The following is a 144,179-nucleotide window of genomic DNA, read 5'->3' on the forward strand; positions in this document are numbered from 1 at the left end:
GGCAGAGAAATGGGTGACCACCAGAAAGGGCAGGCAGTCAGTGCAGGAATCCCCTGTGGTTGTCCCCCTCTCGAACAGATATACCCCTTTGGATACTGTCGGGGGGGATAGCCTATCAGGGGAAAACAGCAGCAGCCAGAGCAGTGGCACCACGGCTGGCTCTGATGTTCAGAAGGGAGGGTCAAAGCGCAGAAGAGTAATAGTAATAGGGGACTCTATAGTCAGGGGCACAGATAGGCGCTTCTGTGGACGTGAAAGAGACTCCAGGATGGTATGTTGCCTCCCTGGTGCCAGGGTCCAGGATGTCTCCGAACGGGTAGAGGGAATCCTGAAGGGGGAGGGCAAACAGGCAGAGGTCGTTGTACATATTGGTACTAACGACATAGGCAGGAAGGGGCATGAGGTCCTGCAGCAGGAGTTCAGGGAGCTAGGCAGAAAGTTAAAAGACAGGACCTAGAGGGTTGTAATCTCGGGATTACTCCCTGTGCCACGTGCCAGTGAGGCTAGAAATAGGAAGATAGAGCAGACAAACACGTGGCTAAACAGCTGGTGTAGGAGGGAGGGTTTCTGTTATCTGGACCACTGGGAGCTCTTCCGGGGCAGGTGTGACCTGTAGAAGATGGACGGGTTGCATCTAAACCGGAGAGGCATAAATATCCTGGCCGCGAGGTTTGCTAGTGTCACACGGGAGGGTTTAAACTAGTATGGCAGGGGGGTGGGCACGGGAGCAATAGGTCAGAAGGTGAGAGCATTGAGGGAGAACTAGAGAATAGGGACAGTGTGGCTCTGAGGCAGAGCAGACGGGGAGAAGTTGCTGAACACAGCGGGTCTGGTGGCCTGAAGTGCATATGTTTTAATGCAAGGAGCATTACGGGTAAGGCAGATGAACTTAGAGCTTGGATTAGTACTTGGAACTATGATGTTGTTGCCATTACAGAGACCTGGTTGAGGGAAGGGCAGGATTGGCAGCTAAACGTTCCAGGATTTAGATGTTTCAGGCGGGATAGAGGGGGATGTAAAAGGGGAGGCGGAGTTGCGCTACTTGTTCGGGAGAGTATCACAGCTATACAGCGAGAGGACACCTCAGAGGGCAGTGAGGCTATATGGGTAGAGATCAGGAATAAGAAGGGTGCAGTCACAATGTTGGGGGTATACTACAGGCCTCCCAACAGCCAGCGGGAGATAGAGGAGCAGATAGGTAGACAGATTTTGGAAAAGAGTAAAAACAACAGGGTTGTGGTGATGGGAGACTTCAACTTCCCCAATATTGACTGGGACTCACTTAGTGCCAGGGGCTTAGACGGGGCAGAGTTTGTAAGGAGCATCCAGGAGGGCTTCTTAAAACAATATGTAAACAGTCCAACTAGGGAAGGGGCGGTACTGGACCTGGTATTGGGGAATGAGCCCGGCCAGGTGGTAGATGTTTCAGTAGGGGAGCATTTCGGTAACAGTGACCACAATTCAGTAAGTTTTAAAGTACTGGTGGACAAGGATAAGAGTGGTCCGAGGATGAATGTGCTAAATTGGGGGAAGGCTAATTATAACAATATTAGGCGGGAACTGAAGAACATAGATTGGGGGCGGATGTTTGAGGGCAAATCAACATCTGACATGTGGGAGGCTTTCAAGTGTCAGTTGAAAGGAATACAGGACAGGCATGTTCCTGTGAGGAAGAAAGATAAATACGGCAATTTTCGGGAACCTTGGATGACGAGTGATATTGTAGGCCTCGTCAAAAAGAAAAAGGAGGCATTTGTCAGGGCTAAAAGGCTGGGAACAGACGAAGCCTGTGTGGCATATAAGGAAAGTAGGAAGGAACTTAAGCAAGGAGTCAGGAGGGCTAGAAGGGGTCATGAAAAGTCATTGGCAAATAGGGTTAAGGAAAATCCCAAGGCTTTTTACACGTACATAAAAAGCAAGAGGGTAGCCAGGGAAAGGGTTGGCCCACTGAAGGATAGGCAAGGGAATCTATGTGTGGAGCCAGAGGAAAGGGTGAGGTATTAAATGAATACTTTGCATCAGTATTCACCAAAGAAGGAATTGGTGGATGTTGAGTCTGGAGAAAGGTGAGTAGATAGCCTGGGTCACATTGTGATCCAAAAAGACGAGGTGTTGGGTGTCTTAAAAAATATTAAGGTAGATAAGTCCCCAGGGCCGGATGGGATATACCCCAGAATACTGAAGGAGGCTGGAGAGGAAATTGCTGAGGCCTTGACAGAAATCTTTGGATCCTCGCTGTCTTCAGGGGATGTCCCGGAGGACTGGAGAATAGCCAATGTTGTTCCTCTGTTTAAGAAGGGTGGCAGGGATAATCCCGGGAACTACAGGCCGGTGAGCCTTACTTCAGTCGTAGGGAAATTACTGGAGAGAATTCTTCGAGACAGGATCTACTCCCATTTGGAAGCAAATGGACGTATTAGTGAGAGGCAGCACGGTTTTGTGAAGGGGAGGTCGTGTCTCACTAACTTGATAGAGTTTTTCGAGGAGGTCACTAAGATGATTGATGCAGGTAGGGCAGTAGATGTTGTCTATATGGACTTCAGTAAGGCCTTTGACAAGGTCCCTCATGGTAGACTAGTACAAAAGGTGAAGTCACACGGGATCAGGGGTGAACTGGCAAGGTGGATACAGAACTGGCTAGGCCATAGAAGGCAGAGGGTAGCAATGGAGGGATGCTTTTCTAATTGGAGGGCTGTGACCAGTGGTGTTCCACAGGGATCAGTGCTGGGACCTTTGCTCTTTGTAGTATATATAAATGATTTGGAGGAAAATGTAACTGGTCTGATTAGTAAGTTTGCAGACGACGCAAAGGTTGGTGGAATTGCGGATAGCGATGAGGACTGTCTGAGGATACAGCAGGATTTAGATTGTCTGGAGACTTGGGCGGAGAGATGGCAGATGGAGTTTAACCTGGACAAATGTGAGGTAATGCATTTTGGAAGGGCTAATGCAGGTAGGGAATATACAGTGAATGGTAGAACCCTCAAGAGTATTGAAAGTCAAAGAGATCTAGGAGTACAGGTCCACAGATCACTGAAAGGGGCTACACAGGTGGAGAAGGTAGTCAAGAAGGCATACGGCATGCTTGCCTTCATTGGCCGGGGCATTGAGTATAAGAATTGGCAAGTCATGTTGCAGCTGTATAGAACCTTAGTTAGGCCACACTTGGAGTATAGTGTTCAATTCTGGTCGCCACACTACCAGAAGGATGTGGAGGCTTTAGAGAGGGTGCAGAAGAGATTTACCAGAATGTTGCCTGGTATGGAGGGCATAAGCTATGAGGAGCGATTGAATAAACTCGGTTTGTTCTCACTGGAACGAAGGAGGTTGAGGGGCGACCTGATAGAGGTATACAAAATTATGAGGGGCATAGACAGAGTGGATAGTCAGAGGCTTTTCCCCAGGGTAGAGGGGTCAATTACTAGGGGGCATAGGTTTAAGGTGAGAGGGGCAAAGTTTAGAGTAGATGTACGAGGCAAGTTTTTTACGCAGAGGGTAGTGGGTGCCTGGAACTCACTACCGGAGGAGGTAGTGGAAGCAGGGACGATGGGGACATTTAAGGGGCATCTTGACAAATATATGAATAGGATGGGAATAGAAGGATACGGACCCAGGAAGTGTAGAAGATTGTAGTTTAGTCGGGCAGTATGGTCGGCACGGGCTTGGAGGGCCGAAGGGCCTGTTCCTGTGCTGTACATTTCTTTGTTCTTTGAAGGGATTCAGACATGGGAGTTCTGGGAAAGATAAGCAAGGATTTGGGAGGTGACAACATGTTCAAAGAGTTTGGAGAGGAGAGGGAGGTTGAAGATGGGGCAGTAATTTGTAAGGATGGCAGGATCAAGGGTTTGTTTTATTGAGGGGGTGATGATGGCAGATTTGAAGGACAGAGGGACAGTACCTGAAGAGAGAGAAATGTTGACAACATCCATGGACACAGGGTAGTTAGCTGATCAGTGGCTCAGTGGGAATAGGGTCGATGGAGCAGGGGCTGGGTCTCATGGACAAGATGAGCTCTGAGAGGGCATGCGGGGAGCTGGGAGAGAAACTAGAGAAAGATGTGGGTTCAGGGCTTGGGAAAGGATGACATTTAGAGACAATTTGGTCCGTGGGCTCGTGGAAGGGAGGGAAGCAGCAGAGGCCGCTGATCGGATTTACTCAATCTCAGTCACAAAGAAGCTCCACAAGCTCCTCACACTTCTTATCATAGAATTTACAGTGCAGGAGGCCATTCGGCCCATCGAGTCTGCACCGGCTCTTGGAAAGAGCACCCTACCCAAGGTCAACACCTTCACCATATCCCCATAACCCAGTAACCCCACCCAACACTAAGGGCAATTTTGGACACTAAGGGCAATTTAGCATGGCCAATCCACCTAACCTGCACATCTTTGGACTGTGGGAGGAAACCGGAGCACCCGGAGGAAACCCACGCACACATGGGGAGGATGTGCAGACTCCGCACAGACAGTGACCCAAGCCGGAATCGAACCTGGGACCCTGGAGCTGTGAAGCAATTGTGCTATCCACAATGCGACCGTGCTGCCTTCTTGTTGGAGGTGAGTATGGAAGAGACAGGGGAGAGCGAGAGTACTTCAAAAGGAACTAACTTGTGTCAGAGATATTAAAAAGTTTCAGCACACTGCGTATTTAACACAAGTTTAATTTATTTGACTGTTACACAGAATATTAGCCCCTGTAAATGGGCTGGAGTTTGTTATCAGCAGAAAGAGACCCAAATGAACACGGTTCAGCCCTGATTGTGAGGAACAGCAAAATCCAATCACTATGGTTACTTGTGGCCTCGTTGGTGTCTCAGCAGGTGGTATGAAGTGGTGAATCCCTTCCCACACTTGGAGCAGGTGAATGGTCTCTCCCCAGTGTGAACTCGCTGGTGCCTCTGCAGGGTGGATAGCTGAGTGAATCCCTTCCCACACCAGGAACAGGCGAATGGCCTCTCCCCAGTGTGAATTCGCTGATGTACAGTGAGGTTAGCTGATCGACGGAACCCAGTCCTGCAGCGAGAGCACCTGAAGGGTCTCTCGTCAGTGTGAACACGTTGATGGCTCATCAGTTCCCCAGAGCTTTTATAGCCTTTCCCGCAGTCTGGACATTGAAACGGCCTCTCCCCAGTGTGAACTCGCTGGTGACGCAAGAGGTGGGTTGAAATAGTAAATCCCTTCCCACATTCTGAGCAGGTAAATGGCCTCTCCCCAGTGTGAATTCGCTGGTGCTTCTGCAGAGTGGATGAATCACTGAATCCCTTCCCACAGTCTGAGCAGGTGAACGGTCTCTCCCCAGTGTGAACTCGCTGGTGCTGCTGCAGGGCGGATAGCTGAGTGAATCCCTTCCCACACCAGGAACAGGCGAATGGCCTCTCCCCGGTGTGAATTCGCTGATGTACAGTGAGGTTAGATGATCGACTGAACCCAGTCCCGCAGCGAGAGCACCTGAAGGGTCTCTCGTCAGTGTGAACACGTTGATGGCTTATCAGTTCCCCAGAGCTTTTATAGCCTTTCCCGCAGTCTGGACATTGAAACGGCCTCTGCCCAGTGTGAACTCGCTGGTGACACAAGAGGTGGGTTGAAATAGTAAATCCCTTCCCACATTCTGAGCAGGTAAATGGCCTCTCCCCAGTGTGAATTCGCTGGTGCTTCTGCAGAGTGGATGAATCACTGAATCCCTTCCCACATTCTGAGCAGGTGAATGGCCTCATCCCCGTGTGAACTCGCTGGTGTCTCAGCAGGTTGGCTGAAATAGTAAATGCCACCCCACATTCTGAGCAGGTGAATGGTCTCTCCCCAGTGTGAACTCGCTGGTGTGTGGACAGATTAGATGACTCAGTGAATCCCTTCCCACACTTGGAGCAGGTGAATGGTCTCTCCCCAGTGTGACTGCGTCGATGAGTTTCCAGATTGGATGGGTAAGTGAATCCTTTCCCACAGTCCCCACATTTCCACGGTTTCTCCACAGAGTGACTGCATTTGTGGCTTGTGAGGCCTGATGATTGACTGAAACCTCGTCCACACACACAACACGTGTACGGTTTCTCCCCGCTGTGAACGATGCTTTTTCCTTCCATGTTCAAAGTACGATGATATTCAGGATATGATAAATTGAGGACTCTGTCAGATCCTGACGTGATGCTTGGTTTGAGTATCCGGACTTTGAAGCCTCCTCTTCGAACACCCTGTGAAACTGATTTAAAACAGAAAATAGAGAGTGAGAGAAAACACCAAAAACACAAAGGCAGGTTGTGAAATTGAGCTGAATGAATCTGGTAATTTGTGGGGCCGGCAGTAGGATAATGTGACCATGAAAACTGCTGGATTGTCATAAAAATCCAACTGACCTCTTTGGGAGGAAAGAGGAAGCGGTGAAGAGGGATTTTGTATATCTCCAAGACATATTTAGAGAGTAGTTGGTGAAGCAAATTCGATCTTGAGCTTCATAAATAGTAATATTGATAATGAAACAATGCTTCTGGTGGCACATAGAACATACAGTGCAGAAGGAGGCCATTCGGCCCATCGAGTCTGCACTGACCCACTTAAGCCCTCACCTCCACCCTCTCCCCGTAACCCAATAACCCCTCCTAACCTTATTTGGTCACTAAGGGCAATTTATCATGGTCAATCCATCTTAAAATGCTCTCTGAGATGCACTCAGTTCAAGGGCAATTAGTGATGGGCAGTGAATGCTGGCCCAGCCAGCGACACACACATCCCGTGAATGAACAGAAAAGAAAATCTGCCATCCTTACCTGGTCTGGCCGACACAATTCCAAACCACAGCAATGTGGTTGACTCTTTAAATGCCCTCCGAGATGGCCGAGCAAGCCACTCGGTTTGAGGGAAATTAGGGATGGGCAATAAATGTTGGCCCAGCCAGTGACTCCCACAAATGAATAAAATGAAATGCTGGAGACTCCAGTCAGTCAATCCGGGAGAGTTGGCATCCGGTCCAGACTCGCAGCGCATGCGCCCTGCGGCTCCTTGTCCTCTGTAAAGATGGCGGCCGGTAACCCGGGCCTGTCACCGCTCAGCTCTCACTCTGTTTGATGCTGTTTAAGACGGGACCGTTAACATTTTCCTCGGGAGTTGAAGCCTCCACGGGGTATTTATGAAGCCTCCCGGCTCACTCCGCAGCTTCTATCGCTCCCCGGCCACCCACCGGCTCCATTCCTGAAAGTCGCTTGATTGCTTCTTCCCCGCTCCTGCACCGTCAGCAACAACCTGAACTGCGCATGCACGAGTCACAGCCCGATTGGCGCATGCTCCAGTCATAGCTGGACTCTGCGCATGTGCGAGGAGCTTCTGTAATGTGGATTGAACACATTCCCAGCTGCAATGCATGATGGGTAATAACTCCGCCATTGAAATCGACATTGCTGATAGAAATTATTCTTTGCGAACCGATTCTGATTGGTACCATTGTGCCAAGGCATCAAATGTATTAGATAAATTAATAGGGCACCTACATAGACAGGCCCTCCACCACAGGTCTGTCCTGGGTGTGATTGACAACAGACCAAACACGAACAGTGAGATGTTAACGTGTTGGAGTCTGAGCAGGTTCAGGTGAACAGTGATTTGTGTCCCCCTGGACCGAATAGTTAAACTGCCCCTCGCCAATAACAATGTGCTGACATTGGATCAAATGGTTTGGGGCTTTTAAAGTTGGAGTGTTAACAAGTGGGAAAACTGAGGAAATCCCTTTGCACATGTGAAGTGTGTGAGTGATCTCCATCTGAACTGCACATTAGATTAATTAATGACTAACTCATATTTATTCTCATCCAGTGGAAACATTTTCCACTTGTCTATCATATCAAACCTTTTCATAATCTTACAGGATCAGGTCATCCTTCATTCCCTTTTCCTGAGAAAAGGTTTACACCCTGTCCAATCCCTCTTGCCAGGTATAACCTGCCAGTTCAGGCATAATTCAAATATCTTTTCCTGCATCTTCTCCAGTCCTTCGAGATCCATTTTACAATATGGAGACTTTAACTAATCTGAGCCGCAAACTCGCCGTTGTCCCCAATGCCTGTATGTTGCAGTGTTTTAGTCATTTTACTGTTAGCTGAACGAAAGATGGGACAGAATGAGATCCAACGAGCCAGTCTGTAATACTGTAGAACATCTACAAACTTGCCTCTTCCCCGTACTGCTAAACAGTTGACTTTTTCACTCTCCTCCACAATAGTCCTCAACACCGGCGCCCTGCAAGGGTGCGTACTTAGCCCCATACTCTACTCCCTGTACACACACAACTGCGTGGCAAAACCTGGTTCCAACTCCATCTACAAGTTTGCTGACGATACGACCATAGTGGGCCGGATCTCGAATAACGATGAGTCCGAATCCAGGAGGGAGATAGAGAACCTAGTGGAGTGGTGTAGCGACAACAATCTCTCTCAATGCCAGCAAAACTAAAGAGCTGGTAATTGACTTCAGGAAGCAAAGTACTGTACACACCCCTGTCAGCATCAACGGGCTGAGGTGGAGATGGTTAGCAATTTCAAATTCCTAGGGGTGCACATCTCCAAAAATCTGTCCTGGTCCACCCACGTCAACGCTACCACCAAGAAAGCACAACAGCGCCTATACATCCTCAGGAAACTAAGGAAATTCGGCATGTCCACATTGACTCTTACCAACTTTTACAGATGCACCATAGAAAGCATCCTATCGGGCTGCATCACAGCCTGGTATGGCAACTGCTCGGCCCAGGACCGCAAGAAACTTCAGAGAGTCGTGAACACCACCCAGTCCATCATACGAACCTGCCTCCCATCCATTGACTCCATCTACACCTCCCGCTGCCTGCGGAAAGCAGGCAGTATAATCAAAGATCCCTCCCACCCGGCTTACTCACTCTTCCAACTTCTTCCATCGGGCAGGAGATACAGAAGTCTGAGAACACGCACGAACAGACTCAAAAACAGTTTCTTCTCCACTGTCACCAGACTCCTAAATGACCCTCTTATGGACTGACTTCATTAACACTACACCCTGTATGCTTCATCCGATGCCAGTGCTTATGTAGTTACATTGTATATGTTGTGCTGCGCTATTACGTATTTTCTTTTATTCCCTTTTCTTCTCATGTACTTAATGATCTGTTGAGCTGCTCGCAGAAAAATGCTTTTCACTGTACCTCGGTACATGTTACAATAAACAAATCCAATCCATTCCCGTGCCACCTCGATGCCTAGATATTAATAAGAACACAAGAACTAGGAGCAGGAGTAGGCCATCTGGCCCCTTGAGCCTGCTTCACCATTCAATGAGATCATGGCTGATCTTTTGTGGACTCAGCTCCACTTTCCGGCCCGAACACCACAACCCTTAATCCCTCTATTCTTCAAAAAACTATCTATCTTTATCTTAAAAACATTTAGTGAAGGAGCCTCTACTGCTTCACTGGGCAAGGAATTCCATAGATTCACAACCCTTTGGGTGAAGAAGTTCCTCCTAAACTCAGTCCTAAATCTACTTCCACTTATTTTGAGGCTATGCCCCCTGGTTCTGCTTTCACCCGCCAGTGGAAACAACCTGCCCGCATCTATCCTATCTAGTCCTTTCATAATTTTATATGTTTCTATAAGATCCCCCCTCATCCTTCGAAATTCCAACGAGTACAGTCCCAGTCTACTCAACCTCTCCTCGTAATCCAACCCCTTCAGCTCTGGGATTAACCTAGTGAATCTCCTCTGCACACCCTCCAGTGCCAGTACATCCTTTCTCAAGTAAGGAGACCAAAACTGAACACAATACTCCAGGTGTGGCCTCACTAACACCTTATACAATTGCAGCAAAACCTCCCTAGTCTTAAACTCCAACCCTCTAGCAATGAAGGACAAAATTCCATTTGACTTCTTAATCACCTGTTGCACCTGTAAACCAACTTGTTGCGACTCATGCACTAGCACACCCAGGTCTCTCTGCACAGCAGCATGTTTTAATATTTTATTTAAATAATAATCCCTTTTGCTGTTATTCCTACCAAAATGGATAACCTCACATTTGTCAACATTGTATTCCATCTGCCAGACCCTAGCCCATTCACTTAGCCTATCCAAATCACTCTGCAGACTTCCAGTATCCTCTGCACTTTTTGCTTCACCACTTATCTTATGTGCCGTCTGCAAACTTGGACACATTGCCCTTGGTCCCCAACTCCAAATCATCTATGTAAATTGTGAACAGTTGTGGCCCCACACTGATCCCTGAAGGACACCACTAGCTACTGATTGCCAACCAGAGAAACACCCATTAATCCCCACTCTTTATTTCTATTAATTAACCAATCCTCTATCCATGCTACTACTTTCCCCTTAATGCCATGCATCTTTATCTTATGCAGCAACCTTTTGTGTGGCACCTTGTCAAAGGCTTTCTGGAAATCCAGATATACCACATCCATTGGCTCCCCGTTATCTACCGCACTGTTAATGTCCTCAAAAAATTCCACTAAATTAGTTAGGCACGACCTGCCCTTTATGAACCCATGCTGCATCTGCCCAATGGGACAATTTCCAACCAGATGTCTTGCTATTTCTTCCTTGATGATAGATTCCAGCATCTTCCCTACTACCGAAGTTAAGCTCACTGGCCTATAATTACCCGCTTTCTGCTTACCTCTTTTTTTAAACAGTGGTGTCACGTTTGCTAATTTCCATCTGCCGGAACCACCCCAGAGTCTAGTGAATTTTGGTAAATTATCACTAGTGCATTTGCAATTTCCCAAGCCATCTATTTTAGCACTCTGGGGTGCATTCCATCAGGGCCAGGAGACTTGTCTACCTTTAGCCCCATTAGCTTTCCCATCACTACCTCCTTGGTGATAACAATCCTCTCAAGGTCCTCACCTGTCATAGCCTCATTTCCACCAGTCACTGGCATGTTATTTGTGTCTTCCACTGTGAAGACCAACCCAAAAAACCTGTTCAGTTCCTCAGCCATTTCCACATCTCCCATTATTAAATCTCCCTTCTCATCCTCTAAAGGACCAATATTTACCTTTGCCACTCTTTTTTGTTTTATATATTTGTAGAAACCTTTACTATCTGTTTTTATATTGAGCAAGTTTACTCTCATAATCCATCTTACTCTTCTTTATAGCTTTTTTTAGTAGCTTTCTGTTGCCCCCTAAAGATTTCCCAGTCCTCTAGTCTCCCACTGATCTTTGCTACTTTGTATGCTTTTTCCTTCAATTTGATACTCTCCCTTATTTCCTTAGATATCCACGGTCGATTTTCCCTCTTTCTACCGTCCTTCCTTTTTGTTGGTAAAACCTTTGCTGAGCACTGTGAAAAATAGCTTGGGAGGTTCTCCATTGTTCCTCAACTGTTTCACCATAAAGTCTTTGCTCCCAGTCAACCTTAGCTAGTTCTTCTGTCATCCCATTGTAATCTCCTTTGTTTAAGCACAAAACACTCGTGCTTGATTTTACCTTCTCACCCTCCATCTGTATTTTAAATTCCACCATATTGTGATTGCTCCTTCCGAGAGGATCCCTAACTATGAGATCATTAATCAATCCTGTCTCATTACACGGGACCAGATCTAGGACCGCTTGTTCCCTCGTAGGTTCCATTACATACTGTTCTGGGAAACTATCGCAGATACATTCTATAAACTCCCCCTCAAGGCTGCCTTGACCGACCTAGTTAAACCAATCGACATGTAGATTAAAATCCCCCATGATAACTGCTATACCATTTCTACATGCATTGGTTATTTCTTTGTTTAGTGCCTGCCCCACCATAATGTTACTATTTGGTGGCCTATAGACTACTCCTATCAGTTACTTTTTCGCCTTACTATTCCTGATTTCCACCCAAATGGATTCAACCTTATCCTCCATAGCACCTATGTCATCCTTAAATAACAGAGCTACACCACCTCCCTTACCATCCACTCTGTCTTTCCAAATAGTTTGATACCCTTGGATATTTAACTCCCAGTCGTGACCATCCTTTAACCATGTTTCATTAATGGTCACTAAATCATAGTCATTCACGATGATTTGTGCCATCAACTCATTTACCTTATTCCAAAAACTACGAGCATTCAGGTAAAGTACACTTATGTTGGCTTTTTTACCTCTGTTCTGAATCTTAACACCTCGATCAGTAATCTCTCCTCAGTTATATTTCCTCTTAACCTTTCTCCTAATTTTCCTTGTCGTTGAACCCATATCTTCATGTAACAACCTGCCGCGTCGCTTGCCATTAATGTTTTCACTTCCCGTTTTATTCCTTTTAGTATTCCTGGTCCTACTCACTGTGTTCCCCTCAGTCACTGTACCTTGTACTGTCGCACTTTTTGATTTTTGACTGTGGCTTCTCTGCCTTACACTTTCCCCCTTACTGTCCCCTTACTGCCTTTTGTTTCTGTCCCTGTTTGAAAATGAAATGAATGAAATGAAAATCGCTTATTGTCACAAGTAGGCTTCAATGAAGTTACTGTGAAAAGCCCCTAGTCACCACATTCCGGTGCCTGTTCGGGGAGGCTGTTACGGGAATTGAACAGTGCTGCTGGTCTGACTTGGTCTGCTTTCAAAGCCAGCGATTTAGCCCTGAGCTAAACAGCCCCTGCCTTTACTACCTTCCAACTTCCTGCATCGGTTCCCATTCCCGACACATTAGTTTAATCTCTCCTCAACAGCTCTGGCAACCCCCCCCCCCCCCCCAGGATATCGGTTCCAGTCCTGCCCAGGTGCAGACCATCCGGTTTGTACTGGTCCCACCTCCCCCAGAACCGGTTCCAATGCCCCAGGAATTTGAATCCCTCCCTCTTGCACCATCTCTCGAGCCACGCATTCATCCTATCTATCCTGACATTCCTACTCTGACTAGCTTGTGGCACTGGTAGCAATCCTAAGATTATTACCTTTGAGGTCCTACTTTTTAGTTTAACTCCGAACTCCCTGAATTCAGCTTGTAGGACTTTGTCCCGTTGTTTTACCTATACTGTTGGAGCCTACGTGCACCACGACAGCTGGCTGTTCACCGCCCCCCCCCCCCCCCAGAATGTCCCGCAGCCGCTCCGAGATATCCTTGACCCTTGAACCAGGGAGGCAACACACCATCCTGGAGTCTCGATTGTGTCCGCAGAACCGCCTGTCTATTCCCCTTACAATTGAGTCCCCTATCACTATAGCCCTGCCATTCTTCTTCCTGCCCAGCTGCGCAGCAGAGCCAGCCACGGTGCCATGAACCTGGCTGCTGCTGCCTTCCCCTGGTGAGTCATCTCCCTCAACAGTATCCAAAGCGGTATATCTGTTTTGCAGGGAGATGACCGCAGAGGACACCTGCACTGCCTTCCTACTCTTGCTCTGTCTTTTGGTCACCCATTTTCTATCTCTCAGTACCTTTCACCTGTGGTGTGACCAACTCGCTAAACGTGCTATCCACGACGTCCTCAGCATCGCGGATGCTCCAAAGTGAGTCCATCCGCAGCTCCAGAGCCGTCAAGCGGTCTAACAGGAGCTGCAACTGGACACACTTCTTGCACATGAAGGAGCCTGGGACAGTGGACGTGTCCCTGAGCTCCCACATAGCACACCAGGAGCATGACACGGGTCTGAGATCTCCTGCCATGTCTTCAACCTTCTGTTAACTTCAACAATTACAAATTCCAAAAAAATAAATAAATAATTAAACAACAAAGAAAAAAATATATATATATGCCAATGAAAAGAAAAAGAAAACAGAAACACTACTTACCAGCTACTTACCAGGGATGAAAAGCACCTCCTCCCCAACCAGCTTCGAATTCCCACCGAGATTCAAATTCCCAAACTCACTCTTGGTTCTGTCTCACTCTGGCTGTGCCTTCTATGGCTCACTGGGAGAACTCACTGACAGTAAGTTTACAAGTTGCTCTTTAAATTAATATTGAAAGCATCCCCTTACCATCCTGAACGACAGCTCCCCCAATCGCCTCTCCTTCCCCTTGCCTGGACTGCAAACATCTCACTTTTCCCCATATTTAGTTTATATGCCGAAAACCGGACAAATTCCCCCAGAATCCTCATAATTTCTTCCATTCCTTCTAGGGGGCCGGAACATACAGGAGCAGGTTGTCTGCGTAAAGCGAGATTCTGTGTTCCACTCCAACCCGGCCAGCCTCTGGAGGCTCTCAGCCCAATTGCCAGCGGCTCTATGGCTAACCCGAACAGCAGCGGGGAGAGGGGGCATCCCTGTCTCGTCCCCCGATGCAGCCGGAAATAGTTCGATGTTGATCTATTCATTCGTACGCTCGCAACAGGAGCCTGATACAACAGCCTGACCTGGTCAATAAAGTCCCGCCCAAATCCAAACCGCCCCAGTACCTCCCACAGATATTCCCATTCCACCCGATCAACAGCCTTCTCTGCGTCCATTGCGACCACTACCTCCACGTCCCAACTTCTGGGGGCATCATAATCACATTTCTTTTTTAAAAATAAATTTAGAGTACTCAATTCATTTTTCCCAATTAAGGGGCAATTTAGCGTGGCCAATCCACCTACCCCTCACATCTTTTGGTTGTGGGGGCGAAACCCACGCAAACACGGGCAGCATGGTAGCATTGTGGATAGCACAATTGCTTCACAGCTCCAGGGTCCCAGGTTCGATTCCGGCTTGGGTCACTGTCTGTGCGGAGTCTGCACATCCTCCCCGTGTGTGCGTGGGTTTCCTCCGGGTGCTCCAGTTTCCTCCCACAGTCCAAAGATGTGCAGGTTAGGTGGATTGGCCATGATAAGTTGCCCTTAGTGTCCAAAATTGCCCGTAGTGTTGGGTGGGATTACTGGGTTATGGGGATAGGGTGGAGATGTTGACCTTAGGTAGGGTGCTCTTTCCAAGAGCCGGTGCAGACTCGATGGGCCAAATGGCCTACTTCTGCACTGTAAATTCTATGATCTAATGTGCAAACTCCACACAGACAGTGACCCAGGGCTGGTATTCGAATCCGGGTCCTCAGTGACGTAGTTTTGTAAACTCTTTTTCCGGGACAATAGAAGATTTGTATTCGGGAAATTCAGACTAAATATTGCATTAAGATCAGACAGAAATCAGTTGATTCACCAGGATCTGAATATCATCCTTTGAATGTGGAAGGAGAAATGTTTCTCTGTTCTGAGTGAGAAAAGATTTCAAACATCAGTGTGACTGGAAAAGCACCAAGACCCACACAACACACAGCCGAGTGAGCAAGTTGAGTGAACTGACTGTGTAAACTGGGTTCGAATCCTACTACCGCAGGTGATGGAATTTAAACTCAATATAATATCTGGAATTAAAAGTCTATGAAACCAGCTGGTTCACTGATGTCCTTTAGGGAGGGAAATCTGCCGTCCTTACCCAGTCTGGCCGACATGTGACTCCAGACCCATAAGCAATGTGGTTGACTCTAACCAGCCCTCAAGGGCAATGAGGGATGGGTAATAAATGCTGGCACAGCCTGCGACGCCCACGTCCATTGAATTTAAAAAAAAATTGTTTCATTAATTATAACTCAATTAATGATCACTACTTATTTAATCATCTGGACAGACATACAGCTAATTAATACAGTAAATTTTAATGAATACATTTGGTTAATACCAGATACACTGGTAACACTGAGTAGTACTAAACTCGGTATGCTTCACCCGGTGTCTGTCTCTATGTATTTTCATTGTTTATTTATCCTATGTCCTAGATTTTTTCATGTATGGAACAATCTGTCTGGACTGCTCGCAGAACAATACTTTTCAGAATGGCATGTGGTGCAGTGGTTAGCACTGAGACGACGGCGCTGAGGACCCGTGTTGGAATCCCGTCCCTGGGTCACTGTCTCCAAACTCCATGTGGAGTTTGCACATTCTCCCCGTGTCTGCGTGAGTTTCACCCCCACAACGCAAAGTTGTGCAGGTTTAGCGGATTGGCCATGTTAAATTGCCCCATCATAATCGGGTACTCAAAATTTATATTAAAAAAAACAATACTTTTCACTGTACCTCACTGAGCCTTCTTAAAAATTATTCATTCACGGGAGGTGGGGGTCACTGGCTGGGCCAGCATTTACTGCTCATTCCAATTGCCCTTGAACTGTGTGTCTTGTGAGGCTATTCCAGAGGGCACTTACAAATCAATCACAACATTGCTGTGGATCTGGAGTCACATGTAGGCCAGGCCACATAAGGAGAGCAGATTCCCAAAGGACATGAGTGAACCAGACGGGTTTTTACAACAATCCACAATCTCATCATTAGACTTTTAATTTGAGACTTTTATTCAATGTGAATATCTGTCATGGCCAGATTTGATCCCAGATCCCCAGAGCATTAATCTGGGTCTCTGGATTACTAGCCCAATAAATAATACCATTACACCACTGCCCAGCCCACAATGTCTAGTAACTTCTCAAAATTACAAAGTAATTTATTTTTTCAAACAAATTCTGAAAGCCCTGCAGTTTCTGGAAACATTTTGATTGAAAGTGTTATTTTTTAAAATAAAGATCTAGTTTTTACAACATAATTACCTAATACACCAATTCACTAATGATAATCAATGTTCACTACAGAATAATCATTAATGTAATTATTGTTTTTTGCTCTGAAATCAATACATAGTTAATATAGAAAAGGTACAGAAGGTGAAATGGCTACAGGAGGCACATGTTCAAGGTATAAAAGGGCTTCCTTGTCCTTGTTACTAATCACAGTGAATACACTTTGAAAATAACAGTTTTAAAACTAAATGCGATTACACATGCGTACTTACAGCTTCTTACATCACAACAGTGAATATGTTTCAAAAGTACTCCACTGGCTTTCAAAGACTTCAGAAGGTCCAGTGGCAGTACAAGGTTTTATAGAAATGTACATTTGTTCTAATAGTCCGCAAACTAGGATATGCCCCTGTCTCTGGATCTCTAAAGGCTTAATTACCTGCAAATGCTCGCACCCCTGTCTCTGGAAAGACTTAATTAGTTGCAAATGCTCGCACCCCTGTCTCTGGAAAGACTTAATTAGTTGCAAATGCTCGCATTCAAAGCCTGGTCTTGGATCTTTGTCCACATATATATTTCTAGAACCTACATCTTCATTCACCTGAGGAAGGAGCAGTGCTCCGAAAGCTAGTGATTTGAAACAAACCTGTTGCACTTTAACCTGGTGTTGCAAGACTTCTATCTGCAGGATGATTCTGAAGGGTTTGCTCCAGTTCAGAGGACGGGTCCGGAGGACTGACCGAGAGCGGCTGGTCCTCCAACCAATCAGGGTGAATGGGAGGCGGAACAAAGCCGTCGCTCTCGCTCACTACGCATGCGCTCCGCCGCGTACTTCGTCCACTTGGGCCTGTCTCGGGGAGAAGCCCGAGCAGCGTTCGCCGGTTCAACTGCCGTATTCGAGCTTCGTATTCGGGGCTGAGGGCCTACACGGATTGTTTATGAAGCCTCCCGACCCCTCAACCGGCTCTATCCATCCCACATAACTCACCGAGCGGGATCTGACCAGGGAACAATTTCGACCCGACCGCCTGAATCCTGAGCTACCATCGGCACTGCGCATGCTCCAATTCACGGGGGAGGCCGGGGCTCAGCCCCGCCCCTCATTCACTCCGATTGGTTGAAGGACCAGCCGCTCCGCTCGGTTTCCCAGTTACGCCCCTCTCTTCCTATTGGACCATAGCTGCCGTCAATCATTCCCAGGGCCTGGTGAGCTGGAGCATGCGCAGTGCCGATGCTGGACTCGGCCGGGAGGTTTCACTGAAACCCGGTGAAGGCTCCAAACCCCAATAAGACGTTTCCGGGCCCGGGTTTGCATCGAGCCGGGGGACAGCTGCGGCCTGCTCCCGGTGACAGGCCTGAGTTAACGGCCGCCGGCTTTATAGAGGCTGCAAACCCGCAGGGGGCAAAACATCAGAGATAGAGTTTGTTGTGAAACCAATGGGATATTGTAAAACAGGAGGTCAGGGTTACAGTCAACAACAACAACTTCTATTTATATAACACCTTTAACATCAGAAATCATCCCAGTCAACTTCACAGGAACATTATAAAACAAAGTGAGACACCCAGACACAAAAGGAGATATCAGGACAATTGACCAAAAACGTGGACAAAGAGATGAGTTTTAAAGAGTCTGAAAGGAGGTAAGTGAGGTGGAGACGGGGAGGTTTAGGGAGGGAATTCAGTGCTTGGGGCCGAGGGAACTTAAAACCATGGCGAAGTAATTAGAATCGGGGGTGTGCAAGAGTCCAGGATCAGAGCTGTGCAGATATCTCAGGGGGTTGTGGAGATGACAGACACAGGGAGAGACGAGGCCATGGAGGGATTTGAAAACAAGGGTGAGAATTGACTGGGAGCGAATGCAAGTCTCGGAGCACAGGGATCACTGGGGAAAGGAACTTGCTGTGAATTAAGACATGGGTAGCAGACCTTTGGATGGCTTTAAGTTTACAGAGGTAGAATGTGGGAGAGCAGCCAGGTGTGTGATGAAATTGTCGAATCGGGGGGTGACGATGGTAAATTGCCTTAGTATCTAAAAAGGTTGGGGGGGGGGTGGTTACGGGTAAAGCTGGAGGTGTGGGCTTAGCTCGGGAGCTCTTTCCAAGGGCCAGTGCAGACTCGATGGGCGGAATGGCCTCCTTCTGCACTGTAAATTCTATGAGGTCAGAAGCTCATATTGGATCAAGTATGAAACCAAGTTTACAAAGAGACTGGCGAAGTCTCAGACTGTTGCCAGGGAGAGGGGTAGAGTCGGTATGTCAGGAATGGAGATTGGACTTCCGGGTGCGGCGATGACCAGCTAAGTCGCACGTTTCGGCAGCTCCCGGTGGAACGGACTTTTGGGCTCTTAATAGGAGCCCCAACGGCAATTTTAACGGCTAAAAACAGTGCGGTAAACCAGAAGGGAATCCCCCCTGGACACGGATGGAAAAAGGAGAGGAAAGTGGCCGGATTGCGGTGGATCCTCTAGAGCAGCGGCCAGGAAGGCAAGCACAAAGCAAGATGGCGTCGGAAGGTGGCAGTTTAATATGGGGCCCTGACCAACAAGAGTTCCTGCGGCGCTGCGTGGAAGAACTTAAAAAGGAGATGAAGAAGGAGCTGTTGGCCCCGATATTACAGGCGATTGAAGGGCTAAAGGAGGAGCAAAAGACCCAGGAGCAGGAGCTTCGGGTCGTGAAGGCAAAGGCTGCTGAGAATGAGGACGAAATACAGGGCCTGGTGGTGAAGACAGAGATGCACGAGGCACAACACAAAAGGTGTGTGGAAAGGCTGGAGGTGCTGGAGAATAATGCGAGGAGGAAGAATTTAAGGATTCTTGGTCTTCCCGAAGGTGCAGAAGGGGCGGACGTCGGGGCATATGTGAGCACGAGGCTTCACTCGTTAATGGGATCGGAGGCCCCGACGGGCCCGTTGGAGGTGGAGGGAGCTTATCGAGTTATGGCGCGAAGACCGAGGGCTGGAGAAATTCCTCGAGCCATAGTGGTGAGATTTCTCCGATATAAGGACAGAGAGATGGTCCTCAGATGGGCAAAGAAAACCCGGAGCAGTAGGTGGGAGAACGCGGTGATCCGCGTATATCAAGATTGGAGTGCGGAGGTGGCGGGAAGGAGGGCAAGCTTTAATCGGGCCAAGGCGGTGCTGCACAAAAGGAAGGTTAAATTTGGAATGCTGCAGCCGGCAAGACTGTGGGTCACATATCAAGGGAAACACCACTACTTTGAAACGGCAGAAGAGGCGTGGACATTTATTGTCGAGGAGAAACTGGAATAAGCGGGCTAGAAAAAGAACGTTTGGGACAAAGTGGTGGGGTGAAGGGGGGGGGGAAATGGGGGAAGAGATGATTTTCCTGTAACTTTTCTCTCTTCCCCATGTCGTGGGGGAGGGGGGGAGGGAGGATGGGGAGCTGGGGGCGTCGGCCATTGGGGGTGGGGCCAAATGGGAAGCGCGGGCTTTGTTCCCGCGCTATGGTAATCATGGCGGGAACAGGGAAGCAGGAAGGAGGGGGCCTCGCACAGTGGGGGCCGAGGTCATGGGGGGAAGCCGAGGTCGGCCAGAGTTTGCTGAATTCTGGGAGCAACATGGGGGGTGCAATTACGCTAGAAAGGGATCTAGCGGGGGGGGGTAACTGGGTTGCTGCTGCTGGGGAGAAGGGGGAGCTGGTATGGGGTGGGGTGGTCGGGGCGGGAGGGCGCCGTTGGGGGGGAGATACGGCTACGTGGGAACCGGGAGAGGAGCTGGATGGCAAAAGGAGATGGCTGGTCGGCAAGGGGTTTGGTAAAGATGTGAGAGGGCTGAACGGGCCGATTAAGAGGGCACGGGTACTCGCACACCTAAAAAAACTTAAGGCTGATGTGGTTATGCTGCAGGAGACGCATCTGAAACTGATAGACCAGGTCAGACTTCGCAAAGGATGGGTGGGGCAGGTGTTTCATTCAGGGCTAGACGCAAAAAACAGGGGGGTGGCTATATTAGTGGGGAAGCGGGTAATGTTTGAGGCAAAGACCATAGTGGCGGATAGGGTTCTGGGTGGGGGTGGCAAAGGTGCTTTCGAAGGTGGTGGGGGTCCGGGTCGAACCAAGCTGGGGGTTGGCTATATTCGGGGTTGCAGAAGAGCCGGGAGTGCAGGAGGCGCGAGAGGCTGATGTTTTGGCCTTTGCGTCCCTAGTAGCCCGGCGCAGGATAGTGTTAATGTGGAAGGAAGCCAAACCCCCGGGTGTGGAGACCTGGATAAACGACATGGCAGGGTTTATAAAGTTAGAATGGATCAAGTTCGTATTAAGGGGTTCGGCTCAAGGGTTCACCAGGCGGTGGCAACCGTTTGTCGACTACCTCACAGAAAGATAGAGGGAATGGAAAAGAAGAAGACAACGGCAGGAACCCAGGGGAGAGGGGGGGGGGGGGGGGGGGTGGGGACCGGACGGACTCTCAGGGATGTCATTGTATATGTATAGACACTTGTTATAGGTAATGTATATTGGATTGTTGGATGGTATCTTTGGAGAGTAACTATTTTTGACAAGGCAGTTGCCACTCAGTTTTGTTTTTGTTTATATATTATTTATTTATTTGTTTAAAATTGGCCACGGTTATTTATATTGCTTTGTTGTTGTTCAAAAGAAAAACTATGTACTGTTATGTTTGGCCACAAAATTTTGAATAAAATATATTTTTTAAAAAAGGAATGGAGATTGGAGCAGGGACTGAACAGTGGATTGAGTCTTCTCCATATTTGATTGAAGTTATTTAGTCAGCAGGAAGAGAACCAGAATGGACCCTGAGTCTGATATCCGGTATAACTTAGTTCGAGAGGGAGAGGAAGAACAAAGGAAACCCTGGAAGATTTGGAGAAACAACCTTTGCGATTGCTCATCAAATCTGCACACAAGTCAGTTCTGGACTCAAAGTTAACATACGTTATTCTGTCTGCTCAGTCAGGGTGATTCAGATTAATGTCTGTCACAAGTCATGGATGAAGTGACTTATAAAGCATATTCTTATCTCTAATTATATAAATTTGGTAACAGGTACAGAAATAATGATCTCATACTTTATTTGGATTTCAGTCCCAGGGAGGAGGGAGAGTGTGTGGGACGGGGATTTACAGCTTTGGGGACAGAAGAGAGAAAAATATGTTCCCCCAAAACTGGAAATAACTTCTGAATTTCTATCCTGTGCTGATAATGTGACCTTCGTCAACTCCGTTTACATGGCATTAGGAAAGCGTTTTCAGACATGAAACAGAAACCAAATATCACATTAAGATCTGACAGTGTCACTCAATTGATCAAGACCAGAATATCCTCAGACTATGAATGTGGAATCAAAATGTTTGTGGGAAAATATTTCAAACATCAGTGTGACTGGAAAAGCACCGAGACACACACACACCCTAGTGAGAGTGTTCCAGTGAACTGACTGTGGAAAGAGCTTTAACCAGTTACAGCGTGAAAAACACACCATTCACTAAGGGGAGAAACCATACACGTGTTCTGCGTGAGGACGAAGCTTCACCTGATTGTCTAAAGAGGAAACTCGCAAAGACACTGGCTCCATGAAGATACCATGGAAACCGTGGGGTATGATTTTCGCTTAGGGGTTTCCAAAATGCAAGAGGTCCCGTGTTCATATCCCGGACGAGCTCTGCAAAGCGCTTGACTGGGGAGGTGATGGTGTAGTGGTATTGTCACTGATTGAGTAATCCTGAGACCCAGCACAATTCTCTGAGCTTCATTGTGACAAAGTTTCGAGTCACTGGGAAATGCAAACCCTATTGGGGCTGGTTAGCACACTGGGCTAAATCGCTGGCTTTTAAAGCAGACCAAGGCAGGCCAGCAGCATGGTTCGATTCCCATATCAGCCTCCCCGAACAGGCGCTGAAATGTGGTGACTAGGGACTTTTCACAGTAACTTCATTGAAGCCTGCTTGTGACAATAAGCAATCTTCTTCATTGTGCTCATTTGGGATTGAGCACAGTCAGCATTGAAATGAAATGGGATAGGTTTACAGGTAGAGATTTGAGAATGATATTTTCATTATATTTGATTCCTTTTTGTTCTGTGTGTGAAACATTCTGGCGCCTTCATCCCGTTCATGTTGAAGAAAGAGGGACGCCACAGGATCTGTACCGAGCCTCGTTTTTCTCAAGTCCCCGAGTGTTTTTTCCTATTTCGTTATCATGAAGACAGATTTTTTAAAAGATGGCTCTATTAAATCTCTGCCATTTCCTCTAATTCAGTCACAGAATCGCTTGCAACTGTCTTTATGCGCATGTTTCAGATGATAATTAAAGCTGTAAACCAATTCAATTCTGTTGTGGACTGACGAACCGCTAATATGTGAACTTTGTCAAAATGCGGACATATTTGCCATCTCATTGCTTCAGGACAATTCAGCATTTCTGATGTTGCTGAATGCATTTTGAGGCCGGGGTAAAAGTAAATAGAATTGGCTGCAGCACCCGAGATCCCGATAACATCCTGCAACAAACTTAAATCATTCTAACTTGTCTCACGGTTAATGTGAAAGATTTGATAATGTTTCTGTCCGGTTTTCAATCGGCGAATGTGATGACCAGGACACCACAGAAAGAGCGGCACAAAGCCCAGTGTGCTCGGTTGCAGCTTCACAACAGTCAGCTTTCAAATCAAATGAGAGAATGTTACTTCACAACAGATTTGAAATGGAGGTGCCAATTTTATTTGATCCTTCCTTGAACAAGATGTGAACAATTCCGTTGGTCAAATCCCGTCAGTGAAAAAGAAAGGCGGTTGTCAGCAGATCCGCACAGAACCACCTTTCCTCATCTCTCTTTCTGCTTTGCCTCCACAGGAAGACCGAGAACAAGTGATTTGTAACCATCTCTGCCGTTTCCTCTGCTTCAATTACCATATTGCTGGCGTCTGTCTTTATGAGCAACATTACTGTTAGCATGAAATCAGATATTGCTGGATAGATTTAGCTGGTCTGCCAACATCTGTGGAGAGAAACAAAGTTTACCAGTACACTCATTTAAATGATCATTCACTGCAGTATAGGAGGGTAGGGTAGGAGTGGACAGATAGATGGATTATATAGTTGGAAAGTGGCACAGGAGGTGGGCAGAATAGAAGACCAGGTAGAATAGACAAGAATAGAATAGAATACCTACAATGCATAATGAGGCCATTCAGCCCATTGAGTCTGCACTGATCCTTTGAAAGAGCACCCTAACCAGGCTCCCGCCCTATCCCTGAAACCCCGTAACTAAACCTAACCTGCACATCTTTGGACACCCTGGGGCAATTTAGCATGGCCAATCCACCAACAGATATGGAATCCCCAGATGGAGGCCATTCGGCTCATCAAGGCTGCACCGATCCTCTGAAGGAGCTCCCACTCCCTACCTAGGCCCACTATCACACCCAATCCCCGTAACGCCACCTAACCTGCACACCTTTGGACACTAAGAGGCAATTTAGCACAGCCAATCCACCAAACCTGTACATCTTTAGACTGTGAGAAGAAACCGGAGAAAAACCATGCAGACACAGGGAGAATGTGCAAACTCCCAAGGCCAAATTGAACCTGGGTCCCAGGTGCTGTGAGGCAACAGTGCTAACCTCTGTGTCACCGTGCCGCATGGACAAATTTGTCATCGACATAAGACAAAGGGTCATTAAGGAATGAAGAGTATTAACGGTGGAAAAATGGTGAGACAGCCGAATATGAAATGGAAGCAACTGAACAGCGAAGGGCAGATGGGGGAGGCTGTAAAGTGTCTAAGAGGAAGAAGAGTTGCTGTTCTTCCAGTTTACATTGGGCATCACTGGAGCATTGCAGCTGGCCTCGGATGGACATGTGTGTTTATTTCAGATTTCAACAGCCGCAGTATTTTGCTCTATTAGTATTCAACATTTTTGACAGAGTTACTATGTTAATTGTCATCTGTAAACCCATTATATTAAGTTGTTGACTGAACAAACTTACTTTGTGTGCCGAGTCCAACTACAAACATCTTTTGCTGCTCTTTGTGTTCTGATTTCTGGAACCACCCAAAGGGAGGTACTAGACTTGGTATTGTGCAATGAGATTGGATTAATTAGTAACTTCATGGTGAAGGCAGCCCTAGGTGGACACGATCATACATGTTCGAATTTTACATTCAGTTTGAGGGAGAGAAGAGTGCGTCCAAGGCTCGTATTATGAACTTGGGAATTTATGAACGTGAAGGACAATTATGAGAGCATGAAATCTGAGCAAGCTGGACTGAACTGTAAGTAAAAGTACACATAAATTACAAGTACAGCCTATCACTGCTCAGAAAATATGTTTAAAACATAATCTGACCTCGAGCCACTTCATTGAAAACCTGTTGTTCTCAGAAACGCTATTTTTCATGTCATAATTGACAGATTATGAGTAAAACATCCCACTGTTTCACTGTAGGGAAAGGACACACCATTGTAGATGCCCCATAATGTTAGAGATCAGCTTGTGGAACCTGCTCATTCCATCTTATATTCAGCTAATGGGGGGAAAAACTTAAGCACTACAACTTGCAGGCGTTTGGGGACAATGGCGAGTTTGCTGCTCTAATTAGCTCAGATCTCCTTATTATAAAGTGTATTTAGAAGCACTGGAAAGGATGCAAGAAAGTTTTACTGGAGCAATTCTATACTGACAGGTTATACCCATCATGATAGATTGAGCAGGCTAGGGACGTTTCCTTTGGAAAAGTGAATGATTGAGCAATATAACCGTATAGAAGTGTTTTACAGGGTAGACAACTGGAAGATGTTGTCACTTGTATAAGGATAAAAATAAATATAACTTAGTAATGCATCTAAGGAGCAATTCTCTTTAACTAATAATAATAATAATTGCTTGTTGTCACAAGTAGGCTTCAAAGAAGTTACTGTGAAAAGCCCTGAGTCGCCACATTCCGGCGCCTGTTCGGGGAGGCCGGTACGGGAATTGAACACGCGCTGCTGGCCTCGCTCTGCATCACAAGCCAGCTGTTTAGCCCACTAGACATTAAAATAGAAAATACTAGAAATACCCAGCATATCTGGCAACATCTGGGGATTGAGAAACAGTTGACCGTTCAGATCTGTGCTGATGCAGTGTAGTTCTGATGAAAGATCTTAGACATGAAATGTAAACCATGTCACTCTCTCCACAGACACTACCAGATCTGTGAGTATTTCGATTCTGGCTTGGGTCACTGTCTGTGCGGAGTCTGCTCGTTCTCCCCGTATCTGCGTGAGTTTCCTCCGAGTGCTCCAGTTTCCTCCCACATGTCCTGAAGGACATGCTTGTTAGGTAAACTGGACATTCTAAATTCTCCCCCAGTGTTTCCAAACAGGTGCCGGAATGTGGCGACTCGGGGCTTTTCACAGTAACTTCATTGCAGTGTTAATGTAAGCCTACTTGTGACTCTAATAAAGATTATTATTAGATTATTATTTTTGTTGTTAATTCAGATTTCCATCATCTGTAGTATTTTTTGGCTTTTCTTAGACTGAACAGTGCTAAGAATGTGGAACTCATTAGTAGAAGGGTTTAAATTCACTGACTGAGCTTCAATCACAGGTGTAAAATCCCACCACAAAATTCTTTGGATTTGGATTTGTTTATTTTCACGTGTACTGAGGAACAGTGAAAAGTATTTTTCTAAGAGCAGCTCAAACCGATCATTTAGTACATTAAAGAAAAGAAAATAGAAAGAAAATACATAAAAGGGCAACACAAGGTCCACAATGTAAATACATAGACACCGGCATCGGGTGAAGCATACAGGAGTAAAGGTTAGTGTTAATGTTCGTGTTCAATTAGTTTTAAAAGATTAGTACGATTATAAGAGATGTAAAAAGGGGATCTATTTGGTAGAGCTCACAGAGAGTCGCCACGCTCCGGCGCCATCTTGGGTCCAAGGTGAATGTGCCTCCAGGCGAATGTGGAAATGAATTAACTCGGTCATCCTATTTGCTGACATAACAGCTCAGTCACACTGGAGGAATAATCATAGAATCTACAGTGCAGCAGGAGGCCATTCGAGCCTGCACCAGCCCTTGGAAAGAGCACCCCAGTTAATCCCATGCCTTCACCCTATCCCAATGACCCACCTAATCTTTTGTACACCAATATATCGCGGCCAATCCACCTAACCTGCACATCTTCGGACTGTGGGAGGAAATCCACACAGACACGGGGAGAAACTGCAATCTTCCCACAGTTATCCGAGGCCGGAATTGAACCCGGGTCTCTGGCGCTGTGAAGCAGCAGTGCTAGCCACTATGTCACCGTGCCGCCCATTTAGTATCATTCAGATACTTCATATGCACTTTGGTTGCTGTATCAATTAATTTAATAATGTGACATCTTGGCACGTGGCTCCAATTGAAATCGGATCACAAAGCAACAAATTCGATTGATCAATATTGCATTTTAATGGTGGATAAAGACCCAGCATTCTCCGCGTGGAAGACTGTGTCCTCTTCAGCCCGCAGGAGCTTCCTGCGCAGGCGCACCACCAAGCTGTAAGTGGAGAATGCGCAGTCTCTGACGAGAGCATGCGCAGTGCGGCCTCTGAATGGGGCATGCGCAGTGCGGCACGTGCCTGGACTTGGGCGGCGAGGGGAAAAATGATCCGATGAACTGAGTCACGGGGTCGCGAGGTGTGGGGGCAGAGACAGCGGAGTGGCAGGGAAGGGGGCTTTATAAACACAGCATGAATGCCTCAAACCCCGAATAAGAAGCTCCTGATCCTGTGTTTGCAAAGGACGTTGTTGGGCTGCTGTGCGCCACAGGCCCAGAATAACGGCAGCCATATTGCAGCATGGCGCATGCGCAGTGCTCCCTGGCCTGTCAGCAGGGGGAGAGAATGTTGTAACTGACAGTGATGGATTCTGGAAACTCCTTTTACAGGGGGTTAGAAGGGGAGGATTTACACACAGCAAACTCAAACCAAGACAAATTTTATGTCACCTCAATTTATATCTTAGACAAACAGTTGAAGGTCTTTGTAACTTTCTTTTTCAGGAAGTTAAAAGTGGAGCATTGATCGATGGGAAACTCAAACCAAATATCACATTGTGATCTGACAGAGTCAGCGATACATCAGAACCTGATACAGCAGCATCTGAGTGTGCAAGGTAAAATGTTTGTCTGTTCTGTCTGTGAGGGAAGATTTCAGGTCCCAGTGTGACTGGAAAAACCCCGAGATTCAGAAACCCTGGTTCGACCACACCTTGAAAACTCAACTCTGGGCAACAAACCTTGGGAGAATAGAATGGCCTCAGAGGGAGTGCAGAGCACAGATTTCCTTGAGTGATCAAAGAATCCCTACAGTGCAGGGGGGGGGCATCCAGCACCAACCCTTCAAAATGAGCACTCTACCCATTTATGCTTCCTCCATCCACCCCACCCAATACGCATAACCCAGAACTTGAACTACACATCCTTGGACATTACGAGGCAATTTAGCATAGCCAATCCACTAACCTGCACATCTTTGGACGGTGGGGAAACCGGAGCACCATGCAGACAAGGGGAGAATGTATAAACTCCAACAAAGGCTAGAATTGAACCCGGGTCCCTGATGCTGTGAGGCAGCAGTGCTAACCACTGTGCCGCTGCTGAATCCCAAAGTTAAATTATACGATGTGATTACAGAAAATAGTCATAGTCATTGTGGCACAGCGGAGGCTATTCGGCCCACTGAGTCTATGCTAGTTCGCAAGAGCAGTCCAGTCAGTCCCATTCCCCTGTTCCATCCCTCGATCCTCGCAGGTTTATTTCCATTAAATATTTATCCAATTGCCTTTTGAAAATATTCATCGTTTCCATTTCTGCCCTCCCCTGAGCCACAACTTTAGAGTCATTACCATTGACTGCAAAATCGGTCCCCTTCACATCTCCCATATCTTTTACAAAACCTGAATATGTCCCCGAGTTCTTGTGCAACCAGTGAATGGGAACAGATTTTCTTTGTCTATTTTACCTAAACCCATCAGAATCTTCTACATCTGAATTAAATCTCCTCAACCACCTCTGCCGGAACCATTCTGCAAAATCTCTTCTGCACCTTCTCAAGGACCTTCACATTCTTCCTGAAGAGTGGTGACCAAAAATGGATGCAATACTCAAATTGTGGCTATCAGAGCTTTATAAAGCAGTAAAACTTCTATTTTGTGCTCATTAACACCATTTATCAGCTCAAGAGCTAATTTAATAAAAGCAAAATACTGCGGGTTCTTGAAATCTGAGATAAAACAGAAAATTCTGGATAAACTCAGCAGATCTGGCAGCATCTGTGAAGAGAGAATCATTTTCTCCCAAATTTACACCCACCAACAATAAACAATAATCAGTAACAAATATGTCAATCCCCATATCAATAACAACAATCCCATCCTCCCACCAAACCCAAAACATTCGCCCACATGTTCACATAAACAACTGACAAAAAGGAATCAGGAATCCCCCATTCACCCCCATTATCGCCCCCCCTCCCAAACTAATGTTCGATGTTATCCAGTTCATGAAAGTGCATAATGAATAATGTCCATGAATTGTCGAACCTCTATGTCCTTCCCCTCAGTTCAAACTTAACCTTCTCAAGAGTCAAAAATTCCAACAGATCCCCCCGTCGCGCCAGGGTGGAGAGGTTGCTCTCCAACCCATCAGGTTCCGTCTTCGGGTGATCAACGAGGCGAAGGCTACAACATGTGCCTCCGCACCCGTTTCCAACCCTGGCCGGTCCAACACCCCAAATATGGTCTCCTACCCCAAATATGGCGACCTGGACCCCCCCTCCCCCCCGCAGCGTTCACACACATCTTCGACTCCTTCAAAGAATCGGCTCATCCTTGCCCTCGCGAGGTGTGCTCTGTATACCACCATACCAGCCTCCCGAACAGGCGCCGGAATGTGGCGACTAGGGGCTTTTCACAGTAACTTCATTTGAAGCCTACTTGTGACAATAAGCGATTTTCATTTCATTTTTCTTTTTTTTTCATTTTCATTTCAGCTGTATCAGCTCCAACCTTGCACACAAGGTAGAGGCATTCACTCTCCGCTGCACCTCACACCAGAACCCCTCCTCCATATCCTCTCCCAACTCTTCCTCTCATTTTCCTTTGATCCCTTCCAGTGATGCCTTCTCCTCTTCCAAAAGAGCTCCGTAGACCGCTGACACTACCCCCTTCTCCAGTCCCCCTGTCATCAGCATATCCTCCAGCAATGTGGAGGAGAATCAGAGTTAATCTTCGGATCTAAATGATCTTTCCACAGAACTGCATCTTTCTCTATCTTCTCTACCATCTTCTCTCATGCCCTCTCAGAGCTCATCTTGTCCATGAGATCCAGCTCCTGCTCCATCGAGCCTATTCCCACAAAACAGATCACCCAACTTCCCCATGTTCACTGACTTAGTTGAATCTTTTCTCTATCAGGTACTGTCCCTCCCCTTCTGCTGTCATTCGACCCTTGTCAAAAAGCAAACCCTTGACTCCACCATCCTTACAAATTACTGCCCCATCTCCAGCACCCCTCTCCTCTCCCAGCTCTACCACCACCTCTCTCCACTTCTCCACCTTTGTTAAATTCTCAGCCTGTTTGTCTGATATCCAGTGGTGGATCAGCAGACGTTTCCTCCAATTAAATATTGGGAAAATCAAATTCATTGTTTTCATTCCCGAGCTACCAGCTCCATTCCTCTCCCTAGTAACGTCTGACACTAAACCAGACCCGTTTGCACACCTCATGTTTGAATCCGAGATGCACTGCTGGCCCTTGTGTCAGTGTGTCTCAGGCTTTCTCAGTCAAAATTATTTTAAAACTTTCCCCACAGAAAGATCAATCATTCTCCTTTCATAATCAGACACATGGAATAAGTCATTCTGAAAGATCTTGTCAAGATTGTGACGTTGAATTTTCTGTCTGCAAATCCTCTCCCTCTAACTCCCAGTAAAAGGAGGTTTTCAGTGTAAATGCAGGATAGAAATTCAGAACAGACCATTCCAGTTTCTATGGTGCATTCTCCCAAATCTATGAATCTCAGTCCAACACACTCCCCTCCCCCTCTCTGCTCATTGTTCCAGATTCAGTCTCCAGTCTCCTCCTGATTCTTTTCTCCTCTCCAGATTCTCTCTCCTCCTGTCCTTAAACTGGTGACTCAGGCTGTGAATCAATCCCACTCCTTCACTCTCATTCTAACAAATAACTCACTCACTCAGTGATCAGATTAGGTCTGACTGAACGATGACACCTTATACTTACATCACGATTTTAAACATTATTAAATGTGCCAAGCAGTTTCACAGGAATATGAGGACACATTGGGTCAGATGACCAAAGTCTTGTTCAGAGAGTTTTGTTATAAGGAGAGTTTTAAAGGTGGAAAATGAAGTGGAAAAGTAGAGGTTTAGGGATGAAATTCCAGAGCTTAGAGTACAGTCAGCTGACGGCATGGCCCCCAATTGGGATGTGATTAAATTCAGGGATAAAGGACATCCAGGAATAATGCTCCATGTACTTGGGCCCCATAGCCCAGGCTCAAGGCCCATATCTGAACTTTGGGACAGAGTTTGACCATCCCTGGTCTCAGAGAAAAACAACTCCCCGATAAACATCTTGTAAGATCTTGGTTTATTTATGACATAAAAAGTTCGGACCAGTTGAGTCCTGTGTACTCGATGGGGATTGACTTTAACAGATTTAAAATCCTCTGGATCTCAGCGTCACAACAAGACTATGTTTCAATCGAGATTTAAATATATAAATATTGAAAAACTGAACAAGAATGGGGAAAGACAGCAGCTCAATCAGGACCTCGGTAGGTGAAAGTGCCTCTGCCAATGGTGGAGTGAAGCATGTCGGGGGAGCTGAAGGGGGTGAGGATTTATTTTGGATTATTTTATGGGATGTGGACGTCACTGGAAAGGTCGGGATTTGTTACCCATCCCTAATTTCCCTTCAACTGAGTGGCCTGCTCGGCACTAGAGTCAAACATATTACTGTGGGTCTGGAGTCACATGGAGGCCAGACCAGGTAAAGGCGGCAGATTTCCCTCCCTAAAGGGCATGAGTGAACCAGATGGGTTTTTCCAACAATCGATGATAGTTGTCACGGCCGCTGAGATTAACTTTAGAATTTAGGTTTTCTGCTTATTTCTAATATGATAAGGGGGCAGCACGGTAGCATTGTGGATAGCACAATTGCTTCACAGCTCCAGGGTCCCAGGTTCGATTCCCGGCTTGGGTCACTGTCTGTACGGAGTCTACACATTCTCCCCGTGTCAGCGTGGGTTTCCTCCGGGTGCTCCGGTTTCCTCCCACAGTCCAAAGATGCACAGGTTAGGTGGATTGGCCGTGATAAATTGCCCTTAGTGTCCAAAATTGCCCGTCGTGATGGGTGGGGTTACTGGGTTATGGGGATAGAGTGGAGGTGTTGAACTTGGGTAGGTTGCTCTTTCCAATAGCCGGTGCAGACCCGATGGGCCAAATGGCCTCCTTCTACACTGTAAAATCTAAGATAAAATGTCAGAAATTCATTGACTGTGAATAGAACGAGCTCTCTCTGGCTCTCAGTAACAAAGCTTCCACAGCAGCTTGCTGGGTGACACACACAGCACAGGCCTGTTCTCTCTGTTACAAACCCTGAAACCAGGGGCGAAATTCTCCGTTATCGGCGGAAAGTCCGCCGATCGGCGCAAATCCGACTTGCGTCACGTCGGAAAAATGGGTCGATAGTCTCCGGCTCGAAATGGGCTAGCAGCGACGTAACGGGATCCGCGCTTGCGCAGTGGTTCACGCCGTGCAGCGTCATACGCGCCGCACGGCGTGACGGCTCATAAGGCCGCGCTGCTCCCCCCGAGTTTCGAGTCACGCGATGTGGAGGCGCTCCTGGATGCGGTGGAGCAGAGGAGGGACGCCCTGTATCCCGGGCACGGCCGCAGAGTTGCCCCACGCCACAGCCAGCGTCTGTGGAGGGAAGTGGCAGAGGCTGTCACCGCTGTGGCCCTGACACCACGGACAGGCACCCAGTGCCACAAGAAGGTGAACGACCTCGTCAGAGCAGGCAGGGTGAGCCTCCCCATATCCCCCTCCCCCATAGCCCCCATATCCCCCCTCCCCCATATCCCCCCAACCCATATCCCCCCTCCCCCATATCCCCCCCTCCCCCATATCCCCCCCTCCCCCATATCCCCCCCTCCCCCATATCCCCCCTCCCCCATATCCCCCCTCCCCCATATCCCCCTCCCCCATATCCCCCATATCCCCCCTCCCCCATATCCCCCCTCCCCCATATCCCCCCTCCCCCATATCCCCCCTCCCCCATATCCCCCTCCCCCATTTCCCCCCCTCCCCCATATCCCCCTCCCCCATATCCCCCCTCCCCCATATCCCCCCTCCCCCATATCCCCCCTCCCCCATATCCCCCCTCCCCCATATCCCCCCTCCCCATATCCCCCCTCCCCCATATCCCCCCTCCCCCATATCCCCCCTCCCCCATATCCCCCTCCCCCATATCCCCCTCCCCCATATCCCCCCTCCCCCATATCCCCCCTCCCCATATCCCCCCTCCCCATATCCCCCCTCCCCATATTCCCCCTCCCCCATATTCCCCCTCCCCATATCCCCCCTCCCCCATATCCCCCCTCCCCCATATCCCACCTCCCCCATATCCCCCCTCCCCCATATCCCCCCTCCCCCATATCCCCCCCTCCCCCATATCCCCCCCTCCCCCATATCCCCCCCTCCCCCATATCCCCCCTCTCCCATATCCCCCCTCCCCCATATCCCCCATATCCCCAAGTGAATCCAGCCCTAACCTTAACCTCTGCAATGCACGCGCAACCGATGGCGTGCATTCATATACCTGCCTAACAGTGTTGCCTTTTACCCCTGCCACCCCCCCCCCCCCCCACAGGAGAAGCGCGCACACAACAATAGGGAGCATGTGAGGACTGGAGGAGGGCCCGCTGATGAGATGCCACTGACCGAACACCAGGAAAGGGCCCTGGAACTGGCTGGCGGACCTGAGGACCGGGAGGTTGCTGATGCAGAGGTCGGGGGCGTACTAGCAAGTGAGCCATCGACAGCCCGTCCCCATATCACCCCTCCCCTATATCCCCCTCCCCGTATCACCTGATCACTGCCTGATGTCTAACCATGCATGCTTCATTGTGTATCGCAGGACCAAACGTCCAGGCACCCATCCCCGCAGATGCAGGCCACCCTCAGGATGCCCCTCGGAGACCACGGGAGACGGAGAGACCCGCACCCTCCAGCATGCGACGCCCGCAGGATGCCCCTCGGAGGCCACGGGAGACGGAGAGACCCGCACCCTCCAGCATGCGACGCCCGCAGGATGCCCCTCGCACACCACGGGAGACGGAAAGACCTGGAGCAACAGGGAGACAACACCCCCGTCACGTGCGGGAGCGACCACCCAGCGACGAGGGGGGCAGCCACAGGCCCCCGTCACATCCGAGCCAGGACACCACTACCCAGGACACTACTGCCCGGGACACCACTGCCCGGGACACCACTGCCCGGGACACCACTACCCGGGACAGCAGTACCCGGGACAGCACTACCCAGGAAGACGAAATACCGGACAGTGACTCAGAGTGGATGGGTGGAGACGAACCCCCACCCCAAAGTGCCATGGACTCAGAGTGGGACGAAGAGCACGACACAACGCCACTGCTGTCACCAACACCCTCCACCATTGCAGAAACACTCACCACGGTTGGGCACTTTAGTGATGAGGCGTCTGGTACACTCACTGGTGCGCACAACACAGCCGTCCCGGTACAGCAGGTGGAGGTAGGAGCAGCAGAGGGGCCGGGCGGTCGGAGGGCAGCCCAGCCCAAGCGAACATCTGCCGCCCAGATGGATCCCGGGTTCCTGGAGTTACCACACCCACACATAGATCTGATGCAACCACCGACCCGGAGACGAGCGAAGAGGGTGACGGGCGGCTTGCGGCGGCTGCGGTCGCTGGTGGAGGAGTCCACCCGCGTCCAGGAGCTGGGAGTGGTGCCGGTTATGCGTGCCACCCAGGCCGATACCGCACGGGTGGCGTCCGCGGTGGAGGCAATGGGTGCGACGGTGTCAGACATGGGGAACGGTTTGCGAGGCCTGAGGCTTTCCGTGCAGGCGGCGTCTGTGGCCCAGGAAATGGCTGCCCTCTCACAGGAGGCCATGAGCCAGTGCCAGCGCCAGATGGCAGAGGCGCTCAATGCCATAGCCCAGTCTCAACAGGCCATGGCCCAGTCTCTGCAGGCCATGGCCCAGTCTCTGCAGGCCATGGCCCAGTCTCTGCAGGCCATGGCCCAGTCTCTGCAGGCCATGGCCCAGTCTCAGCAGGCCATCGCTGAGGGCATCGGCGCCAGTGGCCATGTGCGAGCCGGCGTCGCACTGTCACAGACAGGGTTTGCCAACCCCCTGGGCTCCATGGCTGCAAACCTGCAGACCCCTGTCGATACCAGCACGGGCCTCCAGGACTGGCAGCGCCAGATGTCGGGGGGGGCGTCGGATGGCCAGTCCGTTCGCATCCCCCACCCATGTAGAGGTCTGGGGGCCATCGGGCACCCCGAGGGAGGAGGAGGTGGTGTGGTCCGTCCCGGCTCCCTCTGTCGGGGAGGTCCCGGTACACCGCGACACCTCGGACTCCCCCCCCCCCCCCCTTCCGTCCCAGGTGCATCGGGTGTGCAACGGGCAAGACAGGCTGGCAGCTCGCCATCCCAGTCGCCCGGACCGCAGCCTGGCCCATCTAGGCCAGGACGCCCCAGGAAACGGCCGCCAAAGGGATCCAGTGTCAGAGGACAGGAATTACAGGAGTCCACCTCCAGTTCTGCTGTACCATCTGGGGAACCACGTAGACGTAGTCAAAGGGCCCGTAAGGCCAAACAATTAGACACTGAGTAAGTTGGCACGGTTGCAGGACACAGATGAGTTTTAGGGGCTAGGGCACGTGCATGAACTCCTTTGGTTATTAAAGTCAATGTTACACCTACAGAAGCTGCCTTTGTGCTCTGTCCAAAGTGTGCGGGGGTGTCATTTACGTTGAGCGCAAGTGTGTGTGTGAGGGGTGGTCTTACCTCAGCCCCAGGTGAGTCTGACCACTTCCCCCTGGGCCGCCATCAACATCCCCCGGGCAGAGGACGGGACCGTGCGCTGCAGTGTCACAGCCGCATGCAGGGATGGTCCGGGTGGATGGTGGTACTGTGGCCATGGGTCAGACATAGTCCAACGATGTAGAGCCAGGAGCTCACCGCAGGGCGGGTTGTCATCATCCTCCATGGCCTGCGATAGACACGCGTCCACCCGCAACTGTGTGAGCCCGGCCCGTTGTGCCGCAGGTGGATCGGCAATGGGGGGGGGGGTGGTGTGCATGTGGGTGGGGTTGGGGAGGGGGGTGAGGGTGCGGGTGGGTGGATGGGTGGGGGGTGTGGGTGGTCGGCTGTTGCCATGGTGTGCGGTCTGTGGCCATACTACCCAATTCCCACGCCCATCTAGTCAGTGAAGCGGGCGTCTATCAGTCTGTCCCGTGCCCGCTGGGCCAGCCGGTAACGGTGGACAGCCACCCGCCTGTGTCTACCCCGTCTGCCCTGACCATTACCCCCATCCCCCTCATCTGGGGAGGACTGCGCCTCTTCCTGCTGCTCCTCCACTCCGCCCTCCTCTGCCTGCGGCACATCGCCCCTCTGTTGGGCTATGTTGTGCAGGAGGCAGCACACCACAATAATGCGGCCGACCCTATCTGACCGATACTGGAGGGCGCCCCCAGAGAGGTCCAGGCACCTGAAACGCATCTTCAGCACGCCAAAGCACCTCTCTATCACTCCCCTTGTCGCTACATGGGCATCATTGTAGCGGTTTTCCGCCTCATTGCGTAGCCTCCGTATAGGCGTCATCAGCCACGATCGCAATGGGTAGCCCCTGTCGCCCAGCAACCAGCCCCTCAGCCGGGGATGGCGTCCCTCGTACATGCCGGGGATGGATGACCGCGACAACACGAATGAGTCGTGTACACTGCCTGGGTGACGGGCGCAGACGTGCAGGATCATCATGCGGTGGTCGCAGACCACCTGTACGTTCATCGAATAGGTCCCCTTCCTATTAGTGAACACGGCCCTGTTATCTGCAGGTGGCCACACGGCGACGTGCATCCCATCGATCGCGCCCTGGACCATGGGGAACCCGGCCATGGCAGAGAAGCCCACGGCCCGGGCATCTTGGCTGGCCCGGTCCACGGGGAAGCGGATGTAGCGGTGCACCATGGCATATAGGGCATCTGTCACTGCCCGGATGCACCGGTGCACCGATGTGTGCGATATGCCGGACAGGTCCCCACTCGGTGCCTGGAATGACCCCGTTGCATAAAAGTTCAGGGCCACCGTAACCTTGACGGACACGGGGAGAGGGTGTCCCCCGCCAGTGCCACGCGGTGACAGGTGTGCCAGCAGGTGGCAGATGTGTGCCACGGTTTCCCGGCTCATCCGGAGTCTCCTCCTGCATTCCCGGTCCGTGAGGTCCTGGTATGACTGCCTGGGCCGGTACACACGGGGCACCCTCGGGTGCCTCCGTTGCCGTGGGGCCGCGACGTCCTCCTCCCCCTCCTCGTCCTGTCGGTCAGGTGTCCCTCCAGCCTGGGCGGCTGCCGCCTGCCCCTCTGCAGCAGCCTGGCACGCTCCTCCTCCTCCTCCTCCTCCTCCTCCTCATCCAGGGCAACATAGACATGAGCGGCTACCGCCACGGCGGCCAACATCGCTGGATGATCTGAAAACATGACGGCCTGGTGGGGGGAGGGGAACGACGACATGTCATCATTGCCCGTATTCCCTCCTCCCCCCAGCAAGGTGGCATGGACCGCATGGGTCCAACTGTTGGAGGCTGGCACCTGGCCAGGTGGACCAACTCACTTGCCCTCCCATCCCCCTCCCCGGCACGGACCCCCCCCCCCCATCCCCCTCCCCGGCACGGACTCCCCCCCCCCCCCCCCCCAACCTCCACCCCGGCACGGACCCCCCCCCCAACCTCCACCCCGGCACGGACCCCCCCCATCCCCCACCCCAGCACGGACCCCCCCCCAACCTCCACCCCGGCACGGACCAACCCCCAACCTCCACCCCGGCACGGACCCCCCCCATCCCCCTCCCAAGCACGACCCCCCTCCCCGGCACGGACCACCCCCCCAACCTCCACCCCGGCATGGACCCCCCCATCCCCCTCCCCAGCACGGACCCCCCCCCATCCCCCTCCCCGGCACGGACCCCCCCCAACCTCCAACCCGGCACGGACCCCCCAGCCCCCTCCCCAGCACGGACCCCCCCCCATCCCCCTCCCCAGCACGGACCCCCCCCAACCTCAACTGCACGGACCCCCCCCCCTCCAACCTCCTCCCCGGCACAGACCCCACCCCATCCCCCTCCCCGGCACGGACCCCCCCCCAACCTCCACCCCGGCACGGACCCCCCCCATCCCCCTCCCCAGCACGGACCCCCCCCCTCCCCAGCACGGATCCCCCCCCCCCCCAACCTCCACCCCGGCACGGACCCCCCCATCCCCCTCCCCAGCACGGACCCCCCCCAACCTCCACCCCGGCACGGACCCCCCCCCCAACCTCCACCCCGGCACGGACTCCCCCCCCAATCTCCACCCCGGCACGGACCCCCCCCCAACCTCCACCCCAGCACGGACCCGCCCCCCCTCCAACCTCCACCCCGGCACGGACCCCCCATCCCCCTCCCCGGCACGGACCCCCTCCCGGCACTCCCCCGGAGCCCAGCCTACTCTAACCACCCCCCCCCCCCCCCCCCCCGCCGCACACACACACACACACAACCCGGCACACACCTCTCATCACGCATTCAGACTGCGGCCACGCCATCGCCTGCCCAGAGCCAACCCCCCAGGCTGTCACTCGCCTCCACGCTGGTCGGCGTGAACCTGGAGCACAGGGTCACGCCGATGAAAAGGAAGTTTAATTTACGTCGACGTGAACGGTCATCATGTCGATGGGACTTCGGCCCATCCGGAAGGGAGAATATCGGCAGGCCGAAAATCGGCTGCCGTGCGCAGACCCGTGACATTCTCCGCGGCAGCGGCTACATTAACGCCCCGCCGACTTTTCTCCCTTCGGAGACTTCGGCAACCGGCGGGGGCGGGATTCACGGCGGCCAACGGCCATTCTCCGAATGGGGGGTCGGAGATTGAAGCCCCAGATTTCTAAACTGGAGAAGGTTGGATCTGACGACCCGAATATAAACCAACTGTCTGAGTAAAGGTTAAAACGGTTCGACAGGAAAATCACTTTGGACAGGAAAGATTGTCAAAGTGATCGATGCTGGATTCAGACTAACACCAAACACTCTGACTGGATCCAGAGGAAGGAGAACACAAGAGACTCCAGCCCCGGAGATCAGCTCCATCTGTCCGAGTGTCTGACCCGGGATCAGTAAACCATTCCGAGGAGACTGTCACCTCCAGCCCCGGAGATCAGCTCCATCTGTCCGAGTGTCTGATCCGGGATCAGTAAACCATTCCGAGGAGACTGTCACCTCCAGCCCCGGAGATCAGCTCCATCTGTCCGAGTGTCTGATCTGGGATCAGTAAACCATTCCGAGGAGACTGTCACCTACAGCCCTGGAGATCAGCTCCATCTGTCCGAGTGTCTGATCCGGGACCAGTAAACCATTCCGAGGAGACTGTCACCTCCAGCCCCGGAGATCGGCTCCATCTGTCCGAGTGTCTGATCTGGGATCAGTAAACCATTCCGAGGAGACTGTCACCTCCAGCCCCGGAGATCAGCTCCATCTGTCCGAGTGTCTGATCCGGGACCAGTAAACCATTCCGAGGAGACTGTCACCTACAGCCCCAGGGATCAGCTTCCCCCGGATTCGGGACCAGTAAACCATTCCGAGGAGACTGTCACCTCCAGCCCCAGAGATCAGCTCCATCTGTCCGAGTGATTGATCCGGGATCAGTAAACCATTCCGAGGAGACTGTCACCTCCAGCCCCAGAGATCAGCTCCTTCTGTCCGAGTGATTGATCCGGGATCGGTAAACTATTCCGAAGAGACTGTCACCTCCGCCCCGGGGATCGGCTTCACCTGTCCCAGTGTCTGATCCGGGATCAGTAAACCATTCCGAGGAGACTGTCACCTCCAGCCACAGAGATCAGCTCCATCTGTCCGAGTGTCTGATCCGGGATCAGTAAACCATTCCGAGGAGACTGTCACCTCCAGCCCCAGAGATCAGCTCCTTCTGTCCGAGTGATTGATCCGGGATCGGTAAACTATTCCGAAGAGACTGTCACCTCTGCCCCGGGGATCGGCTTCACCTGTCCCAGTGTCTGATCCGGGATCAGTAAACCATTCCGAGGAGACTGTCACCTCCAGCCACAGAGATCAGCTCCATCTGTCCGAGTGTCTGATCCGGGACCAGTAAACCATTCCGAGGAGACTGTCACCTCCAGCCCCAGAGATCAGCTCCATCTGTCTGAGTGTCTGATCCGGGACCAGTAAACCATTCCGAGGAGACTGTCACCTCCAGCCCCAGAGATCAGCATCTCCCTGATCCGGGACCAGTGAGCCATTCTCACATGTTGTGGGTCACATGTATTTCCTGCCGATTTCGCTGGTGTACCAAATCTAAACTGTTGCTTTTTCATAAATTGTTTTAAAATTACCAATGACTTGGATCCCGTTTTTGGGTAAACTCTTGACTCCTGGACTAAAATCTTGCAGTTTCCAGCATTCATCACGAAATGAAAATCGCTTATTGTCACAAGTAGGGTTCAATGAAGTTACTGTGAAAAGCCCCGAGTCGCCACATTCTGGCGCCTCTTCGGGGAGGCTGGTACGGGAATTAATCTTGTTGACTCTAAACACAGTTGTAAAGGAGCCTTTTGTCTGTATCTCGGAGCTCTGAACCATGGAAGAGAGTGACTGGGGCATGTTTCTTACACACCTCAGGGTTAACCCACACATTCAGTTCTGGATCTGATTGACAGCAGCGAAAACAGCCAAATCCAATCCCTGGAGACACTCATGAAGTCGCTGGTGTTTCAGCATAAGTTGTAAGTCAGTGAATCCATTCCCGCACTCGGGGCAGGTGAACGATTTCTCTCCAGCGTGAACTCGCTGGTGTATCATCAGCTCATTGCTGCTTCGAAAGCTCTGCTCACAGTCAAAACATTTAAAAGGTTTTATATCAGAGTGAATTTGTTGGTGTTTCAGTAGGTGATAAGACTGAATGAATCCCTTCCCACACACAGAGCAGGTAAACGGTCTCTCCCCAGTGTGAATTCTCTGATGTACAGTAAGTTCAGATGATCGCCTGAAGCCAGTCCCGCAGTGAGAGCATCTGAATGGTCTCTCGTCAGTGTGAACACGTTGATGACAGGTCACTTCCCCGGACGTTTTAAAGCACTTCCCACAGTCTGGACATTTAAAAGGTCTTTTATCAGTGTGAACTCGCTGATTTTTCTGCAGGTTAGATGTAGCAGTGAATCCCTTTCCACACAAGGAGCAGATGAATGGCTTCTCCTCACTGTGAATGAGTTGGAGTCTCAACAGATTTTTTTGCGTTTAAATTTCTTCTCACAGTCAGAACATTTGAAAGGTGTCTGATCAGTGTGAACATACTGGTGTGTCAGCAGGCTGGATAACTGAGTGAATCCCTTCCCACAGGTGGAGCAGGTGAATGGCCTCTCCCCAGTGTGACTGCGTCGGTGCATTTCCAGTTCAGAAGGGTAGCTGAATCCCTTCCAACAGTCCCCACATTTCCACGGTTTCTCCATGGTGCCGGTGTCCTTGTGTCTCTCCAGGTTGAATGACAAGTTGAACTCTCGTCCACATACAGAACACATGGATGGTTTCTCCCCACTGTGAATGGTGTGATGGTTTTTCTGTCTACGTAATCGGTTAAAGCTCTTTCCAGTCAGTTCACTGGAACATTCACTGTCTGTGTGCGTCTCTGTGCTTTTCCAATCACATTGATGTTTGAAATCTTTTCCCACAAACTGAACAAACAAACATTACTCCTTCCACATTCAAAGACTGTGATATTCAGGTTCTAAAGAATTGAGTGACTCTGTCTGATCTTGATGTTTGGTTGAGTTTTCTGTGGCCAATCTTCTGCTTCTAATATCCTGTAAAAGGAGTTTACAAAAGCCATCACTGTCAGTCCAGGATAGAAATTCTGAACAGACAATTCTAGTTTCTCTGGAACATTTTTTCCTCTCTTGTTCCCCCAAAGCTGTAAATCCCCATCCCACACAGTCTCCCTCCTCCCTGGGCTGAAATCCAAACCCATCTCACCATTTCTTTCCTCCACTCCCAGTTTTGTCCCTCCCTCCCTCTCCTCTGCCTGGGTTCAGTTCTCCAGCTCCTGTCTGCAGACTGACAATAAAACCAATGGGTCTTATTGGGGCCTCCACTCACCCGCCTGAGTCCAGCTTCAACCTGCACTGCGCATGCTCTAGCTCACAATGGCTCCGGAGTGATTGACGGTGGGTCACGACCAATAAGAAGAAGGTAATCCGGGTCTGTATTTACCCTGCAACCGGCCGCCATCTTGGGAAAGGAAGTGGGGTCTTTTGTTCTTGGAACGGAGCGCTGGGGTGGCCATCTTAGTATGGGAAGAAGGAGTGCGCGGGACTTCCTCCCCTGTTACAGGCCCGGGGCAACCGGCGACCACCACCACCTAGAGAATGGAAGTCGGGTTTTTTGTTCCTGGCGTGGAGCGCTGGGACAGCCATCTTGGTTAGGGAAGATGGAGTGGGCGGGGCTTCCTCCCCGATGACAGGCCCCGGGGTAACCGCCTCCATCTTGGGAATGGAAGTCGAGTCTTTTGTTCTTGGAGCAGGGCGCTAAGGCGGCCATCTTAGTATGTGAAGAGGCAGTGAGCGAGTTTCCGCTCAGGTGACAACACCCGGCCGCCGCCGCCATCTTGTGGTGGTGATTCTTTTTCCGGGTCTTTAGTGAAGGACACTGAGCTGGAGCTGAGGTTGAAAAGTGTTCAGAGGAAGGTCTGAAATCAGATTTACAGCCAGATATCTGTAAGAACCACAAAGTTCACATTCAGTATGTTTGCCGAATGAAATCACAATGCTGCAAACACTCAGTTCTGAAGAAGAATCAGATTGCATTGGAAATATTAACTCTCTTTCTCTTCACAGAAGCTGCCAAACCTGCTGAGGATTTCCACAACTTTCTGTTTTCACTTCACATTTCCAGCTTCCGCAGAGTTTTACTCAAATTATTATGTTTTTGAAATACTGTTACATAACCAGTTAAGAGTAAAACAATTGTCACCATTTAAATGTCTAAATCAGTGATATTTATTTGTTTAACTGAGACTGGGCTGTTCAGGAGCAATGTCAGAAATCACTTCACAGAAAATATAGTGAAATCTGGAATTCTGTTCAGATTCTGTCAATAGAAACTAAAAACTGAGATTCATAGAAGTTTGTGAGACAAGAGTATTAATGGTTATAGAATCAAGGGAGATGGATTGAACAAACAGATCAGACATTTGCAAACTGGAGCTTAATGTCTGAGGTTGAACTGATTCTGGTTTTGTTTTGAAGGTGGTGTCGGTTTCCTGTCCTGTCGATTATCTCCACACCCGCTGGTAGTTTGCCGGAGGTGAGATCATAATTTTTATTTGTGTCATGAGTAGGCTTACTTTAACACTGCAGTGATTAACTATGATGTGGAGATGCCGGCGTTGGACTGGGGTGAGCACAGTACGAAGTCTTACAACACCAGGTTAAAGTCCAACAGGTTTCTTTCGATGTCACTAGCTTTCGGAGCGCTGCTCCTTCCTCAGGTGAATGAAGAGGTATGTTCCATAAACACATATATAGACAAATTCAAAGATGCCAGACAATGCTTGGAATGCGACCATTAGCAGGTGATTAAATCTTTACAGATCCAGAGATGGGGTAACCCCAGGTTAAAGAGGTGTGAATTGTATCAAGCCAGGACAGTTGGTAGGATTTTGCAGGCCAGATGGTGGGGGATGAATGTAATGCGACATGAATCCCAGGTCCCGGTTGAGTAGGAATCGAACCCAGGTCCCTGGTGCTGTGAAGCAACAGTGCTAACAACTGTGCTACTGTGACGGGGAAGAGGGTTGGTGCAGTGACACAGCCTTGTCTGATCCCAGTCTTCACTTAAATAGTGTCTCTGGTGTTTCCATTGATGAGGATCATGGCTTGTGTGTCATCATTGTGCAGGCGGAGGATGGTGGCCAAATTCTGAGGACAGCCAAATTTGAAGAACATACTGAATAAAACATCACTTTGACGGTGTAAAGTGTGTTTGTGAGGTCAGAAAACACCAAGAACTGCGATTGATGCTGTTCCTTGTATTTTGCTTGGGTTTGTCAAGTAGTGTAGATCATGTCTTTGGTGCCTCATGAAGGGAGAAAACCTAACTGTGACTCTGGAAGGAGCTCTTTGGCCACAAAGAGGGGATCATTGAGGAGGATCCTGGCAATGATCTTCTGTGTGACAGACAGCAGGGAGTCGCCTGTGCAGTTACCACAATCAGACTTGTCTCTCTTCTTGAATATAGTCACAGTGTCTTTGAGATCCCCCGGCATGCATCCATCTGCCCAGGTGAGGAATATGAGATTGTGTCGCTGTGCCAGGAGTGTAACCCCGCCATGCTTCAGAATTTCAGCAGCGATTCATTCTGCTCCAGAGGCCGTGTTGTTTTTCAGCTGTTGAATGGCTTTTTCACTCCGCTCCAGATCGGGGTACCACGTGGACTGAGCCGGACAGGATACTGAGGAATGGATTTGAGGACGTTAAAGCCAAAGACAGAGTCTCGGTCGAGGGGTTCTTCAGAATGTTCCCTCCAGTGAGCACTGACTGACTCTGTCCTTGATGAGTTCCCCTCCACATTTTGCTCTCAGTGGGAAGGGCCATGACTGCTTAGGTCATCAATTGTATTGGCAGCGCTGGTGAAACCATGCATGCCATTGCTTTCCATGAGCTCTTGGCTATCCCTCATTCTTTCTACCCTCTAAAGGCTTCAGAAACTTGGAAAACCTGGAGCAAGCACCTCAAAAGCACTGGAGCGGTACTACCAGCAGTGCCTTCACAAGATGCTCCAAATCCAGGGGCAAGGAGGGCGGTCCAACAGAGGAGAGGGAAAGAGAAAACTGGGAGTGGAGGAAAGAAAGTCGGGGGCAGAGGTGAGTGTAGTGGCCATCATTAAGGAGAAAGTGCTGGGGAAGCTGAAAGGTCTGAAGGTGGATAAAACACCCAGACCGGATGGACTACACCCCAGGGTACCGAAGGACATAACTGCGGAGGTTGTGGGGCCATTGGTGGTAATCCTTCAGGGATCACTGGAGTCAAGGGACTCCCGGGGTACAGGGAAGTGACGAATGTCACACCCCAGTTTAAGAAAGGCAAGAGGTAGCAGATGAGAAATTTTTGGCCGGTTAGTCTGACTTTGGTTGTTGATAAGATTTAGAGTCCATTGTTGAGGATGATATTCCGGAGTTCTTGGAAGTGCATGGTAAAATAGGACGGAGTCAGCACGGCTTCATCAAGGGGAGGTCATGCCTGACAAATCTGTTAGAATTCTTTGAGGAGGTAAAAAGTAAGTTAGACAATGGAGAGCCAGTGGATATGATCCATTTGGGTTTCCAGAAGGCGTTTGACAAGGTGCCGTACAACAGGCTGCAAAATAAAGATAAGAGCCCATGGTGTTAGGGGCAAGGTACTGAAATGGTTAAGAGAATTAGTTGACAGGAGAGTGGGGATAAAGGGGTCTATTTCAGGATGGCAGCCTGGTGAATATTGGTGTTCCACAGGGGTCAGTGCTGGACCACAACTATTCAATACATTAACGATCTGGAAGAAGGAACAGAGAGCACTGTTGCTAAGCTTGTAGATGATAGAAAGATGTGTAGAGGGAGAGGTAGTGTTGAGGAAGCGGAGAGGCTGCAGAAGGACTTGGACAGGTTAGGAGAGTGGGAAAACAAGTGGCAGATGTAATAGAATATGGAAAGTGTGAGGTTGTGCACTTTGGAAGGAAGAATCGAGGCAGACTATTTTCTAAATGGAGAACGACTTCTTGTTAGGTGAATTGGACATTCTGAATTCTCCCTCTGTGTACCCGAACAGGCGCCGGACTGTGGCGACGAGGAGATTTTCACAGTAACTTCACTGCAGTGTTAATGTAAGCCTACTTGTGACACTGATATAGATTATCATTATTATTATTAGCTGGAGTACTGTGTGCAGTTCTGGTCGCCACATTACAGGAAGGATGTGATTGCACTGGAGGGGGTCAAGAGGCGATTCACCAGGATGTTGCCTGGGATGGAACATTTAAGTTATGAAGCGAGGTTGGATAGGTGTGGGTTATTTTCATTGGAGCAGAGAAGACTGAGAGGCGACCTGATCGAGGTGCACAAGATTATGAGGGCCATGAACAGGGTGGGTAGGGAGCAGCTGTTCCCCTCAGTTGAAGGGTCAGTCACAAGGGGCAGGGGGTTTAGGGGGGGTTTGAGGAAAAACCTTTTCACCCAGAGGGTGGGGTCAATCTGGAATGCACTGCCTGGGAGGGTGGTAGAGGCGGGTTGCCTCACATCCTTTAAAAAGTACCTGGATGAAGACTGGCACGTCATAACATTCAAGGCTATGGATCAACTGCTGGCAAATGGGGTTAGGTAGGTCGGTCAGGTGTTTTTTGTGCGTCAGTGTTGGATTGAATTTGGATTTTGTTTATTGTCACGTGTATCGAGGTACAGTGAAAAGTATTTTTCTGCGAGCAGCTCAACAGATCATTAAATACATGAAAAGAAAAGGAAATAAATGAAAATACATAATAGGGCAACACAAGGTACACAATGTAACTACGTAAACACCGGCATCGGGTGAAGCATACAGGGGTGTCGTGTTAATCAGGTCAGTCCATAAGAGGGTCATTTAGGAGTCTGGTAACAGCGGAGAAGAAGCTGTTTTTGAGTCTGTTCATGCATGTTCTCAGACTTTTGTATCTCCTGCCCGATGGAAGAAGTTGGAAGAGTGAGTAAGCCGGGTGGGAGGGGTCTTTGATTATGCTGCCCACTTTCCCCAGGCAGCGGGAGGTGTAGATGGAGTCAATGGATGGGAGGCAGGTTTGTGTGATGGACTGGGCTGTGTTCACGACTCTCTGAAGTTTCTTACGGTCTTGGGCCGAAAAGTTGCCATACCAGGCTGTGATGCAGCCAGATGGGATGCTTTCTGTGGTGCATCTGTAAAAGTTGGTAAGAGTCAATGTGAACATGCTGAATTTCCTTAGTTTCCTGAGAAAGTATAGCCACTGTTGTGCTTTCTTGGTCGTAGAGTCGGCGTGGGTGGTCCAGGACAGATTGTTGGTGCTGTGCACACCTCGGAATTTGAAGCTGTCAACCATCTCCACCTCGACACAATTGATGCAGACAGAGATGTGTACGATACTTCGCTTCCTGAAGTCAATGACCAGCTCTTTAGTTTTGCTGACATTGAGGGAGAGATTGTTGTTGTTATGCCACTCCACTTGGTTCTCTGTGTCCTCCTGTAGATATTGAAGACGTCGAGGGATATGGGGATAGTGTGGGAAAACGGTGCTGTGGTAGATCAGCCAATGATCCCATTGAATGGTTCAACAGGCTCGATGGGCCGAATGGCCGACTGCAGCTCATATTTGTTGTGATCTCCTGGACAGGAATCTGTGAGCTTGGGTCTGTCAATAAGCCTGAATCAGCACCTTCAGAGAATAGGGAGGGTGAATGTTAGATACAGCAGAGTGAGAATGGAGGGAGTGTGTGGGATGGAGATTTACAGCTTTCGGGGAATAAGAGAGAGGAAAAAATGTGACATAGAAATTAGAATTGTGTGTTCTGAATTTCTGTCCTGTACTGACAGTGATGAATTTTGTAAATTGTTTTTACAGGATATTAGACGAGGAGGAATTACAGACAGAAATCTCAAATGTTACGTCTCGATCTGACAGTCACTCGATTCCCTTTAACCTGAATATCATCGGCCTTTGAATCTAGAAGGAGAAATGTTTGCCCGAACTGCCAGCTATAGATTTCAAATATCAGTGTGACTGGAAAAGCACCAAGATCCACACAACACACACCCGAGTGAGAGTGTTCCACTGAACTGACTGTGGAAAGAGCTTTAACCAGTTACACAGCCTGAATAAACATAACATTCACAGTGGGCAGAGACCATACCCTGTTCTGAACTGATTGTCCAACCTGGAGAGTCACGAGGAGACCCAAAACATGGAGAAACGGAGGAAATGTGGGGACTGTGAGAAGGGATTCGGAGTCCCATCGCAGCTGGAGACTCATCGACGCATTCACACTGAGGTGAGGCCGTTCACCTGCTCTCAATGTGGGAAAGGATTTGCTCAAGGATCCCAGCTGCAGTCACACCAGCGAGTTCACACTGGGGAGAGGCCATTCACCTGCTCTCAGTGTGGGAAAGGATTTGCTCAACGATTCAACCTGCAGAGACACCAGCGAGTTCACACTGGGGAGAGGCCATTCACCTGCTCTGTGTGGGAAAGGATTTGCTCAAGGATCCCATCTGTAGACACACCAGCGAGTTCACACCGGAGAGAGGCCGTTCACCTGCTCTCAGTGTGGGAAAGGATTTACTGAAGCATCTATACTACGGAAACACCAGCGAGTTCACACTGGGGCGACGTCGTTCATCTGCTCTCTTTGTGGGGAGAGATTCAGTCAGTTATCCCGCCTGCGGAAACATCAGCGAGTTCACACTGGGGAGAAGCCATTCACCTGCTCTCAGTGTGGGAAGGGATTCAGTGATTCATCCACCCTGCGGAGACATCAGCGAGTTCACACTGGGGAGAAGCCATTCACCTGCTCTCAGTGTGGGAAGGGATTCACTCAAGTAACCGGCCTGCGGAGACACCAGCGAGTTCACACTGGGGAGAGACCATTCATCTGCTCTCGGTGTGGGAAAGGATTTAGTCAAGTATCAAACCTGCGGAAACACCAGCGAGTTCGCACTGGGGAGACGCCGTCCACCTCTCAATGTGAGACGGGATTGCATGTTTCATCGCATCTGCTGTGACACCAACAATTTCACAATTGATGACAGGGGTTGGATTCTGTTGTTATTGTTTCTGCTCTGCATCCAGGACTGCATTTTGTTCATTCTGACAGGTGGTCAGTGGGGATGGTCGGAGGGTTTCTTTCTGCTGGACTGGCCGGTCTCACCACTTTGCCTCCAGTGGGCTGATGCTCTTTGAGCCTTGTTACTAATACCTGGCTTCACATTGCACAAGGATCACAGAGTGAAAGTGTGTTTGGAAGTTTGAAGATATTTAGTTCCTATTTCTGTTTGGAACCTCCCAAATCATGCCATGGTACCATGGAGATGGGCCCTGGTGGTTACCATTTTTTTGGTTTAATTTACCTGGATCATGGTGCCAAGGACCCGGGTTCGATCCTGGCTCTGGGTCACTGCCTGTTGGAGTTTGTATATTCTCCCCATGTCTGAGTGGGTCTCGCCCCCAAACTCCAGGGTAGATAAATTGGCCACGGTAAGTTGCCTCTCAATTGGAAAAAAAGAATTGGGTATTTTAAATTTAAAAAACAAAATATCCGGGTGTTACTCACTTATCTGGGTGTTACTATCCGTGTTTGAGGGGCAAATTGTCTGAGGTGGACTGGGAAACTGGTGGGAGACAGGGAACAGCTAATATTTTAGGAATTATTACATATTTACCAGGGGGTCGGTTAGCTCAGTTGGCTGGACGGCTGGTTCGTGATACGGCGTGAGGCTAACCGCGCGGTTCGACTCCCACACCGGTTGAGGTTAGCCATGAAGGCCCGGCCTTATCAACATTACCCCTCGCCTGAGGTGTGGTGACCCTCAGATTAAATCACCACCAGTCAGCTCGCTCGCTCTCTCTCTCTCTCTCTTGCTTTCTCTCTCAAAGGGGAAAGCAGCCTGTAGTCCTCTGGGTATTTTGTGACTTTTATTTCACATTTATACAACAAATATATGTTCTATTAAGGAACAAAATTCCAAAAGGAAAAGTGATACAACCGTGGCGAACAAGAAAAGTTATATGTTCCATTAGATGGAATACAATGTGGAAAAGTGTGAGGTTATGCACTTTGGAAGGAGGTACAGAGGCATAGACTATTTTCTAAATGGGGAAATGCTTAGAAAATTAGAAGCACAAGGGGACTTGGGAGTCCTTATCCACCATTCTCTTAAGGTTAACGTGCAGGTTCAGTCGGCAGTTAGGAAGGCAAATGCAATGTTAGCATTCATGTCGAGAGGGCTAGAATACAAGACCAGGGATGTACTTCTGAGGCTGTATATGGCTCTGGTCAAACCCCATTTGGAGTATTGTGAGCAGTTTTGGGCCCCGTATCTAAGGACTGCTGTCCTTGGAAAGGGTCCAGAGGAGGTTCACAAGAATAATCTCTGGAATTAAGAGCTTGTCATATGAGGAACGGTTGAGGACTCTGTGTCTGTACTCGGAGTTTAGAAGGATGAGAGGGGATCTTCTTGAAACTTATAGGATACTGCAAGGCCTGGATAGAGTGGATGTGTAGAGGATGTTTCCACTTGTAGGAAAAACTAGAGGCAGAGGACACAATCTCAGACTAAAGGGACAATCCTTTAAAACAGAGGTGAGGAGGAATTTCCTGAACCAGAGGGTGGTGAATCTGTGAAACTCTTTGCTGCAGAAGGCTGTGGAGGCCAATTAACTGAGTTTTTAAGACCGAGATAGATAGATTCTTGATTAACAAGGGGATCAGGGGTTATGGGAAAAAGGCAGGAGAATGGGGATGAGAAAAATATCAGCCATGATTGAATGGCGGAGCAGATTTGATGGGCCGAGTGGCCTAATTCTGCTCCTATGTCTTATGGGTACACCCCGGCGTCTGTTTGGGTGCACTGAGGGAGAATTCAGAATGTCCAATTCGCCTAACAGCATGTCTTTCAGGAAACCAGAGCACCCAGAGGAAACCCACGCAGACACGGGGAGAACGTGCAGACTCCACGTGTCCCAAGCCGGGAATAGAACCCGGGCCCCTGGCGCTGTGAATCAACAGTGCTAACCACTGTGCTACTTTAAATTTAAAGTGCCCAATTTTTTCCCAATTAATGGGCAATTTTGCGTGGCCAATCCACCTACCCTGCACATCTTTGGGTTGTGGAGGTGAGACCCACGCAGAGAATGTGCAAACTCCACATGGACAGTGACCCGAGACCGGGATCGAACCCGGGTCCTCGGCGACCTGAGGAAAAGTGCTAACCGCTGTGTCACCATGCCGCCCATGAGGATTCTTTTGTAGCCAGTCCGGATGAAATGATCAGTCAAACACCTCGTTACTTTAACATATGTTTTATTTCTCAGCCGGGGCTAAGACCACTGTATCTCTTGAGAGTTACAATAGCAGGCCAAAGTCAATACATCTATCAGCAGTTCTTATACGTTTTTGGTTCATCTGAGGGCAGCTCCCTCGCATTCCATTTTGCTGAAGGCAGCCCCCCTTGCCTTTCATCTGTGCTTTTAGTTTAATTATAATTATCTTCCATTAGATTGTGTTTTGTACTTAACCCTGTTGGGTTCTTTTTTCTTTCTCATTTTGTTATTGATATTTTATGAAAACCTTTAATAAAAAATTTTTTAAAAATAAAAAAATTATTATCTTCCAGCCTAGCGCAACCATTCTCAAGGCCGTTACTGCAATTTGTCTGGTACAAAAACAAGTGACCTCAGCCTGTCTTGGCATTCCTTCACACAAAGCTTTACCTAACATTTTGTTTTTCCCGTAAAGTTTGATTCTAGCGCCAGACTACGTCATTCTATAGCTTGAGCCATATTCTCATTCCCCCCCTTTTATCATTTCATGATAACTTCTAATCCATAGCCAATCGTCTCAGTCTCTCCCATTCTATCTGTACTTCTATCATTTTCTTACGTTCCTCTGCACTTTCTTTCACATCCATTAACTCTTCAAGGCGCACTTCATGTTGCTGCATTAACTGTTGAGAAATTACTGCTGCACTGACACTTTTACACAAGCATTTCATCAGGAAGCTAAGCATCATTATGACAAGTATTACAACTACCAGGATTATCAATCCATGCACTAGGTAAGACCCCCATGATCCGGCAAACAACCAATCTAACCACACATCTCTTGATATTTCATGCAGTTTCTTAACCTCTGTGCGGATATGATCCACGAGGTGGGTGTTCTCCAAACTATCGGAGATATAGGTGCAACATTCCGAACCGATCACGGGACAAGTCCCACCTTTGTTTGCAAGGAGGTAATCGAGGGCCATTCGGTTTTGTAGGGCTACGGTTCTTATTGCCACCATTTCATTATTTATCTCAGTCAATGCTTCAGTGGTGTCATTTGCTACCTCTTCCAGGATTTTTGCTATCTTCCTTATTTCCTTTATTGCAAGAGCTACCCTGACATGAGGAAGCAGGATTCCAAAGTATCATTGCGTTTTGGTTATTTCTCTCTTTTGTCGCTTCATCATTTGGTAATGGTCGCCTAAATTGGTGAGGTGGTGTAGAAAGGGGACTACATACCCCAGATAACAGGATCCCGTCCAATTCTCTGGCAGCCAGGGATATGCCTTGTGGCCACAAATAAAATACGTCCCATTGTATGAAGTGAGTTTGTCCACATCAAATCCTTGGGCCATCAGGGAGTACTTGAAGGTACCTGTCCCATTCGCGTATGGGACGTCCAGTGTACACCCATAAAACTGAGGAGACGTATATACGGGATAGACCTCGGATATGTTGGCCACCACAAATCTGCTCGCATTGACTAGCACCTACAAATATCCCTTTTACCACATTCCTTACCAAACATATTATTCCCAGTGGTCTTCCCATGTTGGTGGTATTAATGAGGGTAAGAAACGGAGGCTGGTGGGATTTGTTATAACTTGGTTGGTACCACATCTCAAAGGTGTTCATTAGATAGCCCTCCTCTTTCCAAGGTCTTGGGGATATGGGGAGAAACGATAAACTAGAAGCTGCCCCGCCGTCTGGGTGTTTTACCATAGATGCAATTCTTATAGTCCTGGGGGATTGACGAGTACCATCCTGGTAAATATACCATTCTACAGTTTCTGACAGGTTAAGGGGAACAGGTCTGAGGGGGAACCCTCCCTTAGCATAGGTCGGGATATGTGTACATACTCAGCAACCAGAAACATTCATATCCTTTGCGTACACATATGACATATACAGATACGTGTTTACCTGTAATTCCCTTTTTTCCCGCAGCCTTGCCCTCCCTTGGTCAACGCATCCCAAGGGTACAGTCTTTTTTTGTTTTTGTTTCTGCATCTATAGTCCCATTTACAGTTGACCTGATGACAGGGTAGGTTGCCCTTAGTCACTCCACTGATGAGTATGGTCCGATTGTATCGTTGTACGTAGGCTGAACATCCGTCCGCAGGGTCGCATTCCAAGGTCCTTCTCCTGGGCCTTGACTGGGACACTGTAAGGTGTCTCCTCGACAGGTGATGAGTCCGTCTTCCCTTGGGGCCACAGGTTCTTCGCTTGGCCTCTCCTCCAGTTTCCAAAAGTTACGATAATAAGGCTGTCCTTCATCCCGTGAATGATGCTGAAGTTATTACCTAGGGCTCGGAACAGAGGGTTATTCTCTATTGCATTTTCACAACCTTACAATGGTGGATGTGGATCCAGGCATTTCTGCCTTTTACTTTTACAGCAGTGGGAGTAGTGAGTAGGACCTGGTGTGGTCCTTCCCATCGGGGTTCTAATCCTTTCCGAACCCAGTTCCGGATCATAACGTACTCGCCTGGGTTAATGGTGACAGTACTGGATAAGGGGGGTATCTCCCCATGGGCTGCTCGGACCCGCGAGTGGAGGCCTTTTAAAATCTTTGTTAGAGCTATAACGTAATTGGCCATTTCCGTGGTCATGTGGTGAAAGTTGACATCTTTTGGTTTGTCCTGATCCCATGGAGTGTGAAAAGGCCTTCTGTACAATATCTCGGCAGGGCTTAATCGGGTTTTTCCTGCGGGTGTAGCGTGAATTTGAAAAAGGGCAATGGGTAATAGTTTGAGCCAGGTAGCGCCTGTCTCAGCCTGTAATTTGGCTAGTTTGGTTTTCAATGTCTGGTTGGCGCGCTCCACCATTCCTGCTGCTTGTGGCCTATATGCACAGTGCAACTGTTGTTTTATGCCCAACTGAGCACAGAATTCTTTGTTAATCTGTCCCACAAAATGAGGTCCATTATCAGAGCTTAATCGATATGGAATCCCAAATCTAGGAACAATTTCTCACATCAAAACTTTTGCTACCGTGGAAGCTTTGTTATCTACAGTGGGGTAAGCTTCTATCCATTTGCTAAATACAGCAACAATAACTAATACATGTTTATAACATTGGCATCTTTCCAACTCAATGTAATCCATCTGGAGTGTCTCAAAGGGACCTTCCGGTACCCTTTCACAGGGTATTGCTTTACCAGGATTATACTGTTGACATACTAGGCAACGACTGCTAATGTTTTGTGCTATATCTTGCAGTCGTGGATGCCACCATGTTTTAAGCAATACATCACCCGTAGCTCGCGCACCACAATGAGTTGCAAAGTGAACACATTCGGTAACCCAGGCTGCCAATGCATCGGGCATACAAGTCTGCCCTGCCGGGGTGACCCACAATTTGTTTACAGAATCATAACAACATCCCAATTCTTCCCATAGTCTTTTTACACAGCCAGGAGCGTCCTCCTGTAATTAAATGACGTCAGTGATGGTCGGCATTGGCTTTTCAGAGGGAGATTGACTATCTAGGTTTTTAGTCTGGCTCATCATTTTGGGGACCACCATGTCTTTTAAGCGAGAAGCCTCTTTGGCCTGATGGTCCGCCTGCCTATTGCCCACATCCACTAAAGTTTTTCCATTTGTATGTGCTGCACATTTTATAACCGCAATCTGTTTTGGAAGCATTAGAGATTGTAATAATTGTGTAATTAATTGTTTATGAGATATCTGAGTACCTGCTGACGTCAGAAATCCCCTGTTTTTCCATAATTGGCCAAAATCGTGTGTGACCCCAAAGGCATATCGGGAATCAGTGTAGATATTTACAATTTTATCTTTCCCTAATACACAAGCTCGAATAAGTGCAAAAAGTTCAGCCTGTTGGGCGGAAAAGGGAATTTCGAATGCTGCTGCTTCAAGCCTTTCTCCTTGTTGGTTAACAATTGCATACCCTGATAATCAATCCCCCCTTTCACCGATGGATGAACTACCATCGGTGAATAGGTTCAGATCAGCATTTGGTATTTGTGAGTCAGCTTGTTGCCGAATAAGATTCTGTATAAGTGCCTCTAGTGAATTCTACAGGGATAGTCAAGAACTGTCAACTTAAGAGAACTGTCATTATTCTGAATATTGCTTTATTAATTTTAAGAAACCAACATCTCTTGCTAGTAGTGCCTTCTTTAATAGAATTGACAAATTCATCTACAGAAAACCTATATGTTTAATAAGTTATTGTGTTTGATATTTTAAAATAAATGTTTAGAATTAGCCGGGAAATTAAAACTTCAAACAATGGAAGCTGGTTTTACAAAAGCCAAAACAACTCAGATTAAAAGGAACAGATCGTTCAAGGACACCTGATAACGGGAATTTGGCAGCAATCCAACTTTTACTCCCAGTCCATTTGAGCGACAAATATTTATTTTTTATTTTTTGGAGTTTGGAGATGCGAATGGCATCATTCCAAGCTATACGCCTCTTTTTGTCTCTGCAAGAAAATTAACCCTTTCAACAAGCTTTTGTGTATAATCCAGAAGATGTTAAAGTGCAGAATGTTGTACTTTCATTCCCAATAACTCTAAAGAAGTTAAAGATTTGGCATTACATATCCAAAAAGAAATCAAAAACTTGATCCACCCCAACTTATCTTCCAACTGTACCCCCAATTGATGAATTTGAGCTGAAATACTATTATTGAAATGTTACTGATCAATCAACTGTTTGACTGTTTTATATTGTATAATTTATTAATACTGAATCAGTAGTATCAAATGTGATTAATTTATTAATTATAATAATTATTTTGAAATGCCTGGTTGTTGGGCCCTGGGGGTTGGCAGGGTTGTATGCTATATTGGGAACTTGCCGGACGGGAAACTGACACTGCGGCTGATAATCGTCTGGGTAATCAGGGAAATCCACCTCCAGTGCCCCCTCTTTTTCCAGGACTAACTCTTGATTCATCTGTGGGAATTGATTAGCATGGGTTTTAGAACGAGTGAGAGTCGCCGGACCTCCTTGCGACGGTGGAGGTGGTGATAGTGGCGGGGGAGCGGCGGATAAAGGGCTTGAATGTACACATCTTTAATGTAATTTCTAACATGGTCACACCAGAGGAATAAAGTTTTTTTTGTCTGAAACATCATTTGTTTTAGAACAGTTTAAACTACAATCAGAACCCTGGGAATGTAAGGTGGAGGCAGTCGTAGTGGCGGTGTAATGGTCGGTCGTCCCCTATAGTGGCAATTTTCAGGGTCATCCTCATCGTCTCCCTCGGTCAAGGCAAGGCCGGCCATTTGACCGTACGGTCCTGATTTAGAAATGGGGGTTTTACAGACTTAAGTCTTTTTCTATGGTGGGCATATTCCTTTCTCAACCCCCCCCCCCCCCCCCCCCCCGCAGTCTTAACAATTCCCCCTTTTGTTAATTCAATAACCAATTTTAAAGCGTTAGCCTGCCAATTAGCCAATAAAGATGCATCTTTTAATTAATTTTTTGGCAGTACTCCCGCCATAACTCAATCAATTTCTTAGCTGTGGAGCTACGGTTATGTTGCCAAATAATCTGCTGTCCCTCTATAACCGTAGGCAAATCTTTTGATCCTCCCAGGGGCCATTTCCCCTTTCCCAAATTTTTATGCAATTCTCCCGAGAACTGCCGCAGCTGCTGAAAATGTTTCGGATACTGTTCACAAAGAGTTTGAAGCGCGCTTCCACTATCAGCTGTGCTATCTAAAGTATTACCCATTGTCTCCTATCCTCGTATGATCCTTGTGGTTTCCTATTTAATTTTGGTAGCGATCCTAAATCGCCTATTCAATCAAGAATTTAAACGGAGTTATCCTGCCCCATTGCCCAATCAAAAGTCTAAATCAAACAGTTCGAAAGTGATTTTTAGAAGGTCAAAGTCTGGAAATGAAACATGAAAAGAGAGAGAAAGAGAAGACTGATTTAAACAGACTGACAGGGAATCAAAGACAGAACTAACAGACAGACAGACTCAGGGAATTAAAGACAGAACTAACAGATTTAAGAAATTGTTTGAATGTTCCGACAGGGCACGCAATGATCAAGCCCTGTTTATTATGTTTCCTTTAGGTGTTATCCGCACCCTTAATTATATAATTTGGACAGAGTTATCCGTTCTCCGTAATATTCAATCTGATCAACCGAAGTGTCGAACAAGTCTAGACACCGGTTGATATACTTATTTATCGAAAATCACCTTTTATCGTGAAGGTATTAGGCAACCCGAAGGATCATCATCACTCATTTACCTACCCAGAGATTTAAGGAGCCCTGGTACTCCAACTCGGACTATTTAGGGGAAGGACTCTAACCCCCCAAGGTTTCCAACCCAGTTCTTTAGGAAGGATTTTAACCTCCCAGGGACTCCAACCCGGTACTTAAGGGACTTTAGGAGATCCAATCCTCCAGGGCCTCAAACCCAGTACTTTAAGAAGGTCCAACCTTCTAGGGATTCCAACCCTGGTACTTTAGGGAGGACTCTCACCTCCCAGGGACTCAAACCCAGGATTCTAGGGAGGACTTTAACCTCCCAGGGACTCCAAACCCTGGACTGTTTAGGGAGGACTCTAACCTCCCAGGGTTTCCAACCCGGTACTTTAGGAAGGTCCAACCTTTCCAGGGAACTTGATAACACCAACCCTTCTTCGTAACGGGTTCGCCGGACTGCTTTGATTTCGTCAGAGTCTCCACCGAAACCGAACAGCAGGGCGTGGCCACACTCGGGACAGCAGAGGGGGAAACCAAAGTGGTAACAAGAGTACTCACGTTTGGTGCGCAAGTCCCTCCTCAGCGTCCGAATGCGATCAGTCTGTTACGCCGTCAGGTTCCAGGAAGGCTCCTGTGAAATCCCACTTCTGACACCAGATGAGGATTCTTTTGCAGCCAGTCCGGATGAAATGATCAGTCGAACACCTCGTAACTTTAACATGTTTATTTCTCGGCCGGGGCTAAAACCAGTGTCTCGAGAGTCACAATAGCAAGCCAAAGTCAATACATCTAACAGCAGGATTTATACATTTTTGGTTCATTTCTGAGGGCAGCTCCCTCGCATTCCTATCTGTGCTCTCAGCTCAATTATAATTCAGCCCCCTCAATTATAATTATCTTTAAGCCTAGTGCACCCATTCCCAAGGCCGTTATTGCAGTTTGTCTGGTTCAAAAACAAGTGATACATTTTTGCTACCAGAAGCCTGTCTTGACATTTCTTCACACAAAGCTTTACCTAACATTTTGTTTTTCCCATAAAGTTCCAATCCATCTTGAGCCAAACTCTCATTTATCGATCATCAGCCAAACTCTCATTTATCGATCATCAGCCAAACTCTCAGCAGCAGAGGCAGTTGATCGGATTTACACAATCTCAGTCACAAAGAAGCTCCACAAGCTCCTCACACTTCTTGTTGGGAGGCGAGGATGGAAGAGACAGGGGAGAGCGAGAGTACTTCAAAAGGAACTAACTTGTGTCAGAGATATTGGAAAGTTTCAACACACTGTGTATTTAACACCAATCTAATTTATTTGACTTTTAGCTAGAATATTAGCCCCTGTAAATGGGCTGGAGTTTGTTATCAGCAGAAATGAACATAGTTCAGTCCTGAATGTGGAATTAACAACAAAATCATTCACTGTGGTTACTTGTGGCCTCGTTGATGCTGCTGCAGGTTGGATGACTGAGTGAATCCCTTCCCACACTCTGAGCAGGCGAATGGCTTCTCCCCAGTGTGAACTCGCTCGTGTCTCAGCAAGTGGGATGACCGAGTGAAAGACTTCCCACACTTGGAGCAGGTGAATGGTCTCTCCCCAGTGTGAACTTGCTGGTGTCCGGACAGAGTGGACAACTGAATGAATCCCTTCCCACACTGAGAGCAGGTGAACGGCCTCTCCCCAGTGTGAATTCGCTGGTGAATCAGCAGGTGGGATGACCGAGTGAATCCCTTCCCACACTCGGAGCAGGTGAATGGTCTCTCCCCAGTGTGAACTCGCTGGTGGCTCTGCAGGTCATATGATCGAGTGAATCTCTTCCCACACTGAGCGCAGGCAAATGGCCTCTCCCCAGTGTGAATTCGCTGGTGATTCTGCAGGTTGGATGACTGAGTGAATCCCTTCCCACACTCTGAACAGGTGAACGGTCTCTCCCCAGTGTGAACTCGCTCGTGTTTCAGCAGGTTGGATGTATCACTGAATGCCTTCCCACACTTGGAGCAGGTGAATGGTCTCTCCCCAGTGTGAACTTGCTGGTGTCCGGACAGAGTGGACAACTGAGTGAATCCCTTCCCACACTGAGAGCAGGTGAACGGCCTCTCCCCAGTGTGAACTGGCTGGTGTCTCAGCAGGTTGGATGCATCACTGAATGCCTTCCCACACATGGAGCAGGTGAACAGTCTCTGCCCAGTGTGTATTTGCTGGTGTGTGGACAGGCTGGATGACTGAGTGAATCTCTTCCCACACTTGGAGCAGGTGAATGGTCTCTCCCCAGTGTGACTGCGTCGATGAATTTCCAGCTGGGATGGGTAAGTGAATCCTTTCCCACAGTCCGCACATTTCCACGGTTTCTTCTCCGTGTGACTGCATTTGTGGCATGTGAGGCCTGATGACGTGTCCGGTTTCTCCCCACTGTGAACGATGCTTTTTCCTTCCATATTCAGGATATGATAAATTGAGGCTCTGTCAGATCCTGATGTGATGCTTGGTTTGTGTTTCCGGACGTTGAAGCCTTTCCTTCGAACACCCGGTGAAACTGATTCAAAACAGAAAATAGAGTGAGAAAGAACCCACAAAAACACAAAGGCAGGTTGTGAAATTGAGCTGAATGAATCTGGCCATTTGTGGGGCCGGCACTGGGAACAAAAGTGACTATAAACACCCAACTGGCCCCTTTGGGAGGAGAGAGAAAGAGGTGAAGAGGGATTTTGTATATCTACACGACATATTAAAGAGAATAGATGGCAAAGCAAATTCGATCTTGAGCTTCATAAACAGTAATATTGATTCCGAAACAGGGAAGCCAGGCTTCCGGTGACACAGTGATTAGCACTGCTGCCTCACAGTGCCAGGGACCCGGGTTCAATTCCGGCCTTGGCAACTGTGTGTGTGGAGCTTGCACTTTCTCCCAGTGACTGCATGGGTTTCCACCCGGTGCTCAGGTTTCCTCCCACAGTCTGAAGAAGGGCAAGTTAGGTGGATTGGCCTTGATAAATTTCCCCTTAGTGTCCAGGAATGTGCAGGTTCGGTGGGGCTATGGGGTTACAAGGTCAGGGTAGGGGTGTGGGCCTAGGCAGGGTGCCCTTTCAGAGAATCGGTGCAGACTTGATGGGCCGAATGGCCTCCTGCTCTGTGGGAATTCTATGGTTCTACTTCTATTCTCTGAATCTTTATAAAGCTCTGGTCACCACTCGTCAGGAAGAATGTGAAAATTCTTGGAGAAGGTGCAGAGGAGATTTATCAGATGGTTCCAGCAAAGGAGGTTGAGGGCGACTTGATTCAGGGACAAAACCTTAGGCCAGATTTCCATCGGGTGGGCAAAGAAACTGTTTCTATTCACTGATCGTACAAGCAGTCGGGACACAGATGTAAAGTTTTGGGTAAAACCTGGATTGAACTATATAAGATGCTGAGGGGTCTTGACAGGGTGGATGTGGTGAGAATGTTTCCTCTTGTGGGAGAATCTAGAACAGGGGGGTTACTGTTGCAAAATAAAGGGCCACCCATTTCAGATGGGGATAAGGATATTTTTTCTCTTGAGGGTTGTAGGACAGGGTGTGGCACAGTGGTTAGCATTGTTGCCTCACAGCACCAGGGACCCAGTCTATGACTCATCTTTCATTCCCTCACCTACAGTATAAATATCTCCCACTTTCTCTGTCTTTTAGCTTTGACAAAGAGTCATCTGGAATCGAAATGTGAGCTCCTTTCTCTCCCCACTGATGCTGCCAGACCTGCTGAGATTTTCCTGCATTTTCTCTTCTGGTCCCGGGTTCAATTCCGACCCTGGGTGACTGTGTGGCGTTTACACGTTCTCCCTGTATCTGTGTGGGTTTCCTCCGGGTGATCCGATTTCCTCCCACAGTTCAAAGGTCTGCAGGTTTGCTGGATTGGCCATGCTTAAATGAGTCTCCAACAATGTGCACGTTGGGTGGGATTATGAGGGTGGGGTGGGTAGCTCTTTCGGAGGGTTGATGCGGACTCGATGGGCTGAATGGGGTCAATCTGCACTGTAGAGATTCTATGACTTTGGAACACATCTTTAAAAGGCAGTGGAAGCAGTGTCCTTGGATATTTTTAAGGCAGAGCTGGATAGATTCTTGATAAGCAAGGAGGTGAAAGGTTATCGGTGTTGGCCAGAATGTGGAATTGAGGTTAAAATTAGATCTGCCAATGGGGCAGCACGGTGGCGCAGTGGTTAGCACTGCTGCCTCATGGGTCCGATCACAGCCCCGAGTCACTGTCCAGGTAGAGTTTGCACATTCTCCCCATGTCTGCGTGGGTCTCACCCTCACAACCCAAAGATGTGCCGGGTAGGTAAATTAGCCACAATAAATTGCCTTTTAATTGGGAAGAAGAAAAGAATTGGGTACTTTAAATTTAAGGGAACAATATTAGAAAATAAAAGAAATAGGTATTCAAAATTCTTTTTTTTAAATTAGATCAGCCGCAAACTTATTGAATACTGGAGCAGACCTGAGGGGACGACTCCCAGTTTGTGTAAGGAGCAGGCTCGAGGGGCCGACTCCCAGTTTGTGTGTAAGGTGCAGGCTCGAGGGGCCGGCTCCCAGTTTGTGTGTAAGGAGCAGGCTCGAGGGGCCGACTCCTAGTTTGTGTGTAAGGAGCAGGCTCGAGGGGCCGACTCCCAGTTTGTGTGTAAGGAGCAGGCTCGAGGGGCCGACTCCCAGTTTGTGTGTAAGGTGCAGGCTCGAGGGGCCGACTCCTAGTTTGTGTGTAAGGAGCAGGCTCGAGGGGCCGACTCCCAGTTTGTGTGTAAGGAGCAGGCTCGAGGGGCCGACTCCCAGTTTGTGTGTAAGGAGCAGGCTCACCAAGACAGACGGTAACATTTGAATTGATTGAAAGTTTACTGATGACCATGAAACCATTGTCGCTTGTTGGTTCACTCATGTCCTTCAGTGAAGGAAATCTCTGTCTGGCCTACATGTGACTCCAGATCCACAGTCAGCTGACTCTTAAAATGCTCTCTGCGATGCACTCAGTTCAAGGGCAATTAGTGATGCTGGCCCAGCCAGCGACACCCACATCCCGTGAATGAACAGAAAAGAAAATCTGCCATCCTTACCTGGTCTGGCCGACACGATTCCAAACCACAGCAATGTGGTTGACTCTTTAAATGCCCTCCGAGATCCAGCAGAGGGCAGTAGGATCCAGCAGAGGGTAGTAGAGCGGACCTGCTGATTGGCCGTTGCTGGGGAAATTTGCATACGTCCGTGTGCTCACCCTAACTTGGAGGCGTACATGAACAAGAGACCCTAGCTGTTCAAGTGAAGACAAGCATCCAGCAGAGGGCAGGAGAGCGGAGCTGCTGATTGGCCGTTGCAGGGGGAATTTGCATACGTCCGTGTGCTCACCCTAACTTGGAGCCGTACCTGAACAAGAGACCCGAGCTGTTCCAGTGAAGACAAGCATCCAGCAGAGGGCAGTAGAGCGGAGCTGCTGATTGGCCGTTGCTGGGGAAATTTGCATACGTCCATGTGCGCACCCTAACTTGGAGGCGTACCTGAGCAAGAGACCCTAGCTGTTCAAGTGAAGACAAGCATCCAGCAGAGGGCAGTAGAACGGAGCTGCTGATTGGCCGTTGCAGGGGGAATTTGCATATGTCCGTGTGCTCACCCTAACCTGGAGGCGTACCTGAACAAGAGAGCCTAGCTGTTCAAGTGAAGACGGGCATCCAGCAGAGGGCAGTAGAGCGGAGCTGCTGATTGGCCGTTGCAGTGGAAATTTGCATACGTCCGTGCGCTCACCCTAACTTGGAGACGTACCTGAACAAGAGACCCTAGCTGTTCAAGTGAAGACAAGCATCCAGCAGAGGATAGTAGAGCGGAGCTGCTGATTGGCCGTTGCAGGGGAGATTTGCATACGTCCGTGTGCTCACCCTAACTTGGAGGCGTACCTGAACAAGAGACCGTAGCTGTTCAAGTGAAGACAAGCATCCAGCAGAGGGCAGTACAGCGGAGCTGCTGATTGACCGTTGCAGGGGAAATTAGCATACGTCTGTGTGCTCACCCTAACTTTGAGGTGGTTTGTGGAGGAGCTCTTGTCAAGTGACACTTAAACCTGAAACATTTCTTCAGTGTTTCCCTCCCTACCCCCTCCTCTAACCAAAAAAACGAACCGCTGTAAGGATCAAGAGGAAGGCTCGAGGGCATGTAGAAGTGGAAAGTTGAACCGTGATGTCACAGCCTGCAGGTAAGGAATTGGCTGGTGACTGGTAAGTAGTTTTTATTTATTTTCCCTCATGTGTTATCGTGCGGGGCGCAGAGGTTGCTGAGTGAGTGCTTGCTGAGAAGGGGAGTGAATAACAGGTAAGCTCTTTCTTTCCTTTTTTTATCTAGAGGGATGACAGGGAAGGTAGTGCAATGTTCCTCCTGCAGAATGTTTGAGGTGAGGGACGCCGTCAGTGTCCCTGCTGACTTCATCTGTGGGAAGTGCACCCATCTCCAGCTCCTCAGAAACCACGTTAGGGAACTGGAGCTGGAGTTGGATGAACTTCGGATCATTCGGGAGGCAGAGTTGGTCAAAGATAGAAGCTTCAGGGATGTAGTTACTCCGAAGAATAAAGATAGATGGGTGACGGTGAGAGGGGCTGGGAGGAAGCAGTCAGTACAGGGATCCCCTGTGGCCCATTCCCCTTAGTAACAAGTATACCGCTTTGGATACTGTTGGGGGGGGGGGGAAACTTACCAGGGTTAAGCCATGGGGTACAGGTCTCTGGCACAGAGTCTGTCCCTGTTGCTCAGAAGGGAAGGGGGGAGAGGAGTAGAGCATTAGTCATTGGAGACTCCATAGTTAGGGGGATAGATAGGAGATTCTGTGGGAATGAGAGAGACTCACGGTTGGTGTGTTGCCTCCCAGGTGCCAGGGTGCGTGATGTCTCGGATCGTGTTTTCGGGATCCTTAAGTGGGAGGGGGAGCAGCCCCAAGTCGTGGTCCACATAGGTACCAACAACATAGGTAGTAAAAGGGATGGGGATGTAAGGCAGGAATTCAGGGAGCTAGGGTGGAAACTTAGATCTAGGACAAACAGAGTTATTATCTCTGGGTTGGTACCCGTGCCATGTGATAGCGAGACGAGGAATAGGGAGAGAGAGGAGTTGAACACGTGGCTACAGGGATGGTTCAGGAGGGAGGGTTTCAGATTTCTGGATAATTAGGGCTCATTCTGGGGTCAGTGGGACCACTACAAACGCGATGGTCTGCACCTGGACCAGAGGGGTACCAATATTCTGGGGGGGAAATTTGCTAATGCTCTTCGGGAGGGTTTAAACTAGTTCAGCAGGAGCTTGGGAACCTGAATTATAGCTCCAGTATACAGGAGGTTGAGAGTAGTGAGGTCATGAGTAGGGTTTCAAAGTTGCAGGAGTGTACCGGCAAGCAGGAAGGTGGTTTAAAGTGTGTTTTTTGTTCAAAAGTGTGTTTTTTGTTCAAAAAGGGGAGCAGAGACAACCCCGGCAACTATAGACCGGTGAGCCTCACGTCTGTAGTGGGTAAAGTCTTGGAGGGGATTATAAGAGACAAGATTTATAATCATCTAGATAGGAATAATATGATCAGGGATAGTCAGCATGGCTTTGTGAAGGGTAGGTCATGCCTCACAAACCTTATCGAGTTCTTTGAGAAGGTGACTGAACAGGTAGACGAGGGTAGAGCAGTTGATGTGGTGTATATGGATTTCAGCAAAGCGTTTGATAAGGTTCCCCACGGTAGGCTATTGCAGAAAATACGGAGGCTGGGGATTGAGGGTGATTTAGAGATGTGGATCAGAAATTGGCTAGCTGAAAGAAGACTGAGGGTGGTGGTTGATGGGAAATGTTCAGAATGGAGTTCAGTCACAAGTGGAGTACCACAAGGATCTGTTCTGGGGCCGTTGCTGTTTGTCATTTTTATCAATGACCTAGAGGAAGGCGCAGAAGGGTGGGTGAGTAAATTTGCAGACGATACTAAAGTTGGTGGTGTTGTCGATAGTGTGGAAGGATGTAGCAGGTTACAGAGGGATATAGATAAGCTGCAGAGCTGGGCTGAGAGGTGGCAAATGGAGTTTAATGTAGAGAAGTGTGAGGTGATTCACTTTGGAAGGAATAACAGGAATGCGGAATATTTGGCTCATGATAAAGTTCTTGAAAGTGTGGATGAGCAGAGGGGTCTAGGTGTCCATGTACATAGATCCCTGAAAGTTGCCACCCAGGTTGATAGGGTTGTGAAGAAGGCCTATGGAGTGTTGGCCTTTATTGGTAGAGGGATTGAGTTCCGGAGTCAGGAGGTCATGTTGCAGCTGTACAGAACTCTGGTACGGCCGCATTTGGAGTATTGCGTACAGTTCTGGTCACCGCATTATAGGAAGGACGTGGAGGCTTTGGAGCGGGTGCAGAGGAGATTTACCAGGATGTTGCCTGGTATGGAGGGAAAATCTTATGAGGAAAGGCTGATGGACTTGAGGTTGTTTTCGTTGGAGAGAAGAAGGTTAAGAGAAGACTTAATAGAGGCATACAAAATGATCAGGGGGTTGGATAGGGTGGACAGTGAGAGCCTTCTCCCGCGGATGGAAATGGCTGGCACGAGGGGACATAGCTTTAAACTGAGGGGTAATAGATATAGGACAGAGGTCAGAGGTAGGTTCTTTACGCAAATAGTGAGGCCGTGGAATGCCCTACCTGCTACAGTAGTGAACTCGCCAACATTGAGGGCATTTAAAAGTTTATTGGATAAACATATCGATGATAATGGCATAGTGTAGGTTAGATGGCTTTTGTTTCGGTGCAACATCGTGGGCTGAAGGGCCTGTACTGCGTTGTATTGTTCTATGTTCTATGTGTCTTCTTCAATGCCAGGAGCATCCGGAATAAGGTGGGTGAACTTGCGGCATGGGTTGGTACCTGGGACTTCGATGTTGTGGCCATTTCGGAGACATGGATAGAGCAGGGACAGGAATGGTTGTTGCAGGTGCCGGGATTTAGATATTTCAGTAAGCTCAGGGAAGGTGGTAAAAGAGGGCGAGGGGTGGCATTGTTAGTCAAGGACAGTATTACGGTGGCAGAAAGGACGTTTGATAAGGACTCATCTACTGAGGTAGTAGGGGCTGAGGTTAGAAACAGGAAAGGAGAGGTCACCCTGCTAGGGGTTTTCTATAGGCCCCCGAAAAGTTCCAGAGATGTAGAGGAGAGGATTGCAAAGATGATTCTGGATAGGAGCGAAAGCAACAGGGTAGTTGTTATGGGGGACTTTAACTTTCCAAATATTGACTGGAAACGCTATAGTTCGAGTAAATTAGATGGGTCCGTTTTTGTCCAATGTGTGCAGGAGGGTTTCCTGATACAGTATGTAGATAGGCCAACGAGAGGCGAGGCCATATTGGATTTGGTACTGGGTAATGAACCACGACAGGTGTTAGATTTGAAGGTAGGTGAGCACAATTCGATTACGTTTACTTTTGTGATGGAAAGGGATAGGTATATACCGCAGGGCAAGAGTTATATCTGGGGAAAGGCAATTATGATGCGATGAGGCAAGACTTAGGATACATCGGATGGAGGGAAAAACTGCAGGGGATGGGCACAATGGAAATGTGGAGCTTGTTGAAGGAACAGCTACTGCGTGTCCTTGATAAGTATGTACCAGTCAGGGAGGAAGTGGTCGAGTGAGAGAACCGTGGTTTACTAAAGCAGTCAAAACAATTGTCAAGAGGAAGAAGGAGGCTTGTGTAAAGATGAGACATGAAGGTTCAGTTAGGGCGCTCGAGAGTTACAGGTTAGCTAGGAAGGACCTAAAGAGAGAGCTAAGAAGAGCCAGGAGGGGACATGAGAAGTCTTTGGCAGGTAAGATCAAGGATAACCCTAAAGCTTTCTATAGATATGTCAGGAATAAAAGAATGACTAGGGTAAGTGTAGGGCCAGTCAAGGACAGTAGTGGGAAGTTGTGCTTGGAGTCCAAGGAGATAGGAGAGGTGCTAAATGAATATTTTTCGTCAGTATTCACACAGGAAAAAGACAATGTTGTCGAGGAGAATACTGAGATTCAGGCTACGAGACTAGAAGGGCTTGAGGTTCATAAGGAAGAGGTGTTAGCAATTCTGGAAAGTGTGAAAATAGATAAGTCACCTGGGCCGGATGGGATTTGTCCTAGAATTCTCTGGGAAGCTAGGGAGGAGATTGCTGAGCCTTTGGCCTTGATCTTTAAGTCATCTTTGTCTGCAGGAATAGTGCCAGAAGACTGGAGGATAGCAAATGTTGTCCCCTTGTTCAAGAAGGGGAGTAGAGATAACCCCGGTAACTATAGACCAGTGAGCCTTACTTCTGTTGTGGGAAAAATCTTGGAAAGGTTTCGAAGAGATAGGATGTATAATCATCTGGAAAGGAATAATTTGATTAGAGATAGTCAACATGGTTTTGTGAAGGGTAGGTCGTGCCTCACACACCTTGTAGAGTTCTTTGAGAAGGTGACCAAACAGGTGGATGAGGGTAAAGCAGTTGATGCGGTGCATATGGATTTCAGTAAAGCGTTTGATAAGGTTCCCCAAGGTAGGCTACTGCAGAAAATACGGAGGCATGGGATTCAGGGTGATTTAGCAGTTTGGATCAGAAATTGGCTAGCTGGAAGAAGACAAAGGGTGGTGGTTGATGGGAAATGTTCAGACTGGAGTCCAGTTACTAGTGGTGTACCACAAGGATCTGTTTTGGGGCCACTACTGTTTGTCATTTTTATAAATGACCTGGAGGAGGGCGTAGAAGGATGGGTGAGTAAATTTGCAGATGACACTAAAGTCGGTGGAGTTGTGGACAGTGCGGAAGGATGTTACAAGTTACAGAGGGACATAGATAAGCTGTAGCGCTGGGCTGAGAGATGGCAAATGCAGTTTAATGCAGAAAAGTGTGAGGTGATACATTTTGGAAGGAATAACAGGAAGACTGAGTACTGTGCTAATGGTAAGATTCTTGGCAGTGTGGATGAGCAGAGAGATCTCGGTGTCCATGTACATAGATCCCTGAAAGTTGCCACCCAGGTTGAGAGGGTTGTTAAGAAGGTGTACGGTGTGTTCGCTTTTATTGGTAGAGGGATTGAGTTTAGGAGCCATGAGGTCATGTTGCAGCTATACAACACTCTGGTGCGGCCGCATTTGGAGTATTGCGTGCAATTCTGGTTGCCGCATTATAGGAAGGATGTGGAAGCATTGGAAAGGGTGCAGAGGAGATTTACCAGAATGTTGCCGGTATGGAGGGAAGATCTTATGAGGAAAGGCTGAGGGACTTATGGCTGTTTTCGTTCGAGAGAAGAAGGTTGAGAGGTGAATTAATTGAGGCATACAAGATGATCAGAGGATTGGATAGGGTGGACAGTGAGAGCCTTTTTCCTCGGATGGTGATGTCTAGCACGAGGGGGCATACCTTTAAATTGAGGGGAGATAGATATAAGACAGATGTCAGAGGTAGGTTCTTTACTCAGAGAGTAGTAAGGGCGTGGAATGCCCTGCCTGCTACAGTAGTGGACTCGCCAACACTAAGGACATTCAAATGGTCATTGGATAGACATATGGACAATAAGGGAATAGTGTAGATGGGCTTTAGAGTGGTTTCACAGGTCGGCGCAACATCGAGGGCCAAAGGGCCTGTATTGCGCTGTAATGTTCTATGAGATGGCTGAGCAAGCCACTCAGTTTGAGGGAAATTAGGGATGGGCAATAAATGTTGGCCCAGCCAGTGACTCCCACAAATGATTGAAATAAAATCCTGGAGACTCCAGTCAGTCAATCCGGGAGAGTTGCCATCCGGTCCAGGCACCTTGTCCTCTGTAAAGATGGCGACCGGTAACCCGGGCCTGTCACCGCTCAGCTCTCACTCTATTCGGTGCTGTTTAAGACTGGACGGTTAACATTTTCCTCGGGAGTTGAAGCCTCCACGGGGTATTTATGAAGCCTCCCGGCTCACTCCGCAGCTTCTATTGCTCCCGGCTACAATCCTGAAAGTTGCTTGATTATTTCTTTCCCGCTCCTCGCATCGTCAGCGACAACCTGAACTGCAGATGCGCCGGGCACAGCCCGAACGGTGACAGTGCCCAGTGAGTGATTGGCGGCGGTACCGGACCAATAGGAATTGTGAGGGTTGGCCTGGCGGACCAGATGGGAGCAGCTGGTCCTCCAACCGATGGTAGTGAGTGAAGGGCGGGGCTGGACTGTGAGTGAAGCATGCGCAGTGCGGGTGATGGGCAGACGGGTCCACAATGGGTAAAGGGGGGGATGGTGGGGCGGAGGATCCGGTGGGTGGACGGAGAGGCTCCGGAAACCACGGGAATAAACTGAGCGGACCCCCCCTCCCCCCGTTTACACCGACCAGGGCCGCAGCTCCCAGATCAATGAAGAGCCGCTTTGTATCAGGTTGGTCATTGGTTCCAGAGGTTGTTCCCTGGTCTCCAGCGTCGCTTCTTTATCAGTGAATCATTGAACGGTTACAATGCAGATTGAGGCCATTCAGCCCGTCCTGTTTGTGCTGGCTCTCTTTGCCAGAGCAAATCAGCTCCTCCCACTCCCCTGTCCTTTCACCAACAAGACCAGCAGCAAATATTCCCCATCCCCAGTTACCTGTGGAGAAGATGATGTTTGACCTTCTTGACCCGCTGCAGTCTGTGTGGTGAAGGTGCTCCCACAATGCTGGAGTTACAGGTTATTCACCTTATTGGTTAGGAATCGAACAGAGTGATCAGGGATCACCCAATTAGTAGGGTCCAAACTGAAGGACCGCCCAAAAGAGCACGAAAACCCCCCAAGTATAAGAAGAGTTTGCCACATGTTCGTCCTCTCTTGGACCTGGTACCCCGGTCCGGCCATCTCCAATTGCAACAACACCAGAAGCAAGTCCAAGTTTAACGCTCGCTACCAGACGGATGAGTCCCGCTGAGCAGCAGTTACTCCTTCGGACTCGATAGATCCAGAATCGACCAGTGGCTACTGTTTCTCTGACCTAAACCGGGTGTCCGAAGTCAAGTACAGGTTGTCATAGTCGATAGGTGTAGTTAACTAGTAGTGTTTATGTTGCATGACTAATTGTGTGTAAATAAAATAGCCTTGACCTTGAACTAACTAACTGGTGTTTGGCTCTTTGGTCGATAGCCGGTTGAACCTTGTGGTGGTATCATTTGATTCCTGGCGACGCGAAGCATTAGAATATAGATAACATAGAAAGAAGGGCAAACTCACTGATTGCCATCATTGGAACTGAGCCACAGAAAGGACAGAGTAAAAGAAGAAAAGGCAACAATTTGATTGGTCGATTGGCCTCCTTCTGCACTGAAGGAATTCTATGGTTCTGAGACTCCATTTGTCAACAGAATATTCATCAATAATTTGGTTTTCTGCAATTTTGATTTGTGGGCTCAGATTGAATCAAGGCATCAGAAACAGGAACAGGAGTCGGTTATTCAGTCCATGTTCTAAACATGCAGGATATTTTGAAGCAAAGAGATTTTCTGAAGCATCAACACCAGGATGTGTAAAGAAATGGGACAGGAGCCTGGGTCTTTGCTGCATCATCAACAGATCAAGAGTCAAGGATTGCTTCCTGAGATTGGAAGGTAACTCACGGAGTTCCCACATTCCAAATCAGAGACAGGGAACGACAGGCCCCACAATCACAGGGAAGATGCTTGAGGATCCTAACAGATTCAGTTTCTGATCACTGTGGTGGAGAAGGAGCCATTAGAGATTCTCAAATGGCTTCTGAAAAACAAGGTCACGTCTTAATAATAACAATAATCTGTATTGTCACAAGTAAGCTTACATTAACACTGCAATGAAGTTACTATGAAAAGCTCCCAGTTGCCACATTCCGGCGCCTGTTCGGGTACACAGAGCGATAATTCAGAATGTCCAAATTACCCAACAGCACGTCTTTCGGGACTTGTGGGAGGAAACCAACGCAGACACGGGGAGAACGTGTAGCCTCCAATAGACAGTGACCCAAGCCAGGAATCAAACCTGGGACCCTGACCCTGGACATTGAATTCTCCCGAACAGGCGTCGGGATGTGGCGACTAGGGGCTTTCACAGTAACTTCATTGCTGTGTTAATGTAAGCCTACTTGTGACAGAGGATTATTATTATAAATAAATCAAATCAAAACTGGCTCGTTGGTCCAGGGGTAAGATTCTCGCTTCAGGGGTTGTGCTCTATGAAAATGTGAGAGGTCCCGGGTTCAAATCCCAGATGAGCCCTTTGATGTTGTTTCTTATTGGGGGCAGCACGGTAGCATAGTGGTTAGCACAATTGCTTCACAGCTCAAGGGTCCCATGTTCGATTCCCGGCTTGGGTCACTGTCTGTGCGGAGTCTGCACGTTCTCCCCGTGTGTGCGTGGGTTTTCTCCGGGTGCTCCGGTTTCCTCCCACAGTCCAAAGATGTGTAGGTCTGGTGGACTGGCCATGCTAAATTGCCCTTCGTGTCCAAAATTGCCCTTAGTGTTGGGTGGGGTTACTGGGTTATAGGGACAGGGTGGAGGTGTGGGCTTGGGTAGGGTGCTCTTGCCAAGAGTCGATGCAGACTCGATGGACCGAATGGCCTCCTTCTGCACTGTAAATTCTATGATAACCTATGAAACCTGGGTGAGGGTCACATTCAGGAGAAGTTATTAAAATGGAACCACATACAGATAAACTATATCAGGATTTACTGATATTTCCATTTGAATCACTGCTCCTGGCACCTGACACCTCTTGATCCATCACATCAACATTTGGCGGAACTGACTGCGCTGAGGTCTGTCTTGGATTAAAAACTGGAGGATCACTTGTCATCACAGAATCCTAGACATTTACAGCACAGAGGCCATTCAGCCCATTGTGTCTGTGTTGGCTGAAAATTCCTTGTCCAGTCTAATCCCATTTTCCACCTCTTGGTCTGTAGCCTGCAGATCACACAAACTCCACATACGATGAGGGTTTCTGTCTCTACCTCCCTTTCAGACAGAGTTCCAGATCCCCACCACCCCGGGTGAAGAAAATCCTCAATTCCCCTCTAATCCTTCCAACAGATACTTAAATCTCTGGCCCCAGGTTACTGATCTGTTTGTTCATGAAATAGGTCCTTCTGCCATCTGATCCACTATATCTGGGACCCTCAATGTTGCACACCTCAATTAAATGTCCACTCAGCCTCCTCTGTTCCACAGAAAACAATCGATCCAATCGTTCCTCTTGTTAAAATTCCCTAATCCTGGAAACATCCAGAAAAACCTCTTCCGTACTCTCTCCAGGAAGAATGTGATTGTACTGGAATGTGGTGACCAGAACTGTACTCAAGTGCTCTAGCTGTGATCTAACTAATGTTTTTTAGTTCTAGAATACCCATTCTCTAACCTTCAATGTGATGGAAACTGACAGCTGCAACCTGTCAGCATTTGAAAGATATTTACAAATGATTCGAGAGTTTCTTACAGTTGGGATCTTTCTCTGTTCTGTCCATTCGAGGTGTTTGATAAAAGACTTTCTCCTGTGAATATCCAGCTGGAGTTTTGGGCCTTGACGTGTTTCCTTGTTCATCTTGTTGCCTCTAATCATTGAATCTTGTGGTTTCAGACACCAGAGAATCAAACTCCCAGCAACAGATTGTCTTTTACTGACTTTCTTAACAGCTCTGCAATAATACAGGCATAGTCATTCCTTACATAGTTCTGGTCCTCAGTGAAATACTTAAATGATGAGCTTTAGATGTTCTTCATATATTCCACAGGAAACTAAGGCGCCCACCAGAGAGTAAGGGAGTGAATCTGAACCGTGTCCCCGGGAAAGGAGCACCCTTGGGACCAGCCATCTGCCTTTCCCTCGGGGAACAGAACCGATGGGGACCTCGCCGCAAACCACACATCAAGGAAGCCGCCAAAGCCGGCCTGCCTTTCAAATCGGCCCGTGGGGAGGTATATTAAGCTCGTCTCCACTCAATAACGCCAATCTCAGCCGGAAATCGGAGTGGGAAATCATTAACCAGTGGCTCTGTGCGGGAAATCATTAACCAGTGGCTCTGTGTGCGGCAAATCATTAACCAGTGGCTGTGTATGCGGCAAATCATTAACCAGTGGCTCTGTGTGCGGCAAATCATTAACCAGTGGCTCTGTGTGCGGCAAATCATTAACCAGTGGCTGTGTGTGCGGCAAATCATTAACCAGTGGCTCTGTGTGCGGCAAATCATTAACCAGTGGTTCTGTGTGCGGCAAATCATTAACCAGTGGCTCTGTGTGCGGCAAATCATTAATCAGTGGCTCTGTGTGCAGCAAATCATTAACCAGTGGCTCTGTGTGCGGCAAATCATTAACCTGTGGCTGTGTGTGGGAAATCATTAACCAGTGGTTCTGTGTGCGGCAAATCATTAATCAGTGGCTCTGTGTGCGGCAAATCATTAACCAGTGGCTCTGTGTGCGGCAAATCATTAACCAGTGGCTCTATGTGCAGCTATTCATTAACCAGTGGCTCTGTGTGCGGCAAATCATTAACCAGTGGCTCTGTGTGCGGCAAATCATTAACCAGTGGCTCTGTGTGCGGCAAATCATTAACCAGTGGCTCTATGTGCAGCTATTCATTAACCAGTGGCTCTGTGTGCGGCAAATCATTAACCAGTGGATCGGTGTGCGGCAAATCATTAACCAGTGGCTGTGTGTGCGGCAAATCATTAACCAGTGGCTCTGTGTGTGGGAAATCATTAACCAGTGGCTGCGTGTGCGGCAAATCATTAACCAGTGGCTCTGTGTGCGGCAAATCAATAACCAGTGGCTCTGTGTGCGACAAATCATTAACCAGTGGCTCTGTGTGTGGGAAATCATTAACCAGTGGCTCTGTGTGCGGCAAATCATTAACCAGTGGCTCTGTGTGCGGCAAATCATTAACCAGTGGTTCGGTGTGCGGCAAATCATTAACCAGTGAACAGAGTTAATTTTCAGAGAACCACTTTCACTTGGAATTATTTTTCCATGGAAGTGGCTGATCAGCCATGATATTGTAGAGAAGAGCATGCTCAATGGGCTGAATGGCCTGCTCCTTTCCTATGTACCAGTCCTGGGAGTGTTTGTTGGGGACAGTGTAGAGGGGGCTTTACTCTGTATCTAACCCCGTGCTGTACCTGTCCTGGGAGTGTTTGATGGCGACAGTGCAGAGGGAGCTTTACTCTGTATCTAACCCTGTGCTGTACCTGTACTGGGAGTGTTTGATGGGGACAGTTTAGAGGGAGCTTTACTCTGTATCTAACCCCGTGCTGTACCTGTCCTGGGAGTGTTTGATGGGGAGAGTGTAGAGGGAGGTTTACTCTGTATCTAACCCAGTGTTGTACCTGTCCTGGGAGTGTTTGATGGAGACAGTGTAGAGGGAGCTTTACTCTGTATCTAACCCCGTGCTGTACCTGTCCTGGGAGTGTTTGATGGGGACAGCGTAGAAGGATGGAGCTTTACTCCCTGTCTAACACGTTGCTCTGTGTAGATCAATGTTGGTCACACTCCAGCTTTTCACACTTTGAACCAGTGTTTTCTCTTTCTGCACCTGTGTTATCCATGTCAAATGTTTAAATATTCAGGAGGAACAATGTTTATGTTGCAACCCGATCGAGCCCCTCGTCCAGAACCTGAGCCACAGGCTACAGCTGGTGTGTAACCTGTAACCAGATCCCAGCAGCATTAAAACAAGCTGACAACCGACAGTAGCTCCTTGTATAGCGAAAGCTGCTCCCGGACTGTCAGCAGAAACAGGACCGAAGAAGACCCTCAAGCTCTTCGCCATAAATATGAAGCTAATGAGGTAATCACAATTTGCAGTCAAATATATTCAACCCCTCCCATCTCTCTCTGTACCCCGAAGCCCGACCTTGCATAGAAATTTGGGAAGGACACAAAGGCGTTTGTGGGAGCGAGGTGAAGCAACAAGAGGGGATGATGATGTGGGGGGGTGGGGGGGGTTGTGGAGGGTAGTGGAGAGGATCTGAGAGGGAAGGTGGACAAGGCTGTGTCATGGGGGCGGCTGCGGGGGGAGGGGGGGGCGGATTCCGGAGGGGTCCATTCCAGAGGAGGGGGGTCCTAGAGGCCTCGGGGAACATGGAACATTACAGCACAGTACAGGCCCTTCGGCCCTCGATGTTGGTGCTGGTGGTGTTCGGGACAACGGGGATCCTGTGTGTGAGAGGGCTCCTGTGAGCGTTTGGGAAAGGTGTTCCTGTGTCCGCAGGCGTGTGTCTGGGGGAGGTGGGGCATCCTGTATCTGGGTGTGGGGGGGTCCTGTGTGTGGAGGTGTGTCTGGGGGAGGTGTCCTGTGTGAGGGGGAGGTGTCCTGTGTGTGGGTGTGTGTCTGCGGGCAATGTCCTGTGTGTGGGCGTGTGCCTGGAGGAGGTGGTCTGTGTGTGGGTGCATGTCTTGGGGAGGTGTCCTGTGTGTGTGGGGGGGGTCCTGTGTGTGGGTGCGTGTCTGGGGAGGTGTCCTGTGTGTGGGAGAGGTGTCCTGTGTGTGGGTGTGTGTCTGGGGAGGTGTCCTGTGTGTGGGTGCGTGTCTGGGGAGGTGTCCTGTGTGTGGGGGAGGTGTCCAGTGTGTGGGTGGGTGTCTCGGGGAGGTGTCCTGTGTGTGGGTGTGTGTCTGGGGGCAATGGCCTGTGTGGGGTGTGTGTCTGGGGAGGTGTCCTGTGTGTGGGGGAGGTGTCCTGTGTGTGGGAGAGGTGTCCTGTGTGTGGGGAGGTGTCCTGTGTGTGGGTGTGTGTCTAGGGGAGGTGTCCTGTGTGTGGGGGACGTGTCCTGTGTGGGGTGTGTGTCTGGGGAGGTGTCCTGTGTGTGGGGGAGGTGTCCTGTGTGTGGGTGTGTGTCTGGGGGCAATGTCCTGTGTGGGGTTTGTGTCTGGGGGAGGTGTCCTGTGTGTGGGGGAGGTGTCCTGTGTGTGGGTGTGTGTCTGGGGGAGGAGGTGTCTGGGGAGGTGTCTTGTGTTTGTGGGTGTGTGTGGGGGACGTGTCCTGTGTGGGGTGTGTGTCTGGGGAGGTGTCCTGTGTGTGGGGAGGTGTCCTGTGTGTGGGGGACGTGTCCTGTGTGGGGTGTGTGTCTGGGGAGGTATCCTGTGTGTGGGTGTGTGTCTGGGGGCAATGTCCTGTGTGGGGTTTGTGTCTGGGGGAGGTGTCCTGTGTGTGGGGGAGATGTCCTGTGCGTGGGTGTGTGTCTGGGGGGTCCAGCTCCCCTCACTGACCCCCTGTTTTGTTTGCTTTACAGGCCGTGGGGCAGGACGTTGTTGCTGGCAGTGAGGCCTCCTCTCCTCCCCCTGCTCCTCCTCCTGGGTACGGGGCTCGGCTGCCCCTCAGACTGCCTCTGCTGGAGCCCCAACCGGACGGTGAGCTGCTCGTCCCGGGGGCTGGAGTCGCTGCCGGCTGGCACGCGGGCGCTGGACCTAAGTGACAACCGGCTGGAGTGGCTGGACTGGGGCCCGGGACGGGGCCTGAGCCGCCGGCTGGAGGAGCTGGAATTGGGCCACAACCGGCTGCGGGAGCTGGAGGCCGGCGCCCTGGGCGCCCTGGAGCGGCTGCAGCGCCTGGGCCTCGGCCACAACCTACAGCGCTACCTGCAGCCCGGAACCCTCCTCGGCCTGGCCGCCCTGCGCAGCCTGGAGCTGGCTGGCAACCCGCTGCTGCTGCTCGGCGACCACACCTTCCGCGGCTTGGCCGCCCTGCGCACCCTCAGCCTGGGCTCCCCCTAGCTGGCCTGGGCCGGCCCGCGAGCCTGGGCCGGCCTCAGCGGCCTCAACCAACTCACCGTCCGCGGTGCCGCGCTGACCTGGCCACCCGGTGCTGCCCTCTCCCCCCTCCTCAACCTGACCGCCCTCCGCCTGCTGGCCTTCCCCAAGGCCGCCGCCCTGCCCGGCCGCCCCTTCCAGGACCTCTCCCGCCTCCGCCTGCTGGAAATCGACTCCTGGGCCTCACTGGCCCAACTAGGCCCCGATTGCCTCCAGGGCCTCAATTTGGTTTGGCTCTCAATCACCCGCTGCAACCTCAGCACTGTCCCCTATGCCAGCCTGAGGACTCAGGCCTACCTGCGCTTCCTCAACCTCTCCTATAATCCCATCAGTGCCATCCGCGGAGCGCTGCTGCAGCACGTAACCCGCCTGGAGGAGCTGCGATTGGTGGGCGGCCGTCTGCGCATCATCCATGACGCCGCCTTCCGCGGCCTCGTCTACTTCCGGCTGCTGGACGTCACGGCCAATCAGTTGGCCAGCTTGCCGGCTGCTGCCTTCCGCTCGCTGGCCTCCCTCCAGAGCCTGGGCCTCGGCCTCAACCCGCTGGCCTGCGACTGCCGCCTGCTCTGGATCGTCCGCCGGCGCCACCGCCTCCGCTTCCTGGGCCCCCAGCCGCCCACCTGCGCCTCCCCGCCGTCCCTCTGCGGCCGCCGCCTGCCCGAGGCCGCCGGCTCCCTCCCTGCCAGCACCTTCAGTTGCCGCCGGCCCCGCATCCGCGACAAGAGGCCGCAGCCCCGAGAGGGCCAGACAGTCACCCTCCGCTGCTCGGCCGACGGCCAGCTGCCGCCCCTCATCCTGTGGCTCAACCCACGGCGCCAGCGGCTGGGCCACCCCGAGGCGGGGATGAGCCTCCCCGGGGCGGGGATGAGCCTCCCCGGGGGCCTGGGCCTAGTATCTGAAAATCTGGGCCTGAACCCCGAGGACCGCGGCCTCCTCCCTGGACGTCCGGACCCCAGCCTGCCCCCCGCGCCCCCGCTCCTCTCCGGACCCGCCGTGGGCCGCAGCCGCCTCTTGCCAGACGGCAGCCTGCAGATCACCTCGGTCCGCCGCATGGACTCCGGCACCTATCGCTGTGTGGCCCGCAACGCCGGCGGCAACGACACGGCCTCGGCCTCGCTACAGGTGCGGCCGCTCTCGCTACAGGAGCTGGGACTGGCTGGGCGCTCCGACTCCCGGGCCAAGGCCGGCCTACGGCCCGGATATCCCTTCGACACCCACACGCTGCTGGTGGCCACCACCATGGGCTTCGCCTCATTCTTCACCGTGGTGTCGCTCTGCTTCACTTTACTCTTCATCTGGAGCCGGGCCAGCGGGCCCATCAAACACAACAACATCCATGTTGACTTCGTGCCGCACGCGGGCGGGGGCGGCAGAGGTGGCGACGGGGACGACGCCAAATTCAACATGAAGGTGGTCTGAGGGCTGACGTCACTGTCCGAGACGTCACTGCGACCCCATCTATGCCTCAATTGCTAAAGGACAAGTGTCCCATATGCCTTTTTCACCATCCTATTAACCTGTCCTTCCACCTTCAGGGATCTCAGAACAAACACACCACGGTCCCTTTGTTCCTCAGACGCCCCAGTGTCATGCCGTTCATTGAATGCTTCGTTGTCAAATTACGCCTGCCAAAGTGTGTCACCTCACATTTTTCAGGGTTAAATTCCATCTGCCACGTTTCTGCCCATTTGACCATCCTGTCTATATCTTCCTGTAACCAAAGACACTCAAACTCACTGTTAACCACCAGGCCAAGCTGTGTGACATCCATAAAGGTAATGATTCTACCCCACACATCGTCATCTATGGCGTTTATATAAATGACAAACAACAGGGGACCCAGCGCAGATCCCTGTGGTACGCCACTGGACACTGGCTTCCAGACACTAAAGCAGCCATCTGTCATCTTCCTCTGTCTCCTACAGCCAAGCCAATTTTGAATCCACCTTATCATGTTACTCTGTATCACATGTGTATTTGTCTTCGTTATAAAGTCTCCCATGTGGGATCTTGGCAAAGGCTTTGCTGAAATCTATGTAAACTACATCACTACCACCATCGACATACCTGGTGTCAATCAATCAATCAAAATTTGTTAGGCATGACCTCCCGCTGACAAAGCCATGCTGACTATTCCTGATCAAACCTTGCCTCTTCAAGTGGAGATAGATTCTCTCCTTCTGAATTTTCTCCGATAGGTTCCCTACCACTGATGCGAGACTCACTGGTACTTAGTTCCCTGGCTTATCTCTACAACCTTTCTTAAATAGTGGGATCATATTAGCTGATCTGCAGTCCTCTAGCACCGACCTCGTCGCTAAAGAGCAATTAAAAATTTGGGTCGGGGCCCCTGCAATCTCACCTCCCACAGCATCCTGGGACACAATTCATCCAGACCTGGAGATTTGTCCACTTTTAAGCTTGCCAACACTTCCAATGTCTTGTCACTCCCTCTATCAATTCGCTCAAGAACCTCACAGTTTCTCTCCCCGAGTTCCAAGTCTATCTCCTCATTCTCTTGGCTGGAGACGGATGTGAAATATTTATTCAACACCCAACCAATGTCCTCTAAAGTTTCTCTCCATTTAGATAATAAAATTGCCTTTTTATTCCTCTGACCAAAATTGATAACCTCACACTTATGCATGTTAAATTCCATCTTATCAAATGTATTCTGGAAGTCCAAACACATCTACAGTACCCCCATTATCCGCCTGGCTTGTTACATCTTCCAAGAACTCCAACAAATGAGTCAAACACGATTTACCCTTTACAAAACCACACTACAAAGTCTTACAACATCAGGTGAAAGTCCAACAGGTTTGTTTCGATGTCACTAGCTTTCGGAGCGCTGCTCCTTCCTCAGGTGAATGAAGAGGTATGTTCCAGAAACATATATATAGACAAATTCAAAGATGCCAGACAATGCTTGGAATGCGAGCATTAGCAGGTGATTAAATCTTTACAGATCCAGAGATGGGGTAACCCCAGGTTAAAGAGGTGTGAATTGTGTCAAGCCAGGACAGTTGGTAGGATTTCGCAGGTCAGATGGCGGGGGATGAATGTAATGCGACATGAATCCCAGGTCCCGGTTGAGGCCGCACTAATGTGTGCGGAACTTGGCTATAAGCTTCTGCTCGGCGATTCTGCGTTGTCGCGCGTCCTGAAGGCCGCCTTGGAGAACGCTTACCCGGAGATCAGAGGCTGAATGCCCTTGACTGCTGCCCCGACTGGAAGGGAACATTCCTGCCTGGTGATTGTCGCGCGATGTCCGTTCATTGCCACACTGACTCTGATGGATTGCGGTTTGGCTTTCCAAAAGTCCAATTACTACTTCCTCAATAATGGATTCCAACAGTCTCCCAACTACAGGCTTTAACTAACTAGTTTCCTACTTTTTGAACAGGAGGGATTACATTAGACTTTTCTACTAATGCAGTGACATTGTCACTGGATCAGTGTCTCCCCCCCCCCCGGTCTCTACGAGGTTGTTTGCGGAGAGGAGCCAGAAGCAGCAGATAGTGAGAGTGGAGAATGTCCATCGGGGCTGGTTTAGCACACTGGGCTAAATCACTGGCTTTCAAAGCAGACCAGCAGCACGGTTCAATTCCCGTACCAGCCTCCCCGAACAGGCGCCGGAATGTGGCGACTAGGGGCTTTTCACAGTAACTTCATTTGAAGCCTACTTGTGACAATAAGCGATTTTCATTCATTGTTTCATTCAGCTCTCGGGCAGCACTGAGGATTTGTAAACCCCGCCTCCCGACACTGACCTCTCACCTGATACCTCACAATGCCAGGGCAATGATTGACGGCAGCTCCTGACCAATAGGGTGAAGGGGTGGATTCAAAAGGCCGGCGGGAATCGGCTGGTCCTCCAGCCAATCGGAGTGAACAAGGAGGCGGGACTGGGCCGAGTGAAGCATGCGCAGTGCGATTAATGGCGGCGTTCTTTCTCGGATGTATGATCCGTAAAGGAGGGAATGGCAGGACCGAGGGAGAGCTCAATTAGGCGCGTCGTTGGACACACTTCTTAAACATGTTATATTAACCGAAAATCCTGAAAAATAACCTACCGGTATCGGGGGGGACCTGAGCGGGGCCTGCAGCTTTCTCACAGACGAGACTAAATGGCGGCCATCTCTCTCGCGCGTACTAGAGGGGCTGCGCATGCGCATTCGTCAACGTTCTTGGGGCACGAGCAGCAATGCGCGCGCGCATCCACCGTCTGTCTTGGGGGCAGCAGCGGAGCGCATGCTCAGTCGCCATCATTGCAATATTTTTGAAATGTTTCACCATGACAGACTCACTCTGAGTTACAAATTCTTATTTATGAGGCAGAACAATGATACATGTCCAGGGCAGTGACAATAATTCGTATTTATTGTGCCTTGACAAAATCAAGCATTTTAACACATCGCAGAGAAACGTTATAAAATAACAATTGACACTGAGCAACATGGGGAGATATTAGGAGAATCTTAATGGAGGAAAGTGAGTGAGAGAGTCGGAGAGTTTGAAGGAGGAAATTCCAGAGCTTGTGGCCCAGTCAAATGATAAAAGGCCAGTAATGGTGGACCGAATAAATCAGGTATGCTGTAGTGGCCAGAATTAAATTAGTGCAGAGATCTTGAAGGGGTGTGTGAGGAGATTACAGAGATCAGGATGATCACAACTATAGGAATCGAAGAATGGGAAATTTCAACTTTTGGTACTTCTTAAAAGGAAAGTGAGCACAGGGGATGGGTAAACAAGACTTGTTTGTATTGTATTTGTTTTATTGTCACATGTACTGAAGTACAGTGAAAAGTATTCTTTTCGTACAGTCATAAGTTCGGATATGGAGATGCTGGCATTGAACTGGGGTGAGCACAGTAAGAAGTCTTACAACACCAGGTTAAAGGAGGAAGGAGCAGTGCTCTGAAAGCTAGTGATTTGAAACAAACCTGTGTAAGGACTTTAACCTGGTGTAAGACCTCTTACTGCAGTCATAAGTTCATAAGATACAGGAGCAGAATTAGGCCATTTGGCCCATCAAATCTGCTCCACCATTCTATCATAGCTGATATTTTCCTCATCTGCTCCCTACAATGCTAAAGACCAAGAGCGGGATTGCAAAATCAGCCAGAGCATCTCCTCGCTAGAACACATGACCTAGGAGCAGGAGTAGTAAATGTAGCCTCCCGCGCCTAAACATCTTCAATGTGATCATGGCTGATTCCATCCTGGCCTCAACTCCACTTTCTCCATAAAGCATTCTCCATAAACCTTCAACCCATCACCAATTAAAAATCTGTCTAACTCCTCCTTGAATTTACTCACTGTCACTACATCCATCACACTCTGGGGTAGCGAATTCCACAGATTCACAATCCTTTGGGAGAAGTAGTTTCTCTTCAAATCTGTTTTTAACTTGCTACCTCTTATTCTAAGATCATGACCTCTCGGTTGAAATTCCCCACGAGAGGAAGCATCAGCTCCATGTATACTTTATAATCTTTATTGTCACAAGTAGGCTTACATTAACACTGCAATGACGTTACTGTGGAAATTCCCTAGTCGCCACATTCCAGCACCTGTTTGGGAATACAGAGGGAGAATTCAGAATGTCCAATTCACCGAATAAGCACATCTTTTGGGACTTGTGGGAGGAAACCGGAGCGCCCGGCGGAAACCCACGCAGACACCGGGAGAATGTGCAGACTCCACACTGACAGTGACCCAAACCAGGAGTCAAACCTGGAACCCTTGCACTGCGAATCAACAGTGCTAACCACTGTGCTGCCTTGCCACCCATTATCCATATCTTTTACCATCTTCTTTACCTCAATTAGATCTCCCCTCATTCTTCTAAACTCTTCTAAAGAGAGTATAGGCCTAAACTGTTCAATCTCTCCTCATACGACAAACCCCTCATCTCTGGAATCAATCTAGTGAACCTCCTCGGAACTGCCTCCAATGCGACTACATCTTTCACAAATAAGGGGACAAAACTGTGCACAATACTCCAGGTGCGATATTACCAATGCCTTGTATAGTTGCAACAACATTTCCTTACTCAATTCCTTTTCCTAACATTCCATTTGCTTTCCTTATTATCTGCGGCACCTGGATGCTCGTTTTCTGTGACTCATGCACAAAGACACCCAGATCCCTCTGCATAGGAGTTAAACTCCATTTGCCACATTTTGGCCCACTCTCCTAACCTATCGATATCCATTTGTCAGGTTCTTATTTTCTCATTGCAGTTTACTGTCCCACCTATATTTGTGTAATCTGCGAATTTGGCTTTTGAACCTTCTTTCCCTGTATCCAAGTCGTTAATATAGATTGTAAATAACTGGGGCCCAAGGACCGAACCCTGTGGTAGCCCACTAGTTACATCTTGCCATCCAGAATAAGAAATATTTATCCTGACTCTCTGTCGTCTGTCCTTCAGCCAGTCTTCTATCCAAGCTAATAAATTACCCTAATCCCATGTGATCTCACCTTGTCAATTAACCTTCTTTGTGGCAACTTATCAAACACCTTCCAGAAGTCCAGATACACTACATCTACAGGATCCCCATTATCCACTTTGCTTGTTACATCGTCGAAGAACTCACAATTCTTTAGTCCAGAAATTAACTTCTTAGTATTTGGAATGGTGGAATGTGAATTCAGTTTTTTAAAATCTGGATTTAAAAGTCAAATAATGACCATGAAACCATCGTTGATTGTCATAAAAACCTATCTGGTTCACTCATGTCCTTTAGGAAAGGAAATCTCCTGCCCTTACCTGGTGCGGCCCACATGAGATTCCAGACCCACAGCAAAGTGGTTGACTCTTAAAATGCCCTCTGAAATGGCTGAGCAAAGCACTCAGTTCAAGGGCAATTAATGATGGGCAGTAAATGCCCAGCCAGCGACACCACATCCCATGAGATAATTTTTTTTAAACTTGAGGAAGGATGTGAAGGCATTGGAGTGCAGAGTCCAGAGAAGGTTCCCAAGAATGTTTCCAGGGATAAATATGAGAAGACGTTGGGTCTGTTTTCCGTGGAGAAAAGAAGGCTGATTGGAGGCTTGTAGAGGTAATCAAGATCCTGAGGGCTTTAGACGGGGTAAATAATGAAAATCTATTTCCCTTCTGGAGTACATCAAGAATTGGAGAGCACAGATTCAAAATAATTAGCAAAAGGAACAGAAGTGATGCGAGGAAAAAGGTTTTCACCCAGAGGGTGGTTGGAGTCTGGAACGAACATCTTAAGAGGGTGATGGAGGCAGCTCCAATCAAGGTATTTAAACGGGAATTGGATTTTTATCTGAAAAGAAAGAATGTGCAAGGTTACAGGGATAAGGCAGGGGAGTGGGATTAGGTAGAAAGTTCTTTCAGTGAGCAGTGCAGACTCGATGGGCTGAATGGCCTCTTCCTGAACTGTAATGATTCTGTGGTTCTGTCAGCACAGGCCCTCCATCATCAGCATTGGAACTGAAACTCGGATCATTACATCAACACAGAACCGCACTGGAATTTCAGAAAACTGGGAAATCTTCCGAGGGCAACTGACACCAACATCAGGTGAAATTCACCAACCGCCCAATGTCTGCAACAGATTGATAGGATTGATGAAAGCTCAGTGTTTAATCTGGGAGAAGGTGAACCAGAGAACAGAAATAATTCAGAGTAAGAAAAGATCAAAAATAATGTCCCAATCAGTAACAGGAGATCAATCAGTCTCTTCTTATCATTGAGGAAACCGAATATTCAAAACACAGTGTCTGAATCAAAGCTGATTTAATCAATATTTATACAGAACATCAATGCACACCCCAGCTTTCAGGCTTATTAATACCGGCAGCAACAAACTCCAGCTGTCAGAGTGAAGATGGTTCAGTCCAGATGTGATTAACAGCAGAATCCAAATCCAATCCCTGCAGTCACTTGTGAACTCGCTGGTATCTCAGCATGTGGGATGACTGAATGAATCCCTTTCCACACACTGAGCAGACGAACGGCCTCTCCCCAGTGTGACTCCGCTGGTGCTTAAGTAGGTTGGACTTCCAAGAGAAACCTTTCCCACAGAAAGAACAGATGAAAGGTCTCCCTGGTTTGAGTGCGTTCATGTGTCAGCAGATCCTTCCGGCTTTTAAAGCTCTTCTCACAGTCAGGATATTTAAATGGCCTTTGATCAGTATGAACAAGTTGGTGTGTCAGCAGATCGAATGAACGGGCGAATCCTTTCCCACAAACGGAGCAGGTGAACTTGAGTGAGTTTATGGCTCAACAGATCTCTTTTCCTTTTATAGTTTTTCTCACAGTAAGAACATTTAAAAGGTCTCTCCTCACTGTGGATATGATGGTGTTTCAGGAGGTGGTACGAAGTTCTGAAGCCTTTCCGACACACAAAGCAGATGAACGGTCTTTCCCCAGTGTGAACTCGCTGGTGTCTCAGAAGGTCAGATGATTTAGTGAATCCTTTCTCACACACAGAACAGGTGAATGGTCTCTCCCCGGTGTGACTGCGTTGATGAATATGCAGCTCAGACGGGTAATTGAATCCCTTCCCACAGTCTCCACATTTCCACGGTTTCTCCCCCATGGGACAACACTTGTGTTTTGACAAGTTTGATGATTGGCTGAAGCTTCGTCCACACACAGAACACGGAAACACTTTCTCCCCATTGTGAGCGGATTTTTTTGATTCCATGTTCAAAAGCTGATAATGTTCTGGCTCTGATGAGTCGAGTGACTGTTACATCCTGATGTGATATTTACAAAGCACCCCTTCCAATATCCTGAAAAATGAATTCAAAGAGGAGAAAAAGAGAGTGATAAACACAAAGGCAGCTTGTGAAATGGAGTTGGATGAATCCCTCATTTGTGGGACCGGCACTAGGAAACGTGACCATGAAAACTTCTGGATTGTCATAAAAAACAACTGGTTCACCAATGTCCTTCTGGGAAGGGAAGCTGCCACCTGATCTGGGCCATCACCTCCTGGTCTGGGGGAGAGAGGAAGAGGGAGGTGGGAGTTGGAAGGCTTGAAGGAGAGGATTTTATCTAAAACTCGACCAGAGCTCTCATGTAACGTCCAAAACCCTTAACCTCCACTATCATCTCCAAGTGTCCCTCCAAGTCAGAAAATGTCCCGAATTGTCTGACTCAGTACTGGATAAGCAGAAATGTCCTCCATTTAAATATCGGGACGAGGAAAGCAATCATCTTCAGTTTCTGTTACATATCCCACTCCCTAGCTACTATCTCTATTGCAACTCTTTGAGGCTGAACCAATCTGTTCATAATCTGGTTGTCAAATTTCATCCCAAACTGTTTTTTTGATGACACATCACTAAGACTGTCTATTTCCACCTCAGTAACCTTGTCCAGATGTGCTGCTGCCTCATCTCATCTGCGACTGAAATTCATTCATTCCTTTGTCACCTCAATCCTTAACGGCTCCAAATCATTCCCTTGCCAGCCTCAGATTCAACTCCACACAAGGTCATGTCAAAATCTGCTGCTTGTGTGCGGATTCACACTAATACCTGTTCAGGAGTGACCAAATCCACTGGAGAAAAGGGGACATCTTGGGGGGGGGGGGGGGGGGGGGGGGGGTATGGTGGGAGATGTTGATGACAAAACAATTGATGGGGGAAGGGTGAAACCTGTTGAGAGTGAAGATTGTGGAAACTGGAGACACGTGGCTTTATCAGGGGTATCAAGTGCACACCATTTACATGGTGGAGGAGGCCCAACAGTTGTCCAAAACCAAAAATATGAAATATGCCCTTATAACATTCCAAATATAAAATATTTGACATACACTCTGCCTGTTCTACCCACCAACAGTGTGCACAGAGCTCTCTTGGATCTTTGACACTCCATGCTGGTCCCCAACATATAAACACAAAAACTCTGTCAATATCCCCTCCCTTGACAGACAGAAGCCTATTCCCTTAATCCTAACTACCATTGCCCACTCAGGTCATTCTCATCAAACGTCCTCACCCAACTCAGTCAGAAGCCTTTCTATCAACCCCCCTCCCCATCTCACTCACAGGTTCCTGGCTTCAGACCTCCTTCCTCACTCACTCCAACTACCCTGCTCACTCACAATCTACTTTCCCCAACCTCCCCTCCACATGCTCAGTCCCTGCGGCTGTGATAATTTAAATTCCAAACATTACCATATGACCATAAGACATAGGAGCGGAAGTAAGGACATTCAGCCCATCGAGTCCACTCCACCATTCAATCATGGCTGATTTCAACTCCATTTACCCGCTCTCTCTCCATAGCCCTTAATTCCTCGAGAAATCAAGAATTTATCAACTTCTGTCTTAAAGACACTCAACGTCCCGGCCTCCACCGCCCTCTGTGGCAATGAATTCCACAGACCCACCACTCTCTGGCTGAAGAAATTTCTCCTCATCTCTGTTCTAAAGTGACTCCCTTTTATTCGAAGGCTGTGCCCCCGGGTCCGAGTCTCCCCTGCTAATGGAAACAACTTCCCTACATCCACCCTATCAAAGCCATTCATTATCTTGTAAGTTTCTATTAGATCTCCCCTCAACCTCCTAAACTCCAATGAATATAATCCCAGGATCCTCAGACGTTCATCGTAAGTTAGGCCTACCATTCCTGGGATCATCTGTGTGAATCTCCGTTGGACCCGCTCCAGTGCCAGTATGTCCTTCCTGAGGTGTGGGGCCCAAAATTGCTCACAGTATTCTAAATGGGGCCTAACTAATGCTTTATAAAGCTTCAGAAGTACATCCCTGCTTTTATATTTCAAGCCTCTTGAGATGAATGACAACATTGCATTTGCTTTCTTAATTACGGACTCAACCTACCTCAAGTTTACCTTTAGAGAATCCTGGACTAGGACTCCCAAGTCCCTTTGCACTTCAGCATGATGAATTTTGTCACCGTTTAGAAAATAGTCCACGCCTCTATTCTTTTTTCCAAAATGCAAGACCTCCCACTTGCCCACGTTGAATTTCATCAGCTATTTCTTGGACCACTCTCCTAAACTGTCTAAATCTTTCTGCAGCCTCCCCACCTCCTCCATACTACCTGCCCCTCCACCTATCTTTGTATCATCGGCAAACTTAGCCAGAATGCCCCCAGTCCCGTCTTCTAGATCGTTAATATATAAAGAGATCAGCTGTGGCCCAAACACTGAACCCTGCGGGACACCACTCGTCACCGGTTGCCATTCCGAAAAAGAACCTTTTATCCCAACTCTCTGCCTTCTGCCTGACAGCCAATCGTCAATCCATGTTAGTACCTTGCCTCGAATACCATGGGCCCTTATTTTACTCAGCAGTCTCCCGTGAGGCACCTTATCAAAGGCCTTTTGGAAGTCAAGATAGATAACATCCATTGGCTCTCCTTGGTCTAACCTATTTGTTATCTCTTCTGCACTGTAAATTCTATGATAAATTCTATGATAAAGTACACGAAAAGAAAAGGAAATAAAAGAAAATACATAATAGGGCAACACAAGGTACATAATGTAACTACATAAGCACCGGCATCGGGTGAAGCATACAGGGGTGTAGTGTTACTGAGGTCAGTCTATAAGAGGGTCGTTTAAGAGTCTGGTAACAGTGGGAAAGGGGGGATCAGATAGGGGGAAAGAGTGGGGGGGGAAATATATATAAAGACAGACAAAGAAATAAAAGGTAAAAGACAGTTAAAATTAAATGGAATGAAAACAAAGGGGTCGAGGTGGGCTAGAACTAATCATCTGAAGTTGTTGAATTCAATGTTGAGACTGGAAGGCTGTCGCGTGTCGAACCGGAAGATGAGATGCTGTTCCTCCAGTTTGCGTTGAGCTTCACTGGAACATTGAAGCAGGCCAAGGACAGACATGTGGGCATGGTAACATGGTCTTGTGTTAAAATGGCAATCAACGGAAAGGTAGGGTCCTGAATGCGCAGAGACCAAAGGTCTACGTTTGGTTTCTCCAATACAGAGAAGACCACATTGGGAGCAGTGAATGCAATAGACCAAATTGAAAGAGGTGCATGTGAAACGTTGCTTTAACCTGGAATGAATGTTTTGGGCCTGGGATGTTAAGCATGGAAGAGGTAAAAGGATAGGTGTTGCACCTTCCGCAATTGCATGGGAAGATGCCATGGGTGATGGGAGAGGTGTTGGGTATGGTGGAAGAGTGGACTAGTTTATCTCGTAGGGAATGGTGTTTGTGGAATGCTGACAGAGGGAGTGGAAGGAAGATGTGTTTGGTGGTGACATCACGCTGAAGTTGGCGAAAATAGCAGAGGATTATGCTTTGCATACGGAGGCTGGTGGGGTGAAATGTGTGAATGAGGGGGATTCTATCCATGTTCTTGGGGGGAGCGGACGGGGTGAGGGTAGTGGTGTGGGAGATGGACCGCACACTGTTGAGGGCCCTGTCAACAGCTGGAGGTGATAAATGATGGTTGAGGAAGAAGGAACACATTTGAAGCATCACCTTGGTAAGTGGCATCATTGGAACAAATGCGACGGAGGCGGAGGATCTGAGAGAAAGGGAGTCCATATAGGGTGTAGGGTGCGAAGATAGCTGTGGGAGTCAGTGGGATTGTAATAGATATTAGCAGATAGTCTATTGCCGGAAATGGTGCCAGCAAGGTCAACGAACGGAAGGGAGGGGAGGAGTCTGAGATGGACCAGTTGAAAGTGATGAAGGGGTGGAAACTGGAAGCGAAGTTGATGAATTTTTCCAGTTCCAGACGAGAGCATGAAGCAGCACCAAAATAGTCATCGATGTACCGGTAAAGGGGTTGTGGGAGGGGACCCAGGTAGGCATGGAACAAGGAATGTTCCCCATAAAAAGGCAAGCATAGCTCAGACCCATTGCTACCTTTGATTTGGAGAAAGTGAGATGAAGTAAAGGAGAAGTTGTTGAGCGATAGAACAAGTTCAGCCAGGCGGAGTAGAGTGGTGGTGAATGGGATTTGGCCAGGCCTCTTTTGTTCAAGTATTGTATCATTTTTTATTCAAGTATTTATATCAAGTATTCCATGTTATATTTTTAACCACCCTATCGACATGTCCACCAATGGACATGCACACCAAGGCCCCTCTGATCCTCTGTACTTCCTAGGGTCCTACCATTGATGATTTAGTCCCTTGCCTTGTTTGCAGATTCTTTACCCAGCGTGAAACCACAGGTTGACCGTGTGCTGTGTAAAACCTGTCATTCCACAGGCCCCATTTTCCTGGAACAACATGAAGAATCTGCTGCTTTCTGTCATGTTGGGTGTTCCGATACACAAACAAACCAACATGGTTGTAGATGGTACAACTCTTGTTTTATTATTCTGTATAATAACAACTGTTAACTTCTGGCTGTGGTTCGTACTTCACCAGTTAACCTGTGGACCCAGCCCTAGCACTATCTTAAGAGAGGCACTCAGCACATGGTGTATGTCTGAGTGTCACGCCGTGAGCTCTGTGCTCTGAGCTATCTCCTGGTGGAATGAGCGGGAACTGTGGTGTTCCCTGTTTTATAGTGTGTGTGCTTTCACTGGTGATTGGCTGTGATGTTGCGTGTGTGTTGATTGGTCCGTCGACCTATCCATCAGTGTGTGTGTGTGTGATTGCACCATGATATGTTAATATGGATATCATGACATCCTCCCTTTTCACAAGAATATGTGCCTACATGGTAATAAATATTGGTGTGTACTGAGTGCGGCTGAGTATGTGTGTGCAATATTTACAACATGTACATGAGGCTAAACAATATACATAGGAAGGTGTCAGGTGCAACAGAGCAACGAGGTTGTACCACAAACAAAACAAGTGCAATCATCAAATATCGAAAGAGAACTCCTGGAACGACAAAAAGAGAAACATGTTAACATTGTTGCACAACAATTCAGTGAGTCCAATGTGCAAACAGGCTCATAAGTCCAGCCTAGTAGGTGGGTGACGAATTTGGGTTGACCGCCTCAAGGGTGGGTCAGGATCCACCGGCTGAGGAATGGGCCTGGCCATGGGCGATAGAGGAATAGGCAGAGTGGCAGGAAGCTCTATGAAGTCGACATCAGGGACAACAGGAGGGCGTGGCACCGGTGCATGATCACGTAGCGAGCGTGGAAGCAGCCGAAGGGCCCTACCGATTACACCGGCGAATGGAGCCATCAGGCATGCGAACCAGGAACGAGCGGGGAGCCGCGCGGCGGAGAACCTCGGCAGTTGCCGACCAGTCACCCTCTGGTAGGTGTATGCGGATGTTGTCTCCAGGCGCCAGGGCAGGAAGATCAGTTGCCCGAGTGTCATGTGCCACCTTCTGCTGAGCACGCTGCTGTCGCATCCTTTGCAGTACTGGAGCATGGTCGGGTTTAGGAACATGAATGGACGGCACAGTGGTCCTGAGGGCACGACCCATCAACAGCTGGGCTGGTGAGAGGCCTGTGGACAGTGGGGCCGAGCGATAGGCCAGCAGGGCTAAACAGAAGTCAGATCCGGCATCAGCAGCCTTGCAGAGGAGCCGCTTCACAATATGGATGCCCTTTTCCGTCTTGCCATTGACTGGGGATGCAGAGGGCTGGATGTCACGTGGGTGAAGACATATGAAGCGGCAAAAGAAGACCATTCTTGGCTCGCAAAACAGGGCCCATTGTCCGACATGACGGTAAGCGGAATGCCATGGTGAGCGAAGGTTTCTTTACATGCTCTGATTACAGCTGATGTCAAGTCGTACAGGCGTATGACCTCTGGATAATTGGAAAAATAGTCAATTATGATGACGTAGTCCCTGCCGAGCGCATGATAAAGGTCCACACCCACCTTTGCCCAGGGGGACGTTACCAACTCACAGGGCTGAAGCGTCTCAGGGGGTTGCGCAACCTGAAACCTTTGGCAGGTGGGGCAGTTGAGCACCATGTTGGCAATGTCGCCGTTGATGCCCGGCCAGTACACAGCTTCTCGGACCCTCTGCGTGCACTTTTCAACCCCGAGATGGCCTTTGTGCAATTGTTCGAGGACAAGCCTGTGCATGCTGTGTGGGATCACAATCCGGTCCAACTTTAGGAGGACACCATCAATGACGGCCAAGTCATCCCGGACATTGTAGAATTGTGGGCACTGCTCCTTGAGCCACCCTTCCGTCATGTGACGCATCACATATTGTAGAAGGGGGTCAGCCACAGTCTCACGGCGAATGTGGGCCAGACTTGCATTAGTAGCTGGCAGATTGGCCGATGTGAAGGCTACATGTGCTTCGACCTGACAGACAAACCCCCCCGATTCGGGCGGTGTGCTCACTGCTCTGGACAGGGCATCCGCGATAATGAGGTCCTTTCCCGGGGTGTAGACCAGTTGGAAGTCGTACCTCTGGAGCTTGAGCAGAATGCGCTGGATGCGAGGGGTCATCTCATTGAGGTCCTTTTGTATGATATCGACCAGGATGGTCGGTCTCCACAGTGAACTGAGGAAGACCATACACATAGTCGTGGAATTTATCTATGCCGGTTAACAAACCCAGGCACTCCTTCTCAATCTGCGCATAGAGCTGTTCTGTGGGGGTCATGGCCTGCGAGGCATGGGTGACCGGGGCCCATGCTGCAGTGTTGTCCCGTTGCAGGAGTACCGCCCCAATGCCGGACTGGCTGGTATCAGTCGAGATCTTTGTATCTCGTGTAGTGTCGAAGAACGCCAATACCGGGGCGGTGGTGAGCTTGATCTTGAGCTCCTCCCATTCCTTCTGGTGTGCGGGAAGCCACTGGAACTCCATAGTCTTCTGCACTAGGTGGCGAAGAGCCGTTGTGTGGGAGGCAAGGTTGGGAATAAACTTCCCCAGGAAGTTGACCATCCCGAGAAAGCGTAGCACTGCCTCCTTGTCTGCCGGCTGCGGCATGGCTGCAATAGCTGTCACTTTGTCTGCATCCGGACGCACCCCTGACCGGGATATGTGGTCCCCCAGCTCAGTTTGGCCAAAAGAACACTTGGCTCGGTTGAGGCGCAGGCCGTGTTCTCGTATCCGAGCAAAGACGCGCTGGAGACGACTGATGTGCTCCCGTGGTGTGGTGGACCAGATGATGACGTCGTCAACATAGAAGCGCACCCCTTCGATGCCCTCCATCATCTGTTCCATGATTCGATGAAACACCTCAGATGCCGAGATGATGCCAAACGGCATCCTATTGTAGCAGTATCTGCCAAAGGGAGTGTTGAAAGTACACAGCTTCCTGCTGGACTGATCCAGCTGAATCTGCCAAAAGCCCTTCGAGGCATCAAGCTTGGTAAAAAGTTTAGCCCGGGCCATTTCGCTCGTGATTTCTTCCCGTTTGGGTATGGGGTAGTGTTCCCTCATGATGTTATTGTTCAGGTCGTTCGGGTCGATGCAGATCCGAAGCTCGCCAGAGGTCTTTTTTACGAACACCATGGAGCTGACCCATGGTGTAGGCTCCGTGACCCGGGAAAGCACTCCTTGGCCCTGCAGATCCTGCAGCTGCTGCTTGCGGCGGTCCTTGAGTGGTGCTGGGACTCTACAAGGTGCGTGAATGACTGGGGTGGCATCCGGTTTGAGCCGTATTCTGTAAGTGTAGGGCAGCGTGCCCATGCCCTCGAAAACCTGCTGGTTGTGGGCGAGGAGTGAGTGGAGCTGTGCCCTAAAGTCTGCATCCGGGAAATCGGACGTGCTTTCTGGAGACAGAGTGTGTACCCACTGAACGAGGTGGAGGATCTTGCACGCCTGTGCGCCGAGCAGAGAGTCCTTCGAGGATCCAACTATCTCAAAAGACAGTGTGGCTGTGTATGAATTGTGTGCAACCTCGAGCTGGCAAGACTCCATGGTCGGGATAACATGACCGTTGTAATCAACCAACTGGCAGCGGGATGGCCAAATCGGTAGTTTGACCTTCAAGGTGTAGAAGGCTGACCATGCACAGAGATTGGCGGAGGCACCAGTGTCTAAACGGAATGTGATTGGTGATTGGTTGACCGTTAGGGTGGCACACCATTCATCGCCCGGATTAACGCTGTGCACTGGCATCGGCTGGTGGGTCCTACTTGGGGACATCCAATTTCTGTCTATTACCGCAACGCGGAAGGCTTCCCGGTCGTCGGTATCACCGGTCTGTACGTCATCAGGGTATGACTCGGTGTATGGAGGCTGAATGGCCCGCACGTTCCTGTGAGGCTGGTGGAATTGCGGAGCATTGGCAGGTTCAGCTGCTGGACAGCAGGCAGCGTAGTGGCCCATCTGGCCACAGCGGAGGCATTGTCGAGTTTTGGCTGGACATTGCCGCTTTAAGTGTGCGGATTCCCAGTTGCCGCACGTCGTGACATCATGGCGTTCATTGCGCCACCACGCATGCGCAGCCCGGTCCTGCGTAGAGCGCGCCTGCGCATCACGTCCTTCTGCGCCGACGTCCCCTCTTTTGGCGCGTACAAGCGCGGGAGGCCTCGGAAAGCGCGCAAAATGGCCACCCTCGTCCGGGCCGCGGGCCGGGAGGTACTCGATCGACTGGACCCGCTCGGCCTCGTAGGACCCCTGCCGTGCCAATTCGGCTGCCTGGAATTGGGAGTACCGGCTGGTCGCGTTTTCATGGAGGATGCACGTTTCGATGGCGGTAGCTAGGGTGAGGCTCTTTATTTTAAGGAGCTGCTGTCGTAGGGTGTCCAAGGTGACCCCAAAAACTGTCTGGCCCTGAATCATGGAATCGGAGGTGGCCTCATCGCCGCAGGACTGCGCGAGGATACGAAGGTGTGTCAGAAAGGATTGAAAAGGGTCATCCTTACCCTGCAGGCGCTGCTGGAAGAGGTACCTCTCGAAGCTCTCATTCACTTTGACGCTGAAGTGTTGCTCATGTTTTAGAAGGACTGTCTTGTACTTGGTCTTGTCCTCGCCTTCTGCGAATGCCAGGGAGTTGTATATGTGGATGGCGTGTTGCCCTGCCGTGGAGAGGAGGAGGGCGATCTTCCTGGTGTCCAATGCAGTCTTCCTGTCTGTGACTACTGGGAAGAGCTGGAAGCGCTGTTTAAACAGCTTCCAGTTGACACCGAGATTTCCAGCGATTTGGAGCGGCTGCGGCGGGCTGATGGTGTCCATGGCGCAGGATGGCAGATCTCTGAAGATGTGCAGGTAGGTCTCACAGTTGCTGGCAATTTTCCAAGCCTGGTATCATGTCGTGTTGGGTGTTCCGATGTACAAACGAACCAACACGGTTGTAGATGGTACAACTTTCATAGAATTGTACAGTGCAGAAGGAGGCCATTCGGCCCATCGAGTCTGCACCGGCTCTTGGAAAGAGCACCCTACCCAAGGTCAACGCCTCCACCCTATCCCCATAACCCGGTAACCCCACCCAACACTAAGGGCAATTTTGGACACTAATGGCAATATAGCAAGGCCAATCCACCTAACCTGCACATCTTTGCACTGTGGGAGGAAACCGGAGCACCCGGAGGAAACCCACGCACACACGGGGAGGATGTGCAGACTCCGCACAGACAGTGACTCAAGCCGGAATCGAACCTGGGACCCTGGAGCTGTGAAGCAATTGTGCTATCCACAAGGCTCCCGTGCTGCCCCAAATAAAACTTTGTTTTATTATTCAGTATAATAACAACTGTTAACTTCTGGCTGTGGTTCGTACTTCACCAGTTAACCTGTGGACCCAGCCCTAGCACTAACTTAGAGAGGCACTCAGCACATGGTGTATGTCTGAGTGTCACGCTGTGAGCTCTGTGCTCTGAGCTATCTCCTGGTGGAATGAGCGGGAACTGTGGTGTTCCCTGTTTTATAGTGCGTGTGCTTTCACTGGTGATTGGCTGTGATGTTGCGTGTGTGTTGATTGGTCCGTCGACCTGTCCATCAGTGTGTGTGTGTGTGATTGCACCATGATATGTTAACATGGATATCATGACACTTTCCAGATCCCATCATTTCCTCTCATCTGTTTAAAGCCACAAACAGAAAGGTCCAGTTTTCTCCTGGAGTTTGAGACAAATCAGTTTTCAAAATGATGCAGAGTTTCAGCCAATGATGGAGATCCAGGATCAGCTCCGCCCCTCATTCACTCCGATTGGTTGGAGGATCAGCTCGGTCCTCCAGTCCCGACCCCTCTTCCTATTGGTCTGGAGATGCTGTCAATCACTCCCCGGGGCATGGTGAGCTGGAGCATGCGGAGTATTGAGAGTAACTCCAATCAGAAGATTGGGGGACCTGTTCATTGACGGGACGTTTGCGAGCTCAGGGGCGCTGGAGGAGACGTTTGGGCTACCACCGGGAAACACTTTCAGGTACATGCAGGTGAGGGCGTTTGTGAGGCAGCAGGTGAGGGAATTTCCGCTACTCCCGGCACAGGGGGTTCAAGATAGGGTGATATCGGGCGTATAGGTTGGAGAGGTCAAGGTGTCGGCGATATACCAGGAGATGAAAGAAGAGGGGGAGGCTTTGGTAGAGGAGCTGAAGGGAAAATGGGAGGAGTTGGGGGAGGAGATTGAGGAGGGGCTGTGGGCTGATGCCCTAAGTAGGGTTAATTCCTCTTCCTCGTGTGCCAGGTTTAGCCTGATACATTTTAAGGTGGTTCATCGAGCGCATATGACGGGGACGAGGCTGAGTAGGTTCTTTGGGGTGGAGGACAGATGTGGGAGGTGCTCAGGAAGAACGGCGAACCATGTCCATATGTTTTGGTCATGCCCGGCACTGGAGGGGTTCTGGACGGGAGTTGCGGGAACAGTATCTAAGGTGGTGAAAGTCCGGGTAAAGCCAAGCTGGTGGTTAGCACTATTTGGAGTAGTGGACGAGCCGGGAGTGCAGGAGGCGAAAGAGGCTGGTATTCTGGCCTTTGCGTCCCTAATAGACCGGCGAAGGATCTTGCTAATCCAGGAGGGCTTCTTAAAACAATATGTGGAAAGTCCAACTAGGGAAGGGGCGGTACTGGACCTGGTATTGGGGAATGAGCCTGGCCAGGTGGTAGATGTTTCAGTAGGGGAGCATTTCGGGAACAGTGACCACAATTCAGTAAGTTTTAAAGTGCTGGTGGACAAGGATAAGAGTGGTCCTAGGATGAATGTGCTAAATTGGGGGAAGGCTAATTTTAACAATATTAGGCGGGAACTGAAGAACATAGATTGGGGGCGGATGTTTGAGGGCAAATCAACATCTGACATGTGGGAGGCTTTCAAGTGTCAGTTGAAAGGAATTCAGGACCGGCATGTTCCTGTGAGGAAGAAGGATAAATACGGCAATTTTCGGGAACCTTGGATAACGAGAGATATTGTAGGCCTCGTCAAAAAGAAAAAGGAGGCATTTGTCAGGGCTAAAAGGCTGGGAACAGACGAAACCTGTGTGGAATATAAGGAAAGTAGGAAGGAACTGAAGCAATGAGTCAGGAGGGCTAGAAGGGGTCACGAAAAGTCATTGGCAAATAGGGTTAAGGAAAATCCCAAGGCTTTTTACACGTACATAAAAAGCAAGAGGGTAGCCAGGGAAAGGGTTGGCCCACTGAAGGATAGGCAAGGGAATCTATGTGTGGAGCCAGAGGAAATGGGCGAGGTACTAAATGAATACTTTGCATCAGTATTTACCAAAGAGAAGAAATTGGTAGATGTTGAGTCTGGAGAAGGGTGTGTAGATAGCCTGGGTCACATTGAGATCCAAAAAGACGAGGTGTTGGGTGTCTTAAAAAATATTAAGGTAGATAAGTCCCCAGGGCCTGATGGGATCTACCCCAGAATACTGAAGGAGGCTGGAGAGGAAATTGCTGAGGCCTTGACAGAAATCTTTGGATCCTCACTGTCTTCTAGGGATGTCCCGGAGGACTGGAGAATAGCCAATATTGTTCCTCTGTTTAAGAAGGGTAGCAAGGATAATCCAGGGAACTACAGGCCGGTGAGCCTTACTTCAGTGGTAGGGAAATTACTGGAGAGAATTCTTCGAGACAGGATCTACTCCCATTTGGAAGCAAATGGGCGTATTAGTGAGAGGCAGCATGGTTTTGTGAAGGGGAGGTCGTGTCTCACTAACTTGATAGAGTTTTTCGAGGAGGTCACAAAGATGACTGTTGCAGGTAGGGCAGTGGATGTTGTCTATATGGACTTCAGTAAGGCCTTTGACAAGGTCCCTCATGGTAGACTAGTACAAAAGGTGAAGTCACACGGGATCAGGGGTGAGCTGGCAAGGTGGATACAGAACTGGCTAGGTCATAGAAGGCAGAGAGTAGCAATGGAAGGATGCTTTTCTAATTGGAGGGCTGTGACCAGTGGTGTTACACAGGGATCAGTGCTGGGACCTTTGCTCTTTGTAGTATATATAACTGATTTGGAGGAAAATGTAACTGGTCTGATTAGTAAGTTTGCAGACGACACAAAGGTTGGTGGAATTGCGGATAGCGATGAGGACTGTCAGAGGATACAGCAGGATTTAGATTATTTGGAGATTTGGGCGGAGAGATGGCAGATGGAGTTTAATCTGGACAAATGTGAGGTAATGCATTTTGGAAGGTCTAATGCAGGTAGGGAATATACAGTGAATGGTAGAACCCTCAAGAGTATTGAAAGTCAAAGAGATCTAGGAGTACAGGTCCATAGGTCACTGAAAGGGGCAACACAGGTGGAGAAGGTAGTCAAGAAGGCATACGGCATGCTTACCTTCATTGGCCGGGGCATTGAGTATAAGAATTGGCAAGTAATGTTGCAGCTGTATAGAACCTTAGTTAGGCCACACTTGGAGTATAGTGTTCAATTCTGGTCGCCACACTACCAGAAGGATGTGGAGGCTTTAGAGAGGGTGCAGAAGAGATTTACCAGAATGTTGCCTGGTATGGAGGGCATTAGCTATGAGGAGCGGTTGAATAAACTCGGTTTGTTCTCACTGGAACGAAGGAGGTTGAGGGGCGACTTGATAGAGGTCTACAAAATTATGAGGGGCATAGACAGAGTGGATAGTCAGAGGCTTTTCCCCAGGGTAGAGGGGTCAATTACTAGGGGGCATTGGTTTAAGGTGAGAGGGGCAAGGTTTAGAGTAGATGTATGAGGCAAGTTTTTTACGCAGAGGGTAGTGGGTGCCTGGAACCCATTACCGGAGGAAGTGGTGGAAGCAGGGACGATAGTGACATTTAAGGGGCATCTTGACAAATACATGAATGGGATGGGAATAGAGGGATACGGACCCAGGAAGTGTAGAAGATTGTAGTTTAATCGGGCAGCATGGTCGGCACGGGCTTGGAGGGCCGAAGGGCCTGTTCCTGAGCTGTACATTTCTTTGTTCTTTGTTGTTTGTAATGTGGAAGGAGGCGAAGCCCCCCAGCGTGGTGGCCTGGATAAATGATATGGCTGGGTTTATCAAGTTGGAGAGGATAAAGTTTGCCTTGAGAGGGTCTGCGCAGGAGTTCTACAGGCGGTGGCAACCGTTCCTAGACCATCTCGCGGAGCATTAGATGAAGGTCGGGCAGCAGCAGCAGCAACCCAGGGGGGGGGGGGTCATCGTTCGTGGGGTGGGGGAGGGGAGGGAGGGGGGGGGGGAAAGGGGGTTTCTTTGGGGGGGGCATTTGAGCAAGAAAACACATGAATGATCCAGAAACTGACATGTACGGGATGAATCCAATGTACAAAGTTCTGTATCTTGTTGACTTGCCATGTTCATGTCTTGCCACGCAAGTTCTTTCTTTTTTTTGATACGGTGGGGGGGGGGGGGGGGGGGGGGGGGTTGTTTGTAAGGTGGAAAATATTGTTGAAAATTTTTTAATACAAACATATTTTTTTAAAAAGAGAGTAACTCCGATTCAGGTGATCGTTTGGAAATTTTCAAACAGTCAGATACCACCGGGTAAGTCGGGAGGGAGGGATGACATTTGACGGCAAAAGTCGCTCCGGCGGAAGTTGCTCGGGCTTTTATCCCAGAAAGGCCCGCATGAGGCTCTACCCCGCCTCCCATTCACTCTGATTGGTTGGAGGACCACCTGCTCTAGTTCGGTCCTCTTCCTGTAGCTCCGAACCTGCCGTCAATCAGTCCCCGGGCATTGTGAGCTGGAGCAAACCCTTCACAATCATTGTCAGCTCCCTGGTTTGCAGCTGCGGAGCTTCTCCCTCCCTCCCGGGAACAGGCCCAGGTTAACGGGCACCATCCTGCTTCAGACACTGGAGGATGGTTCACATCAGAGGATGGGGGAGGGGGACAAGAAATAAGAGCTTACACTTTGCACTTAAATCAATGAGGACTCTGATCTCTGGCAAGGAAGGAAACTGGCAGATGGGCGGGGAGGATTCACAAACACCCGCTGTTGGCCCCAAACCCCCAATAAGACCCATTGGTTTTATTGTCAGACTGCAGACAGGAGCTGGAGAACTGATCCCAGGCAGAGGAGAGGGAGGGAGAAAACTTGGAGTGGAGGAAAGAAATGGTGCAGATGGGGAGATGGGTTTGGATTTCAGCCCAGGAAGGACGGAAGGAGAGTGTGTGGGACGGGGATTGACAGCTTTGGGGGAACAAGAGAGGAAAAAATGTTCCAGAGAAACTAGAATTGTCTCTTTGAGAATTTCTATCCTGCACTGACATTGATGACCTCCTTTTACTAAGGGTTAGAAGTGGAGAATTTGCCCACAACAAACTGAATCCAAGCTGAAGAGACAAAAGGACATTCGCACAACAGGAATCATGAAGCAGCAATTGGACATTCAGCCCCGTGAGCCTGTTCCAGCATTTAATAACATCACGGCTGATCTGATAGTGACCTCAAATCTGCATGTTACCTACATCTGATAAACCTGTCGATCCCCATGGAGAAACCGTGGAAATGTGGGGACTGTGGGATGGGATTCAATTACCCGTCTGAATTGGAAACTCATGAACGTAGTCACACTGGGGAAAGGCCATTCACCTGCTCCACGTGTGGGAAGGGATTCACTCGGTCATCATACCTCATCATACACCAGCATGTTTACAGTGGTGAGAGGCCTTTCACCTGTCTGGAATGTGGAAAGGGATTTAATACTTTATCAAAACTCCAAACTCACCACCAGGTCCACTCTGACCAGAGACCATTTAAATGTGCTGACTGTGAAAAGAACTTTAAAAGCAGAAATAATTTACTGTTACATCAACGCACTCACACTGGGGAGAGGCCATTTACCTGCTCCGTGTGTGGGAAAGGATTCACTCAGTCATCGAGCCTCCGGACACACCAACGTGTTCACACTGATCAGAGATCTTTTAATTGTTCTGAGTTTGAGAAGAGCTTTAAAAGTAAAAATTATTTATTGATACATCAACGCACTCACACTGAGGAGAGGCCGTTCACCTGCTCCATGTGTGGGAAGAGATTCACTTGTGCATCGAACCTCCAGACACACCAATTTGTTCACACTGATCAGAGACCTTTTAATTGTTCTGAATGTGTGAAAACATTTAAAAGTATAAGGGATCTTCTGAAACACCAACGCATTCACACCGGAGGGAGGCCATTCACCTGTTCCGATTGTGGGAAGGGAATCACCTGATTAGCCCACCTTCTGAGACACCGAGTTCACACTGGGGAGAGACTGTTCTCCTGCCGTGTGTGTAGGCAGCAATTCATTGATTCATCCGACCTTCTGGTACTCCAGCGAGTTCACACTGGACAGAGACCGTACACTTGCCCCGTGTGTGACAAGAAATTCACTCAGTCATCCCACCTTACAACACACCAACTTATCATATTGATCAGAGACCTTTCAAATGCTCTGATTGCGAGAAGGGATTTAAAAGTAAATGGAATCTGCTGACACATGGTTCACAGTGGGGAGAGGCCGTACACCTGCTGTGTGCGTGGGAGGGGATTCGCTCAGTCAAACAACCTGCTGCAACATCAGCAAATTCACAGGCGACAGCAGGGGATGGATTCTGCTGTTATTGCTGCTGTGAATCACATCCAGGATTGAATGATGTCTGGATGCCTGTTTCCAGTGGGGCTTCACAGTTTTCTGGTACAACAATTGTATGTATGGTTGACATTTAGGTAGAAAGCCGTGGACAGCAGGAAGATATCAATGGACTGGTCACATGGGCAGAACCATTACAAATGGAATTCAATCTTTAAAATTTTTTTTTAGAGCATCCAATTTTTTTCCAATTAAGCGGCAATTTAGCGTGGCCAATCCACCTACCCTGCACATCTTTTAACTTGGGGTGAGACCCACGCAGACGTGGGGAGAATGTGCAAACTCCACATGGACAGTGACCCAGGGCTAGCATCAAACCTGGGACCTCAGCGCCATGAGACAGCAGTGCTAACCACTGCACCACCCTGCCACCCCGGAATTCAATTTAATAATAATCTTTATTGTTGTCATAAGTAGGCTTACATTAACACTGCAATGAGGTGACTGTGAAAATCCCTTAGTTGCCACATTCCGGTGCCTGTTCAGGTACACAGAGAGTTCAGAATGTTCAATTCACCTAAAAAGCATGTCTTTCAGGAATTGTGGGAGGAAACCGTAGCACGCGGAGGAAACCCAGGCAGCCATGGAGAGAATGTGCAGACTCCGCACAGACCAGTGACCAAACCTGGGAATCAAACCTGGGACCCTGACGCTGTGAACAGTGTTAACCGCTGTGCTACAAACAGTGAGAGATAATGAATTTTAGAGGGAAAACAAGACAAGGAAATGAACTATAGATAGAATGATACTGTGAACGTAGAGCAACAGAGAGGCATTGAAGTCCCTATCCACAGGTAGCTGGACAGATCGATCAGGCAGCCAAGAATCCTTTCTTGGATGAGGCCTGGAATATAAGAGCAAGGAGATTATGCGAGAAGCGTTCTGGTCACTGTATTAATGAACTATAAGTCATGATTCATTAATTAGTATAAACCTGAAGTCAATTTGATCATTTATATAATTGCAGTCAGTGTTCTGTTGATCAAATCTTGGGGATAAAGTTGAAGCTGAATGACAAGCGATTGTAACAGTGAAAAAGTCTGAATTCTTCAGGAAGTTAAAATCCGAGCTGTTTCGGTAACAAGAATTAAGAAAATCATTTCAGTTAATTCCTGATAAAAATAACGTGACTTCAGGCAAATGGAACAAGCTGATTGGTGAGTGGCTGATGAATCTTTATTTATTTTAACCTCCAGCTTATCGTTGCTTCAGTCAGTTAATAATGAAATAAATAAAGGCAATGACAGGGCATCCCAGTCCTGTGGAGAGCACATCCTGGTCACTGGATTCATCAATTGTAAAGTGAGACAATTCATTAATCAGCACAAAACTGAAATCAATCTGATCATCATTCATAGAATCGTTGTCCATTAATCAAATCCAAGGGATAAAGATGAAGTTGACATTGTAAGAGTAAAGATGTCTGAATTTCTCAGTCAATTAATCATTTGAGAGGTTTAGATATTAACAATTAACAAAAACGGATGGTGCAATGGCATACTGGTTAGCACTGCTGCCTGACGGCGCTGAGGACCTGGTTTCGGCCCCGGATCGCTGTCCATGTGGAGTTTGCACATTCTCCCTGTGTCTGCGTGTGTCTTACCCCCACAACCTAAAGATGTGCAGGGTAGGTGAATTGGGCATGCTAAATTGTCCATTAATTGGAAAAAAAAGAATTGGGTATTTTAAATTTATTTAAATAAAACAATTATCAAAAACATTTCAGTTAATTCTCGATAAAAGGTGACTTCAGCTCAATGGAAGAAACTGATTGGTGAGAAGCTGATGAATCTTTATTTATTTTAATCTTAAATTTATTTTGCTTAAGTCAACTAATCAAATAACTAAAGACCTGGCCAGGGATTCCAGTCCTGCTCCACATGGGAAAACCAGGATACTTCTCATGTCCAGAACAATCACAAGTGCAGGAAGTGACATCAACTGGAGCAGCAGGAAGCAAAGGGCAGTGGTCGAGGGGTATGTTTGTGATTGGTGGAGTATTTCCAGTGGGATTCTAGATTTCTCAGGTCATGAATCCATGCTTCTTGAGTTCTATATCAATGCTTTAGACTTTAACATGGGGACAGCATTAAGTCATTTACGGTCCTCTTTTTGACAGTGAGAAAGAAAGCTGCAGACTTTTATTATTCATTTATGGAATGTGGGTTTCACTGGTTAGGCCAGCATTTATTGCCCATCCCTCGATGCCCTTCAGAACGTGGTGGGGAGTTTTCTTCTTGAACCGCTGCAGTCATTCAGTCCACCCACTGTGCTGTTAGGGAGTGAGTTCCAGGATGTTCTCCCAGCGACAGGAAGAAACAATGACATATTTGCCAGTCAGGGTGGTGAGTGACTTGGAGGGGAGCCTCCAGGTGATGGGGTTCCCATGATCTGCTGCTCTTGGCCGTCTAGATGGTAGTGGTCATGGGTTTGCAAGGTGCTGACTAAAGAACATTGGCGAGTTACTGCAGTGCATCTTGTAGATGGTACACACGGCTGCCACTGTTCGTCGGTGATGGATGGTTTGAATGTTTGTGGAGGAGGAGCAATCAAGCAGGCTTTCTCCTGGATGCTGTTGAGCTTCTTGAGTGTTGTTGGAGCTGCACTCATCCAGGCAAGTGGAGAATATTCCATTACACTCTTGACTCGTGCATTGCAGATGGTGGACAGGCTGGGGGAGGGGGGGGTGTCAGGAGATGAGTTACCCTTCGTAGGAATCCTCATCTTTGACCTGCCCTGGTAGCCGCAGTATTAATGTGGTTCGTCCAATTCAGTTTTTGATCAATGGCACCCCCCAGGATGTTGATTGTGGGGTATTCAGCGATGGTAATGTCATTGAATGTCAAGGGGCGATGGTTAGATCCTATCTAGGAGGAGATGGTTATTGCCTGACACTTGTGTGGCACGAATGTAACTTGCAACTTATCAGCCCAAGCCTGGATATTGTCCAGGTCTTGCTGCATTTGGACAAGGACTGCTTCATTATCAAAGAAATCGCAAACGGTGGTTGACATTGTGCAGTCATCCGCAAACATCCCCACTTTTGACCTTATGATGAAAGCAGGTCATTGATGAAGCAGCTGAAGATGGTTGGGCCGAGGACACTACCCTGAGGAACCCCTGCAGTGACGTCCTGGAGCTGAAATGGTTGACTTCCAACCAGCACAACATCTTTCTTTGTGCCAGGTACGACTCCGAGCGTAGAGTTTTCACCCTGATTCCCATTGACTCCAGATTAGCTAGGGCTCCTTGATGCCATACTTGGTCAAGTGCTGCCTTGATGTGAAGGGCAGACACTCTCACCTCACCTCAGGCATTCAGCGCTTTTGTACATGTTTGAACCAAGGCTGTAATGACTGCAGGAAGACATCAATAGACTGATCAGCGGGCCAGAAAAGTAGCAAACTGAGGTCAATCCAGAGAAGCACGGGGTAATAAAATGCATTTGGGGAGGACAACACGGCAAAGGGAAAGAATATGAATGGTATGATAGGTGTAGAGGGACAGAGAGGCGTAAGAGTGCATGTCCAAAGATCCCTGAAGGTGACAGGAGAGGTAGATATGGTGATTGTAAATGCAGAGAGGATACTTTGTTATTCACGGGGACATAGAGTACTACAGCAGGGAATATTCCCAGCAATGTCTACTGGAGGAAAGACCTGAAACCTCTCTCTCCACAGGTGCTGCCAGAGCTGCTGAGTATTTCCAGCATTTTCTCTTTTTATTATAAGATCAGGGAGGTTATACTGGAGCTGTCCAAAACACTAGTTAAACCACAGCTGCATTACTGAGTACAGTTCTGGTCACCACATTACAGGAAGGATGTATTCATACAGCGAGGATGGAGATTGACGAGGATGTTGACACAAATGGAGAATTTTAACAATGAGGAAAGATTGGAGGGGCCGAGGTGGTTTTCTGTGGAACAGAGAACACTGAGGAGAGATTAACTGAGGTGTTTAACATTATGAGGGGCCTGGATAGAATGGATAAGAAGGATCTATTTCATGAATAGATCAATAACCAAGGGGTTTCGATTTAAAATAATTAGCAGAGGATTGGGAGTGGAAGGGGGTTAATGGATCTCTATGTCTATTCGGAACCCTGGATATGCGTTATCCCTTCTCAGTTCCCAAATAACAGATGTCAAGTCTGTGCTTTTTGGCAAAGTCCAGTTGAACTTTTATTTGTCAGCTGTGCCACTGGGAAACTTGTTTTTAATACAAAATTTAGAAAGAATCAACAACTAGCCCTGCAGCAAGTTACTCAGATTAATTGTCTTTAGCGAATACAGAAGTTGAGTTTTCATTCAAATCATAATACACCAGATAAAATAACTGGGTAATTGCGATTAGCAAAGCGAGCAGCAAAGGTTTCAGAAATATAGATGGAGTGAGCAAGAAGAGAAACAGAACAGAGCAACAGAAGCACTTTTCCATTCCGGTAAGTGATTCTTAAGAGAATTGTTATCTCAAAGTCTGGCCTTCTTTTTACTGCTGATTGGCTTTAACTATTTCGAATTTTCTCAATTCAGCCAAAGTGTCTGTCCATCAATTTAAGAGATATAGGTTTTTGAATATGTTGGTGTAATTTTTCCATTCAATCACTTGCCAATTTTCCAAATTATCGACACCTGCATCTCAACATTACTTAGAAAAAACACAGCCTTCAGGGCATTATGACCTTTGACTGTCTATTACCATGGAAACGGGACTGCCTGTGCTGGAAAAGCAGCAGCATACAATGGGGTCTTTTAGCTATTTGGCGTCACTGACCTTGTTTGGCTCAACAATTTGCAAATGTTAAAATCTAGGTTGAATGAAAGAAAACTAAAGTGGATGTTCTGGATTAACCCTTAATGGGTTTCCAGCTTTGTTGCACTCAATTTATGCTTAATGTGTTCTCATTTAAACCTATTACCTTTATCATCTATAGCTAACTAGAAAAGCCAATTTCTATCAGTCCTCCCTTTTGATTCTTCTAAAGATTAATAAGATGAATCAAAATAATGAATAGAAATTGAGGAAGAAATGTGACAAGATAGAAGTAAGCGCGGGGAGGAACGCATTCACATTGTCTGTAATCGTTCACTTGTTTGTGAACAGCCTTCAACACTGGAGCGGGCAAAGCTTTGCAAGCGATACAAGCATTCTGGAAGCATTTTATTCAAAAAAATAATTATACAGTACAATTCAGTAATAATGGAAATTGATTATATGAATGGAGTAATATTTGGGTAATAATGCAATAATGCAGTCATAAAAGTTCAATAGTAGGAGCCTTGTTCAATGTCATGGGCTGGTAGTGCAGTTGGACCACTATGAACCACTTTGATTGTTGGGGCATTATGGGTAGCCATACATTGGCTAATGCATCTGATCGGCAAGATCACTACGTAAATGACAAGCACAAATATGAAAAATCAGAGAAATCCCTGAATGATGGAAATTCCTGTGCCACCCACCCATCCAGAGAACCATCCCCAAAGAGTGGTGTCAGAGGGTTGGTAAAGTTTCCTAACTTCTTCTTGCATATGTGCTGACAAGCTTTTGATGTCTTCTGAATTACTGGGATGTAGGCGCAACACTCTGCACCAATCAGGGCACAGGTTCCACCTTTTTCAGCTAGCAAATAGTCAAGTGCCATCCGATTCTGTAAAGCCACAGTTCGAATGGCGAGCACCTCGGCTGAAATGCTACTTCCAGCTCGGGCAGTGTCATTGGCTATTTTCTCTAAGTCTACGGCCAATTTAATGTATTCTCCGGTCAATACGACGACGTCATAGGCAGGGATGAGAGCAGAAAAGAATTTCTCAGTCCCTGTGATCTCGCATTTAGACCTCGTGATGATAGTGGTAGGTTGATATTTCTCAAACTGTGGGATGAGAGGTCCATGTTTTGAGTCTGCTTTTATAGCATCGGCTAGGGAAAGGGAATGATGGATGAGGGGGACAATGAATCATAAATAACACACTCCTCTCCAGCTCACCGGGAGCCAAGGGTATGCAGTATTACCGCAGATGGAACAGGTGCCATTATAGGTAGAATATTGGGCAACCGGTTGTGGGGACCAACGTTCTGTAAATTTGTCCCATCGGTGTGATTAGGTAGCCCTTTAAAGTCAATGGGATTCCCTTCATGTCCATTGACCACTACCTTTCTTGTGTCATGAGTGCGCTGTGTACTGGCACTCACATCCAAATAATATTCATTTACTGTATCCCGCATTCCATGCTCTATGATTATAGCCGATTAAACATATGGTCCCAGTGTGATTATGACCAGTTGGGAAGGTTACTTGGGCTGGTTTCTGTTACCGATCATAGCCATGTTGATACCATCGCTTGAAAGTGTTTAATGGGCGGCCTGCAGATCGCCATCTCTTAACCTCATCGTTTATCATTTCTTTGGTTCAGGTGTCTCCACATTGGGGAAGGGTATAGTCGCGATTTTGGAAAATGTACCATTCTGCCATTTGGGATAAAGTAAAAGGAACAGGCTGTCTTGGGATACCTGCTTGGGAATTGGTAGGGGTAGAAGAACACACCCAGCATTTAGAGATGTTAAAGTCTCTGGCATAGGTACAGGACATGTAAAGGAACGTGTTAACATTGAACTCCTGGGTGAGGCCTGCTGGGCCAAACATGTAACTGAAAATCAAAATTATGGCAAATATGTTTACAGATTCTGATTTTGGTATGCGCGCTTCACATGTGACGCATTAATCCATGATTTATTTCCTTGGAGTTTCACGGCTGACTGGGTTGTGAGTAATATCTGGTCGGTGGCTTCCCTCCTTGGCTCCTAACTGTTCGCGCTGAATTTTTTTCGCGTAAACGGATTCAACGGCACCAAGTCGTGGCCCCCCCTCAGGAGGATTGCCCCACGCCGGCGACACCTGACAGCATTTGTTAAATTTTGACAATAACTAAGTAAAGCATCACTCATCAGATAACAGTCTGCCTTTCTTAAGTCAATAGTTCCTGGCAGGGACATGGGTCTGCCAGTGATGATTAGGCCTGTGGTTCTGTTTGGGGTTGCTCTGATACTGCACAAAACTAGTGGCAAGGCTTGAATCCAATTCATGCCTTCTTGGTTGTATTGGACAATCGTTCTTTTAAAGTCCGGTTCATGCGTTCCACTTGTCCTGATGTTTCTGAATGATAAGGACAGTGTAGATTCCAATCGATGTTCAGTAACCTGCACACCTCCTGGCAAACAGCACCTGTAAAGTGGGTTCCATTGTCGGAGTCAATCTAGCTGGTACTCCCCATCTGGGAATATAGTCTTTGCATCGGACTTTGGCTGTATGGGTGGCTGTAGCCCTCCTGGCTGGAGCAGCCTCTCCCCATCTAGAGAACTTATCCACTATTACAAGGACATTAGTGTATCTTTGACATGTAGGAAGGGTGATGTAATCGACCTGCATGTTCTGGAATGATCCTGCAGGGGCAGGAGCTTTTAGCTGAGGCATTGATGTTATAGGTCCCAAGTTCTTTTGACAGGTTACACAGCGGTTTGATACCAATTGTGCAGGTGTTTTGAATCCTTTGCCACACCAACTTTTCTGGAATCGAGCCACCATCTGTCCTTGGGCTAAATGTCCCCATGGATGGGTCTGTTGGGCCAGAAATGGCATCAGTGCCAGTGGTGCAAATGATTTATCAGTCTGAACTTGTCTCCAACTATCATCATCGTCATACAACTGGATACCTGAGTCTAACCATGACCATTTCTCTTCTTGTGTAGAGTCATGTTGCATTTCACGTAGATCTTGTAATAAATTGGTCACTCCCAATTTGTAGATGTGTCTTGGTTCTGCTGAAGAATCCCAATGGGAGGCAGCTTCCTTTGCTACTCGGTCTGCAAGGGCGTTTCCTTGTGCTTCTATAGTTTTGTCTTGAATACGGACCTTACACTTTAGAATGGATACTTCTTTTGGCTATGACTTCTAGGAGGTCATCATTTCAGTGGTGGGGGTCTAGAACTCGCTGTCTGATAGGGTCATAGAAGCAGAAATCCAGATCACTTTAAAATAAATGTCTTGGATATCCAATTGAAGGACTGGGACATACAGGACAATCGACTGAGATCTGCGAAATGGGATTAAGCTGAATAGCTCCCAGCCAGCACACACACAACGGGGCAAATGGCCTCCATCTGTACCAGAACTTTGAGGTTTTTACTCTGATAGTTGGAGTTTGTTTCTGATGATAATAACCTCGAAGTTTAACATTCCAGATAGTGGTGAAAAAAATCAGCTGTTTTAAACACGTTGTAGATTTTTGTCTTTCCCGCCTGAGTGTTTAACATCACCTGGCTGGAGCTCAGAAAGGACAATCTCACCTCCTAGAATCAGAGAATCTACAGTGCAGGAGGAGGCCATTCGGCCCATCAAGTCTGTGCCAGCCCTTGGAAAGTGCATCCTACTTAAGACCACACCTCCACCCTATCCCCAACTAACCTTTTTGGACACGAAGGGCAATTTATCCTGGCCAATCCACCTAACCTGCACATCTTTGGAGTGTGGGAGGAAAGCGGAGCACCCGGAAGAAACCCACGCAGACACGGGAGAACTTCCAGACTCCGCACAGACAGTGATCCAAGCCAGGAATCGAGCCGGGTCCCTGGTGCTGTGAATCAGCAGTGCTAACCACTGTGCTACCGTGCCGTACTTGCATCCAAGCTCCCGGATTGTCTGTCTTCTCTCCGGGTAAGATTCTGTTTGTCTCTTGTATTTCACTGTGACAGGGCAGAGACCTGATTGAAGGGATTCCAACATGGAAGTTCTGGGAAAAATTGGCAAGGATTTGGGAGGTGGCAACATGTTCAAAGAGTTTGGAGAAGAGAGGGCGGTTGAAGGTGGGGCAGTTATTTGTAAGGATGGCAGGGTCAAGGGTTTGTTTTATTGAGGAGGGGGTGATGATGGAAGATTTGAAGGACAGAGGGGCAGTACCTGAAGGGAGAGAAATGTTGACAATATCCAGGGACACAGGGTAGTTTTCTTTATAAATGTTTTTTATTGGGGACACAGGGTAGTTGGCTATTCCCACTAGTTAGCTTCGTGGGAATAGGGTCGCTGGAGCAGGAGTTGGATCTCATGAACAAGATGAGCTCTGAGAGGGCATGAGGGGAGATGGGAGAGAAACTAGAGAAAGATGTGGGTTCAGGGCTCGGGAAAGAATGAAATTTAGTTTGGTCTGGTGGGTTCATGGAAGGGAGGGAAGCAGCTCAGGCAGCTGATCGGATTTACTCAATCTCAGTCACAAAGAAGCTCCACAAGCTCCTCACACTTCTTGTTGGAGGTGAGTATGGAAGAGACAGGGGAGAGCGAGAGTACTTCAAAAGGAATTAACTTGTGTCAGAGATATTAAAAAGTTTCAGCACTCTGCGTATTTAACACAAATCGAATTTATTTGACTTTTAGCCAGAATATTACCCCTGTAAATGGGATGGAGTTTGTTATCGGCAGAAAGAGACCCAAATGAACACGGTTCAGTCCTGAATGTGAGTAACAGCAAAACCCAATCACTGTGGTTACTTGTGGCCCCGTTGGTGTCTCAGCAGGGCGGATGAAGTGGTGAATCCCTTCCCACACTCGGAGCAGGTGAATGGCCTCTCCCCAGTGTGAATTCGCTGGTGCTTCTGCAAGTCAGATGACTGAGTGAATCCCTTCCCACACATGGAGCAGGCGAATGGCCTCTCCCCAGTGTGAATTCGCTGGTGCTTCTGCAAGTCAGATGACTGAGTGAATCCCTTCCCACACATGGAGCAGGTGAATAGACTCTTCCCAGTGTGAATTCGCTGATGTGCAGTGAGCTGAGATGATCGTCTAAACCCAGTCCCGCAGTGAGAGCACCTAAACGGTCTCTCGTCAGTGTGAACACGTTGATGGTACATCAGTTCCCCAGAACTTTTATAGCACTTCCCACAGTCTGGACATTGAAACGGTCTCTCATCAGTGTGAACTTGCTGGTGTTTCCGCAGGGCCGATGACTGAACGAATCCCTTCCCACACTTGGAGCAGGTGAATGGTCTCTCGCCAGTGTGAATTCGCTGGTGACTCCGCAGGGCCGTGAACTGAATAAATCCCTTCCCACACTTGGAGCAGGTGAATGGCCTCTCTCCAGTGTGACTGCGTCGATGAATTTCCAGCTTGGATGGGGAAGTGAATCCTTTCCCACATTCCGCGCATTTCCACGGTTTCTCCTCAGTTTGACTGCATATGTGGCTTGTGAGGCCTGAAGATTGACTGAATCCTTTTCCACACACACAACATGTGTACAGTTTCTCCCCACTGTGAACAATGCTTTTTCCTTCCATGTTCAAAATCCGCTAATATTCAGGATATGATAAATTGAGGACTGTGTCTGATCCTGATGTGATGCTTGGTTTGAGTTTCCGGACTTTGAATCCGCCCCTTTGAACACCCTGAGAAACTGATTTAAAACAGAAAATAGGGAGTGAGAGAGAACCCACAAAAACACAAAGGCAGGTTGTGAAATTGAGCTGAATGAATCTGGTCATTTGTGGGGCCGTCACTGGGAAAAAGTGACCATGAAAACTGCTGGATTGTTATAAAACCCAACTGGCCTCTTTGGGAGGAGAGAGAAAGAAGTGAAGAGGGATTTTGTATATCTACAAAACATATTAAGAGAGTAGTTGGCAAAGCAAATTCGATTTTGAGCTTCATAAACAGTAATATTGATACTGAAGCTGTGCTTCTGGTGGCACAGTGATTGGCACTACTGCCTCACAGCGCCAGGGACCCGGGTTCAATTCCAACCTTGGTGACTGTGTGGAGTTTGCGCACTCCCAGTGTCTGCATCGGTTTCCACCAGGTGCTCAGGTTTCCTCCCACAGTCGAAAGAAAAGCAAATTAGTTGGATTGGCCTTGATAAATTGCCACTTAGTGTCCAGGGATATGCAGGTTAGGTGGGGCTATGGGGTTACAGGGACAGGGTAGGGGTGTGGGCCTCGGCAGGGTGCCCTTTCAGAGAATCAGTGCTGACTCGATGGACCGAATGGCCTCCTTCTGCACTGTAAGAATTCTAAGGGTCTAATTCTATTCTATGAATCTTTATGATGCTCTAGTCACCACTCTTCAGGAAGAATGTGAAGGTTCTTGGAGAAGGTGCAGAGGAGATTTACCAGAATGGTTCCAGCAAAGGAGGTTGAGGGGAGATTTGATTCAGGGACACAAGATTATGCCAGGTTTCGATCAGGTGGGCAAAGAAACGGTTTCCATTCACTGATCGTACAAGCAGTCGAGACACAGATTTAAATTTTGGGGTAAAACCTGAATTGAACAATATAAGATCCTGAGGTGTCTTGACAGGGTGGATGTGGAGTGGATGTTTCCTATTGAGGGAGAATCTGGAACAAGGGGGTCACTGTTGCAAAGTGAGGGGTCACCTATTTCAGATGGGGATAAGGATTGTTTTTTCTCTTGAGCGTTGCATGACAGGGGGTGGCATAGTGCTTAGCACTGCTGCCTCACAGCACCAGGGACCCGGGTTCAATTCCCAGCCTGACTGTGTGGAGTTTGCACTTTCTCCTCGTGTCTGTGTGGGTTTCCTCTGGGTGCTCCGGTTTCCTCCCACAGTCCAAAGATGTGCAGGTTAGGTTGAATCGGTTAGGATTGTATTCGCTGGAGTTCAGAAGAATGAGAGGGGAATCTCATAGAAACCTATAAAAAGTGGGTGGCATGGTGTCGCAGTGGTTAGCACAGCTGCCTCATGTCACCGAGGTCCCGGGTTCTATCCCAGCACCAGGTCACTGTCTATGTGGAGTTTGTACAGTCTCCCTGTGTTTGCGTGGGTCTCACCCCCACAAATCCAAAGATGTACAGGGTAGTTGGATTGGTCACGCTAAAATTGCCCTTAATTGCAAAAAAAAGAATTGGGCACTCTAAATTTATGTTAAAAAAACAGGACGAGACAGAGTAGATTCAGGAAGAATGTTCCCGATAGTGAGTGTGTCCAGAAATAGGGATCACGAGATAATTAGAGGATACGGGGTAGACCATTTAGGACAGAGATGAGAAATTTCTTCACCCAGAGAGTGGTGAGCCTATGGAATTCGTCGCCACAGGAACTAATTAAGGCCAAAACATTGCATGTTTTCAAGAAGTAGTTAGATACAGCACTTGGAGTGAAGGGGATCAAAGGATATGGGTGGGAAAGCGGGATTAGGCTATTGAGCCTAATCAGCTCTGAGCAATGGATGGTGGAGCAGGCTCGAAGGGCCAAATGGTCGCCGCCTAATCAGCTCTGACCAATGGATGGTGGAGCAGGCTCGAAGGGCCAAATGGTCTCCTCCTGCTCCTATTTTCTACGTTGCTCCGTATCTCTGCATGTAAATGGTCTAGGAGGTATGAGGAAGAATGTTTTTACACAGCCAGTGGCAATGACCTTAAACTTGCTGCCTATAACAGTGTTTGGAAATAGACACAATAAATTATTTTATTAAAAATTGGATAAAAACCTGAGAGAAATAAACCTGTGAGGATACAGAGACAGAGCAGGAGAATGACTCTGACTGGATTGCTCCAGATAATAATAATATTTATTAGTGTCACAAGTAGGCTTACATTAACACTGCAATGAAATTACTGTGAAAATCCCCAGGTCGTCACACTCCGGTGCCTGTTCGGGTGCACTGAACGAGAATTCAGAATGTCCAATTCACCTAACAGCACGTCTTTCGGGACTTGTGGGAGGAAACCGCAGCACCTGGAGGAAACCCACGCAGACACGGGGAGAACGTGCAGATTCCGCAGACAGTGTCCCAAGCCGGGAATAGAACTGGGGTCCCTGGCGCTGTGAAGCAACTGTGCTAACCACCGTTCCGAATAGAGAGCTAGCATGGACTCAATGGACCGAATACCCTTCTCTGCCCTTTTTTAAATTTTAAATATTTTAAAATAAATTTAGAGTACTCAGTTCATTATTTCCAATTAAGGGACAATTTAGCGTGGTCAATCCACCTAACCTGCACATCTTTGGGTTGTGGGGGCGAAACCCCGCAAACACGGGGAGAATGTGCAAACTCCACATGGACAATGACCCAGAGCCGGGATCGAACCTGGGACCTCGGCGCTGTGAGGCAGCAGTGCTAACCACTGCACCACCGTGCTGCCAGCTGACTCTGACATTTCTGTCTAATCTCGCCTTGTAATCTAACCCTGGGGGGTTCAGATATCACTCAGGTAGATCTGTGCTACATTCGCTCCAAGGCCATCCTCTCCTTCCTCAGGTTTGTTGTCCAGAACTGAACACAGTTCTCCAGATTTGGTCTAACCAGGGTTTGTGAATCCCGGGGCTTTTCCAGTCACACGAGACCAGAAATCATCCCTCACAGACAGAACAGACAAACCTTTTCCCTTCCACACCCAGATGCTGCTGAAATTCAGGTTCTAATAAATCAAGTGACTCTGTCAGATTGCGATGTGGTGTTTGGTTTGCGTTTCCCGTCTGTTACACCTCCACTTCCAGTATCCTGTAAATTTACAGAAGCCTCACTGTCAATTCACAACATTCTCTCCTCGCCAACTTTGATTAAATGTATTCCTGGAGGTTTGATCACATGACCTGCCCACATCCTCCAGCCATTAATCGATCAACACATCCATCCTTGTGACACACTGCCTTCCTCAGCCAATTGGGAAGCAAAAGGACTAATTACCTCACAGGACAGTGTTTGACTAGGGCAGCACGGTTCACAGTGGTTAGCACTGCTGTCTCACGGTGCCGAGGTCAGAGGTTCGATCCCGGTTCTGGGTCACTGTCCGTGTAGAGTTTGCACATTCTCCCCGTTTGTGTGGGTTTCGCCCCCACAACCCAAAGATGTGCAGGGTAGGTGGATTGGACACACTAAATTGCCCTTTAATTGGAAAAAATGAATTGGGCACTCTAAATTTAATTTAAAAAAAGACAGTGATTTATCCCATTTTCAATATTTTCATATCCGCTGAAGAGAAATGTTCAAAAATATTTTTGATTTCCCAATGATTTTCCAGACACCCAGGTATGAATCTCACCAACGCAGGAGGTAAAATTTAAGTTCATTGAAAGTCTACTGAAGACCATGAAACAATTGTCGATTGTTGCAAAGACACATCTGGTTCACTCATGTCCTTCAGTGAAGGAAATCTTCGATCCTTACCTGGTTTGGCCAACATGTCTGATCCACAGTCAGCTGGTTGACCCTTAAAATGCCCTGAGATGCCCTCAGTTCAAGGGCAATTAGTGATGGGCAGTGAATGCTGGCCCAGCCAGTGACACACACATCCCGTGAATGAATAGAAAAAAATAATGTCATCCTTACCTGGTCTGGCCAACACGATTCCAAACCACAGCAATGTGATTGACTCTTTAAATGCCCTCCGAGATGGTCTAGAAAACCACTCAGTTCAAGGGAAATTAGGGATGGGCAATAAATGTTGGCCCAGCCAGTGATTCCCACAAATGATTAAAATAAAATCCCGGAGACTCCAGTCAGTCAATCCGGGAGAGTTGGTATCCGGTCCAGGCTCGCAGCGCATGCGCCCTGCGGCACCGTGTCCTCTGTAAAGATGGCGGCCGGTAACCCGGGCCTGTCACCGCTCAGCTCACTCTGTTCGGTGCTGTCTAAGACGGGACCGTTAACATTTTCCTCGGGAGTTGAAGCCTCCACGGGGTATATATGAAGCCTCCCGGCTCACTCCGCAGCTTCTATCGCTCCCCGGCCACCCACCGGCTCCATTCCTGAAAGTCGCTCGATTGTTTCTTTCCCTCTCCTTGCACCGTCAGCGACAACCTGAACGGCGCATGCTCCAGGCACTGCTGGACTTTGCGCATGTGCGAGAAGCTTCTGTAATGTGGATGGAGCACATTCTCAGCTGCAACGCATGTTGGGTAATAAACTCGCCATTGAAATGGATATTTTTCATACAACTTATGCTTTGCGAACTGATTACCATTAGTAACATTGGGCCAAGGTAACAAATGTATGAAACCAATTAATACAGCACCTAAATAGTACGGGCCCTCCACCACAGTTCTGTCCTGGGTGTGATTGACAACAGTGACGACAGTGAGATGTGAACTCATTATATCCATATCATAAAGTGGATCTAGAAGGTCTGGGGAAGATACAGGAAAGTATACCAGAATGATGCCTGAACGAGCAGGTTACACCCAGCAAGAAATGCAGAGGCTCGATGAGCCATATGGTCTCCACCCGCTCCCATTTCTTGTGTTATTCTGAACATCACTGTCAATCTTTCCATGCAGACACAACAGATGCAACAACCACCAGTTCATCGCCATCCTTCCCATATTCCAGGATTCCAAACACACTTTCCAGGTGACAGTGATTTACTTGTATTTCTTGCTATCCAGTATTGTGTATTCACTGCACACGATTTGGTCTCCCCCACACTGAGGAGATTAAATCTGGATTGGTGACTGTGGAACATCACCATTCAGTCTGCAAGCATAATCCTGAGCTCCTGATCATTTAATATTTTAATTCCCCGCCCCATTCCCACTCTGTCCTCGGCCTCCTGCACTGCTCCAATAAAGCTCAAAGGAAACTCGAGGAACAGAACCTCATCCCTGATCAGGCAATTTATGACTTTCCAGACACAACATTCATTTCAGTAATTTCAGATTATAATCATCATTCCGATATTTTTAGACAGTAGGTGCTGGTAACGGTTCTGCTGTTGCCATTTATACTCACCTGGACCTGTCTTTTATTTCTTCTCTTTTCCTGTTAGTTTATTTACTTATCTCATTGTCACCCTGACGAATGTAATATAAAGTAGTTAGTTCAAATATTAGTTAACAGTAATGTAGATGTGGGCCAGTCTAATAGCAGTGAGTTCACAAAGGACAAAGGAATTCAGAAAGCATGGCAAGGAAGATGGGGAAAAGGATGCTGGGTAACAAGAGGCCCAGGGTTAAGGAATGCAAAGTGTGCCAATCAGGATGTATGGCCAGGTCAGGAGGGGTATAGGATGACCGATGGGAATCATGTATGTGAAACTTGATACCATTTGAATGTATTTGCAGAGATCTCTTTGTCTCCGACCTCAATCGTTTGAGGGGTCCAGGAGACAGCTTTTGTGTTCTGAGTCTCTGTGAAGCAAGTCAGCCTTGCAAGTTGGTTAAAATAAATAATACTATACCTTCAAAATCCATCTAGAGTTTTATTGAGGCCAGACTGACGGGTAAAGAATTCAATATTGTCATTTGGTGCCGAAACCCGGAAATTGTCCAGACGGTCACCGACCAGCTGCGAAATCCGAATTAGACTGATGTTGAACAAGAAAAGTGGAACTGGGCCCACAATGTGTGTAGCTGTAAAATGACCACATTGAGTTTCCCCTCTTCTCATGGTCGGATTGGTCTGGTCACTTGCGGTTGGTACGGAAAGATCGTCTCGACGAAATCAAAGGTCAGTCTGGGGATTAGAAAATTAAACTGATGGGATATCATAATATTGATTCAGTTTTGGGTTAATTTTGGAATTGATGGGACATCGGATGATGGTTTAATTCGATGTGTGTGTGTGTTTTGAAATTGATGGGACATAGGATGATGGTTTAATTCCACGTGTGTGTGTTTTGGAATTGATTCAATTCCACGTGTGAGTGTTTTGGAAACTATAGTTGATTAAGCCAAAATTGTATCCTTGGACTGTAGTGGCGAGCAATGCAGTCTTGCGGATTAGTTCGAGATTATGGGGAATTGCTTGGATAACACAAGTGATCCAGGCAGTCCATTGCAAATATTATGTGATATTTATCCAGATAAAGCGAGAGATTTTAGGAAAATGTCAGCAACTTTAAGGAAGAAATTGGGTGAAGAATGGCCACCAGGGGGCGCTAAAGACCTGGCCGTCATTAAGAAAATTCAGGGTGAAATCTGGAAAAAGATCCAAAGTCTGAAAGCAAAAGAATTAATTGGATTATGGAGACAATATTGTCAAGAGGAGAGGGATAAGATCCTGTTATCAAGTTGGCAAGAACATGCCCTTAAAATGGGGATTCCAATTAGTGAAGGGGGGAACCAAAGAACTCTGGAGATTTTGAAAAAGGAGTGTGCATTCAAAAAACGTGCAAGTAAAGAGTGGGTGGACTCGAGTTTTAAAAAATGGGCTACGTAGTTCAATGGCTGGCCTTGCATTGACAGACGCAGATGATGACCTAGAGAATTGGACCATGTCGAGTAGAGTCCCGACTGCACCAGTACCATTGTCTGCACTAATTCCAGAACCACCAGGGTATCATAATTTATATTCAGTCATTGCTCCCCAGATTCAAATCATGCCAGCCTTCCAGCCCCTTCGGTTGATAGTTTGGGTCCTATTTCAGCACCTTCACCATCTGTTAGAGAAGGGGCGCTCTGTTCCACAAGTCCAGTTAGCTCTAGGACCCGATCTTGAACAATGAGAGAGGGGCCTGATCCTATCCAGAAACAATTACCCATACCACCTAGATCCCTTAAGACTGATATGGTAGGACAGAAAAGTATGAGAACAAAGAAAGAGGACGGGAATGGTTCTGAGGAGCCGGAGCTCCCCCTATCGGAAGGGAAGGACGTCAAAGTCTTTGAAGAGCCAGAGGAATCCGCTAAAGCGCCCCCTAGTGAGACTCTGAGACAGTTGCCGATTAGGAAAATACCCAACCCTGATGCTGCAACAGCAGCAGCCCAACCCACGATAGACGTTTATTTCCCATGGAGACAAAGAACAAAGAACAAAGAACAAAGAAATGTACAGCACAGGAACAGGCCCTTCGGCCCTCCAAGCCCGTGCCGACCATACTGCCCGACTAAACTACAATCTTCTACACTTCCTGGGTCCGTATCCTTCTATTCCCATCCTATTCATATATTTGTCAAGATGCCCCTTAAATGTCCCTATCGTCCCTGCCTCCACTACCTCCTCCGGTAGAGAGTTCCAGGCACCCACTACCCTCTGCGTAAAAAACTTGCCTCGTACATCTACTCTAAACTTTGCCCCTCTCACCTTAAACCTATGCCCCTAGTAATTGACCCCTCTACCCTGGGGAAAAGCCTCTGACTATCCACTCTGTCTATGCCCCTCATAATTTTGTATACCTCTATCAGGTCGCCCCTCAACCTCCTTCGTTCCAGTGAGAACAAACCGAGTTTATTCAATCGCTCCTCATAGCTTATGCCCTCCATACCAGGCAACATTCTGGTAAATCTCTTCTGCACCCTCTCTAAAGCCTCCACATCCTTCTGGTAGTGTGGCGACCAGAATTGAACACTATACTCCAAGTGTGGCCTAACTAAGGTTCTATACAGCTGCAACATGAGTTGCCAATTCTTATACTCAATGCCCCGGCCAATGAAGGCAAGCATGCCGTATGCCTTCTTGACTACCTTCTCCACCTGTGTAGCCCCTTTCAGTGATCTGTGGACCTGTACTCCTAGATCTCTTTGACTTTCAATACTCTTGAGGGTTCTACCATTCACTGTATATTCCCTACCTGCATTAGCCCTTCCAAAATGCATTACCTCACATTTGTCCAGGTTAAACTCCATCTGCCATCTCTCCGCCCAAGTCTCCAGACAATCTAAATCCTGCTGTATCCTCAGACAGTCCTCATCGCTATCCGCAATTCCACCAACCTTTGTGTCGTCTGCAAACTTACTAATCAGACCAGTTACATTTTCCTCCAAATCATTTATATATACTACAAAGAGCAAAGGTCCCAGCACTGATCCCTGTGGAACACCACTGGTCACAGCCCTCCAATTAGAAAAGCATCCTTCCATTGCTACCCTCTGCCTTCTATGGCCTAGCCAGTTCTGTATCCACCTTGCCAGTTCACCCCTGATCCCGTGTGACTTCACCTTTTGTACTAGTCTACCATGAGGGACCTTGTCAAAGGCCTTACTGAAGTCCATATAGACAACATCTACTGCCCTACCTGCATCAATCATCTTAGTGACCTCCTCGAAAAACTCTATCAAGTTAGTGAGACACGACCTCCCCTTCACAAAACCGTGCTGCCTCTCACTAATACGTCCATTTGCTTCCAAATGGGAGTAGATCCTGTCTCGAAGAATTCTCTCCAGTAATTTCCCTACCACTGAAGTAAGGCTCACCGGCCTGTAGTTCCCGGGATTATCCCTGCCACCCTTCTTAAACAGAGGAACAACATTGGCTATTCTCCAGTCCTCCGGGACATCCCCTGAAGACAGCGAGGATCCAAAGATTTCTGTCAAGGCCTCAGCAATTTCCTCTCCAGCCTCCTTCAGTATTCTGGGGTAGATCCCATCCGGCCCTGGGGACTTATCTACCTTAATATTTTTTAAGACACCCAACACCTCGTCTTTTTGGATTACAATGTGACCCAGGCTATCTACACCCCCTTCTCCAGGCTCAACATCTACCAATTCCTTCTCTTTGGTGAATACTGATGCAAAGTATTCATTTAGTACCTCGCCCATTTCCTCTGGCTCCACACATAGATTCCCTTGCCTATCCTTCAGTGGGCCAACCCTTTCCCTGGCTACCCTCTTGCTTTTTATGTAAGTGTAAAAAGCCTTGGGATTTTCCTTAACCCTATTTGCCAGTGAGATGATGGCTATTCTGGCTGCAATCCCAGACAGGAAGAAATCTGCTGCTTTCGTGGACTATCTGAGAACTACCATCTCAGTTTATCAAGCTGATTCATGGGACCTCCGGGCCCTAGTCCAGCAGGTTTTAACCACAGCAGAGTACCGCAGTCATCTCAATCACTTGAATTATGCTAGCCACGCCGCACTTCAGCAAGCCCATGCTTTGGACGATGACAGATGGGCACAAATCCTGAATGCTTTGAATGTCACATTTCAAAAGCCCATAAACATTTCTGCTATCTTAGACCTCAAACCTAAAAAGACTGAAGAGCCAGAGGAATTTCTGGAATGTTTTAATGAAATCTACTGTGGGCAGTACAGACTTGCTGTACCAAAATGGTCAGAATTCCCCATAATATTGTGCTATGTTAATGCATTGCCTACCACCTTTCGTGGCTACTGCCGCAAAATGTAATAACTTGAATTGGACAGAGAACGACCCTTCTCAAATGGCCAGGGCAGTCAGATTTTATTGGAAGGAGGGTGTAGGCCAGGAAGGAGGCTCAGTTACAAAGATTAAGACTGAGTATGTAATGAAAAAGGATGATCTGAGACCCCAACCAGCGGCAGGTACAGTGGCTTACCAGCTGAAACCCCAATATTGTGACCTTGGGTGGGTGGATCAACACGGGGGAGGATATCAAACCCACCCAAATGGACCCTCAGCTCCTCTTTATGGCCCACCGTATGCACCAACAGCTTTACAACTGCCCCTCACAGGGGCCATTGGTCTACTGGGAAAAGAGGACGGGGCAGATATAGAGGGAACAATACATGTTTTAATTGTGGCCGTGCAGGTCACTGGTACAGGAATGCCCTTTTAAAAAACGGGCAGCAGAAGGAGACTACCCGACCCAAAGGAAGGGGGTACCCACCAAGGGGAGGACAGATGAGGTACACCGACTTCTCCCAGGCAAACCCTTTCCCAACACAAGATTGATTAGCTAATTTAGTCATAAGGACTCTCCAATCGGAAAGGGAACCTATTATTTCTCTGCAGCTAGGAGATCAACACTACCCATTTGTAATCGACACTGGAGCAGCCATGCCTTCGGTACAATCAGAACTTTGACTACCATTATCCGACCACACCCAGCATTTGTCGGTGTTCCAAGGACAGGTGTATGAGTACCCTATTTTTGAACCTGTGACAGTCACTTATGAGAATAAGTCTACAGATTATCAGTTTGTGGTGACTACTGGATTGGACTGTAACTTGTTGGCCCGAGATTTACTGTGTACCTTCCAGCTACAGCTAGAGTGCGGAGACAAAGGGGTAACGGTTCAATCATGGAGGATGAGACAACAGTGCTATATTTCTATCACACCCCGGTGGTGGACGTTAGACATTGAACATTCACTGCACCACGTTACCCTGGCCTGTGACAGAACCGGACAAAACAGGGAGTTGGAGGACAAGTACCGGCCATTAATTGGGACCGAGTGGCCAGTCAAGATTACAGCCACAGTCACGGGAAAAGAAGGTACAGCCGATTTTGTTACAACACCACCACATTTATGGCCACAGTCAGCTTCTGTAAACCCTCATATTACACGCCAGGTCTACGACCAGTACCATGTCAAGGATCTGGGGCCTATGGTAAGGAGGGAAGTGGATCATTCCGATCCAACAGAGTACGCACTTCAAGTCATGCCAGATGGCACTTCCATAAAATATTTTGAGATCCCTGAAATGATTAACACTCGACTTCAGCATCACCTGGGATGTGACGTTTTGGAATATGTCAACCCACAGATCTGGGCGGAATACCCATCACAAGTGGGACAGGCAAATGTTACACCCATTAAGGTAACGATTAAGGACCATGTAACACTGCCTTCCATTCGGCTGAAACCCCAAGCTGCCCCGTCTATAGACAAATTAATCCGAGAGCTGTTGCAACAGGGTATTCTGGTCCCTTGCCAATCATAATGTAACACCCCCATACTTGCGGTGCCCAAACCAGACCAGTACCGATTAGTACGGGATTAGTACAGGGCAGCACGGTAGCATAGGGGCAGCACGGTAGCATTGTGGATAGCTCAATTGCTTCACAGCTTCAGGGTCCCAGGTTCGATTCCGGCTTGGGTCACTGTCTGTGCTGAGTCTGCAAATCCTCCCCTTGTGTGCGTGGGTTTCCTCAGGGTGCTCCGGTTTCCTCCCACAGTCCAAAGATGTGCAGGTTAGGTTGATTGGCCATGATAAATTGCCCTTAGTGTCCAAACTTGCCCTTACTGTTGGGTGAAGGTGTTGAGCTTGGATAGGGTGCTCTTTCCAAGAGCTGGTGCAGACTCGATGGGCCGAATGGACTCCTTCTGCACTGTAAATTCTATGATAATCTATGATTAAGCTCAATCAATGCCATCGCACAGCAGTTACATGCGCTCGTCCCTAATCCTACCCACATACTGGCTCAAATTCCAGCTCGAGCCCGGGTCTTCGCCATAGTTGACCTCCAGCACGCTTTCTTTGCTCTTCCACTCGCACCTGAATGACAATATTTGTTTGCCTTCACTTACAATGGGCAGCAGTATGCCTGGACCTGACTGCCTCAGGGGTTCGTCAACTCACCTACGCTCTTCTCCAGATGTCTGCAGACCCAACTCCAGGCCTCAACATTGGAGCATGGTTCAATATGTAGTGCAGTATGTAGATGACATATTGGTAGCGAGTCCAGACGAGCCCAGTAACAGGGATGATGTGATCCAGTTATTAAACCACCGATCCTCGTTGGGTTATGTTGTTTCACAATCAAAGGTCCTGGTGGTTCAGACAAAGGTCAGGTTCTTAGGAGTTTTACTTACAGCCACAGAAATAAGTCTCGAACCCAGTAGGATTGAACCAATATGCCAATTCTCCGCCCCTACCACAGCCAAGGAGGTCCGTCATTGGCTGGGTATGATGAATTATTGTAGGCAGTGGATACCAAACTTCGCTGTCTATACAAAGCTGCTGACGCCTTACACTACTGAAGGGGGGAATTTTACTCTCACCACCGAGGCACTCTAAGCCTTCCGTTGCCTGAAGCAGGCCTTGTTACAAGTACCGGCCCTCGGTAGGCCCCTCTACGACTGACCGTTCCAGATATACTGTACTGTTCTGGAAGGGTGTTCAACAGCGGTACTCACCCAGCAACATGGAGGTAAGCACTGGCCTGTGGCATATTACTCTTCCAAATTTGATCCAATGGCGTTGGGCCACCCTGTTTGCACCCAGATCTTGGTAGCGATATACAATAGTTTGCAGGCTGCTGCCAATATAACTCTCCAACAGGATATTACAGTGTATAGCTCCCACTCGGTCATCGCACTACTGGGGCAACTGCAGACTCAGCATCTTACCGCAGCTCGTCAGAATAGGTATGAGATATACCTTTTAAACAATCCACGTCTGACATTTAAACACTGTACCACTATCAATCCAGCCTATTTTCTTAGCGGTCCCCCTGACCATGAAGACGCACCTGGCCACGACTGTCTAGCCTTGATTCAGGAAACTACCACAATAAGGGACGATCGGAGTGATATTCCGTTCGAACAACCTGACATGATTATGTATGTTGATGGCAGTGCATTAGTAAGCCCCACTGGCCGGAGACTGTCCGGTTATGCAATCGTAGATCAGGGTGGTCTGATCCTAGAAGCGGCCACTTTTCAGACCCCCTTATTCAGCCCAACATGCCACACTTTTTGCCCTTACCCGTGCATGTATACTTGGGGTAGATCGTCGGGTAAATATTTATACTGACTCCCGATACGCCTTCGGGGTAGTTCATGACTTCAGACAGCTCTGGAAGAATAGGGGATTCCTTACCTCGGCCGGCACGGAAATATCCCACCGGGGTTTAGTTAATGACCTACTGCAGGCTCTCCTTATGCCCATGCAGATTTCCGTCATTAAATGCGCTGCCCATACAAATGGCAAGACCCCAGTTGACGTTGGTAACGAACGAGCAGATTGTGCAGCGCGGACAGCCGCGCAAATTCAGCAAGTGATGGCAGTTAAAGTGGAGGGGCGGAGTGCTTGGGTCCACCTCCACCACTGTAAAAAGGTCGGTCACTAACCTGCCTCCCTTCCCCAGCGCTGTTTCACAGGTGTGGCGCATGATGGGGTGGCTACGCACCGCCTGTGTAATCTTCGACCTCGCCTCTCTTGGGGTGACATCGGCGACGGACATGGAAAAGGGAAATATCATCTACATCTGTAACCCCAGCCAAACTACAAGGACATTTCACTTATGTAGAGGTGACGTTCTTCGCTGACCCCATATACGAGGACATGGTATCGACTCATGGAAGGTAATCAGGCTAACGGACATTGCACGGCTCATGAAGCAATTGCACCGGTCCCGGCGATGGGAAGGGAACATTACATGGACATTGCCTTGTTTTTGGAGTACATGTAAATTTGATTTTGGATGTGTTAAGATTGGTGCCATAAACATTAAGTCAGACCGTGAGGAGAGGGTAGGAAGAGGTTGTGAGAGAGAGAGGGGGACTAGAGAGAGGACGGGGCGTGTAAGGAGGGGAGTACAACTAGAACGTAGGTTATCAGGAGATATACTTAATTCATTTAGGACCCAGAATGAGGAAAACCTGGGTGGTATGAATCTCTTCTACCAGATCTACCACCGCTTGTATGGCCAGGGACGGGTTGTCTGCTACCCGAACCCCGCATCGGTGTCTAGGTTAGTTTCTGTTTCACCGCTTTAGGGCACTCCCCAAACGGTGGTTCATTGTCAGCGTTCCGAGCCACCACCCAAGCAAGTCACTATTCCTTACGATCCGGGTTCAGCACCACCGGCTATTTGGCTTCCCCTTCCTTGGGATAATTCCCACTCACAGTATGATAGGCTACAATGGTGGAGGGCATACATACCTAGCCACTTCACTCCCAATAGAGACTCCCGGCAGTATGAGAATTGTTTCAGCAGTGACGGGTACGGCCGTTTGCTGGTAGAGGTGGAAACGAATATAACACGTCTGTTCCCCATCTGTACGGGCAGGAGGCGTCATATCACTCAGGTGTCTGGCCAATGCGTCTGTTACAACACCACCTGCGTTCCATTGAACGCCGACCTCCAGCTCCTTTGTGGCTGGCGAATGTCTCTCACATCACTGTTGGGACTAGGGCTTTCCGCATTGCTGGGAGGCCCGAATGGGCGTTCCAAAGCTGGATAAACTGGGCTACTGGGGGATCCCACAGCAACCGATATACTGATTGTGATGCGAGCCTGTACACGGAGCAAGGATATTACTTTTTTTTAAATGGCACAGCGACCAATGTTTTGTCACCCCCATTTCCCCGCCAAATTGCTATCGGGACTCTAGTCCCTACCACAGTCCCCTGCCCCTCGACATGGATACTGCACAATCAGTTGGCAGGCCGGGCAGTCTCAGCCGAATTCTGCGAGAACTGGAAAAAACCTCAGGTTCTCGCACCCAACCAGGGCCACTCAGCCGGATGGGGAATTCTGTGTGTGTCTGGACACTGGGAGGTGTGGGGGGTTCCTTGGCGGTCAGCGATAGGAATTATTTTATTTGTGGCCTTACAATCCTGGGAAATGAAACCTTGGGAGCCCTCGGGGCAATAACCAAGGAATTGTCTCAGCCGCGGTTGTTTGCAATGCAGAACCGGTATACTCTTGACTATCTTCTGGCCTGGGAGGGTGGGGTATGCGCCATAGTGCAGGGCAAGTGTATCATGGGAGTTCAAGACCTAACCGCTAACATCACTAAATTTATGGATCACATATGGGATCACCTGGACGGTATGCAGGACCCTGGCTCTTGGGGTAATTGGGGATTCGGGGGTTGGAAGACTGGTTGATAAATATGGCCATGTATTTAGCAGTGGCACTCGGCTGCATCTTTGTGGGCCTGGCCATCCTTAAATGCGTGATGGGTAGAATGCAGGGTGCACTGGAACGGACAGACACCCCTAGAATCTTGGCTGTTAGGATCCACGAGGTTGCAGCGGATAATGGGGTGCTGCAACAGGAATTGGAAATGCAGCGAGGAATCTTCTTAGATGAGGGGCCGTAGCTACGGATTGGATAGGTTATCATGAAATGATAAAAGGAGGGAATGATGAATGTGACATAAAGTAGTTAGTTCAAATATTAGTTACAGTAATGTAGATGTGGGTCAGTCTAATGGTAGTGGGTTCACAAAGGGCAAAGGAATTCAGAAAGCATGGCAAGGAAGATGGGGAAAAGGATGCTGGGTAACAAGAGACCCAGGGTTAAGGAATGCGAAGTGAGCCAATCAGGATGTATGGCCAGGTCAGGAGGGGTATAGGATGACCTATGGGAATCGTGTATGTGAAACTTGATACCATTTGAATGTATTTGCAGAGATCTCTTTGTCTCCGACCTCATTAGTTTTCGAGGGGTCCAGGAGACAGCATTTCTGTTCGGAGTCTGTGTGAAGTGAGTCAGCCTTGCAAGTTGGTTAAAATAAATAATACTATACCTACAAAATCCATCTCGAGTTTTATTGAGGCCAGACTGACGGGTAAAAAATTCAATATTGTCATCCCAGTTTTGTCTTGCACCATTATCCACTTTGTCATTTAATCACTTCAGCCTTACATCCTCCCAAACTGCCCCCCTCTGAAATGGCCCAGCAAGCTACTCGGTTCAAGGGAAATTAGGGATGGGCAGCAAATGTCAGCTCAGCCAGCGACACCCACATCCCAAGGACACATAAAGGAAAGTTGGCAGTTAGAAAGGCAAATGCAGTGTTCGCATTCATTTCAAGAGAGCTACAATACAAGATGAATGGGGATGAGAAACATATCAGCCATGATCGTATGGCAGAGCAAACTCAAAAACACGATGGGCTGAATGACCTAATTCTGCTTCTCTATCTTTTTATTTTTTAAACGAGGGGATCTCATAGAAACATTTGTAAACAAAATAGTTGCAATCCATCCCAGACGTGGATACAAATCAATTGATACTTGGAGGAGACATCAATTGTGTTCTGGATCCTAAATGGACTGGTCCCAGCTGATTCAAGCACAACAAAAACATGAAAAAGGAATGAAACCAGGCGGACCACCCGGCATCGACCCAGGCACCAGAAACGACAACGGCAAACCCAGCAAAAGATTTTTTAAAAACTGGTCCCATCAGCAGATTGTATAAGGATTACGGGACACAGATTTAAGATTGTGAACAAGAACTACAGAGGACATAGGAGGTAGACATTTTATACAGTGAGTGACAATGATATGGAACTCAATGCTTACACACAAAGGTCGATAATCTCCAGATCCTGGTAACTCGAACAGTGGTGTTAGAATTTGATGTGAGGATTGGCTGTGAGTTTCCTGTCTGTGAACCCCTTTCTAAGTCCGTGAAAGAAGTTTACAAAGGCATCACGGTCAGTCCAGAAATGAAATTCTGGAAAGATAAACATTTCTCCTGGTTTGAGTTTGCTGGATGTAATTCCTCCCCTACTAATCCCCTGTAAAAGGAGTTTCTAAAATTAATCACTATCAGTCCAGAATAGAAATTCACAACATTCTCCCCTCCTGCTCCCGACTCCAGGATGACCGCTCATGCCCCCACCCTGACGTCAATCACCCGGGCATTGTGACGGTTACAGATGATGAAATCGGCCACAGGCTCAGGCTGACTCGCTGATTGTCCAATAATAAGAGTCACCGAGATCCTGAAGCACCGCATCTGATACGTCACCAAGGTGGCCCCACAGCTCCGCTAAACAAAGATGGCGGCCGTGGAACTGGGCCTGACACCAATTACAAGAGCCGCAGCTGCAAAACACGGGACTTGCAGGGTCTTATTCCGGACTTGTGACCAGCAGGGAGTGTTTCCGAAGCCTGAAACACTCAGGCTGTATGTTTCACTCCCTTCCCACCCCGACTCCCGGCTCCATTCTTCCCTCCGCCTCACCACTGGAATCAGCCGTTCCCATTCGCCCAGACTGCCGAGCAAAGTGACACTGCGCATGCTCGATACACCCAGCAATGCGTCTGCGCACTGGGTTCCTGTGGAGGGAATAGGGCACATTCACAGCCGCATGGAATGTTGGGTAATAGCCGCACCATTGACACCACAAACAAATACAAAATAACTTTGTTACCAATTGATAAAAATAATCAAACAAATTATTGTCAACGGGTATTCTGCTATTCTCCATTTCTCAGAATGATTAAATGCTGCTCTCCTGTGGCAGAATGCAGAATTTAAGGTTTTTTTCCCCCCAATGAGTCCTTCCTCTCTGCTCCCCAGAAGATGCAACTCTTGCTGGGCTCAATCCTAGAATCAATAATTCCTCTATCTTATCATAGATTATCATAGAATTTACAGTGCAGAAGGAGGCCATTCGGCCCATTGAGTCTGCACCGGCTCTTGGAAAGAGCACCCTACCCAAGGTTAACACCTCCACCCAACACTAAGGTCAATTTTGGACACTAAGGGCAATTTATCATGGCCAATCCACCTAACCTGCACATCTTTGGACTGTGGGAGGAAACCGGAGCACCCAAAGGAAACCCACGCACACACGGGGAGGATGTGCAGACTCCACACAGACAGTGACCCAAGCCGGTATCGAACCTGGGACCCTGGAGCTGTGAAGCAATTGTGCTATCCACAATGCTACCGTGCTGCCCCTCTTCTTCCCTCTTGCTCGTGATATTGAATGTTCAATGTTTTCTGGAATGATCCAGCACAGATGTCACTCGGCATACCATGTCTGTACTGACTGTACAAGAGCTGCCACTTTTCCTGCTTAAATTCCATTTGCCACTGTTCTCCCCATATGACCCACCCATCTGTATCATCCTGTAATTTAAGGCTTTTCTCCTCACTAGTTACCACACCAACAATTTTCTATCTGCAAACTTATTGATCATACCTCCACATATTTCAAGACCTCGACTTTATATATAATTACTATTGGTGATGGAGGATGCACCAGGATCTCCATCAGCACCTGAACCTGTGCTTCCTTCCTTCGAGTGGTTTAATAACTCTGGAGAAACAATGCTGAAAAAGCTGGTGTTCTGGTCAAGGCTAACAACTGGGGGCTGCCTTGCCTGTCTCTGAATTTACTCCACTCCTGTTCACTCCCCACTTCATAGAATTTACAGTGCAGAGGGAGGCCATTCGGCCCATCGAGTCTGCACCGGCTCTTGGAAAGAGCACCCTACCCAAGGTCAACACCTCCACCCTATCCCCATAACCCAGTAACCCCACCCAACACTAAGGGCAATTTTGGACACTAAGGGCAATTTATCATGGCCAATCTACCTAACCTGCACATCTTTGGACTGTGAGAGGAAACCGGAGCACCCGGAGGAAACCCACGCACACACAGGGAGGATGTGCAGACTCCGCACAGACAGTGACCCAAGCCGGAATCGAACCTGGGACCCTGGAGCTGTGAAGCAATTGTGCTATCCACAAGGCTACCACGCTGCCCTTATGTAATAAGTATTGACTGTAATGACTGGGAAGAGTTTAGAACATAGAACATGATACGGTGCCGACCACTTATCCTGATCTAAGATCAACCTCACCTACACCCCTTCAATTTACTGCTGTCCATATGGCTGTCCAAGAGTCGCTTAAAAGTCCCCAATGACTCTGACTCCACCACCTCTGCTGGCAGTGCATTTCACGCACCCACCAATCTCTGTGTAAAGAACTTACCTCTGACATCTCCCCGATATCTTCCTCCAATCACTTTAAAAGTATGTCCCTTCATGACAGCCATTTCCACCCTGGGGTAAAGTCTCTGGTTATCCATTCTATCCATGTCTCTCATCACCTTGTCCACCTCAATCAAATCACCTCTCTTCCTTCTTCACTCCAGTGAGAAAAGCCCTAGCTCCCTCAATCTTTCTTCATAAGACATGCCCTCCAGTGCAGGCAGCATCCTGATAAATCTCCTCTGTACCCTCTCCAAAGCATCCACATCCTTCCTATAATGAGGCGACCAGAACTGGACACAATATTCCAAGTGTGGTCTAACTAGGGTTTTATAAAGCTGCAGCAAAACCTCGCAGCTCTGAAACTCAATCCCCTTGTTAATGAAAGCCAACACAGCATATGCCTTCTTAACAACCCTATCAACCTGGGTGGCAACTTAAGGGATCTATGTCCGTGGACCCCAAGATCCCTCTAGTCCTCGACACTTCCAAGAATCCTGCCTTTGAACTCTGTATTCAGCATTCAAATTCGATCTTCCAAAATGAATCACTTCACATTTATCTAGGGTGAACTCCATCTGCCACTTCTCAGCCCAGCTCTGCATCCTGTCAATGTCCTGTTGTAACCTGCATCAGTCCTCAACACTATCTACAACTCCCCCAACCTTTGTGTCATCGGCAAATATACTAGCCCACCTTTCCACTTCCTCATCTAAGTCATTTATAACAAACACAAAGAACAGACGTCCCAGAACAGATCCCTGCAGGACACCGCTGGTCAACGGCCACCAGTCGGAATACTTTCCATCCACTACCACTCGCTGTCTTCTATTGGCCAACCAATTCTGTATCCAGACAGCCAAATTTCCCTGTATCCCACGTCCCCTAACTTTCTGAATGAGCCTACCATGGGGAACCTTCTCAAATGTCTTACTGAAATCCATTTACATCACATCCACTGCCTGACCTGTGTCAATGTGTCTCGTCACATCCTCAAAGAATTCAATGAGGCTTGTGAGGCATGACCTGCCCCTCACAAAGCCATGCTGACTATCTTTAATCAAACTAGGGTTTTCTAACTAATCATAAATCCTATCTCTCAGAATCCTTTCCAATAATTTGCTCACCACAGACGCAAGACTGATGGGTCTATAATTCCCAGGGATTTCCCTATTCCCTTTCTTGAACAGGGGAACAACATTCGCCTCCCTCCAAACATCTGGTACCAATCCAATGGAGAGCCAGGACGCAAAGATCATTGCCAACGGCGCAGCAATCTCCTCCCTCACTTCCCGTAGTAACCTTGGGTATATTCCGTCAGTCTCAGGGGACTTATCTATCCTGATGCTTTTCAAAGTTTCCAGCACATCCTCCTTCTTAATATCAACCTGTTTGAGTCTATTAACCTGGTTCACACTGCTCTCATGAGCAACAAGGTCCCTCTCTCTCGTGAATACTGAAGCAAAATATTCATTTTGGCCCTCCCCCATCTCCTCAGACTCTAGGCACAAGTTCCCTCCACTATCCCCGATGGGCCCTACTCTCATTCTGATCATCCTCTTACTTCTCACAGAAGTGTAGAACGCCTTAGGGTTCTCCCTGATCCTTCCTGCCAGGGCTTTTCCATGCCCCCTTCTAGCTCTCCTCAGTCCATTTTTGAGTTGCTTCCTGGCCAACTTGTAACCCTCTAGAGCTGTGCTGGATCCTTGCTTCCTCAACCTTACATAAACTTCCTTGTTCCTCTTGACTAGAAGCTCCACTTCTCTTGTCATGCAAGACTCCTTCACCTTACCATTCCTTCCTCATCTCAGTGGGACAAAACTATTCAGCACTCGCAGCAAGTGCTCCTTAAACAACCACCACATTACTGTTCTGCATTTGCCCAAGAACAATTGTTCCCACATTATGCTCCTCAGCTCCTGTCTCATAGCTGCCAATCAGTCACTATCATGACAACGTGCCCATCAAACTGCATCATTAGGGCAGCATGGTAGCACACTAGTTAGCTCTGGTGCTTCAGAGCCCCAGGGTCCCGGGTTCAATTCCCACTTGGGTCACTGTCTGTGCGGAGTCTGCACATTCTCAACAAAATACTTGCTTGTTGGGTGAATTAGTCATTCTGAATTCACCTGAACAGGCGCTGGAGCGTGGCGACTAGAGGAGTTTCACAGTAACTTCATTGCAGTGATAATGTAAGCCTACATGTGACAATAAAAAAGATTACATTTGAATTCCAACGCCCCAACGAAGAGGCAGAAAGTGGCCGAGAGGGACCTCTGCCAAAGATCTGCGGGTCGAGAAACACCTTCTCCAATCACAGAAGGACTACAAGAGAAACACATGACTCTGAGTAGATGTCATCCTCGAAATGTACAAGAAGTATGTGTTCCATCTGAACTGGAGGGGCACCAATATCCTGGCTGGGAGGTTTGCTCGAGTCACTTGGGAGGATTTAAACTAGTATGGCAGAGGGGTGGGAACTGGAGCGCTAGCGCAGAAGGTGTAATAACTGAAGGGGAATTGGAGAACAAAAATAAGAGAACAATATCACCCTGTCTGCTCAAACGCAGTGGTTTGAAGTGTATTTGTTCCTACGCCAGAAGTATAGCCGGGAGGCAGACGAACTTAGAGTACTTATTGGTACTTGGAATTACGATGTTGTGGCTATCACAGAAACATGTTTAAAGGAAGGGCCGGATTGGCAGCTGCACGTTGGAGGATATAGATGCTTCAGGAGTGATAGAGAAGGATGTAAAAGGGGTGGGGGAGTAGCATTACTGGTTAAGGAGAATATTGTTATATGATGGGGGGAAATATACCGTAAATGACAAAACTCCTGGGAATATAGAAAGTCAGAGAGATGTGTGTGTTCATGTGCACTGATCTTTGAAGCTGGCAGCACAAATGGACAAGGTACTTAAGAAAGCATACGGAATGCTTGCCTTCGTTGGATGGGGCATCAAGTATAAAAACTGGCAAGTCATGCTACAGTTGTATCGAACTTTGTTAAGGCAACACTTGGAATATTGTCCACATTTCTGGTCGCCACAGTACAAGAAAGACGTGGAGGCTTTGGCGAGGGTGCAGAGGAGGTTTACCAGGATGTTGCCTAGTCTGGAGGGTGTTAGCGATGTGGAGAGGCTGAATAGACTCGGACTGTTTTCGTTAGAAAGAAGAAGGTTGAGGGGTGACCTGAAAGAGGTCGACAAGATTGTGAGGGGCACGGATAGAGTGGATGGGCAGGCACTCTTTCCCAGGGTGGAGGGGTCAGTCACCAAGGGGCATAGGTTTAAGGTCCCTGGTGCAAAGTTAGTGGAGATGTGCAAGGCAGCTTTTTTTACGCAGAGGGTGGTGAGTGCCTGGAACGCATTGCCAGGGGAGGTTGTGGAAGCAGATACATTAACGGCATTCAAAAGGCATCTTGACAAACACATGGATAGGATGGATATAGAGGGATACGGCACAAGGAAGGTATCATGACCAGTACAGGCTTGGAGTGCCGAATGGCCTGTTCCTGTGCTGTATTGTTCTTTTTTCAAAGACCCTGTTCAATGTGGGAGAAACAGTTCATGTGTTCGGAATGTGGATGACATTTTAGCCGATGGTCTGACCTTTCGAATGATATGTAGTCACGCTGGAAGAAACCTTGGAAATCTGGGGACTGTGGAACAGATTTAATCAGACCTGGAGATTAATCGACCTGTTCACAATGAGGAGTGACCCTTAATGTTCTCCGTGTGTGGGAAGGGACTCACTCAGTTCACCAGCCTCACTTCTTCATGGTCAATCTGTACTGGACTGTTACCAAGTGCAATGTACCTTTCCTGAGGTTTGGTGCCCAGTACGGAACACAGTTCATTCAGCAAATGAGGAAAAGACAACAGGAATTTCTCTAATCTGATTTACAAGGACACATTCTTGGTTCCCAGCAGTTTCGTTTCTTCAGTAATTTCCTCATTTTCCCTAAACTACCCTGCCTGTTAATTCTATTATTTCTGATAATTCCATTACTGTAGATATAAGCATCACACATTAGAATTCAATCTGTTCTATTATTCACTCTGGTTTAAGTTTATGTTGAGGTTAATAACAGACAAACTCTGTCCTCTCCCCGTTCCGACTAGAGTTTCCAATGAGTCAATTCTGTGGAATGGAATGTCTTATCAGTGTTTCCACGGCGACCTGTCTGCAGTGAAGCGCCTGCTTGAGTTTCTAACTCAGACTAAACTTTTTTCTTCCATAACACACATTATATCAGACATTGGATGTCAATGTATTTCAGCCATGTTATGTTAATATCTCCCAAACCCTAAAAGGATTCAGATACACAAACTTTTAAATGTGGGAGGACAAGTTGATAAAGTATTTAAAAAACACATGGGATCCAAGGTTTTATAATTCTGGGTGTGGAGCACAAAAGGACAGAGGTCATGTAAACGTGGACAAATCATTGGTTAGGCTGTAGTTGGAATATCAGATCAGGGTTTGGGGATCTTACACCAGGAAGGATGTCAAGGCCATGGAGAGGGTGTAGAAGAGATTCACCGAGATGATCCCAGGGAAGAGAGGCTTTAGTTACCAGGAGATATTAGAGAAACTGGGGCTCTTTTCATTCGAACAAAGGCTGACTGGAGATCAGAGGGAGGGGGGTTCATTCCAGCCTTGGGTGACTGTAGATTTTGCAATTTCTCCCCATATCTGTGTGGGTTTCTTCCGGGTGCTCCGGTTTCCTCCCACAGTCCAAAGATGCACAGGGTAGGTGGATTGCCCATTCTAAAAGATTTCTCCTGAGTGTCCAGTGGTTAGGTGGGGTTACGGGGATAGGGTGGAGGAGTGGTGCTCTACATTGGCCCATCAAACGCTCCCATGATAGGTTTTGCACAAGGTTGGATACAACAATGTAAATGTATCAGTGGTTAGCACTGCTGTCTCAGGGTGCCGAGGTGCCAGGTTCGATCCCGGCTCTGGGTCACTGTCTGTGTAGAGTTTGCACATTCTCCCCGTGTTTGCATGGGTTTCTCCCCCACAACCTAAAGATGTACAGGGTAGGTGGATTGGCCACACTAAATTGAATGGGGTACTCTAAATTTTTTTAAAAAGCAATTCTACTAGTTCTATCCTTAAAATTCAATTTTCCCTTCATAAATCCATGCTGACTCATAGAATTTACAGTGCAGAAGGAGACCATTCGGCCCATCGAGTCTGCACCAGCTCTTGGAAAGAGCACCCTACCCAAGCCCACACCTCCACCCTATCCCCATCACCCAGTAACCCCACCCAACACTAAGGGCAGTTTTGGTCACTGAGGACAATTTAGCATGGCCAATCCACCTAACCCGCACATCTTTGGACTGTGGGAGGAAACCGGAGCACCCGGAGGAAACTGACGCACACACGGAGAGAACGTGCAGACTCCGCACAGACAGTGACCCAAGCTGGGAATCGAACCTGGGACCTTAGAGCTGTGAAGCAATTGTGCTAACCACAATGCTAACGTGCTGCCCTCAGACTCTGTCCGATCCTGCCACTGTTTTCTAAGAGCTCAGTTATAAAACCTTGATCATGGATTCAAGAAATTTCCCCACTTCCTGCATCAGGCTTATTGGTCTATAATTCCCTGTTTCCTCTCTACCTCCCTTTTTTAAATAGTGGAATTACATAATCCACCCTCCAATCTGCAGGAACTGTTCCAGAGTCTATAGAATCCTGGAAGATGACCACCAATGCATCCACTATTTCTAGAGCCACTCATTTAAGTACTTTGGGATGCAGATTATCAGGCCCTGGGGATTTATCAGCCTTCACTTCCATCTATTTCCCCAACACCATTTCTCTACTAATATTGATCTCCTTCAGTTCCTCCCTCTCAGTTCTCACAATTAATTTTGGCTTATCCAGCTTTTTATAAGATATGAGCTTGTTTCCCTGATTTCTTGATTACATACCTGAGAAGACACACTGAAACTGGTAAAAGTAGCTCATTAGTATTTACTTGAATAAGCACGCCGCACGTCTCTCAATGATATTCCTTATCCTAAGCAGAGCCGCTAATTCTAAAATACTAGGAAATAACTGGGGGCCGGTTGAGCTCAGTTGGCCAGACAGTTGGTTTGTGATGCAGAATAAAGTCAACAGCGCAAGTTGAATTCCTGAACCGGCTGAGGTTATTCATGAAGGCCCCGCCTTTGCAATCTGACCCCTCGCCTGAGGTGTGGTGATCCTCAAGTTAAATCACCACCAGTCAGCTCTCCCCCTCAAAGCGGAAAGCAGGCTCTGGTCATCTGGGGCTATGGCGACTTTAATTTACCAGCAAATAAGACAAAACATTAAAGTGACAGATCGCGCTTGGATTTGAAGATTCTCCAGCTCTCCCTTTGCCTGTATCCATCTTGTGGATCGTTCTAATTCAGTATTATTTCTTCCAAGCCTCCAATTGTCCAAACTCAATTCCTTTTTACTTAAATCTTACTCCTGTTGACCATAACCAGTGTTTCTTGTTCTGTCCTGATTGGAGTATGAGTCCATGCCTTGGTGATTTAAAAATGTTTTCTCCTTTTACGGTCACATTTTAAAAATAAATTATGGAATGTGTGTGTCATTGGCTAGGCCAACATTTATTGCTCATCTCTAGAAGCCCTGGAGAAGGTGGTGGTGAGCTGCCGTCTTCATCTGCTGCAGTCCCTTAGGTGTGGGTACACCCACTGTGCTGTTATGGAGGGAGTTCAAGGATTTTGACCCAGTGACAGTAATATATATTTTCAAATATATATATTTCCAAATAGGAATGGTTAGTGATTTGGAGGGAACTTCCAGGTGGTGGTGTTCCCAGGTATCTGCTGCCATTCTGCTTCTAGATGGTAGTATTCCTGAGTTTGGAAGGTGCTGCCCAAGGAGCCGAGGTGAGTTACTGCAGTGCATCTTGGAGACGGTACACACAGCTGCCATTTTTCATACGTGGTGAAGGGAGTGAATGTTTGTGGATAGGGTACCAATCAAGTACTTTGTCCTTCTTGAGTGTAGTTGGGTCTGCACCCATCCAGACAAGTGGGGAGTATTCCATTACATTCCTGATGTGTGTTGCAGATGGTGCACAGGCTTTATGGAGTCAGGTGGTGAGTTACTCGCCGCAGGATCCCTAGTCTTTGATCTGCTCGTGTAGCCACAATATTTATGGCTAGTTCAGTTTGGTTTCTGGTCAATGGTAACCCCTAGGATGTTGACAGTGAGGGATTCAATGATGGTAATGCTATTGAATGTCATGGGGCAATGGTTCGATCCTCTCTTGTTGGAGGTGGTCATAGTCTGGCACTTGTGTGGCACAAATGCAACTTACCACTTGTCTGTATAAACCTAGATATTATCTCGCTGCATTTGGCCATGGACGCTTCAGTAACTGAGGAGTCGCAAATGGTGAACATTGTGCAGTCATCAGCGAGCATCCCGCCTTTTGACCTTATCATGGGAGTCCGGTCATTGATGAAGCATCAGCTGAAACTAGTTTGGCCTATGACACAGTTTGAGCACGTCTGGGATTCATTCTTCAGTGAATTTCACAAAGCATTTCTGAATTAGTCATTTTACATCTGACAAATCACATCTGCACACTCACACCGATATGCTTGCATGAGGCTACAAGGGCTCCATCCAATGCAGACAATTCAGAGACTTTCAGGTGATCTCATATTAAAACCTAGAATTGTTTAAGTCTAATTGCAATCAACCAAACCACCAGTGTTTATAAACAGTTCACTCAATTGTTTTAGTTTGAACAAGACTAAACGATTAGGAAGGACAGGAATTTCAGATGGTAAATTGAAATAAATTTATTTAAAATAAAGATACACAGCAATACAGAAGGAAAAGAGTAAACTGATTGATACAGAAGGAAAAGGGTAAACTGATCGATACAGAAGGAAAAGGGTAAACTGATCGATACAGAAGGAAAAGGGTAAACTGATCGATACAGAAGGAAAAGGGTAAACTGATCGACACAGAAGGAAAAGGGTAAACTGATCGACACAGAAGGAAAAGGGTAAACTGATCGACACAGAAGGAAAAGGGTAAACTGATCGACACAGAAGGAAAAGGGTAAACTGATCGACACAGAAGGAAAAGGGTAAACTGATCGACACAGAAGGAAAAGGGTAAACTGATCGACACAGAAGGAAAAGGGTAAACTGATCGATACAGAAGGAAAAGGGTAAACTGATCGATACAGAAGGAAAAGGGTAAACTGATCGACACAGAAGGAAAAGGGTAAACTGATCGACACAGAAGGAAAAGGGTAAACTGATCGATGCAGAAGGAAAAGGGTAAACTGATCGATACAGAAGGAAAAGGGTAAACTGATCGATACAGAAGGAAAAGGGTAAACTGATCGACACAGAAGGAAAAGGGTAAACTGATCGACACAGAAGGAAAAGGGTAAACTGATCGATACAGAAGGAAAAGGGTAAACTGATTGATACAGAAGGAAAAGGGTAAACTGATTGATACAGAAGGAAAAGGGTAAACTGATCGATACAGAAGGAAAAGGGTAAACTGATCGATACAGAAGGAAAAGAGGAAACTGATCGACACAAAACAGACTTTTACCATTTCTCTTGGTTGATCAGGCTGTAAAAACATAATCCCTCTTGTACCCCTTCTTTGACAATTCTGATGGGAATCTTGCTTTGGGGATTCCAGTTCTTGGCTGGCAACAGACCTTCTCCTCGGGTTTGAAGTACCTAAGTAGATCCTCCCTCAGTTTGAATAAACTAATTAGAACTCAATGGTTGGTCAATTTCATACCTGAATCGGTTTGATTGGGTTTTAACCATTTGGGTAAATGTCGCAGATCGGGATACAATGGGAATGTTTAATGTGTCCCTCCCAGTGTTGTGTGACCTTCCAGTTCCAAATAAGGTTACCAAGGGAATGAAGACTCGTTGCTAACCACCATGTCAGATCATACATTCCTTCTCACAGAAGCTGTAATATAGAATTTAAAACAGGCTTACACAGTTTTAGGTACAACCAAGTCTTTTAACACAACCACTTCCAGATTATTAAATCTTCAATTAAAATCAACTGAGGCACACTAAATTAATAATTTGTTTCTGATGAGTGAATAATTAATACACATCATTGATTAATACAATCGATCAATTGCTGAATACAAAATGCCCTTTTCATTTAAATGTTACGTTTCACAATGGCTTCCTTGATCTTATTAGCTTACTTCAGTAAATATAAAATGTAGCTCACCTGAAAATGAATCATTTCTATTGAAACTTACTGCCTCGTCCCACTTATATGTGTCTGTAAATATCTTTGCTCATCTCCCCTGAATGCTTCAATGTCTTAGGCAGTGGCCAGTTTATCAAATGCAATTCTCTTTGAAAGTTCATCCACAAGGATACAAACATCTCCAAGAGAGCCATCAATTTATTAGTCTCATCTACCCTTTCCCTTCATTAAAATGTACATCAATACCACCTCGATATATTCCACTGAACTACACCCACAGTGAGGTATTCCAATTCCCATTCAGGGGGGTTATTTTTCCTTAACTTTATTCCTGTGCTCAATCACTTCCTCTTATACAATTTTACACATCCCATTAGATATCTCATTCATGAGGCTTAGAGAAACGTTACTGTCCAATACTTCTACTATCTTTAAAACAGGAAGCAGACATTCCAATTTGATTCGAGGTATCAACAGTTTGTATGTTTCTTATTTTCAAAATTAGTTCAAATTCAATTTGCCGTATTGTGGGGCTGGCGGGTTTTCTTAATCTTCAATTTATTTCCCCAAATGAAACTTTCTTTTCCGATTCCCGGGAACCACCCAGACCGTTTGTCATCAGGTTTTGTTCTGAATATTTGATAATCCCCCTCAGCTTCAGGTAAATCTCCCTTTCGAAGTTTGAAATAGCAAAGCTATAATTTTACTTTATCAATTTTGGCAACAATTATGCAGACTCTGATTTTAAATGGTATTTTTACATCAGAATCAGAAGTCCTGGCAATTGGTTTGGAGGCAAGTTCCATCTCTCCCATCTCAAGCTCTTTCTCTCAGAAAGTAACAAATGGCCTGAATGGTTAAGGCCAAAGTCTCTGAAAGGCAAAGCCTTGAGTTCAAATTGTCACCATGGTATGATACTTGATGCCAGTTCTTGAATTCAGAAATAAAAACCTTCTCGATCTCTTGCTGTAGCATCAGCACAAACCCTGGAAACCAGCATCGCCTGTCAAATCCATTTGGCTTTGTCCGAGAGCCCAATGGGGTAATGTTTTCAGGAGAACAACCAAATATGTGAGAACGGAAATAATCTTGAGTTAATGACAAGGTGTTATTGTTCAGTGGTGGCATTCGCATCTCGGAGTCAGGAGGATGTGGGTTCAACTTCACCTCCAGAAACATGACCATAAAATCCAGCTGGTATTCCAATGCTGTACTGAGGGAATACAGCACTGTACTGAGGGAATACAGCACTGTACTGAGGGAATACAGCACTGTACTGAGGGAATACAGCACTGTACTGAGGGAATATTGCACTGTACTGAGGGAATATTGCACTGTACTGAGGGAATACAGCACTGTACTGAGGGAATACTGCAATGACTTTCAGAGGAAACCTTCCAATATAACCCCATCTGCTCTTGCAGCTGGACGTAAAAGTTCTGCTGATAATATTTCAAAGGAGGAAGTTCTCTCAGGTTGACTGCTCAATATAAAGCCCGCGGTGATGAGCACTGAGCAGATAATCTGGTCATAATCATAGTTCGGTTTTGAACTCACTTTCTTGCTTTACAGATGCTGCCTGGCCTGCTGAGTATTTCCAGCATCTTATTTGTGTTTGTTGGAGCCTGTTGTACACAATCTGGCTGCTGCATTTCCTACAGGAAAATCCCAAAGCCTTTTATTCATATATAAGGAGCAAGAGGGTAACTAGAGAAAGGGTTGGCCCACTCAAAGGACAAAGGAGGAAAGTTGTGTGTGGAGTCAGAGAAAATTGGTGAGATTCTTAACGAGTGCTTTGCATCGATATTCACCGAGGAGAGGGACATGGCGGATGTTGAGGTTAGGGATAGATATTTGATTACTCTAAGTCAAGTCGGCATAAGGCGGATGTGTTGGGTATTCCTAAAGGCATTAAGGTGGACAAGTCCACAGGTCCGGATGGGATATATCCCAGGTTACTGAGGGAAGTGAGAGAGGAAATAACTGGGGCCTTGACAGATATCTTTGCAGCATCCTCGAACACAGGTGAGGTACCGGAGGACTGGAGATTTGCTAATGTTGTCCCCTTGTTTAAGAAGGGTAGCAGGGATAATCCAGGTAATTATAGACCTGTGAGCCTGACGTCAGTGGTAGGGAAGCTGTTGGAGGAGATACTGAGGAATAGGATCTATTCCCATTTGGAAGAAAATGGGCTTATCAGTGATAGGCAACATGGTTGTGCAGGGAAGGTCATGTCTTAGCAGCTTAATAGAATTCTTTGAGGAAGTGACAAAGTTGATTGATGAGGGAAGGGCTGTAGGTGTCATATACATGGACTTCAGTAAGGCATTTGATAAGGTTCCCCATGGTAGGCTGATGGAGAAAGTGAAGTCTCATGGGGTACTAGCTAGATGGATAAAGAACTGGCTGGGCAACAGGAGGCAGAGTAGTAGTGGAAGGGAGTTTCTGAAAATGGAGAACTGTGCTCAGTGGTGTTCCACAGGGATCCGTGCTGGGACCACTGTTGTTTGTGATATACATAAATGATCTGGAGGAAGGTATAGGTGGTCTGATTAGCAAGTTTGCAGATGACACTAAGATTGGTGGAGTAGCAGATAGTGAAGGGGACTGTCAGAGAATACAGCAGAATATAGATAGATTGGAGAGTTGGGCGGAGAAAAGGCAGATGGGAGGTCAATCCGGGCAAATGCGAGGTGATGCATTTTGGAAGATCCAATTCAAGAGCGAACTATACGGTAAATGAAAAAGCTCTGGGGAAAATTGATGTACAGAGAGATCTGGCTGTTCAGGTCCATTGTACCTGGAATGTGGCTGCGCAGGTCGATAGAGTGGTCAAGAAGGCATAAGGCATGCTTTCCTTCATCAGAAGGGGTATGGAGTACAAAAGTTGGCAGGTCATGTTACAGTACAAGACTTTGGTTCGGGCACATTTGGAATACTGCGTACAGTTCTGATTGCCACATTACCAAAAGGATGTGGATGCTTTGGAGAAGGTGCAGAGGAGGTTCACCAGGATGTTGCCTGGTATGGAGGGCGCTAGCTGTGAAGAGAGGTTGAGTAGATTAGGATTATTTTCATTAGAAAGACGGAGGTTGCGGGGGGACCTCGTTGAGGTCTACAAAATCATGAGAGGTATAGACAGGGTGGATAGCAAGAAGCTTTTTCCCCCCAGAGGGGGGACTCAATTACTAGGGGTCACGAGTTCAAGGTGAGAGGGGAAAGGTTTAAGGGAGATATGCATGGAAAGTTCTTTACGCAGAGGGTGGTGGGTGCCTGGAACGCATTGCCGGCAGAGGTGGTAGAGGTGGCCACGATAGCGTCATTTAAGATGGGCAGTGAGTAGAGGGATACAGATCCTTAGAAAATAGGCGACAGTTTTAGATAGAGGATCTAGATCGGCGCAGGCTTGGACGGCCGAAGGGCCTGTTCCTGTGCTGTAATTTTTCTTTGTTCTTACATTACGACAGTGACTACACTTCAAAAGAACGTCATTGTCTGTAAAGCACTTTGGGACAGCCTGAAGTTGTGAAAGGCGCTTTATAAATACAAATCTTCCATTAACAAAGGAGAAAAAACCCAACAATGGAATAGTCGGCAAGAGGACAGCAATCAGTCTCCTCTTATCTTAGACAAATCAAAGACAATTCAGGTCCATTCTATTAATTCCATTAACTGGGCTGGAGTTTAACATCAAAGGAAATAAATCTGAACTGTCAGAATAACATGGTTCATTCCTGGGTGTAGGAATCCAATCCCTGTAATCACATGTGAACTCTCTGGTGTCTGAGACAACCGGATGTCCGAGTGAATCCTCTGCCACACACGGGGCAGGTGAACGGCTTCTCCCCGGAATGGATTCGCTGGTGAATCGTCAAATCTCTTCTGCTTTTAAAGCTCTTTTCACAGTCAGAACATTGAAATGGTCTCTCATCAGTGTGAACAAGTTTATGTGACCGAAGCTGCGATTTCAAAGCAAATCCC

The 144,179-nt window shown here is 48.1% G+C and overlaps 3 protein-coding genes and 2 long non-coding RNA genes across 9 annotated transcripts in view; 1 reads left to right on the top strand and 4 right to left on the bottom strand.

Annotated features, from left to right (window-relative positions):
- Positions 1-4,646: 4,646 nt before the first annotated feature.
- Positions 4,647-17,582, bottom strand: LOC140421649 (uncharacterized). Of its 2 annotated transcripts, none has more exons than XM_072506442.1 (2): positions 17,479-17,582; positions 4,647-6,195 (listed from the first exon to the last, which is right to left on the bottom strand). In XM_072506442.1, the coding sequence occupies exon 2, from the start codon at positions 6,077-6,079 to the stop codon at positions 4,790-4,792; it is 1,290 nt and encodes a 429-aa protein (XP_072362543.1). In that variant the 5' UTR covers positions 6,080-6,195; positions 17,479-17,582; the 3' UTR covers positions 4,647-4,789. The 2 variants fall into 2 exon arrangements, with proteins under 2 accessions (XP_072362543.1, XP_072362544.1); XM_072506443.1 differs by lacking the exon at positions 17,479-17,582 and adding an exon at positions 17,137-17,470.
- A 4,477-nt stretch (positions 17,583-22,059) lies between these two features.
- On the bottom strand, positions 22,060-80,949 carry LOC140421650 (uncharacterized). Of its 4 annotated transcripts, none has more exons than XR_011946968.1 (3): positions 80,852-80,949; positions 72,475-72,673; positions 22,060-23,464 (listed from the first exon to the last, which is right to left on the bottom strand). XR_011946968.1 is itself a non-coding variant. In XM_072506446.1 (3 exons), the coding sequence occupies exons 2-3, from the start codon at positions 72,500-72,502 to the stop codon at positions 58,472-58,474; spliced, it is 1,134 nt and encodes a 377-aa protein (XP_072362547.1). In that variant the 5' UTR covers positions 72,503-72,673; positions 80,852-80,928; the 3' UTR covers positions 58,336-58,471. The 4 variants fall into 4 exon arrangements, 3 of the variants coding, with proteins under 3 accessions (XP_072362547.1, XP_072362548.1, XP_072362546.1); XM_072506446.1 differs by lacking the exon at positions 22,060-23,464 and adding an exon at positions 58,336-59,577 and having other exon boundaries at positions 80,852-80,928; XM_072506447.1 differs by lacking the exons at positions 22,060-23,464; positions 72,475-72,673 and adding an exon at positions 58,336-59,577.
- LOC140417859 (leucine-rich repeat and immunoglobulin-like domain-containing nogo receptor-interacting protein 1) lies at positions 76,845-78,194 on the top strand (the record flags this gene model as incomplete). The annotated part of the gene is made up of 1 exon (XM_072501301.1): positions 76,845-78,194. A coding segment is annotated over one exon (1,350 nt), but the record flags the coding sequence as incomplete, so codon positions are not given.
- A 24,849-nt stretch (positions 80,950-105,798) lies between the features above and the next one.
- On the bottom strand, positions 105,799-116,412 carry LOC140421678 (uncharacterized). Its single transcript, XR_011946991.1, has 2 exons — positions 115,968-116,412; positions 105,799-112,078 (listed from the first exon to the last, which is right to left on the bottom strand). It is a non-coding gene; the product is annotated as an uncharacterized lncRNA (long non-coding RNA).
- Positions 116,413-138,775: 22,363 nt separating this feature from the next.
- LOC140421663 (uncharacterized) overlaps positions 138,776-144,179 on the bottom strand; it is a 7,357-nt gene continuing 1,953 nt past the window's right edge. Inside the window, exon 2 of the long non-coding RNA XR_011946971.1 lies at positions 138,776-144,179. This exon is cut by the window's right edge and continues 815 nt beyond it. This is a non-coding gene — a long non-coding RNA (uncharacterized lncRNA).

The sequence above is a fragment of the Scyliorhinus torazame genome, chromosome 5 (genome assembly GCF_047496885.1).
Source record: "Scyliorhinus torazame isolate Kashiwa2021f chromosome 5, sScyTor2.1, whole genome shotgun sequence".
NCBI classification, from domain to species: domain Eukaryota; kingdom Metazoa; phylum Chordata; class Chondrichthyes; order Carcharhiniformes; family Scyliorhinidae; genus Scyliorhinus; species Scyliorhinus torazame.

What these genes read in the sequence shown, in the direction of transcription:
- LOC140421649 (XM_072506442.1), bottom strand. Translation starts at nt 6,079, where the DNA reads ATGGAAGGAAAAAGCATCGTTCACAGCGGGGAGAAACCGTACACGTGT.
- LOC140421650 (XM_072506445.1), bottom strand. Translation starts at nt 62,266, where the DNA reads ATGCAAATTTCCCCAGCAACGGCCAATCAGCAGGTCCGCTCTACTACC. An exon ending in AATCGTGTCGGCCAGACCAG is followed by an intron (nt 59,578 to 62,124) that starts GTAAGGATGGCA and finishes GTTTTGAATCAG; the next exon opens with TTTCACCGGGTGTTCGAAGG.